The sequence below is a fragment of the Mytilus edulis genome, chromosome 13 (assembly GCF_963676685.1).
Source record: "Mytilus edulis chromosome 13, xbMytEdul2.2, whole genome shotgun sequence".
Classification (NCBI taxonomy): Eukaryota; Metazoa; Mollusca; class Bivalvia; order Mytilida; family Mytilidae; genus Mytilus; species Mytilus edulis.
The window spans coordinates 73,247,691-73,379,422 of NC_092356.1; the positions used below are offsets into that span (position 1 = coordinate 73,247,691).

General features: G+C 32.5%; 3 protein-coding genes across 5 annotated transcripts; all 3 read left to right on the forward strand.

Annotated features, from left to right (window-relative positions):
* The first annotated feature begins 17,896 nt into the window (after window positions 1–17,896).
* Window positions 17,897–42,378, forward strand: LOC139501796 (receptor-transporting protein 3-like). The gene is made up of 4 exons (XM_071291000.1): window positions 17,897–18,700; window positions 32,355–32,499; window positions 37,708–37,878; window positions 38,689–42,378. Exons 1-4 carry the CDS (start codon window positions 18,507–18,509, stop codon window positions 38,851–38,853), a joined length of 675 nt encoding a protein of 224 aa, XP_071147101.1. The 5' UTR covers window positions 17,897–18,506; the 3' UTR covers window positions 38,854–42,378.
* An 11,572-nt stretch (window positions 42,379–53,950) lies between these two features.
* LOC139501798 (cationic amino acid transporter 4-like) lies at window positions 53,951–74,559 on the forward strand. Of its 3 annotated transcripts, none has more exons than XM_071291003.1 (4): window positions 53,951–54,077; window positions 65,982–67,612; window positions 69,144–69,252; window positions 70,840–74,559. In XM_071291003.1, exons 2-4 carry the CDS (start codon window positions 65,993–65,995, stop codon window positions 71,037–71,039), a joined length of 1,929 nt encoding a protein of 642 aa, XP_071147104.1. In that variant the 5' UTR covers window positions 53,951–54,077; window positions 65,982–65,992; the 3' UTR covers window positions 71,040–74,559. The 3 variants fall into 3 exon arrangements, 2 of the variants coding, with proteins under 2 accessions (XP_071147104.1, XP_071147103.1); XR_011658656.1 differs by lacking the exon at window positions 53,951–54,077 and adding an exon at window positions 58,963–59,099 and having other exon boundaries at window positions 69,082–69,252; window positions 70,840–70,979; XM_071291002.1 differs by lacking the exon at window positions 53,951–54,077 and adding an exon at window positions 58,963–59,099 and having other exon boundaries at window positions 70,840–73,399.
* A 2,863-nt stretch (window positions 74,560–77,422) lies between these two features.
* LOC139501832 (cytochrome P450 3A21-like) lies at window positions 77,423–117,430 on the forward strand. The gene is made up of 14 exons (XM_071291055.1): window positions 77,423–77,634; window positions 102,781–102,877; window positions 104,701–104,753; window positions 105,437–105,533; window positions 106,581–106,697; window positions 108,309–108,394; window positions 109,951–110,099; window positions 111,666–111,781; window positions 112,841–112,940; window positions 113,435–113,592; window positions 114,105–114,193; window positions 115,493–115,630; window positions 116,202–116,364; window positions 117,003–117,430. The coding sequence occupies exons 1-14, from the start codon at window positions 77,513–77,515 to the stop codon at window positions 117,075–117,077; spliced, it is 1,560 nt and encodes a 519-aa protein (XP_071147156.1). The 5' UTR covers window positions 77,423–77,512; the 3' UTR covers window positions 117,078–117,430.
* Window positions 117,431–131,732: the final 14,302 nt, after the last annotated feature.

Consider the following 131,732-nt stretch of genomic DNA (forward strand, 5'->3'; position numbering starts at 1 on the left):
CTTCAACACGGAGCTTTTGCTCACACCGAACAACAAGCTATAAAGGGCCCCACAATTACTAGTGTAAAACCATTCAAACAGGAAAACCAATGCAATGAACTTATGCACTGTTCCATGGTTTTGGTATCAACGTGCCTGGTTAGAATGTGTACAGAACATTTGTGCGCAGTTAAATGATTATGCAGAGACAAAAATCTAACACCGTATTAAATCAGACTATGGTGGAGACACAAATGTAAGGATTGTCCTTTAGAACTATTGAATTGTTCTGTATCAGATCTTCGGTCAATACTTCATTTCGTCGGTACATTGACCTTTCTTTATGACACCCTGTCTGAGGTTTGTTGATTTCAATTTCGGATAATCATGATGAATGACAATATTATAGATAAAAATATGTATCTTGAAGATCATAAAAGGGGGCGACCTTTTCTCCAAGTTCTATGTCCATATACTTACAACGTGACTTTTAATTTTTAATTATTGCATATAATCATTCAGTTACTAACACCTTTTTTTAATATCATTAAGTGTCATTGTATCCTCTTGCTTGTCCTATCAATTTAACAATCAGAAATTCTAACCTTTTTGTGGCTTTCAATAATATATATTATGAAGTCGTAAGTTTGACTCAAGTATGATATTTAATAAATTATGATAACGTCTTGTTACTATAAAATATGAGATTGAAGGTGTCAATGGCAAAAAGTTTAAAAAGCATTAAAATATTAGGTAAAAGATCACATCTAGGGGTAGGCTATTATACAACAATTATCTCCCTTTTATGATATTTTATTACCTGATTATGGTAATGCATCTGATGTAGTTAGTAGATAACTCTTTAAGTGACATGCAGAAAAAGCTTTTAATGGATCATAAAAGCATAAAGTACCCTAAAATTATGACAAGGTCATATGTAATAAACCATTTTAAGTGCATTTACTAAAATTTATGATAAAAGGGATGATTTTTCATTTTCTATCGTTAATTATCCGTTTTTAGATGGTGACGTTCCCTTGTCACCATCTTACGGTGTTTATATATCTCAACTTGTACGATTCGCTCGTGTATATAACAATGTTTTCGATTTTAACGAGAGAAATTTATGTATTACTGAAAAATTATTACACCAGGGTTTTCGATATCACAAACTAGTCAAAACATTTACTAAATTTTATCATCGGTATAAAGACATCATTCGTAAATATAGCTCAACATGCAGACTTCTAATACGTTCAGGTATTTCACATCCAATTTTTTATGGTAATATTCTTTATAAAGCACAAAAGTGTCAGTATTCACCTCAGAAACTTACAAAACCTTTGAATAGACTTATTAAGAAGGGATATAATTACGATACTGTTGTCAAGTCATTAAAGATTGCATATTTTGGCGTTAATATTGAGTCACTGATAAGGTCTTTGCATCGGAACTAAAACACATTTATTCTAAAAACAGTTGTTGGCATGACACGGGTTATGTTCTTCTCATATATGTTATGATGGTATGATACTAAACCCCTAACGGGAAGGATTGTGCCTGATGTTCATATGATGAAATCATAACCTTTCAGTCAGTTTAATTTAAGTCTGGAGCTGGCATGTCAGTTAACTGCTAGTAGTCTGTTGTTATTTATGTATTATTGTCATTTTGTTTATTTTCTTTGGTTACATCTTCTGACATCAGACTCGGATTTCTCTTGAACTGAATTTTATTGTGCGTATTGTTATGCGTTTACTTTACTACATTGGTTAGAGGTATAGGGGGAGGGTTGAGATCTCACAAACATGTTTAACCCCGCCGCAGTTTTGCGCCTGTCCCAAGTCAGGAGCCTCTGGCCTTTGTTAGTCTTGTATTATTTTAATTTTAGTTTCTTGTGTACAATTTGGAAATTAGTATGGCGTTCATTATCACTGGACTAGTATATATTTGTTTAGGGGCCAGCTGAAGGACGCCTCCGGGTGCGGGAATTTCTCGCTACATTGAAGACCTGTTGGTGACCCTCTGCTGTTGTTTTTTATTTGGTCGGGTTGTTGTCTCTTTGACACATTCCCCATTTCCATTCTCAATTTTATATTCGGAAAATGTTAATTTTTGTATGCATGAAATTTTGTTAATTTTTTTTGTTATTATTATAATTAAATCTTTTTTAAAATTTCACTTATAATCATTTTCTTAAATCTCTATTTTGATCCACACCAACATGTTTGATGGAGGTACCTATATGTTACGTTTTTTTATGATGGTTATGTCTATAAAATACAATAAAAAAAATTATAAATAAACGGTAAAGTTGAAAACTACACTTTTAAGCCAACCACTATCTGCCTAACGTTGATTTAATATTCTATGTTAAATTCTTTGACCCACCGATCATTTTCTATCTTCCCATATGTAGCATATACCTAATTGACGATTTCACTAGTAACCAGAATCAAGTTTGTTTGAATGGCTCTTTTTTTTCTATTTTAAAGTAATATGTCCTTGAATTTTATTACAGAGGACAAGTAATTACGTTTTGGTTTGAAATGTTTTAACTATATATGTTGAATTTCATGAAACAGGATTTGTCATTATTCAACAATTGATAGTTGAGAGAAATGAATCGTTTTGTTTTAAGAGTACATCATGAATTAAACTAGAATCCTGTCTGTGGATTTCCTTATATTGAAAATATATTGTCCCTCACTGTTTGCAAGTCTTTGTAAATGTCTAGTTATTTCATTATAGTCTGGCTTATTTGCGTTATGAATCATTAAAAAAAAAAGTAAACTAAATAAGTAATAACTTTTTTAGACTTTTTATTTTCATTTTGATTTGTCTAAACTATTTGAGAAAAAAAGTAATTCAAATTACATACTTGATTGATCAAAATTAAGCTACAAAAAAACTCGCAGGATTTGTGCATGTAATAGTTTACTTTTTTACGCACATGCTAATTCCAAAAACCCATATCATATGCACTTTACTTAGTACCTGTCGTGTAACAGGATTTATAAACATATTAATCTCATAATTGGATTTTTATTGACAACACATGTATGCTTATCAAAAAGATTTATGCAGTACTAATTATCCATGATAATTTTACACTAATTAAACTTTTTCCTGATTGCGGATACTCCGTTATATGTATGATGTTTGTTTCCTCATATGCAATACAAGTACAAAAATGTGGTCCAGTTGTATGAATGTTGCACAAATAGTTTAGTTTTCCAAGGAATACCACATTTAGTCATTAGTCATTAGTCACGGAAGCGTAAACAATTTCTACTGCATCAATATAGCACCCATCGTGGTAATCGTGCCAAATACAAATCAGTGAAGAAGCCGCATTCGGTGACTTCACAATCGAAAAAAGTAATGGTTCATTGTAGTTTAAACATATCTAATTGTTTAAAATGACAAATGGATTAGACACAAGTTTTACAACTTAGTAACGTCTTTTCATTGTGAGAACACGACAAGCAGTATATATCTATTGTCATTTATTACATAATTATTTCATAGCGCTAATTCGTCAATTAATTTTTCTTTAGCAAAACCTAGTCCAAATTGATTTTACGTTCTGGTGACCTTCTTGTAACAAACAATCAATAATGTCAATGGTACTTAACTTTACCGACTCGTTCCTTCACTCATATGAGCAGACTTTATACAGGTGATTGCAAAGAAGAATAGAGAAAGCTAGCATTCATCTTCGACTAAACGTTCTGCAATAAATTTGTTGTCCTCTTACTGAAATTTCAAAGAGTGTGCTATTGTGAAGGTATCTCTCAACGAACTTCAAATAAAGAATACAGCAAATACAGATAAATGTGCCTGATCTTGATTTGCATCTAGAAGCTAGGGTCGGTTAAAAACATACTTTACCTTAGTGAACTTTCCTTTTCTATATAGATACATTCCAGCATCATTTGCATATGTATGACAGAGCTTGAATTGCTATCATGATTTCCTTGACAGAGGGTCGCTGCTTATAAGGAAGCTATTGAACCAAGAGTTAAAACCGGTGAAGTAGAAGTCATACTTGAGTATCTGTTTCACAGTTGGCGAATGTTTAAATTATCGTTGCCATGGTCACATTATGTGCTCCCTGAATTTCACCAGCATAATATAGATTACAACCGAGTGTGTATTCACATGAGCAATTCGACAGGTACCACACGTGAAGCGGATCAGCTTACCATTCCTGCGCTTCTGAGATTACCCCGATTTTTGTGGGACTTATTTTGCTCAGTCTTTAGATTTCTAGGATTGGATAGATGAAGGCAACAAGAGTATACCGCTGTTCAAAAGTCATACATCGATTGAGAGAAAACTAATTCTGGTAACAAACTAAAACCAAGAGAAACTCATCAGTTCTAAAGGGAAAACAAAAGAACACTGAAGTACGATAAAATAAAACGCCAACATAAATAGAATCGAATTATTTAAAATCCACTGCCATATTCCTGATTTGGTACAGGACATTTTTTTTAGTAAAATTGGTTGGTTGAACTTAGTTTTATTGCTAGCCAAAAATCCCGCTTATATGACAAGATAAAAAAAAACATCGCTTAACTGACAACGCTAAGTGACAAAAATACAAAATAAACACTCGAAGAACACGTATTACAGATGGACGCGCATACATAGAAATCGACGGGTAACGTAGCTACCAAAAGTAAAATAACTTTTACAGCATACTTATATTTTTCCACAACGTGAAACATGTATATACTCATTAAAATAAAAGGGGGAAAATGGAAATATATAAATTGACATCATCAAATCATGTAATATCAAAAATTGTTTTGATTGAATGTATTAATAAAAAGTGAGAAGAGAATAAAGATAACACTATAAAAGTTAAAAGATATGCCATGAGTATTAGGCAAATGAATACCATGTGATCATAGAATGCAAATGACAAAAAAAAAACCTCAGAATTATAGAAATACTAAGTACAAACAAATGTAGTATCTTAATAAATATATAGTATGAACTCATAAAAAATAAAAATTCTATGAGATACAGATGACGTATACAATATATAAAGAGAATACTTTCTTAGTTTGCATAACTTTTGTCTGATAATGTTGCTTTGTTTCTGCAAATGAAGTATTTAAAAAACAAACGTGAATATAATGTGTGCTCGTGCGTTTCAATCAACAGGTATTTTCTATGTTGAAATTAAAAACCTATTTGATCTTTTTAAGTAATCAAAAACTTTTTTTATGTTTAAAGGCTTATATTACAATATAACTACGGGTCAACAGCTCTAGATCCAATACAAGGTGGTTTTTTTAAATATTTTCAGTAAAGTGGAAAAACCTTGAGTTCTCTCTTGGAACTAAAAAAGTACAAGATGGATTAAAATCAGCATTGATCAGGTTGGAGTTCAGAAAGGTTGCTTAGCATCTATGGTGGGCAAATAAATTGTTCTGGTATCGACGGAAAAGTGTAAATGGACAATAGCAATTAACTAGAATTTGTTCTGTTAAAAAGTAAATTTCGAGAGTTATCCTACTTTACGTATGAATAAACATAAATTATCATATTGTTCCAGTATGAAAAAGGGTATATCAATATCATCACTGTTTCTCAGGTAATACAAAGTATTATTTATTAATAGTAGTATTTAGTTGCAAGGTAATTGAGATACGCCAACTAGAAGAGAATTTCAAATTTTATTTCAAATGATCTAAAAAAACAAATGAAAACAAATGAAAACAACACGTTATAAATTCCACGTGTCCGATGAGCTTTTCTGCGCATGCTTAACCATCATAAGGAACGCTCAATGCCGAATAATCGAAAGCCAAGGATGAGCTTTTCTGCTTAACCATCATAAGGAACGCTCGATGCCGAATAATCGAAAGCCAAGGATGAGCTTTTCTGCTTAACCATCATAAGGAACGCTCAATGCCGAATAATCGAAAGCCAAGGATGAGCTTTTCTGCTTAACCATCATAAGGAACGCTCGATGCCGAATAATCGAAAGCCAAGGATGAGCTTTTCTGCTTAACCATCATAAGGAACGCTCGATGCCGAATAATAGAAAGCCAAGGATGCATAAGGTCCGAAAATGATGAAAAGCTACAATGCAAAAAGGACTTAAAAATAACAAAATCCATTTAAAGCTGACTTTGCCTGAGGGAGTTGAAACCTTAGTTTCTGCTTAATTTCAAAATGTTTAAACGGCCCGTTTTAGATAAATTGTTATAACTTATGTCAGTACTAAAGTATCCACTACTGAGCTGATGAAACCCTCGGGGACTGATAGTCCACCAGTAGAGGTATCGACTTAGTGCTGTTAAAAACATGAAGACTTTTGTCTTTTACAATTATCTTCATTCTTTCACAGGCATGAGTAAAAATGACGGACAATGATTTCTCAACAATTCTAACACAGATGCCTGACTACATTTGGGGAAATGCAGATGATCGCATCTGTCTGCATTCTTTGTGGCATTTAATTTTGAAATACTGTGGATTTATTATCATTCGTTGGATATCAATTTTCGTAGATTTCGCTGGAACAGGTGAACCACGAAATTAGATGTTCAACGAATACCAAATTTTCTATAGGCTTGTATGCAGATTTCGGCAAAACCAAGAAATTAAATATCACATACTTGTAGTGGTTTTCCATAATCTACTAGAAATGGTACCCCCGAAAATAAATGAATCCACAGTATAGGCCATGGTATAACCCATGATATTAAGAATGTATCACGAACATATCAGGGAATAACTTGATAAGTATTTGTAACTATTGTTTTAATTATTGTTTTACTCGTTTTAATTTCAAATAACATTCTGTATGTAATTGTCCCAAAGAGTATAACTATAATACCGGTCTCCAATAACAGCAACATAAGTATATCGGTGTTCAAAAGTCGATTGAGGTTAGTCTGGAGCGTCTGTTTGTCGTTGGTGCTTTATCATATTTTTTTCTTTTATTGCTTTGTATGTAATTGAAGGCAAAAGTAGTATACCGCTGATAAATCAGCCTATTTGTTTTCTCGTTTGAATTGTTTTACTGGTATTTTATAGCCTGATATGCGGTATGGGGTTTTCTAATTGTAAAAGGCTTTATAGTTACTTTTTTGCTTAATTCTACGTCAATTTTCGGTGGAGAGTTTAACTTATCTCGTTGGTCACCATACAACATTTCAACCAGAAAAAATCTAAACCAATATGTGTTTCTTTGAGAAATTTGTTGTCAATAGTATTTTTTTTGATTTTGAAAATCGAAAGTGTAATAAAAATTTGGAATCTACAGTACAATTAATACACAAATAAGTATATATAAGGAAATGCATGTACCAAGTCATATCAGAAATAGAAGTTATTTTCCATTTGCATGATGTGTTTGAGATTTTGATTTTGCCATTTTATAAGGGACTTTCTGTTTTTAATTTCCTCTGACTTCGGTATGTTTTATATTTTGTTTCTAAGCTGGGTAATAATTACATCATGACCTCACTTCGATTTCGATAAACGTCGTAATTTCCAATGGCCAGAGTTTGATGTCAATTTTAGCCGCCCGATTTTTAGTATTGTTTCAGTTCAATCTTTTTTTCTCATTTTTTTTTCTCAAATACTGGATTTTATCAATTGATTAACCCTATGTAATCCCTGTTTCACCTTTCATCAACGTTTATCTTTCGAGATGTTAGATGATCTCTTATAACTTAAGCTATATACATGTATACATATAAAACGTCATCTAATTACCTGTAATACCTTAATGTCGTAATATTGAATTCGACATACATACATGTATGACATGTTCGTCCTCGTCTAATATATATTTATACATAAATGTGACAAAGTGAATAGACCATGTATATTAAAATGTCAAATACATAAATCAGGCAGTTGGCTTCCTCTTTGAATTGATTCACATTTTGACGGTATATTTTGAAGCTTACTAAGGCCACACCAATTTAATTCCTTGTTCGACGGACCCGCCGGCACATACTTTTCTAAACGGATTTTTTTAATATATTCCCGCTTCCCGAATCCGGAAAAGCAATCGTGGCTTCTTGTCCGCGCCGTTGTTTTTTTGTAAGCATTAAAAAGATAAAAAGGGATAACAAGAGCGTTTTAGTCAACGTCAAATCGCGACCCTCTAACTCTAAAAGTCAAGGACGATTCTTAACAAATTATGCTGATTTTCGTATTTAACATAAAGTATGCAGAATGAGAAGTGTTGCCTTCAACTGCAATATCTCTTTTCAGGCGGAACAAAACTTTCGATACCCGCTGCATTTTTATGCACATGACCCGAGTCAGGAGCCTGTTATTTAGTAGTTGCCGTTTGTTGGTGTGGTTCATATATATTTCTGAAATTTGATAAAACACATTAATATATATAATATATTTATAATGATAAAGTGTATATAAAATAAAAACATAATGATTCAATACAGTATGATACGTTTACAAAAATGTACGTATCTACCTTGGACGACGCGTTTTCAGCAAGTATGGCCGATGTTGTCTTATGACCGTAGCATTTGTCAAGGTATGGCCGAAACGTCCCATGCATGGTGTACGTCATGGCAGTAAGGTCGTCACAACCAAAGTTTTCGAGATGCGACGGTGGTCACATTTCCATGACGTCCATAGGACGTTTCGCCTATACCACCAAATCGTCGATGGGACAGATTGTACATACTGTGAACGTTTTTATTGTGATCTCAATTTGAAAATATACCAAGTGCTATAAAGTCAAAGAACAAATACTAGAACAACAAAACGACGGAGACACAGACAACCAACATATAACATCAAATACTAAAATGTGTACACATCCAGGAACAGCTCCAACCCCCAAAAACTGAAGGTGAACACATATGTTCGATAAGGATGAGCAGTTCCTTTTTTTTCTACGTCACCCGCCGTGTTTTTAGTTATAATTAAGGTAGATACATGGTATACCGCCATCTTGGATTGTACAATTACAGTAAAAAATCGGTCAAGTTATTTGCCTAAATCTGCAAATTTGGAAACAGATTTGCAATTTAAAGGATAGACTGTTAAATAATATTAGGAAAACTTGGTAATTTACTGTATAATACAAAATATTTAAACAAATATCATTTGTTTTGCTTTTAGAATATTTTTTTTCAAATGAGCCATTTAAGGGAAGATAACTCTTTTAGTAAAAAATTTATACTGGACTGATAGGGAAATTTTTTCTTTTTACTTGTAGCAAGAAAACAAGTTCGGTGACACCATTTTTTCTTTTCATTTTCTTTAAATATACTACAAAATCTATCTTTTCACAATTTATTTCAAAATTTTATCTCATAGATTTTTTTTTATACACACAAATGTGTTTTTCCATGAACAATCTAACCAAATTTAGGCAATTTTCAAAGACTCATAGCTTAAATAATAGCACGGTGACCCATACTTTTTATTATATTTTTGAAAAGAGCATAGTAAAATCTTCATTTTGGCTAAGTATAAGAAAATTCTGTCTCAAAAAATATTTACTTATGATCTACCTTAAGTAATGTCCGGTAAAGAAAGAAAAACATTTTTGACAATTCAATGGAGATCATATATAGCAATTATTCAATTATTCAGGTCAATTTTTGATGTACTCAAAAACTATCATTAAAACAAAAAGTCATAAATATACTGCAATAAAAAGGTAGGAATTACATGTCTTTGTCTCAGGGAAAAACAAACATCAGCAGTTGATGAATTAAAGAAATGTCAAAGTACAAGTGGTAAATCAAGTTTGATGCCATCTTTTCATCAATATTGTCAGAATATATGATTTATGTGTATATGTTTTTAAACGATCGCCTTTACTTTTCAAGCCTCGCCCAAAAAATTTCAAATAATTTTTTTTCTATTTAAAATTTTTAAATCGCTCGTTCGGCCCATTTTTTGGAATGGAACAATCCGTAGAACAAGAATTTAAATTGATGTATGCCTGTAACATATTTTGATTGCCAATTTTCAAAGTTTACTTTGATAGACGTAACATAGCTATGTTTCCGTAGATTTTACTTTTTTTCTTTTTTGGTCCATGTATTATACCGACACTCTAATATTCGATCGCAGAATATGGCTTAATTATCCGTTATAGAGCCAAGGGATCAACTTTATCAAGTAATAATAATATAATTAATAGTGATGCATATTATTATTCTACAATACATATATTCACAATCATTTTATCTTATTTATCTTATATATGTAAAATTAAAATGAAATTGAAATATATATATATATTTACAACACTTCGAAATATGTTGTTGAAAGTTTTTAAAATGATGAAAATGATTGTACATATATGTAAGTGATACAAAGAGAAATATTAGAGATTTTTCAAGGCCAATTATAATTCATAGTTTACTTGGACTGGTATACATTTCTTTAACTTTTTTACACTGTCATCATTAAATTAATAGCATTATATCACATTTCGTTACATTTTTTTAAATACTCCCTTTTAGTGGACCAAATGCATACACCAATCAGACCGAAGAAAGTGCTGAGATAGTTTTGTTAGGATCAACGTGGCAGAGGCTCGGCTGACTTTGTTTGGTGTCCAATAGTCCAGACGGTTATCGAAAGACAAAGAGAGATCCGAATCAAGTTTCATTTTGATGATTTTTATCCGATGATCTACTCGAATTCGCTACATCTTATAGACATATAGATATACATATTGAATTAAATTCTCGTTAAAAATATTATGTGTTTGCACTTGGGCGTACATCATTACGAAAAAATCACACCTTGAAAGACTGAAAGTGTGATCCGATGACCGCGATGGCCATTGATCCTGACACTTACACTGTAGATCAGATGGATGTGGACTTTCCACTCGTTTACCATAGATCGGACATGCAATTTCTATTGTTCATTTAAAATCTTATTTATGTTTGGCAGATCAACTAGACTAATCATTACATAGATACCAGGCCAAAGCTCCGCGTTGAAAGTCCTAATTTGATCTATAATGGTTTACTTTCGAAGTTCTAAACCATGTCATTTGCAGGAAACTTTCTTCTCTTTTTTATCCAAAAAGACAATAGGTCTTACAAAATAAATTATATTGTCATTAACATATATGTGTTGTTGCTTTTTAAAATTTACTGTTTTTATAAATGTACACAAATTAGTACTTTTAATAATAAAATAGACTTTTTATCTTGCCCTGAATAAGGACATTTTAAAAGGCACTGCAAAAAACAGCACCAAACTCCTATAGACATGGATTTCTGCTTATGTTGAGAATTTCTAATATGATTTTACCGCAATTCGTTGTTCTTATCATTATTTACATGTTTATGTGACATTCTAATGTGCTTTTGATTCATATGCTGTTTTATTGAATGCTTATTTGTGCTAACATTTTACCTTGGCTTTATGTGATATTTTTTGTATATGATGTCACCAATTGAAAGAGCCATGTAAAGTTCTTGTTAAATCTTTTCTGTATATATGTGTCTACCAAATAAAATAAAATTACTTAATTACTTATTTAAATACTTATCTATGTTTAATAACAAAAGTTAATTCTTTGTTGTCGTATCCAGTGTACATAACGCTTCAAATATTACAAACATTTAACGACAGGATACAAAACAGAAAAAATACAAATACAAATTAAAAAAAATCAAGTAATGATTGCTGAAAGGTTAAAACAATTCAACGTGTTATTTCATTATTTCTTTTAAAAATATACAGGATTTGTATTAAAGCAAACCCGATTTTCTTTTTTTTTAGGGGGCGTATTTTGATTGTATTAGATTTTGCATTTTTAATCATATGTTGACCTTGAGCATTACAGAGAAAACACAAATTGTAGTAAAGTGCATCTGGATCAGGAATAAGTAATAAGTACCGTTTATTTTACTTCATTCAGTCTTTCTAAAATAAAACAAAAATCATAAAATGGATTCAAATTTATCAATGGTCAACAAAATAATTTCTTGAAATATTGTGTATTAGGATTCAAAAAGCAAAATAACAAAAACTCCTAGGAAAATTCTAAACGGCAACAACAGCTTGGCCACTGACTTATAAAGAGAGACAACAGTAATACTGCTGTTCAAAGGGATATCATGGTGAATAATTGGAGGTTTATTTCGTTGACGGAAATACGTCAGTCGGTTCTGTTGTCTCCTTTGTTCACAAGTATCGTGTCTCACGATATTTAGAACATGTAACGTATACAACAATTCGTTGGTGCATACTACATGCCCTGATATACATGTACATACATGCATATCAACTCCGAGAGACCACTTCCTTTTCGTCTGACCGATGTTCTATATATTATAATGATAATTTAAACAAAGATATTGTTTTATTATAAATATTCAGAATTGAACAGATACAAAGACCACGTGCGTGATTTAGAATTAATTAATATAATTATACATATACATGTCCATGTAATCACTATAGAAAGTTTGACCTATCAGCGTCTCCTGACGTTTTTCAGATATACATGTCAGGACGTATACCACTAAATTGACTACCGTTGCGATATTTTATTCCTATATTTGTACCAATAATTTGACCTCGAGACGTTTCCTAAATGACAAATAGATTTCATAATGATAAATATAGTAATCAAAGACAATGATGATTTGAAAATAAAAATATATATTTAGAGTTAATAATGTGTTCTCAATTTATCCCGACAGATCAAGGTCACTACGCCCTCTGAACATGCTTCTATGAACTTAGGAAAACAAAACAGTTTATAAAAAAAATCTATGTCAAGTTTACTAAAATAGACTGTAACAGTCCTGTAAATTGTACTTATTAGCTTTAACTTTAAAACAGGGTTGGTTCTGAAAAGCATAAACTGTAACATGATAAAACTATGATCAATTTCTTCAAATTTGTAAACTTGACAATTTTGCTCGTAATAAAGCATGGGCGTTAACCACATATAGATATAAGAAGATGTGGTATGAGTGCCAATGAGTCAATTCTCCATCCAAGTCACAATTTTAGAAGTAAACCATTATAGGTCAAAGCACGGCCTTCAACTCGGAGCCTAAATTGGCTCACACCAATAAGCAAGCTATAAAGGGCACCAAAAATGACTAGTGTAAAACCTTTCAAATTAACGGGAAAACCAACGGTCTAGTATATATATAAAAAAAAACGAGAAACGAGAAACACATCAACAAACGACAACTACTGAACATCCGATTCCTGACTTATGACAGGTGCAAACAGTTTACATGTATTTCTTCGGTATTCGTATAACATACAATCGGTCAATTAATGATCATCTGCGTTGTTCTAGTCATCGCACATAAAACAAGTCAGTGAATTTACAGCGAACCGCTGATACTTGTCTGACTCCAAACGTTATGGAGTTAATTAAATTACACCAGGAACCATCAAAGGTATCAATTCTATCGCAATTCAATATTTTATTTAAGTCTCATCTCTCAATAATATATAATACAACATTACATTAAATGTAAAAATATATAAATATAAAAAGAGAGCCATTCTGTACAGAATTACAAGAGACTCCTACATTAAAAATTCTATAAAGAATGCATCTATTATAAAACATATTGACATTAACATTATTTACAGTATAAAACATTTCTACGTCTATTTAAAATAAGATTACAGGCTTTGGCACAGCTACGAATCATATTATTATCTCTAAATAAAAACACTAATTTCTGTTTATCATCAAAAGACATAAAATCACTATTAAAATGTGTTGCTTCATCAAATAATTTTTTTCTAAAATCATCATACAAAGGACACGATAAAATAACATGGGCTTCATCTTCTAAAATATTCATACAATTATCACAGACTCGATCTTTTAAAATTAATTTTTCAAATCTCCCCGTTTCTATTCTTAGTGGTGCTACACCACATCGAAATTTGGTAAAAGAACTCCTTTGCGAAAATGGCATTGGAATTTACAATAAGTTTCCGTTTCAAAACTGTTCTTAAATAGATTATATGTACGAAGTTTGTTGCCACCTTTACCAGATAAAGCTTTCTCTGATTGTAAATTGCCTTGCCACTGTTCGACATATTTACTAAACATTTTAGACATAACAGTATTGACAACTGAGGTACTATCAACATATCGCACCAGATGCTCATTTTGAAAATCCAAAATATATGATAACTGCCTAGAGCGGATCAAACCAAAATAGTTCAGCAGTGAATCTGGTCTCCTATGTGAAGGAATAAAACATATTTTAGTTAGTACATATTTCATATTTAAAAAGTATGTATGTGAGTATTTTGATTTACCTAATTAAGAAGTGTATTTTATTGTTTTAACTAAATACCAGAAGGAAATATTGAATACTAATTTGCTTCCTGCAATCAGTTTGGTTCAACTAAGTTAAAAGAAGAAACACGTATCATGGTTACAAATGGTTAAATCAAATAAAAAATCAAAACCATTTCACAAGCATCTTTGTATATAAATATTAATAAAGGAGAAAGGAAGAATTTGTCATGAAAAATCAATCCGACTACACAAAAACTCAATAGCAATATAGATGTCTTTTTACGTCATTTTTACAAATGGCTAGATCAAATATGAGCACCAGTCTCATCAAAAAGAAAATCAAAACCATTTCACTAGCATCTTTGTATACAAATATTGATGACGGAGAAGGGCCGGTAGTATGTCAATGAAACATTAATAAAAAAAAACCTACATAACCATTTAATTGTGTATTTGTGTCCTTCAATGTTTGTCTGCACAACATGTTTAAGGTGGTATGGGAGTCTAAAATAAAAATGATAGAATTTGTTCATACTTTGTCAAAACGTTGTATATATTGATACATGTTGAAAAATATAATTAAAATGATAGGTCACCGCGCATTTTCTCAAGTTACAGGATGGGACAAAATGACACATTTTGTATGGATTATACAGGAAAAAACACCATTTTGTGATTAGAAACTAAACAAAATGATAGAATTGTTAAATACTTCAGGAAAAGATAGCTTTCAGACACTGCTTTGAGAATATCAAAAGAATAGATAGGGTCACCGTACGTTTTTTCCGGCTAAAATACAAAATAGGAAAATTCCATACAGAATCCTTCAGAAAATGCACTTTTTTAGAGTTACCTCCCCTTAAAATGCCAATTTAAAAAAAAAAATAAAAACAACCAAAAATAATTAACATTTGCAAAAATATCAATATTTAGAAGTTATATTCTTATAAATTGGTACTTTTAAATGAAAATGTACATTAAACATCTGCATTCCTGCATCAAATTTTGCTAACTTGATGGAAAATCTGGACCTTTGATTCTCTGTTTTTTACAATCCAAGATGGAGGAAGACACCCATACCACCTTAAATAGGAATCTAGAAAATTATTGAACAAATTAAAAAAAAAATCATCAAATTATTACTATACAAACAAAATGCCACATAAAACAAGACAGCCACTGTTCTTGTTTTTGGATAGTGTCATCATGACATAATGCTGTGATGACAAGGCTAAACTAATTATTTTAAATCTCAACTCTCCTGCTTTTAATCTCTATTAGAGAACCAATAAAAGTGACATAAACGTATATGTACATACAACAAAGATAATCGCAGTAAAAAACATACTCTTTCCGGTTTGCCCATACTTTGATATCTCATATGATAGCTGATAGACACATGTCGTATGAGAATAATATCGTGTGAACTTCTAGATCGTATTATTTGTTTTATATATATTATTCTTATGCATGGGCCTAAAGTTTAGCATCATTGTATATTCTCATATAGCTTTCATTTGTTTAAGCGCAATTTGAACATCCTATATTTGAAGCTAAAGAACATATCGAGTACAGTTTATTTTTTTTTAAACCAACTGACAAGGATAACTTACTTGTTTCGTGCATTATATTCTCGCTTCCTGAAACAACCTTTAAATATATAAATACGCTGCGCTTTAGATAAACAGTTTGAAAGCCAACAATAAATGTCTGTGGTCATACTAAACTCTATTTATGATGAAAATGATTTGGTGGCGGTCATGTTGGATGACCAGTTGTCTCTCGGAAGTCTCACTGAACGTGTTTTTGAAACTGACAAAGTGTGCAAAGCGATTATGTATAAAGAGAATGGTGGCCTTGAATTTCATAAAGACATGCAAAGAGATATACCACTTAATTGTATATTAGGAAGTGTAATACCCCCTTTGTTACCTGGTCAGGTTGTATATACATTAGATGGAGAGATTTACAATAGGCTGACCAGCTCTCTTCAGACTGATACAATGACTATCAATAAAAAAGTTAGCGAAACGTTTGATGAAGAGGAAATTGTACTGAGCCTGTGAAAGGACGACACGTGCGAGAACTGTTAAAAAACCAAGACATTTGATGGATTTCTATTAATTCTGTACATATTAAATTATATGTTATAGCAAAACTTAGACAAATATTAAAGGCCAGATATATGTTCATTAGTTTTCTTGTATTATGCCTTCACATGTGGGTATCTGTTTCCTCTAAGTGTTTGGCGATATTCAACAAATTTAAAAAGAAGGGATGCTAACAATGTCAGAGAGATACACTCCCTCCTCTAAACAATATTACATGTACTAAACGCGTTTTCCAGGTCACCTTAAAATATTTACGTTATCCACTTGACCATACAAAGTAAGGTGTTCTCGAGGACAGGGAAAAATAGAGATTACACAATAAAAAAAACTATGTCTAATTTCATGATCCTCATACATGACCATACATATCAAAAATGAGTTTCTTGACATTGGGGCATACACAATGCACCATTGACAACATTCCAACATTATGTATTAATTTGCGTAGAGTCGGAGGCAGGCCTTGTTCGTAAAATCAGTATATGCTTTAATAAAGACCTATGCCACCTATATATGTTCATATATTAATTCAAATTTGTATTAAAATCGATTGATCTGAAAAAAGACGGTTATTAAGGTGGGAGATGGAAGCAGAGGGGCGGAGAAAGGAAAGAGGGGCGGGAGAAAGGAGAAAGGTACCCCCTTTCCCCCCCCATAAAAACAACAAAACAATCAAACGCAGAATATCAAAACTGTTTGAAGTGACCAACACTGTCAAGAAGAATTGCATGCTTAGTTACATATCTTATGAACTGTAAACTGTTCACCTCAGGCAGGTTATTTCCAAAAGAATTACATCAGTTGATTGGCACTGATACCTATATACTAATTCATGCAATTAACAATTAACAATCGTACATTAAAAGTCAGGCTTCGAGTGAATTGTAATGGAAGACCTAGTTCATTTAACCACCCCGAGTCGAAAATTTATATTATTATGCATATATATTTTCAAATTGTCTTATCTGAACAACGTATCATTAAGTCTCAATCGTAGACTGTTCAACCTGAAGCGAATGCACGTTTTTTTTTTGACTCATATTAATGAAATCATTAATATGTTTGTGAATTCATATTTTATAATATAAGTTGATTAGATGGTTTCAATTCAAAAGTTTGAATCTGTTTCTATAACTACATTTACCAGAAGATCTAAAATACCAAATTGATAAAAAAATCTTTCAAATAAAAGAAATACAATGTACACGTTGTCAAAACGAAACTATAACGCAACCAAATTGACTGACCTATCTGTAATAAACATTCCAGCGGCAAGTATTACAGATACTAATGCTATTCTCAAATATTACATGCATAAAGTAAAACTTTTTAACCGCAAACAATCGTGTTATGTTTAACATAAAATAGACATAAAAAATACAATACTTAATTCGATTTAAATTAACCTTACTTCACACTAACTTAAAAGTAAATGATAAATTTTAATAAACATCAAAGATTTATAAATAAGACATAATATCTATGTTTAAATCAATTTATACTAAAAAGTAGAGCAAGTTGTTCAAATAGAGATAGATAAACGCCACTGTCATCGTATGTCTTGTCTTCTGTTGATTGGAAGAAAATTTGATTTGTTTTATTTTAAGTTTACCAATTACAGCGTAAACACCAACCCCTACTTATAGAACCACCCCGATACGCAGGCTTGTACGCAGGTACGCTAACCGAGGGAATCACATGTACGATTGTCGAGGGATATTTTAAGTTTAATATATAGGATTTGAAGTTTTTCTGATATATGATACTTAGACTGAGAATAAATTAGTCGACTGGTATATATAAATGACAAACAGTAAAGGATGTCATTTTACCTGTTACAGGTAGACAAGACAAGTACATTTTACTCAAATTAACAATGTGGACAGGTGTAATTGCACTTTTTCTTTGACTTTTAAACGTTTTTACCTGAAGGTGTTTTCCGGTGTACCTCAATCAGCTGTTATCCTAGAAATCATTGAACGATCTCAACAGATTCCAAATCTCAAGGCTATTCGTTTTATTAGAGACAACTGAAAAAGAGTACGACGGACAGAGTCGGGCATCAGTGAACAGAAGAAAACTTTTACTTATTTCGGACAATATAATCTTTTACGCTGGATTCCCTAATAGGAGAAACGATGATTTACACACTGACTCAACCCATGAGCCCGAGCCCGGGGCTCCACAGTGCTGGAGTTAGTCCGGTTGTCAGTCCAGTAGTCAGTCCAAATGTTAGTCCCGTCACCACCGTCTCTCCGATGTCTCTTACCCCCGGGATCATGCATTTGATAAATTATGGAGACAAAGATCTGGGATTGTTACTTTCACAACGGTAAGTCTGTTTAATTGTATTTTTATTATACTTTTTACTAGTGTTGGTCATGAATTCGAAAGAATATTGGTTGGATGAAATACTACATCAATTGAACAGGGTCTTTTAAAGCTGACTATGCTGTAAATGCCTTACTCATTGTTGAAGGCCGAACGATGGTCTAAAACTGTTTATTTCTGTGTTATTTTGAAAATAAGAATATGGTTTGAATGAAATACTACATCAAAAGACCAGGGTCTTTTAAAGCTAACTATACTTTGATCTATAATGGTTCAATTTTATAAATTGTGACTTGGATGGAGAGTTGTCTCATTGACACTCATACCACATCTTCTTATATCCATGTATGTGTCTGACTCATCGTTGAAGGCCGTACAAAGATCTAAAGTTGTTAATTTCTGTGTCATTTTGTCTTTTATGAAGAATAATCTCATTGGCAATCATATAACATTTTCTTTCTACAGTTAGTTGCTTAAACCTAAGTCAGCTGATCTCTTGTGGAGTGTTGCCTCATTGGCAATCATATCCTATCTTCTAGTTTTCATTTCCTACTAGTAGTCAATATATTTGTGTTTTCAATTTTGAGAGTTGCCTAAATGCCTTCGATGTTACATGATACATCCCAAGTTTTATACAGATATGTGTCCAATGTATACGGGTTGATATTGGTACAGATATGTGTACAATGTATACGGGTTGATATTGGCAAGTCATTAGAAGGCATCCTGTTTTACATAATATATATATATATATATCACTCGGAAATAGTCAACATTATGGTTCATTAGGCTTTTCTAAATTGAAATAAGAAGTTAAATTACTTTTCTTATTTACAAGAAATTTATTAACTTATCTTTCAAGATATAAGTAATAAAAGTAAATTTGTTACACAAGAGCAGTAAAATTACTCTTAGGATTTACAAAATATATGTTAACTTATCTTTCAGGAAAACTAAAAGTAAATTACACACATGTTTAAATATTTCGCTGAGTGAATTGAGTGTAATGATATCTGAAAGTAGTTATAGTGTTAATATTGTTCCCCGTCTTAAATCAGTACAATATTTAACATTGTCATTTTAATTCATCAAATATTAGCTTTCCTTTAAATGCACACATGGGTGGGTTTTCCTTTTATACTAAGACAACACAAGATGTATTTAGAAGTTTATAAAAAACATTTGTCAACAAGTAATATTGTAATATAACACGTTCATCAATCATAGAGGTCGTCAAATGTTTAAGTAACACCCGGAATCGGTTGTCGGGTATTATATTTATCCGATTGCTTATAATTACGACAATAGGAAAGATTTGCGGCATTAAATCTTCGCTGTATGAACCTGAATCACATGTCGCAATTGTCACCAAATATTTGCAGTAATATAGCCCGGTATATGTGTGAATATACAAACATTATCTTCTAAATGACAGGAATTGTTATAATTTGTAACAGTTAAACTGTAAATTGCCTAAAGCTTATTCAGACAACCGCACTTTATACTCTACTGACTGACTATAAGTTGAATAGTGTAAATCTAATAACATTAACGTCAATTTTCTTTCGGTAAGCTTCTTCCTCTACTGATCAGAATAAGATGAAAACAGAAAAACTGAAAGATTTTATAAATCAAAAGATTGACAATGATGGTAGGTTGTCTCATTCGGTAATCATATCACATCTCTTAATTGATATATGGTACAGTGTTCATGTAAAATTCAGAGATGCTATTTTATGCACTGATATGAGCAATATGATATGAAATTAGATTCAAGAGATAAAAGAGAAAGGATATTTTTTTACACATGACCCATCAAACATCCATAAACGTTTTGATTTGAAAGAATGTAGTATAACTCGATAGTTGTGTATCAGTTGTACTATCCGAACGTTTGTTTTTGAGTACAAGTAATAACATTATGTCCAGAAAGCGATACACAAACAGTTATGCAGTTATGACACGGGTTATGTTCTTCTCATATATGTTATGATGGTATGATACTAAACCCCTAACGGGAAGGATTGTGTCTGATGTTCATATGACGAAATCATAATCTTTCAGTCAGTTTAATTGAAGTCTGGAGCTGGCATGTCAGTTAACTGCTAGTAGTCTTTTGTTATTTATGTATTATTGTCATTTTGTTTATTTTCTTTGGTTACATCTTCTGACAACAGACTCGGACTTCTCTTGAACTGAATTTTAATGTGCGTATTGTTATGCGTTTACTTTTCTACATTGGCTAGAGGTATTAGGGGGGGGGGGGGGGTTGAGATCTCACAAACATGTTTAACCCCGCCGCATTTTTGCGCCTGTCCCAAGTCAGGAGCCTCTGGCCTTTGTTTGTCTTGTATTATTTTAATTTTAGTTTCTTGTGTACAATTTGGAAATTAGTATGGCGTTCATTATCACTGAACTAGTATATATTTGTTTAGGGGCCAGTTGAAGGACGCCTCCGGGTGTGGGAATTTCTCGCTACATTGAAGACCTGTTGGTGACCTTCTGCTGTTGTTTTTTTCTATGGTCGGGTTGTTGTCTCTTTGGCACATTCCCCATTTCCATTCTCAATTTTATATCAATTTGATTGAACGGCTATATGAGTTTTTATAGTTTTATGCATTAATTCATAAACGTTTGGCATAAATGTTTGAGTTTGAGTTTGAGTACCAATTATCAATTGTAATCTAGAAAGCGATGTGGATGCAGGAATTTGGTTATGCCAGTTTGATTTTTTTGCATAGACTTACAACAAAATTTCAATTCTAAATCACGAATAGATTATTGCATTGTCTTTGGTGTAATCTAGCAGAGAAACAACAATATTAAGTTCATTGAAAATTAAAACTACCTGTGTATTACAATGCAATAAACTTGCATCAAGTGTACATAGTTGTGCATATACGATTCAGGTACGAAAGTTGTAAATGTATACCCCTGACCTTGAAATATGTCGAAAGATTTTGTAAATAATCATAGCTACTTTACCCATATAAGTCATCATCTAAAACTATTATCAACTTGTTTAGTTAACTATCGATTTTTCGAGTTTTATGGGTTTTCTTTGTATAAGACGTACATGTATGATACACCAATTTTGGAGAATTGACAATGTGATCCTCGTTAGGAGAAAAATCGAGAATGATACAAATTGTTCACTGTCATCTTTAAGTCCTTTAAATCTCCTTGTGATGAAAAGGTTATGTGAAAATTAGTTAATATTATTTTGAAAGTACAAATGTACGAACATAGTGTTATACTTCCGCGTCTAAATGATGCTTTACATTGGACTCGTACACGCTATAATCCTGTCCATATAACTTTGGCTGACGAAAAAAGCACCTGCGCTAAGAAGTCATAGGCTTAGGGAGCTACCATTTCATTTTAATGGGGGGGGGGGGGGGGGGGGGGGGGCGGGCTAGGAGGAAAAATTTTGTCCTGCATTTCTTTTTAGCTGTAATCTCTGTCCTGCCTTTTTATTTTTCACTCTGTTCGGTCCTGCCTATTTTTTTTTTTTTTTTAGTTTATCCTGACTTTTTTTTTTTGCAAGTGTCTCATCCTGCTTTTTTTTTTACTCAAAACTCCTGTCCTGCCTATTTTTTTCAAATTTCATCCTAGCCACCCCCCCCCCCCCCCCCCCCCCCCCCCCCCATAAAAATTAAATGGTAGCTCCCTTAAGTTGCTGAGTTGCTGCCTTCTTATATTGTTTTGAGGCTTTATTTGTTATTATTGTCCGATCTTCATAACTGGAGACTTCTTAGAGCTTGACAATATTTTGGTCCTCAAGGTGTCTTTCGTGTATGTGGCTTGCTGTCTCATTGACATCTCTTTTAAAACACGCATGTTTCTATGTCTGTTATATATATGACCTATCAAAGATCTTCGTGTTATATAAGTGAATGAAAATCGTTAAAAAAATGATTATGCTCTTGTTACAAAGTCGTTTGATTACCATATTTATCTACCAATACAGTTTTCATCATTTTTATTTTTAAACTTGATATATTCATTCAAACGATCCCAGTGTATCAAGTGACATCAATGTTGTTCAGCATTGGAGCTTTATTGGGAGGCTGTCTGAAGGACAATAATACCAAGTCATATGTTTGCCCTTAACGAATTAAACATGCCTTGTGATAATTATAGGTTGTATATGTTTGATGTGCTTGAAGGAAAGATGTTTAACCTCTCAAATCCATCCAAATAATAGTTGAAATTACCCATTAACCATTTCAGTCCAACCAATTGTCAGTATTTATATAAGTAGATATTTTTAGTGTGTGCTATTAAAAACCATCCAACAATCAATCAAAAAATCAATTAATTAAAAAGTCTTTTCATCTTTTATTTTCCGACCAAAAAATCCGTTTTGACACAAATACAATATGACCGGGTCAAGAATCAAGGACTATCTAGATTTCCTGATGACGATTTATTAGTAACTGTAATGTCACTATATATATATCTCACCTTGCCGCAGGGTGTAATTTTCTCAGATAAGATAGGTGGTGTTGCGGTATATTAATTTGCATATTAAACATGTGTTTTACATGTGACAAATTTTAATGGTCGGTCATTAAAATGAAACAAAACTATAATTTTATTTCTTTACACAACATATAATGAACTATCGTCTTTACGAGAATAATTATTACAGTACCAAATCTTTTCCATGAGAACAACATATATAGTTCCATAGTTTACGTGTGTCTTTGAGTTGAAGGCTACGTTTACACGTTTGAAATTACAATAAACAAGATTTATTCAGTAATTGAAACGCACATGTAATAATAACGTCATTCAAAAAAGCAATTGATTATTTGATGGTTAATTTGGTATAGACAAGCAGTAACACAGACCAAGTAAGGGAACACCATGTACAGCCAAGAGTCGAGCCTTTTCACCTCGACTCATTTTTTATAGTTTGTTCTTATATAATGCTGTTACACCACTGTCCCTGGTATTTTGAGGTTGAGCGCCCACAAACACGTTAACACCCGATACTTTCTGTATATGCCAGTACCAAGTCAGGAGCCTGCTAATTAGTGGTTGTCAATGGCTGTTGTCTTCCGATTATAAACGTTTGTTTTCACGTTTTTATTTTTTTTTTATTTTGTCATGTTAGGGCCTTTATAAGTGAACTATACTGTATGGGTTTAGCTAATTATCGACGACCTTCTGATGACCTTTATTTGCTTACATATTCGTTATTTGGTTTCTGGTAGCTAGTTGTCTCATTGGGAATTATACCCAACCATCTTATTTTATGCAGAGTAAAATTACATGTATCGTGTTTTAAAATTCCTGATTTACTGCACAAGTAAATTACTGTGTGTTTCATGTATCTAATATCCTCAACTAATCTGAAATCAAATGTTCAACATTTTATGGAAAATTTGTTCATTTTAAATACGAAATAACTGTTTATGCGTGAAAACGTGAGTTAACGGTCCATAAAAGAGATGAGCAAAGATTAATGGTAATTTGTCCTCTTCCTGAATAAGTAATCTAATATTAAATTTAAATGATCATTGATAAACATAACATTCTCACGATTTGGCTCCTATAGTTGTGTCATTGTTTAACTATATATGTATATAAGTATAATTGGGTTTCTATATTCACCCTTACTCGTTAGATGGTTTATAGCACTTCTATTCTTATATATTAGTATACTTTATATGCTACCAGTTTCGGATTCACCTTTTCAGTTGTTGACCTTTTGAAACTTTATTTTTCCTTCTGCTTTTAAAAAGGGGGAGCGATTTTCAATAAGAGTCTTAAACGCTTTGGCATAGAATGACTAGGAGTACAATCAAGTCATTTCTTTTGAAGAAATAACGAGACTTTTTTTTTTTTTTTTTACTTTTCTTCACCTAACTCTTCATCTTGCACTTTTTATATTTCAGATAAAAATACAATAAAACTATGTAATATTAAAAGGAAATATAATCTGTCAAAACAGAAACTAAAGATGTTCTCTACTCATAGTGTTAGAAATCAAGGTTAAAGATGTTCTTTCAAATAATGGTCAAAGTCACTAAGATGACTTTGTTTGGGAAATGACCTTGTATCACACATTTGTCTGTTCTATGGATAGACCCATTATACCCTGTCCAATTCTTATGAAATATCCCTTGATCTTTAAATTGTTGAAAACAAACATATTTTACCATTACAACACCCTGTATAGTGAGAAGCTATGGAATGAGTACATACACATATTTCTACTGTCAATTATGTATCATCTAACCCCGTAACTAGAAAGGTTTATCTAAAATAAGGAGATAACGGGTATCATTCGGGTCACAACCTTTCAACATACGCTCATTTAGTATGCCTACCAACACAGGTATTTACTATGTGAGGATAAATCTTGACAAAGTTTTGACAAACAATAAAAATACTCTTAATGCATGTTTAATCAACATGCGATCAACATGCATATGCATGTAGTTTAATGTCTATAACAGGTGTATAACACTTTATATGGCCATCTTTATATCTGCCCCAGTTTAATATAAATCGATTATATTGTATAGTAAATGTTTCAACAAAAATTGAAAATCATAGATTTCACAATTGCATAATAAATGTCATTAAAACTTTGTTTAAATAGAAATCTTTTTGATTTATTGAAATATGTACATTGATTTATAATGTTCAGATGTGAATTTTTTAGGGGGATGGGGTTGTTAACAAATTTGTAAAACCGGCCGAGGCTGAGGGCCGAGGACTTTACATATTCCAACTAACAAGCATACTTGTCTATCATCTCGAGAAAAATGTTCTAATTCACATATTAAAATTAATTATTTTTCCCTAATTAATTACATGTTAATGAATTATTCAAAAGAGATACTGTGAAATGTTACAAAGGTCATTCGTCTGTGTCAACCGTTCAAATCACTCATGCATATCTAACACAAGATAAATCATGTCTGATGTACTAAATGATATAACATTTGTCCTATATTTTTTTCCATGTTTTTACATCTGGATATTTTTTTAGTACAAAGAAGTTCTATTAAAACACCCGAATAATTAATTCAATTTATATAAATAATGAATCATAAATTAAGTGCCGTGGTTTTTGCGGTATTGTCCTTTTAGTGAAATGTCGTGACAATGATATCAAACCGCGCATTGTCCTTAATCAGGAACTTTTCGGGGAAGAAATCACACAAAAAGGTTCATGATTGTTTCGATGTGCAGTCGGTTCAAATGCTATCCAAATTTATTTGTGCTATTAAGTGGTCATCATCTCTCTTACAAAACTTTTAATATCGATTAAATATGAACGCATACTACGGGAAAACAATAATCTTTTAAAATTTGACAAGTATTGCTGATTCTTCATGTTGACTACTTGATACATGTATATGCTCTAGGGTAGGAGCCTGGGGAGAAATGGAGGATGCAGAGGCGGATGCAGCCATTTTTAAAAGAGGTGTTCCCAACATAGGAGAAAAGGGGTTCCAACTATATGTCCCCATTCAAATGCTTTGATCGTCCAAAAAAGATGGGTTTCAATCCCCAGAACCCTCCACCTTGATCCGCCACTGCGGACGTTTTTGTCCTTGATACTGTAAGAGGTTCGCCCCCCCCTTTTCAGAGTACTCCCCCGCCAATGTTGTGTATGTCCATTATACAGTCTCGTCAGTATTTATATGCTTACAAAGCAGTACTTATATTAAATGATTAATAGAAAGATCGCCAAGTCATAATCCGTGTGACCACAGTTTCTTAAAATAGTAAGTATGACACTTTTATTCCAAAAATAGAACTTTTCAGACAGATGAATTACATATGTGTCAGCTTAATAAATCACTGTATTTTTTCTAACATATGTATATGCATGTTATAATTGATTTAAAGTGCATGTAAGTCTTACTAAAAAAAAGATATGTGCGATAGCGATACATCTATTTTTTTAGACCCAAACCGATGTTACTTGTGTATTAATTTGCCTAAATATATACTAAGTGTGCGTATAATTGTAAAATTGTCAAGGAGGTAGAAACAAAAAATGAAATTGTTTTTGTATATTAAAACTCAATGCTTATATAAATGTACAATCCATACTAATGCAGAAAGAAGTCTATTTAAAACGATGATCATATTTTTGGCTTGGTAAAAAACTGTGAGAACGGATGGCATAGGATACATTTGGGGAAATCAAACTCAAAATGTTTTGAAAAGTTTTAATTTCTTTTTTTTATGTCATTACAAAGAAAAACATTTTTCCCCATTACCACTGCAATTTCGCTTTTGGATATTAAAATAAGAAGACGAATACTTTATAAACAAGAGTTCCCTCAACCAACATACATAGCTAAACTCAGCTTATAACTCAGCTTACTGATATCATGTAAGAAAAACGTTTTTCGGCATCATATACGAGCTCCCCCTCCCCTTGATAAAACAATTGATGATGTCTTCTGATCTTCAACGTGTATTTTACAAGTCCTAAAATAACGTTTACAAGATAGAAGTTCAGTGATACGTCATGGTTGACCTTCAGTCAATATCATCCTATGAAATTAAAAGTGTCATCCGAATGCCTGAAGGTTTAGATTAATGCGGTTTTAAGTTGATAATAAACAAACATGGTTTTATTGAAATACTAACACCATATCAACATTGTTTGAAATTGATGGGGTCAAGTTTAAACGGTTCAATGTTGATAGTGGACACAACGGGTGGAAGGTCAAACTATTAATGATGACTCCATTAATAAGAAGTTTTTATATATATTTTTTTATGAACCTTAAAGACAGTCAACAATGTGCACGGTGTATTGTAATGACGATCATATTATTGTGGTATAACTATGATTTTCCTTGGGGACTTTTCCCTGTTAGCAAGACAATTTTAAATTTTAAATTCTAATCAAACACTGAGATGTTGCATACAAGTTTAGTTGTAATAAAAAAAAAAACAATTCTTCAGATACACAACCGTTACTATGAAGCAATGACCAAAAGGACAAAAGGTACATGACCATTTACACTTTAGTGGGTCAACGTACGGCATATGATTAATGGATTAACAAATTAACGCTAATAAATCAGATGAGGCCATAGGAAAATCATATGTGAACTATTATGAAGAAAAGTAACTAACATCCACAATTGTGGTTACATTTATCTAAAATATGATTTTTTTATTTAATAGAATAATTACCTTAAAAACCACTTACATAACTTGGTTCGCTTTTTACATGAATGTTAAATTGCATAAAATGCAAGATACATGCGAATTTAAAAATTTGAATCTACAAGCTAGATTGCAAATTCCAGAGACTTTATACGTGTTATTGTTTTATTCCAATTAAAAAATGAAAATATAACAAAATTATAAACATAACAATGGTGAATTCAAAAGATTAACTACTATATGAAGCTTTGCTTTTAATTGACCAAGTGATGACTTGTGTGCTCCAGAAGGGTCCACAGTTTTTGCTTCACTAACACCGAAAGACATCTTATACTGTAACATAGAGTTAAAATAAGATAATTTGCGACATGCATGTTGTTGTAAATAGAATTATTTGTCTGACATGTGAATTTTCATCTTTTAAAACGTAACAGTAAACTTTCAAATTATTATTACACTTCAGAACCTATGCATACACTTCAAGAAGTATAATTTACACTAAACAAATACACAGAAATTAAAATTCATATCAAGTGTACACAGTAGTCATATATCATCGGGAATACAACCTTAGTTTTTATTTATATTATCTTTTAGTCTACCTTGAACGTTCATGTCATTAATTGAGAAGACTGGGGTCGTTGCATTGTCTAATTTTACATTCGTATGCTGGAAGATGAAAGGCTCTATTATTAAATTTTAATTTAATTCAGTACTTGCATGAAAAGACGGTTATTGTTTTTACTAAAGTTTGCTGCTAATTATTAAATTTTAAAACTTTTGAGAAAGGAATTTCTAGCTACATTTCATTGTCCATGATTATTTTTGGCTTTTTGTTTGGTCATTTATGGTTAACTTAGCTCTTCCTCTTCATCTTTTAAAGCCATGTGGTCATGTTCAAAATTGCAATCAGTCTATATCAGTTATCTTTTAAGTGACGTGTTAAAGTGGAATGATGTGCATTTTAACCAATCCAGATTATCGTTTTGTCCTTGACGGCTTTTTATGATGATATGTGTATATCAAGTTTGTAGATGTGTATTTAGTGACTGTTCGATATACATGATATACTAAATGATAGCTGGTCCCGGTGGCCGAGTGGTTTAAGTAGCAGGGGCGAATCAAGCCATTTAAAAAAAAAGGGGGGGGGGCGGTCCCAACCCATGATAAAGGGAGGAGTCCAACTATATGTCCCCATTCAAATGCATTGATCGTCCAAAAAAGGGGGGTTCCAACCCCCGGACCCCCCCTCTCTAGATCCACCACTGAGTAGTTTATATGCAGCAATAAGATGCGGTATGATTGCTAATAAGACAACTCTCCACATGAGAACGATAAAGAAGTTAACAAATATAGTTTACCATACAGCTTTCAACAATGTGTAAAACAAGCCTATCAACACTGAGGTTGTCAGTTCGAACATTCGACTGACTAGAGGTGCAAGTTTTCCTGCAGAAAGTCGATTGCTCTTTCTAGGAATCAAGCTACCTTCAACAATAAAACAGACCATTAACATACGTATGATATTACCATTAAATACTATATGTGTAGATAATCTATTACACAACAAGCCACCAAAGACCAAATGGCTACACTTGTTTGCTGTATGCTGGACCATCAACAGCGTCATTACATAAAGCATTTCAAAACATGGTCTCGTCTTTAAAGTTATAAAGCATCCGCGTTAACTATACCTGATTACGCAATACGCATCGGACAAAATTAAACTTCATATCATATTAAAAAAAAAAATAGGAAGTAGACTGCTTATACTAGAACGTGATTGATATAGCAAGTGAACATTGGTTAAATCATTGATATGAAGTAACCTCTAATTATGTTGTTTAAATCCCCTTCATACTCATTTAATGTTTTATGAATCACATTTCCTAAATTACTATGAACAATTTTCTATGAATGAATTTGTACTTTATACAAACATTAATACTTATTATGGGATGTAATCAATAATGATATAACTTGTTCATTCATATTGAACGACAAAAGATAACACTGGTTCAAAAGTCAGGACGTGTGTAAAATACTAGCGACTAGATTAAAAGTATAACTTGATCTGATAACCAAACGTACCGCTGAGAGCTCTTCAGTGCGATGGTAAACCCTGATATGTTCCACAGATATCCGTCGATGAACATTTTACAATATTCACTGCAATCGATATGCATATTTTGTATTTTATGTAAACCACTTGGGTCACAAAAGAGCCTTCTCTAAATCATATAACTCAATCTCTCTGTTGGCTTTCCAAAAACATTTAGCCCACTTGGTTAAGGGTATCGATATATTCACTATATATGCAATATGCATACGCCTAACTGTTGTAAGTGAATTCTACTATCCAATAATGTGTTCCTATACTACGGTGGCAGAATGCGGCCATGAAAGAAAAAAAAATTATGTTGTTCCCTCAAGATACTATGTCGTTCCCTCAAGATGCTATGTCGTTTCCACAAGATAGTTATCTCGTTCCCTCAAGATACTATGTCGTTCCCTCAAGATAGTTATCTCGTTCCCTCAAGATACTATGTCGTTCCCTCAAGATAGTTATATAGTTCCCTCAAGATAATTATCTCGTTCCCTCAAGATACTATGTCGCTCCCTCAAGATGTTATGGTGTTCCCTCAAGATACTATGTCGTTCCCTCAAGATTATATGTCGTTCCCACAAGATAGTTATCTCGTTCCCTCAAGATACTATGTCGTTCCCTCAAGATAGTAATCTCGTTCTCTCAAGATACTATGTCGTTCCCTCAAGATAGTTATCTCGTTCCCTCAACATAGCAATACAATTATATTGATTTATTCTTTATTTTCAACTCCGAAACGGTGGAGTAAAGACGTGGAGTTACTTCCAATTCACTTTTTAATCAAATGCGGAACAATGCAAGAACGAGAAATTAAGACCACCGACACGAAACACGGAAAATAAATAAGGGAAAATACTAAGCACGCACATCGAACCAAACACGAGAAAACGAGAAATAAAACACCAAATCACGAAAACACGTAAAATGAAAAGGCCGAAAACGTTGCACGAAAATAACCCTTTACCACCCTCTTAGAAAATAAAATTAGAAATGAGCCACAAAATGTTTTATCATCTCCTATTTCTGGATTGCTAATACATTAACCTAACTGTTTGTGTTGTACATGTGCATATGTATGTAATCAGTATCTTCCTTAGATTTAATTTTCAAATGTTAAAAGGGTAAAAAATAATTCCTTTTCTGTGTATCCATGGCAACATTCTGCATTTATTTACCCAAAAAAATTGCAAAAAGGGGGTAAACATGCATGTCACATATCCCCCCAAAATTTGGATCAAACTAGAATTTCAATGCTTTTGAGTGATACCTTTTTAGAAACTGTTTTCATAAATCTTCCTAATGATCAAATAAAAAATGGGTGTCTTTCGCCTAATTTTTTTTACTTTATATAGATTCGGGATTTCGAGATTTCGTGTTTTTAAGCACGGGATTTCTGGATCAGGACCCCTCTTATCCCCTCTCAGTTATTCTCTTTAAATACAGAATTATTATATCATTATTATTATGCAAATATTCTACTTTTGGGATCTGGCCACGTATACAGTTCCGTTTCGAAGGGCGAAATGAATCATATATCAATACAATTTTAAAATCTTGAGGGAACGAGATAAATATCTTGAGGGAACAACATAGTATCTTGAGGGAACGACATAGCATCTTGAGGGAACAACATAACATCTTGAGGGAACGACATAGTATCTTGAGGGAACGAGATAACTATCTTGTGGGAACGAGATAACCATCTTGAGGGAATGAGATAACTATCTTGATGGAACGAGATAACTATCTTGATGGAACGACATAGTATCTTGAGGGAACGAGATAACTATCTTGAGGGAACAACATAAAATCTTGAGGGAACGACATAGTATCTTGAGGGAACGACATAGCATCTTGAGGGAACGAGATAACTATCTTGAGGGAACGACATAGTATCTTGAGGGAACGAGATAACTATCTTGTGGGAACGACATAGCATCTTGAGGGAACGACATAGTATCTTGAGGGAACAACATATTTTTTTTTTCTTTCATGGCCGCATTCTGCCACCGTACTATACAGTACTAGCAATGATTTTGGTTGGTACAAACATTTTTATAAAATCTATTTTTAAAGCTATTATGCGTCCAATATATGTGATCTCGTCCTAAAATTCATGGAATATTTGCTACCGGACATTAGACAAACAACAATCCAATCATTTTAAAATACACTAGTTAGATCTGCGGCAAATTTATGTTTCGTGTCATTTTACTCGAACAACATTAACTACCCCCCCCCCCCCCCAAAAAAAAAATAAATAAAATAAAATAAAAATAAATATAGTTATTAATGATAAATGCTGATATGTACAGTAATATCAACAGTGCAAGATACAGTAGAGGAATTGTTAAATTTATAAACCTATATTGTTTTGTTTCTATTTTTTCAGTATGGAATTGGTATGGCACGGTGAATTTGAACGATTATTTGCCCAGTATTTCCCCCATGGTTGGCAGTTAATACCAACATTTAACCCACCAACAGACGGCTGGAGAATATTCAAAGACAGTGCCAAAGTTAGATTCTCATGTCAGGTAAATTACTTGGCCATTAATAGTGATATGTGTGGTGTTCTATAAGGAGTTTCCATGGTCTTATATTTTCCTTTGATTAGATTTTTGCGAAGGAAAGGAGGGGCGTCTGTTGTTAAAATACTCACAATCTGTTTTCTTCATTCTAATCTTTACAAATCATTGACTCTTGTAAAGACCTTATTGATAGAACTATACCCAACAACCAATCTTATTAAATTTATTTCCAAATACGTGTAATATGACCTTTTTTGGACTTATTTTTATACTACTTGCATTACAATTTATTCAAGAATACTTTCACGTGAACGATATTTTATATGGTTTGTCTTCCAAATGTTTGGGTGAAGGTGAACTTATCTTATGAAGGTCATTTCCGTGTTTCAGGGGTCGTGGGGATGGCTAACGGAATCAAGCAGTTTATTAAATCATATACTGACTTTCGCGATCCAGTTACCATTGTTATATGTACTAAAACAGCCACTAAATAAATGTAGTTTCAAGTAAGAGCTGTATTCAAAATGTGTGTACCCTGTAGAGAACGTTACAATAAAATTATCTAGATATCATTTTACGCAGATGTATTTAACTTACTGTAAATTAAAGAAGAAAAGAAGAAATGTTCCTATAATGAATCAGTCGATGAGGTGGAACAATGACATTGTGTCCTAGAGGTAGGACGATGTCTTAAAAACCACATGACATTAACATGTATTGAAGCCTTAGTAAGTGCTAGTAGACTAATCCAAATGTCTATTATAAAAAACATTAACCAACGACCTTATAGAGTTGATATAAAAACCTATTGTTTAATTATAAATGTCACTTTTGGTTGAACAAAACTAGTGTATATTGAGGAGGGATAGGAGGGGTTCTCAATCTGATCCCGAAATCTATATTCATATGACCAATTTGATAATTACGAAAACAAGTCAATATTAAAATGATAAAGCATTTATACATATATCTTTTGATGAACTCCATCAATTTAGGTTAACTATAGTCGATGAAGCAATTTAAAAAATATATTTAACAACACAAAAAAGAGATAGATACTTGAGATCGCTCCTGTCGCTTTCAAAATATTTGACTTTGAGCGTTCCTGGGGTTAGATTTTCTAAAAGATCGCTTCCAAGCTTGATCTTGAATATACTGAATAACTAACAGATCAATTTTGAAATGAAATAAATAAGCTCTGATAAAAAATTTTACTACCCTCGATCGTAAGGTCATTAGTATATTGTTTGCAGTCCAATTGCATTAACCATACTGTTTTATTATTCGATGGTACCAATCTGATAAAACAAAAGTAGTATAACAAAGGTATAAAACAAAAAAAGACAAACTTCGATGCAGTACTGTATCATTCTGCAATTGATCTGTTTTATTTTAAGGACGCCATAGGTATGATTTGATTGTTGATGGCAAGTGTTGTTGGGCGATGACATCTTCTGTTAAATAACAAAATATCTAAGTAACCCCCATATAGAAAGTGAAAACATTGTCATTCAGGTTTGAACAGGTCCTTTAATCATGTATCATAGTCTAACGTCCAGGGATTTAAGCTTAAAATTCAAAATAATTATAAGAAAAATGTATACTCTTAGTTTATACTGACAAATTAAGACTAGTATCGCATTTTACATACAGCAGAATAAGAATTATATTGTACATGAGTGTTGTGAATTCAATAATTATCTGTGTTCGTTTACAGGGTAAATGGGGTCATAAACCCTTTCTGGATAGTCATTTAAATTGAAGAATGTGTCCCTCCAGTATAATAAGTTTTGCTTTTCATACTCTGCAATGTGTTCTTGAAATAACAAATGTAACTTGAACTTCATTTAGCAGAATATTCTGCCCAAACAAGTAGTTATTGTCTTCTGTACCTTCTAGTGAAGTGTGAGCTTTCGCTCAGCTGTGTAGGCCCGATGAAGAACAGCTTCTTTCGTCAAATGTGTGCAATGATTTTGCTTCAAAAACATTCCTCCTTTCACATTTCGTATTAAAACAAATAATCAGGGGTTTTTTCCTTTACATTCTTTCTCACCTCAAACGTTCTTATTATTGAACTGCGTTTGAGAAAAAGGAATTCAAACCATCGAATAGTGTAATTTTCAATAAACAATACAGACGTGAATTTAAAACTTGTCACTCATAATACAAGTTTGATCATGGGATAACCCTGTCATAGCAAAGAGAATTTTGAAAACATGATGATCACATTTTGTCGCATAGACCTGTCAATTTTCATCCATCACTTCAAGAAATAAGCTCTTTTGAAACTTACTAAAGAGATATTATACATTAAACAAATGTCCATAGGTAAACTTTGTTTACTTAAATTATCAAAACAAGGGGATCTCTTTTCATTATGCTAAATGTTTTATAGGAAGAGACGAAATAAATTCCTGAGTTTCTCTGAAAATTAAATATTTCTTTAGCGTGCGAATTGTTATGAAGCTTTAATAATTATAAAATGTTAATATTGAAGGTGCTTTAATTGCTTCATAACATTTCTATTCTCAATTTTATTCATAAAGTGATAAAATCTATTTTTTAAATTAATTTTGCGTCAGTAGTAGGGTTTGATTGTTCAATAAACTATGTATGAAAATTGTTCTAACATTGTCATTGACAATTTCATAGTCTAAAAATGGTAGAATACAACTACATGTATTTTTTAGTAGCATATACGTATTACCAACCAATGCAAACATGCATACTTTATATAGTTTTTTTTTTTTTTTTTTTTTTTTTTTTTTTTTTTTTACATTTTTACCATAATTAGATCTCTAGCTTTACTGTATTTCATGGGGATACTATTATTTTATAATTCAATTATGAAGGTTGTTTAAATTTTATCACGTTCAATGGTATAAACACTGTATTTCATAATTCTGTATATATTATCCTTTTTCATACTTTCGACAAAAATCCAGGTAAACGTTTTTGCTTTTTTCTGAAAGACTTTCCGAGAAATGGGATACGTATCTGTTATACAATTAAAGTTGATATGTTCCAAGTCGAGGGGATAACTCTTGTGTACATATTGTTATGTCTTTCCGTTCCTTAGGATCCAACCTGTAAATATAAATTGTAAAGTTGTCCAAGAGACAGTGATCTTCCAAAAACAACAAGAAAAGAAATAGGACATCGTACGTCTGTCAACAATGTTTTCTGTTTGGAAGATTTTAAATTTGATAATACCTACATGTGTAATTCTCAAGTAATTCAAATACCATCGTATAGTTCCTTTGTTCTGTCTGTCATAGCAGGTGCCCGTTATAACATTACATATACTATAAGTACCAGAACGGTGCTGATTAATTAGTTAAGTATTAAACAATCTATCCTTTATAAGTTGTATGTGTATCACCTTAATCTTCAAGGATTTATATTTTCTTTTTAATATAGTCTTAATAAGCAAACAATCAATGTATATATTAGTCCGTTAATATTGTCAGTGGAGGGTAGGATCTGTCCAAATGTTTGCTCTTTATCAAGAATTGTCAATATTTGCACATTTGAAAGGAAAATTTAGCAATAAGTCCTGCCAAAACAGGCATTCAGGAGAACATTGAATAAATTACAATCAATATTAGATCAGATATCGATCGTAAATCATGGAAGATTTCATCAAAAACTTATTTTAAAACTTTATCCGTACTGTTTATAAAATCTATATCTTTGGATTCCTTCGTATATAGTTATGTCAAAAACCGTGTTTTAAGATTTTAAGGGCATGGATATTTTTTGGCGTATTCTTTTTATCTCTTTGAAATAGTCGAAACCCATGTTAACTTAATAAAAAATCTTTCTGTGTGTTTTTATTTTCGAAAGTTACTTCTCGAAGTAACAGTCTTTGGGAAGACATTGCATCGAACCAAGACTTTCATATAATTTCATACCAGATATTCATTATTCGTAGATATATATCAGTTTACAACTTGAGGGTCGAATGTGAATCAATGAAGAGATGTACTATGAATTTATGGTTAAAATCACTGTTTTATAATTTTTTTAAACTTTTAAACGAAAATGTTCCTTTTATACAGTAGGTAATCTGGATAACATTTGTATGACTGTCTTGACATTACAGATGAAGCCCCATTTTATTTTGTTGTTATTTCGTCATTAACTTATGAGTTTGAATGCCCGTTTAGTACCTTCTACCTATCATTAACATATATAATGAATTAACTCTAAAATATATTATTTTCAAAAACAACTTAAGATTAATACGTTTTCAAAAGTTCACGAAAAAGCAATGTTTACGACACGTGTAATTTAAATGAACGATTATAAATACTACTACTGTTATGACATATGAATGACTATAATGAATTTTCCCTGTCTGCTCTAAAAATCAAACTATGTTTTAAACAATTTGACTAAATCTGTGATTAGTTATTTTCATGTTAAATCACCTATACAGAGGTATGTCTAGATACAAGAGGTGTTACCGACATGTAAATGCATATAGGTTAAGTTTGAAAATAAAATGAGAACAGCTAGGTCATAGTGTCTGGTTACAATAAAATGCATCGGTATAAGTAAACATAACGAAGCCTCTATGCTTTGAATTTGGACATCAAACTTTACCATGCTTACACATATAGTCGATCAGTTTTGTAATAATTTCAATTATTCCTCGATTTAAAAAAAAAAGTAAAATAACAAAAATCCTGAACTCCGAGGAAAGTTGAAAACAGAAAGTCCCTAATCAAATGGCAAAATAAAATGATAAAACACATCAAACGAATGAACAACAACTGTCATATTCCTTACTTGGTAGAGGCATTCTCAAATGTCGGAAAATGATGGATAGAAGCCGGTTTTCTAGCGTTAAACCTCTCACTTGTATACAGTCGCATCAAATGCCAATAAAATGCACCGGTATAAGTAAACATAACGGAGCCTCTATGTTTAGAATTGGGACATCAAACTTTATCATGCTTACACAGATAGTCGATCGTTTTTTAAATGATTTAAATTATACCTCAAATTTGGTTAAAACTGCTATTATCTACTCCCATGCTTCAGATGTATAGTGTTTCTGAAATAACCTTTTTCAGGTACACAAAGACCCAAAATTTTGTAAAACGTTTTGTACACATGTACATGTGTACAATTATTGGGTAGCTTCATGTTTTGAATTATATCTGATGTCATTATTATAAATGTTTAACCCTGACCTTTATTTTACAGGACTGCGGACATGGGTGGACATCAATGAAAGGACGAGTTATATTTTGGTTCAATCTAAACTACGGAGCAAATTCCGGACTGGTCATGTTTAAACTGTACGGACAGCAATGCCAAAGATGTAAGAATGGAAAATATGAACATGCAATGTGGTATCCAGAAGAAGTTGTGAAGGTACATATTGACCAGTTTTTTGTTGCCCTAGTTCAGTTGTATCGTTGTTTTTTCTTATAGTTGATGCTTTGCCCTCAGTTTTAGTTTGAAACCCGGATTTGTTTTCTCTCTATCGATTTATACTTTTGAACAGCGGTATACTACTGCCTTTATTTATCATTAGTTGGGCTACAATTGCATGCAAAGCTAAGCTAAATATAGCAATATAAGTTTATTTCTTTTATTGCACTCAATAAAACATTATGTAAAAGGTCAACTATTTAAAATATATTGTAAATCAGTTTGAATTAAACGTAGCGGTTCTCATCCATCATATCAGTAACAAAAAAGCCCATATAGGTCGTAAAATGACATAGAATAGGGCAACTGATTAAAACAAACCTTTTTATACTGAGACATCTATGCTCAGACTTATGCTTACTTGTTTAGACTACAATCGCATTCTTCATGAGCCTACTTTGGAATATCCCTCATAACTAGAAATGTTAACTGACATAAAACACTATTCCTTTGTACTGGTTGTTTATGAAGATCTAATGTGAAATGTAAGGTGCTAACAATATTTTCAATCCAGATTTACGTGATACATTTCATACCATCAATCTTTACAAGGGGCCAATGAGTACATGCGACTACTTTAAAAACAAATGTGAAAAAACAAATTTAGTAATCTATAGATGAAAATAAAACACTTTTTATCTTTTCCTGTATATGTAGTTTGACAAACGTAATCCATTTCTAGTTTGAAGAGTCTTGTAAACATTTACTTTATAGTCCATCATAACATTGATTTATTTCTACTCTACACAGGTACTAGGAAACGTATACAACAGGGTAGGACAAATATACTACGGATTTGTTCGTCCTCCTTTACGGATTGACAGACGCGCAGGAAAACCACGCAACCAGCACAACGCCGAACTATGTCAAGCCTGCAAAGATGGTCTCTGTAGAGAGGAATGGTCGTTTTCCTGACGACAAGGAATGATAGACTCTACATCAAAGTGACGTCTGCTCGAAAACAATCAAAGTTCGATAACCCTTGTCAGGACATTCGTGCTAAATGTGAGAGTGAAAGCTGGTGCAGATACGTGAAGATTATGTTTGTTTACATAATGTAATGTCTCTTTTTACGTCTTCCATTGTGTCATAAACTCAATTAATTTCCATAGTTTTTGTGTAGTATTTTTGTGGTTGACGTGAATTAACATGTTTGTTATATAGTTGTACATGTATTTTGATAGTGACCTTTTGTTGTTTCAGTAGCACTGTGGTTTGTTATGTATAATGTTATAAATTTTATTAAATATTTTGCGTTCTTTAAATTTTATTTAGTATTTTTGTACAAAAATTAGATTAATTGTTATAGTTAGGTATGAAGTGCGCAAATTAAATTGTATTAAACAATCTTCCATTTGTATGACCGTTTTATAGTAGTCATTGACATTTAGTTCATCTAATGTTATATAAAGTATTTTTTATATATATTGTCCATGCTTTTAGAATTTAGTATTTTCATTCTTCATTTTTAGTTTTGTACGATAGAACTGTTTCGACTGTATTAGATAAAATGAAACCGACTGTTTTGGTACTTTTGAAGAAGACAAAAATATTTTAAGTTTAAAATTGCTTTTCGAAATGCTTCTTGATTTAAATTAGACGAATTTCGTAAACTTCCAATCTTTATGAAATTATGAAACAACTATGGTTAACTCTTTTTAAAGAATAATACGGTATAATACCATAGATTATTCTAATGCAGTAATTGCACATTTATATTGGAAAATTTACTCCTGGTATGGATTCAATAAAATCCAGATCTTTGTAAAAAATTACATAGCGGTTGGAACATTTATGGTTTCTATTTTTACTGGTCATATGATAAAAAATTCATACTATTCAAAAATCACTTTTGAAATTAAAAAGTTTTCGTTGTGACTACTCATATTTTGATATAAAACTGGTGGAAAATGTAATAACACAGGGTTGAAATGCCCTATCAAATAGGCTTTAGCATAATACCCCTTTTCCTGACAAAAGCACATGTTGCCGTATTAAATATTTGTTACGTAGTAACTGGTGTTGTCTGTGAATATGGTCAAATGTTTTGTTATATATTTCATGGTTGTGATATTATGAAGTGCTTCCAAATAGTATATTTAAATATTCGTTTAATGTAAAAGTAAATGTTATAAATCTAACTGATATATATTTAATATATTTAATATATTTTTATTTACACAAAGGTACTCGTTCTTATCGTTATGTTATAACATTGGACTACATACCCACAACGTATAAAGATACTCGGATAAAAGATAAGGCAGTTACACTTGAGCGATTGGTCATGTCAATATTAAAAGTTTATCTTATATATGCATAGTTTGCATTATGCAGCTAGGAAAACATGCAGATATTTTTTTCAGTGAACATGTAAAACATTGTATTTAAATACATTAAGATTTACTGAGTATTTTGGTTTTAATTTTTTCTAAACATTTTAACGTTATATCATGATTATCGTTCATGTAAATTGTATGAAACATTTAGCATCAGACAATTTCAACAGTGACATTGTTATAATATGTACAATGAAAAGAATTTATAATATTTCGCGAATTCATCAGCATACATGATCGCAATTGCTACAAGTGTTAATAAGCCACTATATCAGACAATACAATATAGGTATTTGTTGATCTCATTTAAATAACTTATATCGCAAGTACACTATAAACATAAAATATATCTTTATACTTCAAATTTTACTAACGACGTTATTGTAAGGACCAAGCTGTATGTGCTGCATATTAAAGTCCATAAAATGTAGGGAGGTTATTTTAGCTACGCTCAACATTTCATTCTCGATTTATATCATTCCATTATACTGATGAAGTATTATCATAGTTTCATTTTAGCCGTTTAGTAATATCATTCTAATATTGTCATATTGCCTCAACTTTGGTGACAGCAAATGCAAATGTATGTTTTTATGATCATAGTTTGTTTTGAATTTTAGTCAATCATATTTTCCAACACCACATATAAAAATGGCATACACATTTATATTTTGCTATAATACAAGTATGCAAAATTGCAACACAATCATTTGAATAAACATTTAATTCTAAATTTCTAGAAAAAAAAAGTAAAATTAAATAGAACACGTGTCTTTTATTCAGAATAAAATGACAAGTATTATTTTCATACTGATTTTCTCCCGAATCAAGATAACATCTGTCAGTTATGAGTATGAGAAATGAGTTATGAATAAGAAAAACCTTTTTTATCTACCCTTGTGACCAAATGGCAAAGAAACCAATCAGCGTTGTTTAACATTCAATAAGATATTGAACTTGTCAATGATATTTTTGAACTCATTTGACCTGTGATATATACACATCGTGTTTTAATTTGTAAAGGCGTTGAACATTTTCATCCTCAACATTTTTTATGTAAGATAAATGTCTTCCTAGCTAGCTTTTAACTTTTTGACAGTCTATTTCATCATTGTGTAGACGTTTATGAAGTTTATTATGATCTATTATGTATTTCATTTTTACCATTTTCTTTCAGTTGATCCGTGTTTAACAGCGTGATATCATGTTTGTAACAAATTAATTTTGGTGGTTTGTATTTTTGCTTTATGTAACTAACTTTGCTTTTGTAAATATTCATGTAAAAACAAATTCCTGTAAAACATATATATTGATTCCTCCTGGTATGGCATAAAACATATGAACAACTTAAAATACTCCATATGGAGAATTCATGATTCAAGCTATTGTTTAAGTCTTGATTGTAATTTTTTTATACGAGTTCCAAAAACAATTTAAGAGACCAACCTTTGATAAAGATTACCCATTTTTTAGTCAAGTGTAAGTTATCCAATTTCTTAATTGCATAATACTGGATAATTCGATATTGGAAGATTTGGTATGAGTGCCAATGAGACAACTCACCATCCAAGTAGCTATTTATAAAAAAAAACGTTATTATAATGCTTAGTTTTTGATAATTTTGAAAGTAAACTAGTTAGCATACAACAAAACAGGAGGATCTATATAACAGCCAAGTACATTTGTCAATACCAAATTAATATTTTTTGTAGAAATCATGATTACTGTTCGAATGCTACAAAAGCCAACATTAGGTATTTTCGATGGCGAACAATTATTTGTTAAACAAATTGTTTCAATTTATTTGTACGTACATTACCAATTCTTGTAGTGGTTTGATTGTTACTTAAAAAAATGAAAAGTTGTATGCATTTATTTTTTACTGTATAATGATCAATAAATTTAAAACTGCTCAAAGTTTTGCATTTACGAATTTTAATGCTATTTTGTTGTAGATTAAATGGCAAATGTGATCTAAATATGAAAGTATTGCCTTTGAAATCGATATGTATTATCTATTTTTATCTTGTATTTCAAAATTAGATTATATATTTACTGAAATAGTTTTATTTCTTGTTTGAATTAAATTCTTTTAACTAAACCTTTGTTGTTATATTCAGGCACAGTAGTCTTCCAATGTCCAAGTCCCACAAAGGGATCACGAAGATTCAATCAAAGTATAATTATAAGCCTTGTAACTTTGATAACTATTATAATTATAATCTTACATACCAAACGAAAAGTTCTAAGTCGCATTAAATCTATAAGGGTTTACAAGGTTATCTCAAAATACTACATAGAAAAAAGTAAAATATAAAAAAGTACTCTGAGGAAAATTCAAAACGGTAAGTCCCTAATCGAATGGCAAAATCATAAGCTTAAACATATTAAACGAATATATAATAGACGACATCACCCTCCATTTGCCGCGATTTGTACAAAGGAATTTAATCCTGTACGCCGGACACATATCTCGTCCACAAGATACCCATCAATGAGGGACGATTTGATACAAAAAATGTGTTCTGGTGCTTAACTTTTAATTTTCTTTGTAATGATGTGTCTTTTTGTCGATTTTATTTTTGACATTGGTGTTGCTGGTATGTATCCCCTTATGATTTTCTAACTTACCTGTGGTACCTTAACCCTTTTTCTAACCTCATTCAATCGTTACGATGTACAATAAGGAAACGGCATGCTCCTGGTCTACTACAAATATAAGAGAATACCACTGGGGCAGTAGTATCAAATACTTCGATATTGAAATAATCTAAAAGATAAATCAATCGAGAAATTTTGAATTCCTTTGTAATGCAAAGGCAAGTTTGTTACGTTTTGGGGACGTTCAAAGAAACAATCGGCATTCCAAGGCAAACCAACAGCGCCTCTCTTTTGTTGTCTTGTTCCTTTATTAACACGAGGCTTACTTTATAATTTAACTGCTTAGGACAAAATAAAGGAAGTAAGCAGTAATATGTTGCTGTTATTTCTTCTTCTATATAGATGAGAGTTTCTGGCTAAATTTTTCAAAATTTGGTTACTATGTGAAACGCATTTTATCCCATCGAACCTAAGATAAAGGATACAACAATTACAGTGTAGTCTGTCACATATATTGACTTACATTTACAAATTGCCAGGGTTGGTTGAAAACAAAACAATACGACAAAAGAGATAAAAAAGGCAAACAAACAACAGCACACATGACACAACATAGAAAACTAAAGAAAAAACAACACGAACCCCACCAAAAAACTAGGGGTGATCTCAGGTGCTCCGGAAGGGTAAGCAGATCCTACTCCACATGTGGCTCCCTTCGTGTTGCTTATGTGATAACAAATCAAGTAAATAGTCTAATTCGGTAGATCACATTCATGAAAGGGAAGGGGGATTGTAGTTACGACGTAAGGAACATATCCTTATTCATTTTTCATTCGTAACATTTACGGAAGCCATCACGAGTTGGTCGAACGTTATTGAATATCCATTTCACAAATGACAGCAGAAACGTTCCAAATATCGTAGGTACCATCCCGTCCCCTTTTCCCTGAATAAGATCTATCGAATTACATTTATTACTGGGTTTGTACAAATATAACAACACATGTGAAACAGGATCTGCTTCACCCTTCCAGAGCACCTACGATCATCCCAGATTTAGGTGAGGTACGTATTATTTAGTTTTCTAAGTTGTGTTTGTCTGTTCCTTTTTTAGAGTTTGCCTGATGACTATTTTTCATTGTCTTGTCTCATATGGAAGCAGCTATTTTTGAGCTTGATATGGTATTCAAAAACAAGGGCATGGCGGATTAAGAATGGATGGACGCCACAAAGTTTTATCTTTTCCTCTATAACCTGTTGGATTCTTCGTTTAAGCAGAAACAAAATAAAGTTTGATTATTTGTTTCGTGGTTGGTTGCTTAACAGCCATTTAATTCATGTCCCTGACGTTAAAATTTTATTATTCCTGCTGAAACCTTACTTCCTGTTATTTTAGTGAATGCAAACTTGCAATATTTGTTTCTCGTGTAAAGCTTATATGTTTAACTTGAAAAATGATGGTGAATTTTGTCAACCATAAGTTACTTATTTCCTTAGCTAAAGTTTGTCATAGAAGCACACATTTGGTTAGGGCATATGGTAATATCAAATCATACAACTCAATAGCTACACAGATTGACGACATCAAACTCAATAGCTACACAGATTGACGACATCAAACTCAATAGCTACACAGATTGACGACATCAAACTCAATAGCTACACAGATTGACGACATCAAACTCAATAGCTACACAGATTGACGACATCAAACTCAATAGCTACACAGATTGACGACATCAAACTCAATAGTTACACAGATTGACGACATCAAACTCAATAGCTACACAGATTGACGACATCAAACTCAATAGTTACACAGATTGACGACATCAAACTCAATAGCTACACAGATTGACGACATCAAACTCAATAGTTACACAGATTGACGACATCAAACTCAATAGCTACACAGATTGACGACATCAAACTCAATAGCTACACAGATTGACGACATCAAACTCAATAGCTACACAGATTGACGACATCAAACTCAATAGTTACACAGATTGACGACATCAAACTCAATAGCTACACAGATTGACGACATCAAACTCAATAGCTACACAGATTGACGACATCAAACTCAATAGCTACACAGATTGACGACATCAAACTAGAATCTACGACAAACGTGGACATTTCAATTTTCCAATTGTCAATTTCCCATTTTTAAGCAGTAACATATCATTTGTTATGTTAAATGGTGTAAAAAATCGCTATTATGTTACGCTCGGTCATATTCGCACCATACACACTTCACTACGAGAAAAGAAAAGAAGTTAGCAGTATACTTTGACTTTAATGTTCGTAAATGATATTATCTCACTAAAGAATTCAAAATGAGGTGACTTTGTTGAACTCATCTTTCCCATCGAACTTGAGATAAAGGTTACAACAGATACAGTTACATGTAAGTATGCCTCATAATTTGGCTTCAACAAGGAAGTGATAATGACGAAGTTGAATACAAAACTTTACAGCAAAAGAGATGTTGTCAGCTTCCTGATTGTTAACTTTCCATGTTTACGTAGCAAAATTACAGCATCGCCTGCATATGGGGCATATATCTCCCAATTGATACGATATTTCCAGTCTTGTAACCTCTTATATGATTTGCCTTGATAGAGGGTTGTTGCTTCCAGGGAAGCTATTAAATCAAGGGTTCCAAATGGTGAAGTTGAAATCATTCCTTCGTAAATTTTACGGACGCCATCTTGAACATTATGGAACATCCGTTTCACATATGATAGCGGATATGTTCCTACTATCGTAACTTACAATCCTGTCCTCTTTTCACGAATGTGACCAACCGAATTAGACTTATTACTGGGTTTGTACTTACAAGAGCAACACGATATGTGATCAAAGCATCATTTGTCTATGTAGAAAGAGCCAAACTCAATACCTCTTGCTGAAAATTACATGTGGAAGTTTTAAAAGTAATTCCTATTCTCCGTACTGATGTTATACTACAATTAAGATGCAAGTTTCAGGTGGCACGGTAGTATTTGCATTCCAGAATTTAGGTTGCTTTTTTGTGTACCCTACTTAGGTTAATGTATCTAAACAGTGCGATTGGACAAAAATACAGTATCAACTGAACTTACTTTCCCAAACTGAGGGATGAATCAGGTGTAGAAAAATATGAAATAATTTTACATACAGATGAAAATGATTTTTTGAGAATTTTTTTAAATTTTGTATTCACTGCACCATAAAAGACCTAAGAGTACTAGTGGCCTTAGGTTTTTCAAGATAGCAAAAAAAGTAAACGGTCATGATACATATTCAAATTCATTTCTGAATAGTAAAATGAAAGTACTTCAGTTAACTGTGAATGTAGAATTTTTTGCAGTGTAAGAAAGTGGTGAAAATTCTAAAAAGGCTATCATTATCCCTTATGGGCCAGGAAATACTACCGTGCCACCTTCAGACGTATAATCATTATGTTATTGGCAAAAGAATATCATTTAATTTTGATTATCTCCCTTTTTCTGGAATAACTCTTATCTTTAAAAAAATGCATTATATGTTTAAGCGATTATCATAGATCAGTTAAAATGTAAATAAGGTGAAATATGCGGACATATCTTATCGGCAAGTTATATGTCATGTCTACGGTGCCTAGCAAAATATTCGGTTATATTTCTTATACCAAGTTCTTTCCAAACGGAAGTTCTGTCGAACAATATTCAAAGATAAATTGTACATTTTTGACGGTGATAGCATTAGGTCAGTAATAATCTTAGTTAGAAGTTCATGGATACATGAGGTATTTAATTTTGCTTATCATTTGTAAACATTTTTAAACCAGGAATACAACATTTGTTGTACTGAATCCTTTTATTCACATTCTAAAACAATTTTTTTTCCATAGAATGAAACAATTCTCAATCCAAGTCACAATTTGTAAAAGTGAAGTATCATAGGTCAAAGTACGGTCTTCACCACAGAGCCGTGACTCAAACCGAACAGCAAGTTATAAAGGGCCCAATCTTTATAAAAACCGAGAAACGGAAAACACTTAAGAACACATCGATCGACAAACGACAACCATTGAACACCAGGTGGTGGGAATGGTGTATTTTGGTTATATTCTGTGCATGACACTATCATTCATGTTTTGCTTTAAATTTTGTTTGTCGACAAATCTAACATGTAATTTATAACCTTAGAGCTGACATATTTGATAGTTTATAAAAGAAATGGTTTATGGTTTTCATTACTATTTCGAGCATTATACTGCCTAAAACAAAAACAATTCCCAGTGCAACTACTTTCCTCATTTTTTTCTGTTATCCTAAAATCAATATGAGTTTTCACATCAGTCGTGTAAGTCAAACTAGGCTCAATCTACTTCATCCAATGAAAATGATACCTCACATGTGAAAGGCCCTGCATAGAGTATATTCAGACACGGTCTTGTAATTACCCAATGTTGGTATGAGTCCTGTAGCGAAACAAAAGTACAAAATATTAAGATAGTTTAATGTTTTCCTTTGCTGAAACATACCTTCATTCATTCGGTATTCTAATCATAAAATGATGTAGAAACTTATGACAAAATGTTGTTGCTTCCTGCAGTAAATAGCTATATTTTATACACAGTGAACTGTTTTTTTTAAAGATTAAATTTTAAACGATAAAAAATACTTTTTTCAGGCAATTTTTTTTATCGACTAAGAGTCATTGCTTATATGATCAACCGACCAAAGAGCGATAACTGTCGTTGTGATAGGAGCATTGTACGGGAAGATTATAACTTTCTTTAAAACCATACCACAAATTTATAAGAATAAATTATAGATTTGATTGATATAGTAACGCTTGCTTAATGACCAATGAAAATGATTTCAGTCATAATTCGGAACGAAGTAACTTGATGATAAGTAGACACTCCAGGGAACTTGCCAGTTTTATTAATATATAAAAAAAAGAAGATGTGGTTGGATTGCCAATGAGAAAAATGCTCTACAAGCTAGAGTCTTAAATGACATAGAAATTAAGAACTATAAAAAAGAAGATGTGGTATGATTGCCAATGAGACAACCATCCACATAAGACCAAAATGACACAGACATTAACAACTATAGGTCACCGTACGGCCTTCAACAATGAGCAAAGCCCATACCGCATAGTCAGCTATAAAAGGCCCTGATAAGACAATGTAAAACAATTCAAACGAGAAAACTAACGGCCTTATTTATGTAAAAAAAAATGAACGAAAAACAAATATATAACACATAAACAAACGACAACCACTGAATTACAGGCTCCTGACTTGGGAGAGGCACATACATAAATAATGTGGCGGGGTTAAACATGTAAGGGGGATCCCAACCCTCCCCTAACCTGGGACAGTGGAATAACAGTACAACATAAGAACGAACTATAAAAATCAGTTGAAAAAGGCTTAACTCATCAGATGGACAAAAATACAAGTGAACGTGGCCCGGTACTTAAAAAAGTAACAATGAACAGATCTGAGAGCACTCGCAGTTATCTGACAGCTAGTTCAAAGCCACTAACAACTAATAAAAAAATCGTTCATCTAAGACTAAACTATCAATCCGTACACATCCAACATCCCATTGATTTAGTGTAAAGACGTCATAAACAGCCAGAGAAAAACATGACCTTGTGCAATAAAAACAATATTCAATTATCTAATTACAGCGTTGAATAGGTAACCTTTTAGAATCAGTTTATTTAAATGAGCGACAAGTTAACACGGATCATTTCTAAATTTCCGGGAACTATAGGCTATTTTTCTTTTAGAATACATATTATCGACTGTCACTACAGATCTTTGATAATCCTAGTTATTAATATATAATTGAAATATTAACTTAACTCGGGCATTTTTTTCTTTCAAAACTTGACCAGACGCTGAGCGATTTAGAGATTAGTATATCTTATAGACATTTGTCTATTGTTGAGTTACTGTTTATCAGGTTGTCTGAATATTGCTTTATTGAAAATTTCAGCTGCAACTAAAGAAATGAAGCGTTTTATCGATAAACCGCAGCGAACCAGTTAAAAAAAAGTTTCATATTGTGTCGAGCAGCTGGTAATACCGTATAGGTGTCTGACCAAATTACTTCCTCCAATTTAGAACGTAAAAGTAGCCCTACTCTCCCAAAAAAGTACTTTCGATGTCATTGTGTCCTTAAACTTCCGAACACATTTGTAGAAAGGAAACTTTTGATGAAAGACAAAAATATTTAGACTATTTTGAGCCAACATGTATTAGTTAATGAGTATAAATTAAAAAGTCAGGATAAGAGCCATCCAAAGTAACTAATTTAAAATGTTCAGAATACATGTTTTTTTTTTTTTGGTAGACCAGTGTACCGAAGGTCAGATCTTTCTTATAAGACTTTAAGGTTAAGTTGAAAATTGGCATGCTAACGTTGAAAGGTGAAACATGCAAGATCCAGGATATAACTGGTTTCTATAAAAACAATATTCAATTATCTAATTACAGCGTTGAATAGGTAACCTTTTAGAATCAGTTTATTTAAATGAGCGACAAGTTAACACGGATCATTTCTAAATTTCCGGGAACTATTATAATAGGCTATTTTCTTTTAGAATACATATTATCGACTGTCACTACAGATCTTTGATAATCCTAGTTATTAATATATAATTGACATATTACCTTAACTCGGGCATTTTTTTCTTTCAAAACTTGACCAGACACGGAGCGATTTAGAGATTAGTATATCTTACAGACATTTGTCTATTGTTGAGTTACTGTTTATCAGGTTATCTGAATATTGCTATATTGAAAATTTCAGCTGCAACTAAAGAAATGAAGCGTTTTATCGATAAACCGCAGCGAACGAGTTAACAAAAAAGTTTCATATTGTGTCGAGCAGCTGGTATAGGTGTCTGACCATTAATTACTTCCTCCACTTTAGAACGTAAAAGTAGCCCTACTCTGACACAAAAAAGTGCTTTCGGTGTCATTGTGTCCTTAAACTTCCGAACACATTTGTAGAAATGAAACTTTTGATGAAAGATAAATATATTTAGACTATTTTGAGCCAAACATGTATTAGCCTATGAGTTTAAATTAAAAAGTCAGGATTAAAGCCATCCAAAGTAACTAATTTAAAATGTTCAGAATACATGTTTTTTTTGTTTTTTTTTGGTAGACCAGTGTACCGAAGGTCAGATCTTTCTGATAAGACTTTAAAGTTAAGTTGAAAATTGGCATGTTAACGTTGAAAGGTGAAACATGCAAGATCCAGGATATAACTGGTTTCTATAAAGTTAAACTTTAGGTCAAATGTTTAGAAATCTGTGAAAATTGTAAAGTTGGTTCAGAATATTTTTATTTGTCATCTGCTTGATCCTTCCATGAAGTTAACTGGTCGTTCTCTAACATGGAAAGTCATATAATTGATACATGGACGATGAAGATGGACTTATGTTGAACATTTAGAATATCCCACAAGCCTCTTAATTAATAATACTGTATATATAAAGGATTTCTTGGGCGTTATTACTTAACTGTGAATGATTATAATTGATTGGATACTGTACACGGTCAAACACAACATCGTCCATAATAAAATACGTCAAGAGGGTTTGTTTAGCGTCCAGTTGCTATTGTCCTCGTCTATGGAAAAATGTCCAGAGAAGGACAAATTTGCATAATGAAATTGTGTCTGTATATAGACAATATTTCACAGATGAATACTATGGAATTTTATCTTGATAAAGGGAGGTTATATTTTGTGCGAATTAAGACAATATTTCATAGATAAATACTACGAAATTGTGTCCTGTTAAAGGGAGGTTATATTTTGGTTATATTTCGTGAGTGTTGAGACAAAATTTCATAGACAAATTGTCATGGAATTTTGTCTCATGAAGGGGAGGTTATCAACATATATTCATGTATATAGGATTTTTTCCTGTGACATGTGCCTGTGTAGCCTATATGTTTATAAAAAAAGCGATTGTCATTACATTACTTATAGTTGTACAGTATAATGTAATAAAATGAAACCTACGTTAGACAATTCCTTAATCTAATACAATAAACCATTTGTAATGTTTCTGTGCAAATTTGAAACTCACTATTAATAATAATATAAATTTTCTACCATACAAAACAATTTCAGTTATAAATCTAAAAATGTGCATGCATGCATGCGTGTGTACTATTTCAAATTGTGAAATAATTCGATTAATTTTTTTTTTCAAAACCAGAATTTCATAGTGAAGTATGGTCATGAATAGAATTTCATAGTGAAATATTGTCCAGAAGGAGGTGACAAAATTTCATGGACAAGGACACTATTTCATAATGAAATATTGTCCAAGACATTTCATTATGAAATACTGTCAGTGGACAATATTTTATATGAAAATTTGTCCGACAGACAATATTTTATGGAGGACAATATTTTATGTTACATATTCACTCAAAATTGCCAAAATTTAGGATAATTAGCAACTCTAGATGTGTTTATCTTTGTTAACAACTCCAGATATGGGATGTTTTGTTAGCAACTCTAGATGTGGGATGTTTTGTTAACAACTCTAGATGTGGGATGTTTGTTAACAACTCTAGATGTGGGATGTTTGTTAACAACTCTAGATGTGGGATGTTTTGTTAGCAACTCTAGATGTGGGATGTTTTGTTAGCAACTCTAGATGCGGGATGTTTTGTTAGCAACTCTAGATGTGGGATGTTTGTTAGCAACTATAGATGTGGGATGTTTGTTAGCAACTCTAGATGTGCATGGGATGTTTTGTAAACAACTCTAGATGTGGGATTTTTTGTTAACAACTCTGGATGTGGGATGTTTTGTGAACAACTCTGGATGTGGGATGTTTTGTTAACAACTCTGGGTGTGGGATGTTTGTTAACAACTCCAGATGTGGGATGTTTTGTTAGCAACTCTAGATGTGGGATGTTTAGTTAGCAACTCTAAATGTGGTATGTTTTGTTAGCAACTCTAGATGTGGGATGTTTTGTTAGCAACTCTAGATGTGGGATGTTTGTTAGAAACTCTAGATGTGGGATGTTTGTTAGCAACTCTAGATGTGGGATGTTTTGTAAACAACTCTAAATGTGGGATGTTTTGTTAACAACTCTGGATGTGGGATGTTTTGTGAACAACTCTGGATGTGGGATGTTTTGTTAACAACTCTGGGTGTAGGATGTTTGTTAACAACTCTAGATGTGGGATGTTTTTTAACAACTCTAGATGTGGGATGTTTTGTTAACAACTCTAGATGTGGGATGTTTGTTAACAATTCTAGATGTGGAATGTTTGTTAACAACTCTAGATGTGGAATGTTTTGCTGCGTTTAACACCCATCATTGGTGGCAGTGGACTGTTTGTTCTGCTAGCTAGGTTAATCAGGTTTTTGTTTCTCTGACATATTCATCGTTTCCATTCTCAATTTTATTTGCCATCTAAAATCATCTAATATTGTTTCATAAAATCATTTATGAATTGTATAATGTTCCCTAATTGACAGACGCGGTTAATGCTTAAGCCTTTTAATCGTTTTCAACGTTTGCCCTTTCAAATATTCTGACATTTAAACAATCAAGCCAATAATTTGCTGTAATAAGCTCTATACATACATGTATCATACAGGCGTACGTTAACATACGAGGTATAATAATGTTGTGTTAGTTTTCTGGTTTGAATTATTTTACATTTGTCATTATGTAGCCTTTTATAGTTGACTATGATGTATGGGCTTTGCTCATTTTTGAAGGCCTTACGGTTGTTAATTTTCCTGTTTCTTTGTTGGTCTCTTGCGAAGAGTTGTCTCATTGGCAATCCTAACACATCTTCTTTATATTGTGTGAATATATATTATTTCTAAACCTCAAGATTGATTATTTATTTGTTCTAATCAAGACATTGGTCATTCTTTGGACATTAAACATCAATATATGGCCAACCATTCTTTACAAGAGGTTTCAACAAGGAATAATTTTAACGCAAAGAAAATAAGGTTTCATCATGAAAACAACTTAAATTTGAATTTCATACATGTATTTGGTGTTGAAGATAATCAACAATTTCATTTTTTACAGAAATTAACACAGATTTAATGTCAATTTCAATTTAAAGATCGAACATAATATAACTATGGTCACTTAAGTTATGAGTCACATGACCTAGCTTATCAGTGGTTAGGGGCCTCGGTGGTCTCAGTAGTCGAACTGCTGTTTCACTAGACTGTCAACTCCGAGGTTGTGAGTTCGACTCGAAACTTAATTGACTATAGTGCTTAACTTGTTTTTGTGTGGTAGACAACATTGACATTAAAAAGATCGTATTAATACAGTGGTTTTGTCATAAAGTGTGTTGAATTGCGCCGTTGTACAGCAAACATCGAATTCTCCCACAAAATGTTATCACGCACTTCAAAATTGTAATTTGGTCCTATAGAGGGCATCAGGTTCTCTCCGATCACTCCGGCTCCCTTCACTAGTGAAAAACGGACCAACATGAAGAGATGACTATATCAGCGTCTTTACTTAAATACTTATAATAAATGTTTTGTTGAAGAATCTATTCTTAGTTTGACGATCAGTATGTGTTGCCGTAGTTGGTAATTGTGTCCTTATTGTGTTGATTATTGTCTATGTTTATATATTTATAATTCATAGTTCATATTAACTTTAATATAGTAATAATTTATGTATTTTTCTTTAATTTTAGATGTATTTGATTATGCATTTTATACTGTATATGTCGGGTTTTGCAGCGCATGTCCGTGCTAAGTGAAGTGTCATTAATTTGAAGAATATACATTTTTAAATTAACAAATTTATTAAGGGCGGGTAAACGTGTACTCTGTGGGTTAACTTATATTTTTTTTATGTTTTGTTTTAGTCATTAGATATTGCATTTTCATTTGAGCTTACCGAATTAGTATATTATCATGTTTTGTTTTATTTATTAAAATATTTTATTTTCATTTGAGCTTGACGAATTAGTGTATCCTCACACGACTTTATATTCGGGTTCGGTTCTGTTAACTGTGCTATTTTAAATCGTATTTAAATATCTACTTACTTATTCAACCGTAACATACAAAAATAACAAAAAGATACATGTGTTTACGTGGCGAGTATACATCATGGCTCATCTTGAAATTGTAGTCTATTGACTTGGTGCAGAATTTACTGAGGTTGGCACCTCTGAGGTAAGTAAGTGTATTTAATGAACACGAAATATGTGACAAAGTTTGTTCATCGTATATACATGTATTTCCGAAAAGGATATATGTACATTATTTGTATTTTGTTCATCATCTTTATTGATCTTACTGACTTTTCCGTGTGTAGATATTGTTTACATGTACCTTTACTTGATCTCGTATACATTTACTTATTTTCTCTAATGATAATTAAATAGAAAATTGACAAATGTCAATCATAAAAAGAATTCTTTCGATGTATGTGTGTGTGTTTTTCTCTTCGGTAGAAGTGTCTTTTTTACGTACCACATTTCGACAATTTGTTACAAAAAGTTGTGGGGAAGAAACATATCTGATTTATCATATATATGGAACTGTAGGCCCTAAGAATAACCAATATAAACTTGTGAATACCAAACTTGTACCACTGAATAATAACGTAAAACTCTATTCATCACAGAAGTATACTTTCCTACATACGGTAGCCATGGCAACTACATTAATTTGCAGGGAAAAAGTTCAAATAAAATTGTATAAGCTAAAATTGGTGCCCATTATTTATTTAAGAATTGAATGCTTCTTTTTGTAAATTTATTGGGGTGTAAAAGCGTTCAACTTGACCGAAGTACATTTTGTATGAAGCGCGGAAGCGCTTCATTCTAAAAATGTACGCACGCATCTTCGCTAGCCAAGGGTTACGATCCACTCCCGCTCCCTTCACCCTTGGCGGATTGAGATAAATTTTCGGAGACACAAGGTAAGGATTTTTATTGGTTGCAGTCAAAACTCGCTGCATCCAATCAAAAAGCGCCTATAACAAGATCACATGTAAATGCATTAAGTGTTTGTAAACAATAACCACGTGTTTATTGTGCAACAAGTCTTTACATCCCTACACATACGACTATATTTAGTGACAACTTGAATGTTTTTAATCAACCTATAGAAGTTACTGTGTATGTTTCATGCACAAATGCATGAATGTTGACGTATATTTTCATTTCCGGCTTTACCAAGTATGTAGAATGTAGATGCTACCGTGTTTTTACCTCCAAATTGAAGAGTTCAAGTGCTACTATCACTACAAAAGTCAAAAAGTCTGAAAAGACCAGTTTTTGTCTGAATTTGCATGAATTTTTACTCGACATTCTTGATTTGTCTTAATAATTTTTTTTAAATCTTGACATTGTATGAATTTGTCTCATAAGGTTCTTGATTTTTCTTGACAAGTGTCTTGACAGTATGAACATTGTCTTAAAATTTCTCGACACTTCCTGTATCATCTGATAAGATTCTGGATTAGTCTTGACCAATTCTTGACTGTCTTAAATTTGTCTCGATCTGTCTTGACATATTCTTGACATTCTTAATAATGTCTCGATCTGTCTTGACACATTCTTGACATTCTTAATGATGTCTGAATATGTCTTGACATATTCCTGACATTCTAAATAATGTCTGAATATATCTCGACACATTCTTGACAGTCTTAAATATGTTTACACTATCTTAACAGTATAAATTTCGCCTAAAAATGTGAACATACTTATTCTGCACTGTTTGTGACATTCTTTTGCTGTTATATACTTATTATGGCTAAACTAAACTTTGAAGAATCAAGGATTAATTTTGTGTAGTAAGATACCCTTTTGGTGCAACATAGTTGGAATACCCTGAATAATCCCCCATGTACTTTGATTTTGATTAATTTTAATTAAACGTTTAATTAATTGTTTTCACTTTGAATATAAGTTGAAGTTGCTGACAAACAGCATTTAGATTTTTGCCATTCGCAAAACTGCCAGTCAAATTTGTTTTACTAAAATAGGTGTCTATAAGGCAGTTTTAAAATGTGACCATGCGTCTCTTTTGGACCCCAAAATTCATCTTTTGGGTTTGTGTGGCTGAAATAAGAGGGGGGGGGGGGCTTTCGTGAAGGTCAAAGACTTAGTTCCTATCTTGATGCAAAAACCTAGTTCAATTTTTAGGACAACCAAAAAAGCATTTTTTATATTTCAATTTGAGTGTTGAATTTTATAAATTTTTAACCAAATAAATATTTTTGATAACTGACCTTCCGAAAAAGAAAAAAATGTTAAGATCTATATTATGCATGTCTGTTTGGGATCCATTTCATAAGACCAATGACTTCTATAGAAAATGGTCCCATTATAAATACATTTTTTATTATTCCTGAGGTAAATAATACTTTTCTTTTAATCTTTGGGAAATATTCAATTTTCAATTCATTTTTTTTCATCAAAATGATGATTTTTATTTTCGTCTATGAACAAACTTTTTAAATTGTAGTGGCATGGTCGGTCAATTGATAATTTGTATGGCTTATTACAGGTAAAGCAGTAATTTCTATTTGACAGTTGCGTGTATTCCGGGGGTGTGGAATATCTTAATTTTATGGGGAACATCCTGTCCATGTGTAATACTTAAAATATATTCCAACAGATGACATTACACAATTTTTATTCTGTTAAATGAATGATTTGTATATCATCATAATTTGCTATTAATATATTAACCACATTTTGGTACAATAATTTTTTTACCATATAAACATTTAATATTATGAATGTAGAATGAAATATGTCTACAGTATGGTTGGTTTTAATCATTTAATTTATAAAATTTAGGAATCAAAATTTGTAATTATTTAAAAACTCAATTTTAAATTGTTTTATATCAACACATCCAAATTTAGATTATTTTAAACATTAGATTTAAACTCAGAACTGTCAAGTAAATTTAAGACACAATTTAAAATGTTCAGAATATGTCAAGATATACTGAGAAAAAACAAAAATGTCGAGAACATGTTGAGAAGTTTCAAGACAGTATTTAAATGTCAAGAATTTGTCAAGAAATTTTAAGACCATATTCAGAATGTCAAGAATATGTCAAGAAATTTTCCTACAAACTTTATATAAATGAGAATTTGTCAAGAAAAATTAAGACACAAGTCATACTTTTTGAGAATGTCGAGTAAAAGTTCATGCAAATCAAGACAAAAACTGGTCTTTTCAGACTTTTAGACTTTTGTAGTGTATTGGTCAAGAATAATGTATTCGGAATGAGCGTGATTTTTATCTTCCGATAGATGGCGCAACATTGTTATCACAAATGTTGGCTCAATTCGCCAAGGGTGAAGAGAGAGGGAGTGGATCGTAACCCTTGGATAGCGAAGATGGTACGCACGGTCAACGCTTTTAAAACCCTATAAAGTTACAAAAAGAAGCATTCAATACTTATAATTATATTTTTTAGCTATGGTCATGAAAACACGAATTTTATATATTTTATTATTTAATTCACCTGTGCACTTTATTGTTGGAGCACGTGTTATCATGAGTGAAAAGTTGTATTGAGCAATGCAACTGCTTACGGAATAACACGTGATGTGCAGTTAGCCATTCAGAATAAAATATTATAATGAAACATACATCTAATGTAATTATTGTTATTTACACTTTGTTATATTTTCCTCCAAACAATATGCCTAAGATCCTGAATTAACTTTCGCACAGGCAAGCCAACGTTTGGAGGTCTACTTAAAAAAAAAAAAAAAAACAGTCTATATATATTTATCAAATAAGCAGCCCAAAAAAGACTGACCTATGTCCGCGTCTGTAGTAAATTTATGTCATTTATTTACACCGCTAATAGATCCATTTAACCCAGTCCTAATTTAACCAAGTCTCAACCTAACCTAAAAAAATAAGCTCTCAACCATTATCTATAACTTTAAACTAAAAACGATTTTGAAGTCGTTAATATATATTTATCTTTGTTACATCTTATATTTTTCACTACTTTTACTAACCTTTGAATGTATATATGTATAAATTTGATAACATACATGATTCAACTCTGTGAACAAGTTGCTGAAGGCCATCACATTTAACATAATTTAATATTCAATCTAAAGTTTGTATATAATCCCACGTGAATGAAATGATAGCCGAAAGAAGAGTAATAAAGGGGTCCTACATTAAAATCCTTTTAATACAAAATACATGTACTTATACTTCTTATTCTTTTGCTTTTAAGTATTATATCAAAGGAGGCTTGAATTTACTAAACGAGGCATGCGTGACTGATTTTATATTCATTGATCAACAAAAACAATTAAGGGGATGCACTTTTGTACACGATTGAATCTTGCAATTGATCTGAGTTAACTATTTGAAACATCATTCCAGTCAGCTAAGAGGTATTTTTGAAAAATTAATTCTGTTTTGTCATGATGTTTGTGTATGTGTTGCTTTGTTTTAATGTAATATATTGTACCTTGTTTTGTGGAGAGGGCTTACATAGGATATGCCTAATGTCCAATCCAATTCAATTTATTTGAAAAAAAATATTGTTTAAACTAAACTCTAAGGCAAGACTAAAAAAGAAAAAAATATTTACAAAAATCCCCCTGACCCCCCCCCCCCCTTCCACCCCCCTTCTAAAAGATAACTCAGATGGTCGTCCCCTAAATAAATGCAGTACTGTATTTTCCCGTTTGGTAGGACAGTTAACGTGAATTTAGACTCAAAAAATAAATGTACAATGTAATCGAGAAACAAGACACGTACTATTAAGTAAACACGTCAATATTAACCTTTAAGAAAGAAAATAGCCATTTTGTATCAAGAACTTCATCAACAATTCTGTTTACACGCAATCGATTATTTTATGAGCAATATTAATTACAGTAATTAATTTAAATTTTGAAGAAAAAAAAATCCCATATAAAGCTTATGGGTATTTTCATGTCTGTATTTTACAAGTAGCCGTCTGTTCGATCGATCCCAATTATCCCCAATCAATGCGGTGAATACCACTGAATTGTCATGGCGAAGAGAAATTGACATCTTTTCTCCTGCTTCTACAAGGATCGATATTTAAATATAGATTGTTGGGCAGTGTATGAATTATTATAATCATCCCGAGATTTGTTCTACACATTGTTTACAGGGGTAATACCTATCGTAATCCGGGGATTAATCAGGTGTAAAAAGATGACAGGTATAGTTTGTTATTATATTTTGTATTGAATGTTTACTTTAATTAAATGACATATTTCACGAATTTGTTCCGTGAAATTGACATTATCAGTTACCATATGGAACATAAAAACATTGCAACTGACGATTTGATAAGAAATATTGTGGATATTAATCCATAATTTTTAATATATACATTACATCTAAAGGTTTACAATAAAATAAACTAATTTCATTTAAAGGATAATTGTGTCTTGATATTAATCTGAAATTCAAACTGACATATTTTTATATGAAATCAATGTCTCATATATGCCATGCAAATATAAGATGCATATGCTTCATAATAAGTTTGGTTAAAATTAAATTAAAAAATAAAATATTTGGATTAACCATATGATATAGTATGTTTGTCGTTCCACCGGTGTAGAATAAGTACTCCTATACGTAAATTCTACTCTACAAGTGTCCATGTATCTGTACTTACTCGATCGTCATATATACACATGGAAAAAAGTATTGCAACACCAAATTGAAATTCAAATTAAAAAAAACACTTTTTATCTTTTTGTTAAATAATTTGTTGAAATAGAACTAGTTAAACATTATTTAAATATCACCTGCGTTTAATCAATAAATATCGACTCTATCAGTTCTTATCTGCACATGCAGCTACTGTCCTCGTAAACACTAAAACAGATGTTTTTATCCTCATTGTTTTCAACACTTAAAATAACCAAGTTTATAAAGTTATGTTATTGACACGTTGTAATTGGTCATCCACAACTCATAACTGCAGGAAGATGGCAGATATCCAGCATGAGGGAAGCAGGTATGTCGCTGTGATAATTGCACGTATTGTTGGTCATCACCATTCCACCATAAGTCGTTTTGAGAATAAAAATCAGGCAAGAAACGATGTTAAAGACCTTCCGAGGTCAAGAAGACCCCCTATAACATCTGCTAGGGAAAATAAAGCATAATGAAGGTTGGTCAGAAGGAAACACATTGCAAACAATACAATCCTAAAAAGAGAATGATGACCATACATGAGCCTTTAAACAAACACTGTTCGAGATCGGCTCATCGCTACTGGTTATCATGCGATAATTTCATTTCGGGGACCTTTGCCTACGAACAGACACACATATACCCCTATCCAATATAGTGCAGAGCTCGCCAAAGTTGGAAATTAGCGTCGTGGAGGCAGATCCATTGTTCCAATGGAATTCGGTTTATCTTCCTTGGCCCAATCGTATCCCGAATTGGAACCATATCGAGCATATATGGGACACTATTGGGCGTAAAGTGCATTAAAGAACACACAAGTAATCAAACAAGTCATGAAATAAACAATACTCTTCGTCAATAATGGTTAATGCTAGCTTAGCAACAAATTAGTCGACTTATGGCAGGAATCAGAAGACGTTAAGATGCAGTTATCCATTTGAATGAAGGCTGCGCACAAAGTACTAATTCTTTGGCGTATAACGATCAACCATGATGTGAACAATCATCTAAAGATTAATTTTGAAATGTCTGACATTGTAAAGTTCGACTACAGTAAAAGTTGTAAAATGCATTTTTTTTGTACAAAAAACACTTCATTTTGTTATAAAAATTTTGGTTACATAAAACCTTTTTTTTTCATACATTTTTTGTTCGTTTGAAAGCCAATGTTATAATTAACTACGTTTCAATATTATTTTACAAATATTTTATCATATTCCATCCAAAATAAGAGACAGATTTTTCAAGTTTTAAAAAAATCAAGGTGTTGCAATAGTACTTTTTTCCATGTGTATACATGTATATAGATATAGAAAGATAGGTATGAGTGCCAATGAGACAACTCTCCATCCAAGTCATAATTTATAAAAGTAAACCATTATAGATCAAGGTACGGTATTCAAATCGGAGCCTTGGCACACACCGAACAACAAGCTATAAAGTGCCCCAATAAAAGTGCATGCACATAGGTTTCGTTTGTGTCTTTTTTTTGAAAGGGACCCCGACCACAATTATGTAGCTACATCATTATATGATAAATACACTTTCATTTTACAATTACCACTTAGAAAGGTTGGTTTGCAAGCCCAACTCCTCCTCTGCACCTGCATTAAACTCAAGCTTTTGTTTTGTTTTATTTTAACCGAGCATGTTCAACACGGATCTTAACTATATCCTATGCTAACTGCTTCCTTGCTAAACTGACCCTTGTACATTAACATACATAAGTCTTAGATGCATGATTTTTTAAAGTAGTTGTTAGTGGCTTTGAACTAGCTGTCATTAACTGCGAGTACTCTCAGATCTGTACTTCGTGTTTTTTTTGTGTTTCTGGGGTGTACAAGTACCCGGCCACGTCCACTTGTATTTGTAGTATTTGTATTTTTATCCATCTGATGAGATAAGCCTTTTTCAACTGGTTTTTATATTTCGTTCTTATGTTGCACTGTTACCCCACTGTCCCAGGTTAGGGGAGGGTTGGGATCCCGCTAGCATGTTTAGCCCCGCCAGATTCTGTATGTATGTGCCTGTTCCAGGTCAGGGGCCTGTAATTCAGTGGTTGTCGTTTGTTTATGTGTTACATATTTGTTTTTCGTTCATCTTTTGTTGATGAATTAGGCCGTTAGGTTTTCGTTTGAATTGTTTTACAATGTCATTTCGGGGCCTTTTATAGCTAACTATGCAGTATGGGCTGTGCTCATTGTTGAAGGCCGTACAGTGACCCATAGTTGTTAATTTTTGTGACATTTGGTCTCTTGTTGAGAGTTGTCTCATTGGTAATCATACCACATCTTCTTTATTATAATGAATTCCAAATACAAAACCTTCTGTTTTGTTTTATTTTAACCGAGTATGTTCAACACGGATCTTAATTATATCCTATGCTAACTGCTTCCTTGCTTAACTGATCCTTGTACATTAAACATACATTAGTCTTAGATGCATGATTTTTTAAAAGTAGTTGTTAGTTGCTTTGAACTAGCTGTCATTAACTGCGAGTACTCTCAGATCTGTACTTAGTGTTTTTTGTGTGTTCTGGGATGTACAAGTACCCGGCCACGTCCACTTGTATTTGTAGTATTTGTATTTTTATCCACCTGATGAGATAAGCCTTTTTCAACTGATTTTTATAGTTCGTTCCTATGTTGTACTGTTACCCCACTGTCCCAGGTTAGGGGAGGGTTGGGATCCTGCTAACATGTTTAACCCCGCCACATTCTGTATGTACATGTATGTGCCTGTTCCAAGTCAGGGCCTCTAATTCAGTGGTTGTCGTTTGTTTATGTGTTACATATTTGTTTTTCGTTCATCTTTTGTTGATGAATTAGGCCGTTAGGTTTTCGTTTGAATTGTTTTACAATGTCATTTCGGGGCCTTTTATAGCTGACTATGCAGTATGGGCTGTGCTCATTGTTGAAGGCCGTACAGTGACCCATAGTTGTTAAATTTTGTGACATTTGGTCTCTTGTGGAGAGTTGTCTCATTGGTAATCATACCACATCTTCTTTATTATAATGAATTCCAAATACAAAACCTACTGTATGTATGTGCCTGATCCAAATCAGGAGTCTGTAATTCAGTGGTTGTCGTTTGTTTATGTGTAACATATTTGTTTTTCGTTTATCTTTTGTTCATAAATTAGGTCGTTAGTTTTCTCGTTTGAATTGTTTTACATTGTCATTTCGGGGCCTTTTATAGCTGACTATGTGGTATGGGATTTGCTCATTGTTGAAGGCCGTACGGTGACCTATAGTTGTTAATTTCTGTTTAATTTTTGGTCTCCTGTGGAGAGTTGTCTCATTGGCAATCATACCACATCTGCTTTTTTTTTCTTTTTTTTTCTTTTTTATATATATATGAGGATTGGTCTAAGATATGTTAGATATTAAAAAAAAAAAAAAACTTTTAGTGAAACTCACGTGAAATCAGTTGCCTGGTCTTTTTTCTCCAGTGACGTATGGTACAGTTGTTATAGCTACTGGTATCATCTATGTCGGTATATTTCTTTTAATATAATTGAGAAAGGGGAATGGGGAGTTTGTTGAAAGAGCAGCAACCCGACAAAAGAGCAGAAACCAGCCGAAGGCCACCAATGCAATGGGACTTAACACAGCGAGAAAATCTCGTACCTGGAGGCGGGGTGCAGTCACAGACTAAACTCTTATAAGTTTATATTAAAAAAACACGACTGATATAAATCAGGAATCTGGATATTAAAATAGTTCTTTATATTGATATCGTGTTCTATGCTCATCTCACATAATTAGGTGTTAACTATTGAAACATTTACCGCCTACTAAGACTTAAACGACACCAGAACATGACATGAACTAATTACATTCGTTTAAGGAAGTGTATTTTCTAACAGATCTAGATATCCAGGGAGAATATTATATAACGTAGAAAAACATGTTTAATTTATTTAATGGACAAGCAAACAACATGTAGCAAAAAAAAAAATCCAATTATTTTCTTAGAATAATTGACGATGAATATGTTTAGATGACAATAAGGAGTTGTTATATGATTGCCAATGCGAAAAACATCATTCAGAGCCCATACCAGGTGGATGCAAATATGGGCAGCCATAGGCCATTCTCAGGTTTCAACACCAAAATATAGCAAACACCAATTCCGTAAAGTCAGCTCGGCCGACATCTTAAGATGATTGTGATTACAGATTGAAATGAGACACCCTTAGTTATGACAAAAAAGTAATATCTGAATTACACAGATTCCTGACTTGGTTCGGTTGAGTTAGTTTTATTCAATGAATAGTCAATTTCACTTATTTTATATAGAGAAGGCAGTAGGTTGTTCCATTTGGATTGTTTTATGCAATTCATGTTGTATCCCTTTATAGCTTACCGTTCGGTGAGAGCCGATGCCGTAATTTAACCAATATAATTCATTTTAATTGTTTACACATTGTGACTTGGATGGAGAGCTGTCTCATTGGCACTCATACCACATCTCCAACATTCATGTTTGAATAGTTTTATTTTGATATTTATTTTAATATCTACGAAGCACATGATATAAAAAAGAAGATGTGATATGATTGTCAATTAGGCAACTCTCCGCAAGAAACAAAATGACACAGAAGTTAACAACCATATGTCACCGTACGGCCTTCAACAATGAGCAAAGCCCGTACCGCATAGTTAGCTTTAAATGGTTCAAAAATGACAATGTCAAACAATTGAAACGAGAAATCTAACGGCCTAATTTATATAAGTCAAACACCAGATTCAAACATCCTCGAGCTCTTCTTTCTGAAAGTGTCATGGTGTTGTGTTCTATCATACATGGTGTTTTTATTACTTGTTTTGCTGTCGTTCCTGTAGTCAAGGTGTTGTCTTGTCCTTAGTTCGTGTTTTTCTGTTGTTCCTGTAGTCAAGGTATTGTCTTGTCCTTAGTCCATGTTTTTCTGTTGTTCATGTAGTCAAGGTGTTGTCTTTTCCTTAGTACGTGTTTTGTTGTCGTTCCTGTAGTCAAGGTGTTGTCTTTTCCTTAGTCAATAGATATAGGAAGATGTGGTGTGAGTGCCAATGAGACAACTCTCCATACAAATAACAATTTAAAAAGTAAACCATTATAGGTTAAAGTACGGCCTTCAACACGGAGCCTTGTCTTTCGTTTAGTCATTGTGTTATTTTTCTTTCAATCATTATGATCATGACTTTCCTTTGTTTTTGTGAACTGTTTTTTTTTCTTTCATATTTATCTTTTTTGGTCATGGTGCTTATTTTACTATTCTACTGAACTCTTAAAAATATAGACAAGTATTGAATGAGTATTTTAACGAGATTTTATCTTATACCTTTTGGATATCTGACTATGCATATGATGAACATAATAGCACCAAATAAGCCACCATTGTGTATCAGTTCTAAGACGAGGTGTGTTTTCATTTTGAACATAAGCTATTAGCAATTATGATGTAAGTGCTACCTAGAACAATGGATAGACAAATTCCTTCCCATCAAATTGCTAACCACATTTTCCCTGTGTATTCCTTTTAAAAGTTAAAACATTACAGATCGGTCTAGACTGACTCCTTCCGATAACATTCATTTCCATTACCGTTTCTTTTCGCTTTTAAGAACCTAAACAAATGTAAATACATATTTGTTGTTTATGGAATGAAAAAACAATACATCAGTGCACTTGGATAAAAGATTAAAGTTACAAGGCTTTTATTGCTAGATTAATTAATGTGTATGTGTGTCGTTTGTTTTGGTCATATTTAATATGAGGGTATCTCGCCTTTTGACAACATATCAATTCATAGGTGGTTTGACTATCCAAAGTAGTGATTGTAAGAGACCAATTCAAACCATTGTTTTTAGCATTTAAGGTAAAAATTGGGAGCCAAAAAAAATCAAAATTGTTACCTCCCTTTCATTGTTGAGAAAAGGGGAGTGTACCGTACATTATATGAACTTCATTGTCCTTGTCCGTCGCCTATATAGACGATTAATAACATCGCTTCACTGTCCTTGTCCGTCGCCTATATAGACGATGAATAACATCACAATACTTTGTTTGATAAAAGTTTTGGCAGATCTGGCAATGGAAAAATAATCAATATCTGTTACATATATTATCTCATTGAAAATGTTTTAGTTTATAACTGGCCTTTTTATACTTTAATTTTAGAAATTTAGAAAAGATTTTAGATTAATGATGATCAATTGACACGGACGGCACAGAAACATTATAAAAAGGAAACACAACTAAAACATGATAAACATAAGAAGATGTGGTATGAGCGCCAATGAGACAACTCTCAATCCAAATCACAATGTGTTAAAGTAAACCATTATAGGTCATAATGCATATATTAAAAAATGATCATTAGGATATGAAGATGTCCTCATTTTAATTGCAGAAGGAGAGACCATGTCATCAAAGGCGAAGGAATGTTTACATGGCATTGTCAAAGCCATGACGCGCAAGAAAAAACTCACAGATGATATGTACGAGACCCCATTAAAAAGATGCCTAACAACCTTCGATCTAACGTTACTTGGAATTGGTCACATGATAGGTGCTGGTGTCTATGTTCTAACTGGAACCGTTGTCAAGGATTTAGCTGGACCGTCTGCTATTTTGTCCTACCTCTTTGCGGGCTTTGTTGCTTTGCTAGCTGCCCTTTGTTATTCTGAATTTGGCGCCAGAGTACCAAAAGCGGGATCGGCATACACGTACACGTTTGTTGCTATTGGAGAACTTATGGGTTTCATAATTGGATGGAATATTATTCTAGAACATTTACTAGGGGCATCATCTGTAGCCCGAGCCTGGAGTGGTGCAATTGATTCTTTATTTAATGGTGCTATCAGAAATGGTACTATAGAACATATCGGACACTTAGGAAAAGATTCCAAGTGGATCTCTGATTATCCCGATTTTATCGCATTCACAATATCAATAATCATTTTTATTGTAATAGCATCTGGAGCAAAGTTTACAATGAACTTCAACAACGTTTTTACTTTAATCAACGCAATTGTTATAATATTCGTCATTTGCGCTGGATTTTACTTCGCTGATCTTGCAAACTGGACTGATCCAAAAAGAGGCGGATTCTTCCCGCATGGTTTCGGAGGAACACTATCTGGTACAGCTACGTGCTTCTTTGCATTCGTAGGATTTGAAGGAATTGCAGTTGCTGGGGAAGAAGCGAAAAAGCCCGAAAAGTCTATCCCATTCGGCACTTTTCTTGCGTTGTCTATCGTATCCCTACTATATGTGCTAGCAACAATTGCTTTAACCCTTATGGTACCGTACACTGAAGTATCCCCAACAGCAGCATTTCCGATGGCCTTTGCAACACGTGGAGCTCATTGGATAAAAGTAATTGTTGCATTTGGTACTCTATTTGGACTAACAACTTCACTGTTAGGATCTGCTTTCTCCGTCACAAGAGCAATTTATGCAATGGCTTCAGATGGTTTGTTGTTCTCTGTTCTAGGTTATGTTCATCCAAGAACACAAACACCAGTCGTGGGAATTGCCGTCTTTGGATTGATATCAGCGTTTATGTCACTGATGTTTGAAATCGAAACACTTGTAGAGTTTATGTCGATTGGAACACTGTCTGCGTACACTATCGTAGCTGCTGCTGTAATAATCGTCCGGTACCAGTCTGTTGGAGACTGCCAGTTTAAATTGAAACCGGAAGAAGAAGATTTAGATACAGCTGCTTCCGGTGTTAATGAAGAAAGTGCAATCATTAAAAAATCCAAAAGTCATGACGATTTTGGAAAGTTGAAGGAAAAACTACGCCATCTTCCAATTCTTAAAACAGTACCAGCAGGCAGAGCAGCTCTTTATGCGACATATTCCATTATCGTATTTATTATATCTTTCTGTTTAGTTTTGATAGTAGGATTTGATTATCTCCGAGATGGTGCTTGGTGGGCTATCATGTTAGAAATACTGTTTGCAGCTGGTATGGTTATTTGCTATCTAATCATGATTGCACACGAGAAAAATGATGCATTTATAACATTTCAGGTAAGCAGTTTTATTTATTTTTATGCAAATGAGGCTGTTTCTAAAAAAAAGATACGGTTTTGGTAAATATAAGTGGTCAAATTTTTTATTCTATGTCAAGATAAAGATGATGTTTATGAATTTGTCAAGTTTTTACTGTTGATTCGTACGATTTTCTGAAGATTGCATGGTTTTCTGGCTCTTAATATAAAAACGCTTATCAAAACCTCAACAAATATAATTAATTCCACGGACCGATCTAAAGCAATTACTGTGTTTAGATAATGGGAATGAATCGGAACGGTTAAAAGTCGACACAAAATCGTTTTTCATTTGATTTATAACCCTCCCACACACTCATACTAAGAGATTAGATAAGATGAAACTGTACGAAAAAAAGCAATGTCTAGGATAAATTGAATGCGATTGCGAATACATTTTATACACAAATATACAAAGAAATTCGAGTGTAGGAGCTTTTAATGCAATACAATTGAGAATGAACACGGAGAATGTGTTAAAGAGACATCTCGACCAAAGAGCAGATAACAGCCGAAGCCACCGAAGAGTCTTCAATGCAGCGAGAATATACCTCACCCGGAAGCGTTCTTCAGCTGGCCCCTAAACAAAAATTATTACTAGTTCAATTATAATGGATGTCATACTAAACTCCGAAATATATAAAAGAAACTAAAATGTAAAACCATACGTACAAAATGTATACATACATGTGATTGTGTGGTTTAATTGGCAAATTGTACATAAATTGGAGCACGTAATATTTCGAATTTTATAAAAGAAAGTATAAATGCATTGTGTGCTTTTAATCAACTTTTAAATGCATCTAGATATCTAATAAATGACGTTCTTACACGTCTAAAGGATATAATCGCTATCAAATGTGTAAATCTTGTCAATAAATATACGTATAAGTGAAAATGTATATGAACATAGCCCAACAAATGTGCATTTTTTCACTTTCCTTTTAAATCCAAACCTAGATTTGTATGAAAATTAAATACACATTCTGTAAACATAAATGTTAAGTTGTTGTGTAGAGATATTTTAAAAAGTGATCATTATTTGTAATGCATGCATAATAAGAATCATAACATGTTGATATCAGCTGAATATTCTCTACGAGACTGATACTCTTGTGATAGCCATAACAAATGCTGGTGTGGTCTGGCTTACAGCGCTTTGTGTAGAAAAAAATGTCTGATACAAACAGTCCTCATGAATCAGTCTTTTATTTATTTTAGAAGAAATTGGATTGCATTAGAACACTATATACACTAACACACTTAATTTTGGAGCTAAACGTAGACAGGAAAAAATAGTAGGTTACAAAGGTAAAATTGTAAACCCATTAGTCAAATATAAATTGACACCATGGGAAAAAACTTCCTGAAAAATAACCAAAAGATAAGCAATAGTAAATATGTACAAAACGTAAAATATCAGTTACATTATATTTCTTGCCGTTTCAGATGCCATTTGTACCAGTAATACCATGTCTCAGCATGTTTTGTAATGTCTTTTTCCTTTTCAGATGCCATTTGTACCAGTTATACCATGTCTTAGTATGTTTTGTAATGTTTGTTTGATGATGACGTTGAACCATCTGACGTGGATTCGACTTGCCATTTGGGTTGCTATAGGTATGTCGAAACCATAAACTATAATGTTAGGATATCAGTTTTTGTAACATTATTATCGACATGTTAATTGAACCATGTATCAATTTTGTAACAATAAATTTATAGGCAAGGTTTATTTTTAGACATATAAAACTTTGGTAGCACTGCATTGACAGGTATGCATCGAACACGTTTCTTTTTTGGTGACATCGTTTTATGTTCAAGATTCGAATAGTTATCAATTTAAATGAACTGTATTGTATTGGCAAGATTGGACCAGTCATCATTTAGTTGACATTGTTTTATGGGAAAAATTAGAATATATATAGCATCTACCATTTTAGTATTTTATAATATCCGTATAACCAGCAGCTATATGAAATTTATTTTAAGGTAGTTGATTGAATTATACTACCCGTCATAAATAACTACTCTAACGGAACAATAGTTTAGCCCAGTAGTCGGCGCTTCTGTGTTGATTTGAGTTATCATTGATATGTTCATAATTATAAATTATAACTGTTAACAAAATTTGAATTTTTGAAAATACTAAGGCTTTTCTACCTCAAGAATAGATTACCTTAGCTGTTTTTGGCAAAACCTTTAGGACTTTTTGGTTCTCAATGCTCTTCAACTCCGTATTTTATTTGGCCTTTTAACATTTTTTTATTCGAGCGTCACTCGCGTCTGGCGTAAATATAAAATTTCAATCCTGGTATCTATGATGAGTTTATTTACTTCAATGTCAAAGCAATAACAAAAATATTTAGACGGCAACATGTGGTTCTCAAAGTACTGATTTAAATAAAAAGATATGTGTAATATACAAAAATCCAGCGACGTCGAACAGGAATTACATTTAGTGGTCAATATACGGTCTAAAACATATTCACAGACAAACATCTAAACACTATACAAGATCTGTAATAACCCCAAATAACGAATGGTCAAGAACATGTTGATGTAAAGACTAAAAGTGTTTCTAACAGGCAAAAGTGCATTTGGTAAGATTGACATAGTTTGAGTCATATCATTTTATATAAAATTAAGAAGATATGGTATATTTGACATTGAGATAACTATTCACCGGGGACGAAATGACGTAGAAGTTAGCAACATTACGTTGCTATTCGCGCAAGTATTGTATTTGACTATAAAATATGAATTGATGTTTTTACCTCAAAAGAAGTATGGAATGACTGAAAGCTATTGATGTGGTATGAGTGCCAATGAGACAACTCTCTCATCCAAATCACAATTTGTAAAAGGTAACCATCATAGGTCAATGTACAGTCTTCAACACGGAGCCTTTGCTCACACTTAACAACAAGCTACAAAGGGCCCCAAAATAACTAGTGTAAAACCATTCAAACGGGAAAACCAACGGTCTAATCGATATAAAATACGAAAAATGAGAAAACTCATGAACCGCATCAACAAACGACAACTACTGAACATTTGAAGGACAAATTTTAACCTCTTTTAAAGATAATATCATCGTAAAATGCTGAGTGTAAAATATCGAGTTTTATCAAATTCCTCGGATGAAATATGACAATCAAATTAATCTTGCACATGTAACTATCCAAATTAAATATTTGTCCTCAGGTTTATTGCTGTATTTCTGTTATGGTATTTGGCACAGTCACGAGCGAAATCAGCCGGAAGTCTATGATCAGATGATTAATTATACGGGCGATGCAGAACTGACTACTTCAATGCAAAGGCTGGAGGAAGATATACGAGAGCAACAACCAAAACGTAACACAGAAGAAGCTTATGTCCAAGATTCATATGGATCTATGTAAAGCCATCTTTTCAAAATCTAAAGCATTGCTAACGTTACGTACACAATTTATATGGATCTCTATAAAGTCGTAATTTCAAAATCTAAAGCATTGTGTATAATGTTGCGTACAAGATTCATATGGTTCTATGTAAAGTCACCTTTTTAAAATCTGAAACATTGCTAGTAATGTTAAGTACAAGATTTATATTGATCTATATAAATAACCTCAGATTTAAAAAAAAAACTTGTTGTTAATGTAACGTACACAATTCATATGGATCATTGTAAAACCACCCTTTTCAGATTCTAAAGCATTGTTGGTAATTTTATGTACAAGATTCATATGGATCATTGTAAAGCAACCATGTGAAGCAGTTGTTGGTTATATATTCAAACATTTATTATGTTCTAATTAATGGTTAATCATTGAAGTACGAACAATGAAATTATCCATAATCCTTTAGAGTCTAAAACTGCAAATTTAAAAAGATGTTATAAAAATGAATGGTATTGACCTAAACATCCTAAAAAATGTCCACTTCTGTTGTAAATAGCATAGATGGCAAATAATAAAGGTGGAATTGTGCAATAATTTACATTCAAGGTGTTTCTTTTCAAAGGACTGGCTGAAACTGACAGCATTGTCACCTTTACCATACAAAAGGTGCCGTTTTCAAAAGGAGACATGAAATTGAGTTACTAGTATCTTGTAAATAAAAAATGTTAATATCAAATCATTTTTTCCCCGAAATGTTACAATTTTATTATTTCAAACCAAGAAACGTGAAATTTTTGTTTTGTTTTAAAATGAAATAACATAAAAAAAGTCTTAAATTATCCGACCGTGGGAATAGAGTTTAAAGAAACACATGCGTGTCAGTTTATAAAGGTTATATTATTTTTTAAATTTTGAAAAAAGCTTTAATAGCTGCAAGGTTTTGAATGTCAAGAATATGTACAGCATTATTGCATTGTTTAGTTGGACGCTGCCAAAATACACATTTGTTTAGTTCATGTTGACTATACTGTTTACATGTAGATTATATACAATCTTTTGAGATGAACTTGATTTTTGTAATGATCAGCATCAAGACATATGTTTTATGTTTCATTTTCGCCATTCATTTGTATATAATGATTTCATGTTCATTGTTAGTTCATTCATCAGTATTAATTATGCTGTAATTTATCTGAAATCGAAGATGAAGACCACTTTTTCCTTACCTGTCCCTCATACATTCTTGATCTGTGGATCTGTATAAACATACTGAAAAAAGTAAACTGAAAACAGTCAGTCTTCATTTGAATTATTGCAGTATATTGTTTTTTAAACACATCAAGTATAATCTGTTATTATTTTTCCAAAAATTTGTCAATTTCTAATTGTTTGAATTACTTTCTAACTTTGTTGAACAAATGTTGATATTGTTATGCCAACCTTATATGGAATAACATGTCATTTCTTGCTAAATTTTAAATAATATGTGTAATATTAAACTTACAACACAAATGATTCTTTGAAAACACAATTCGTTTATTCAATATTCTTTTTAAAATAATTAAAAGTATTTTACACTCTGAAAGATTGGGCAAGAATAAATTAAAAAGAAATGCATTAAAAACATTAACAAATAGAAATTTATAAATTTACACAAACATCAGATTATTCATTGAAAATATAATGGTCATAACTTTTTTGCATTCATATGTGGCTTACACAACTGATTATCGCATAATGTTTGAAGCACGTGTCATAAATCTAATTTGAATTATTCATTTTTCATTTTATATTCTCCATTAAAAAGTCTCGAACCATTTCCCTGGAAAGTATTTATAACTCAGCTATTTCTTTTAAAGGAATTGAATATAATTTCACAGAATAAATGAAACGAACAGCCTCCAGGTTTTCCTGGTTAAGATACAACAATCTGTATAAATATCTAACATGGCCGCTAAGCTATAAAACGTCTCGCTAGGAAATCACTATAAGTGCTTCAAATGGGTTTTGTATAACCATACACGTTCAAGCTTTATCACGCTATTATACTTAAGTTCCAATGTTTAATCCATTTCTGATTAAATCGTGAAGGGTTTATATAGTGTTGACCTTTTGTTGCTGGTATCCATGAGAACAAAATTCTAGCATGTCGAGTAATTATGGAAAGGACTTTTGAAAACATTAGCTAAATGTATTGGGTATAATTCAAAGAGAAAACTTTTATAATTAACAAAACAAAATCCATTGATAATTAGAATTGGTGTCTGGTAGGGGTTTTCTAATGGACTAGATATTTTTTTCTTTTAACAAAGATAAATTATTAATGGATGTAAAGCCAGTCATAATATTCGTAAAAGGTTAAAAAAAAAGAAGAAAAAAAAGAGAAGACATTAACAAGTCGAGGTACACGAGTGAAAAGTTTATGTTAAATTGTATTTAAGGTTTTAATCGGTGTTCATTCAAAAATGTTTCGATTGCATGATTGACATATAGAAAAAGTCGGAGTTTCAATAAGGTTGTCGGCAGCCGGATTAGAATGAACATTTTAATCCTTGTAAACTAATGTTTTTTCTACATTTATGTATTTCATGTGTGTACTGTCTTTACACTGTTCACGTCCTGATTGGTTAATATCTCATATGTGGACCCCACTTAAGTTTTAATGTTTAGATTGGTTAAGACGTCATATGTGGACCCCACTTAAAACGTTCAGGTTGGTTAAGACGTCATATGCAGACCATGTGATTGTTCTTAGAAATGAAACCAAACTGAAGTAAACATCTGAAGTACATGTCACATTTGTCTGTCATTGAATCTTTTGAGTGAAATAGTTTCCGTCCTTCTTAATATAATATATTTATGAAATATTCAAGAATTATTCCATCTGTACAAATTAATATACTGTTTACTAATACATTACTTTTCTACTTTTGAAAATATATCATAATTTGTTTCACTAAACTTATAATAGTTTGTTTCAAAAAGCGTTTTCTTTTAACTTAACTCATTTCGCTGAGTATCGTTTTCAAAACGTATCGTATTTAATATATAGATTTTATTTAAAAGAATGTTTTTTTATATGAAATTAAGCAAACATCTTCAAATGAAAAATGCAAAAATCAAAATGACCAAACATATATCTGAAAATTACGCATTAGTATATGTCCAGGCAGGTTCAAAGGAACATGACTTTTTTTCCAAAATAAAATGTTTTTTTTTTACAAAACTATGGACTAGTTTGCGAAATCGAGTGCGCTCAATTTTATTTTTGATGGAAATTATTTGCCTCGTGCAAGGGGACGTAACAACAATATAATCATACAGTGTTACATGTTGTAAAACATATAAATATGTTAAATGTTAGTTTAATAAATATTTTATTAAATGTGCCTGTGCATATTTTTTCTAGAAAAAAATAATTAAAATGATTATATTCTAAATTAAAAATAAAGTCAGACACTAAATTGTTGTTCTATTAACATGTTATAATGAGTTGATCTTTTATTTTGTTGAAAATAAAATTTATTTTATATGTATAGAATTTGTTATTTTTTACATAAATTATTCGAAATACTAACAATTTTCTTATCCCAGGCATAGATTACCTTAGCCTTATTGGGATAACTTGTTTGGAATTTCGGGTCTTCAATTCTCTTGAACTTTATTATTGTTTGGCTTTCTATCTTTTTTTTAACCTGAGCGTCACTGATGAGTCTTATGTAGACGAAACGCGCGTCTGGCGTAACAAAGTTTAAGCCTGTTACCTTTGACAACCATTAACACCACTGAATTGATGCCACTGCTGGTGGACGTTTCGTCCCAGAGGGTATCACCAGCCCAGTAGTCAGCACATTGGTCTTGACATAAATATCAATTATATGGTCGTTTTTATAAATTTATTGTTTGGAAAAGTGTAAATTATTCGAAATACTAAGCATTTTCTTATCCCAGGCATAAATTTACCTTAGCCGTATTTGGCACAACTTGTTTTGGAATTTAGGGTCCTCAATGCTCTTGAACTTTATACTTGTTTGGCTTTATAACTTTTTATTATCTGAGCGTCACTGATGAGTCTTATGTAGACGAAACGCGGATATGGCGTACCATATTATAAGTGTCTGTTACCTTTGATAGCTATTTACCGCTGTTCAAAAGTAAAAAATCGATTGAAAGAACGCAAATCCGGGTTACCAACTAAAACTGAGGTAAACAATGGTAAACCCATCAACTATAAGAAAAAAACAACGAAACTACAGAACACTGAAGTGCACCAAAGCACCTGACAATACAACATACATGGAATATACATAGAAACGAACTATTAGATAAAAATGCCATGTTCCTGACTTGTTATAGGACATTCCTGACTTGGTACAGGACATTTTAAGGAAATCATTAACAGTTGTCGTTGTTGTAATGTCAATTACAATTTATTTGAAAACAGAGTTGGTTGATGGCAAAGCTTTTAGTATGATCTGTCAAATCATTCACATCTTGGGCCAACTTGATATAACTGCCCTTAAGTACTTTGTAACATGTTCATGTACTGATATTCTTAGATATGCGTTTGCTATGTAATGAACTGAATACATTTCAGTTTGTTCGTATAGCCATAAAAAGTATTGTGTGGTCAATCTCTGAATGACAACCTTCGAATTCAATTGAAATAACAGAAAATTCCATTGAATAAATATATTTATATAAAAAAGAAGATGTGGTATGATTGCCAATGAGACAACTCTCCACAAGAGACCAAAATGACACAGAAATTAACAACTAAAGGTAATCGTACGGCCTTCAACAATGACTATTACTATAAATATTCAGTCTGTTTTTGGTGGTATTTATTTGACATGGCTCTGTACTTCATCCCGTAATTGTGTTATTATTCTATTTTAATTTAAAAATTCGTAGTTTCGTCTTTCATTTTGACGTATATGCTGTGTCTATATGCCTTTCTGTGTTTCTTCCTAACATATAACGTGGCTCTGTATTTATACATCCCATCATTGTAGTATTATGCCATGGTTAATATTTGTTAATATATTTGTTTGTTTTTAAAGTGAATATGGTAATAGCACAATGTTAACTGGTGTACAAATATAAATGACATTTTACCTTTTATGTCTGTTTGTTTTGTTTAAAAGAGGGACGAAAGATACCAAAGGGACAGTCAAACTCATAAATCTAAAACAAACTGACAACTCCATGGCTAAAAATGAAAAAGACAAACAGAAAAACAATAGTACACACGACACAACATAGAAAACTAAAGAATAAACAACACGAACCCCACCAAAAACTAGGGGTGATCTCAGGTGCTCCGGAAGGGTAAGCAGATCCTGCTCCACATGTGGCACCCGTCGTGTTGCTTTAAACATCGTGTTCAATATAAAGAAGTTTTATACGACTGGCATACAGGTGAGAGGTTTAGCTAGTTATAAAACCAGGTTTTATCCACAATTTTCTACCTAAGAAAATGCCTTTACCAATTGCAAGACAGGAATACGACAGTTGATATCCATTCGTTTGAAGTATTTGAGCTTTTATTTTGACATTTGATTATGGAGTCAGAACTTTTCGTTTTGAATTTTCTTCGGAGTTCAGTATTTTTGTGATATAACTTTTTCGACGAGACAACGTAATTTCTACATTTTGAAACCCTAGTCCAATCAAAAATTTCTACAAAAGTGGCAATAGCCATAAATGAAATGAATGAAATGAAAATCGCGCAACCTAGAACAAATTATTATATTTCAGATATTGACTGCATCCGCAAATTATGTTAAAATGTTAAAAATGTTATCTAGGAGAAAGTTGAACAATTCTTCCTTTGTCCTTAAACATGTTTTTTAGTATGATCTTTAGGTTTCTATGTTGTGTCTTCTGTACTATGTTTTGTCTGTTTGTCGTCTGATTTTTAGCCATTGCGTTGTCCTTTTATTTTCAGTCTATGAGTATGACTCTCCCTCTGGTAACTCTCTTCCCTCTTCTATAAACCTACTGCACACTTATTCAGTGTTGTCTCTTAGCTTGATAATTTATATCGGGATCTTCGATAAAAATGATATAAAATAATAAGATGAATATGTAGGGATACATTTGCCTTATATCGTTGCAACCACAGAACTAAAACAAGTAAATACTTTCATGAAATTGATATAAAGTTTTTACAAAATCAGTTTAATTACAGAAAAAACGTATCACCGGCTTCAGGTGTGATGGTACATTTTTTAACCTCGAAAAGAAACATAAAGTTCGAGCGTTTACCTGCATTTGTACTTTTAGAATGTATTTCAAAATAACATATAGTTCACTTAATAATATCACAAATTGTGATATTATTAAGTGATAATAAGGTAATTTTCATCTAACCTTTCGTAGTTAAGCGACCTAGAAAGGTTAGATGAAAATTACCTGCACATGTGGTGACTTGATCAATATATGGTCATACTTCTATTTATACATTTCTAGTTGTACATATATATTACACAATGATAATATTATGTGTAGAAAAGAACAATAAACAGCAAGACATACACATGGATATTCTTGGATTTGTAACCGTACCAGGCTGGGTACTTACAATTATCATCTTAATTATTACCTTATATTTGTAAGTATTTTATAGTACATACATGGCAACAAGGTTAAGTTAAAATAAAAACATAAAAGATATACTTAGATATTTGTGTTTTAAGGATGCATAGATACTTAAAAATCTGTTAATTGTTATTGCTCAATACATGCATAATTGTGCATGCTAATATGATGAGCTACTTTCACTTTGTAACTAGCAGCGTGACAACATGGTCGATATATCTATTCTCAATTATTCTTAGTACAGATCAACTCATTCACATTCCTGAATATTACACAGGTTTCGATAACACCAACGAAGAAATACAAATACAACGGATGAGGTCATGGGAAAATAACGAACAAATCACCAGTCGGGGCACTTAGCGAACTCCATAATATTATGGAATTGGCTAAATTTGACTGCTTTATGAAAATCCATAATATTATGAGATTAAATAATATTTCCAGTTATATTATGCGTATCCATAATTTTGAATATTATTGAATTTCATAATTATGCATGAAAAAATTAAATTTGATGTGTCCGAAAAACAATGTTTTGGGTACTGCTAACAAGTTCCGTAATTTATTAATCTTAAAATGCTATTTTTATGATCATCTATTGATTATATTCATCCGACAATCGTCGCCTTTCTCGCGTCATATTTAAAATGCTTTCGTCTTCAATGTCTTTTATCTAGGACAGTATTTTGTACAAGGGAGACAAATCGTGTCGTCTTATAAGCCATATTTTTCTTAAATGTATTATCGTTCCTTAAACAATGAATAAATCGTGTTTTAGAAAATAAATGTAGAAAATAAGTGTGTCAGTTGACCTCGTTTTCAATACATTAGTTTTATCAAGGGGAAATGTTACAAAAAAATAGTACACATCCTTCAGACGTCTTTATAAATTATAAATGACTATGTACACAATAGGTATAGAAACACATTACTTTCACGTGTTTATATGTCTTGATTTGACGAAATTTAATTAATGGTCAGATCCACAAAAACTCATTACATGCAATTGTTATTGTTTCAAATTCAGTTTATGTTGCAGACCGTTTTAATGTTGCTTATGTGTATTTGTGTATATTGGGTAAGGTGGGTACATTAATTCGAATACACATGCATACAACGTATTTTTTCTGTCACCATCAAATTTGAAATGTTTCTTTTCAAATCCTTTAAAATTAAAATTGTGCCTGTAAAAGAAAAGTCTCTTGTGTTGTCTTACATGTAAATAAAAATTACATCTTAGAATAAAAATCGACGAGACATCAAGACAGAATTTAAAAAAAAATCATAATCTATAAACATAGGCAGGTAGAAATTAGATATTCATTTTGATGTATTACCAATACATATTTCGACGTCGGTCAATATTTGATGATAGATACACCTGAGTATTTAAAACAGCACTATGACATGTATGATTGTTATTTTCCTACATAACACGTTGCATATCAAAATTCAGTTATTGTCCATTTGACTTCTATATATCTGCAGAAAAAAATTCTTAAAAAATTAAGATAACATATTGGTTCTTGAGAACCACAAAATTAATTTATATACAAGTATAAAAACAGCAGAAGAAATAAATTGTAAATATTAAACTATTTCAAAGCGAAGCAAGGTCATGTAATACAATATTATTTAGTTCAGCAGTATGATTAATTGGTAAGAAACAGATGACATAATTTACGTTTGATATGAAAATTTATACACATTGCAGAATGAACTCATAATATTAATGCCTAGTTGAAATTATATCACAACATACTAATGGGAGTGCAACCTGTCAAAATAATCTTTTGGAAATAAATATATAAGTACTGTATGAAATGTGGATGATGACTTATGCATGACCACATTTATAATAGACTTTTATTTTTGTTTGTTAATATATAATATTAAAATCGAAAAAAAAAGATTCTATTTCTATTTATCCAAATTTATTCGTTGACTTCTTTGCACATTATACTAGTCAAAACACGAAGTTTGTTAGTCAAAATATAATATAGAATAATATAAATAAATATATTAAATATTTATAATATAGAGATTTGAACACTCCAAACAAATATCAATCACTACGTGTTAATCGCAATTCATTGAATGGTAAATCAGTTGATTCAAACAATAAAATATAATATAAAAGCTACGAGAAATGTTGTATAAAGGTTTAAAAATTGTTCTATTATCTCGGCTAATATTCTAAAACTATAACACCTGTATTCCTTAATTTCCGAATTAAGTAGTATTTTTTTATTGAGAGTAATGACTTATTGCTCCGGATTCACAATAATATGTCCGAGTAGGACGTCATGTCTAATTACATAAAATTGAGATCGAAATAGGGAATATATGTAAAAGAGACAACACTCCAGCCAGAGAGCAGACAACAGACTGACACTTTGTGAACTAGCAAGACTTGAATCCTGGTCAACATTTAAGACTAATAAAAAGCCGGGTTGATATGGTATTATCGTGATTTGTCGTAAGGAAGCTGTTTTTCTCCAATTTAAGTTTAGACGAGTAAATTCATATAAGATATATGACGTCCCATTGAATTGCTTTAAACTAATACAATAATATATTACATATATGAATGTTACTTCCTATTAAGTTTACAAAAATGTCGCGCTTACAAAATACTAAAACAATATAACCACTCTCTGTGAAAGATGGGCGACAGATTCCAGAGGGACAGTCAAACTTATAGATCGAAAATAAACTGACAAGGCTATGGCTAAAAAAGAAAAGACAAACATTCAAATAATAGAACCCAATACACAACACAGAAAGGTAAAAACTGAGCAACACGAACCCCAACGAAAACTGTGGATGATATCAGGTGCTCCGGAAGGGTATGCTGATCCTGATCCACATGTGGCACCCGTCGTGTTGCTCATGTTATTACAAACCCGGTAAATACTTTAATTCGATATGTCATATACGTGAAAAGGAAAGGGGATTTTAGTTATGAAATAAGGAACATATCCGATATCATCTGTAAAACGGTTAATCCATAACTATCATTTATCATCTACAAAATACCACATTTAATAAACATACTCTATCGACACCATTCAAACTCTCGTCATCTTTGAAAAACTAAAGCTAATGATTGAAGAGTTTTGAAGAAGGCTTATTTTCTTTGGTAAAGTGCTAGTTACATTACACCATAACGAATATTATGGTACACCATAATTTAAGATATATTATAAAAATCAATAATATTATAAGATAGCATAATGTGTGGATTAATATTATGAAATCAAATAATTTTGGAAATGCTTATAATGCATCAAGATATTAAAAAATCGATCATATTGTGATAACGATTTTATTGGAATATGTTTTTGTTTCGGTAGACATGTCCAACATTTGGTGCTTTCATAAGATAAACACTGGCAATGTTTTGAATTTGACATAGGTAACAATTTATTTAAAAATAAACCATTTATCCGCTATTTCATTTACTTTAAAAAATCATAACTAAAAAACAGGCAAAGGATACCCAGAGGACATAAAAACCCACAAGTCGAAAATAAACTGACTAAGCCATGGCTAAAATAGAAAACAAAAAAACACTCTGAAAACAGTAAACATTACAGAAGAATAAAAAAACGTAGACAATTTCATCTAACCTTTACAACATACCCAATTTAATAACCATACTCTATCGATGTACTCTTCGATTCTGTTATATAAGTGCATTAATTTTAAAGCAATGTACTGATTCGTTCATTCAAATAAAGCAGTCAATATAAAAGTTTCGACACCATTCAAACTCTGGTTCATGGACATTTTTATAAAACTTAAGCTTATGATCGAAGAGATTTGCAGAAGGCTTATTCTCTTTGGTAAAGTGCTACCCAAAGTATTTTTTCGTGAAAGCAGCATACCATCCGTATATACATTGGACATCCGTTCTGTCCGGACATCTTTTTTTTTCATCCGTTAGGCGTCCGTTCGTGCTATCCGATAAGGTGTGACCGAAGCACGAACGGACGTCTAACGAATGAAAATAAAAGTTGTCCGTTGACAGAATTGTTATCCGTTGGGAGTCCGTTGATGTACTGACCGAATACAGCGGACGTGTAACAGATGCCTTACGGACACATACCGGATATGCAAAGTACGAGAAACGGAAACTTACCGGACAGAACGGATGTCGAACGTACATCCAACGGAAGAGTACCGCATAAAACGCACACCTAACGGAAGCGTACCGGATAAAACGGATGGACAATATATACGGAAAAATAAAAGGCAACAATAATAATACATGTACATCGCATAAATATTCAAAATGTTTAGGTGTAACTGTTTTTGGTTTATTCTTCAAAATACCGCATAAGGTCAGCGTCTGAAATAAGAGCTGCTTGATTGTGAAGAATCGCCCTTACTTTAAGGTTGATTATGAATAATAAGAATTCATGAACCTTAAGAAATCTGACATACCAATAATTGGCATTTCTGACGAAAATTTCAATTGGCATATATCCGTTTCAGATCCGTTGATCATCCGTTTTATCCGTTATACGTCCGGTAGAAGTCCGATCTCATTCGTTCAACATCCGTTTTATCCGTTATACGTCCGGTAGAAGTCCGTTGGTGAGTTTATCATCCAGACCACCAACAGATGTATAACGGACACGTAACGTATACAAAATGGAAACGAAACGGACGAGTACCGTTCAAAATGGATGCCTAACGGACGTTCAACGGACGTTCAACGGACGTTTTATCCGTTGGACGTCCGTTCAACGTTTTGAATATGCTAAAAATTTTCGACCGGACAGAACGGACGTCGACGGATAAAACGTACGCTTAACGGACATGCAACGGATATGGACGGACGTCTTACGAATAAGAACGGACGTCTAACGGACATGAACGGATGGAAAAAAGGTTTTCCGTTAGGCGTGCGTTCGAGATATCCGGTAAGATGTGACCGAGGCTTTTCTTGCATCCTTATTTGCAACACACTATAAAACACGATTTTACATTTCTAGCGATAGACTTTACATCTACAGCGCTTGAATTTACATCTTCAGTGCTACACTTTATACGGATTTGGCTATACTTTTTGGACCTTTTGTATTATAGCTCTTCATCTTTTTTTTATAAGCTTTGGATTTCAAATATTTTGGCCACGAGCATCACTGAAGAGACATGTATTGTCGAATTGCGCATCTGGTGCAAGAAAATTGATACCGTTAATTTTATTACTACCACTGGGTCGATGCCTCTGGTGATGGACTATTAGTCCCCGAGGGTATCACTAGCCCAATAGCCAGTACTTCGGTACTGGCATGAAAATACGGATTTTTTATGTGTTATTAAAATTTGCTATTACAAAATGATAGAAATTGTTATAAATTAAGGAATGTATCTCCCTCATGCAAAGCTCTGATTCCTTTCACAGATTTGGCTATAATTTTTGGACCTTTTGGGTTATAGCTCTTCATCTTTTTTATAAGCTTTGGATTTCAAATATTTTGGCCACGAGCATCACTGAAGAGACATGTATTGTCGAAATGCGCATCTGGTGCAAGAAAATTGATACCGTTAATTTTATTATATCTTCAGCGCTGGACTTTACATTTCCAGCGCTTGACTTTACATCTCAAGCGCTAGACTTTATATCTCCAGCGCTTGACTTTACATCTAGATCTCCAGCGCTTAACTTTACATCTCCAGCGCTTGATTTTACATCTTCAGCGCCAGACTTTACATCTCCAGCGCTTGATTTTACATCTCCAGCGCTTAACTTTACATCTTGAGCGCTAGACTTTGCATATCTCTAGCGCTAGATATTACACATCTCCAGCGCTAGACTTTACATCCCCAACGCTAGACTTTACATCTACAGCGCTTGACTTTACATATCCAGCTCTAGACTTTAGATCTCCAGCGCTGGACTTTACATCTCCAGCGCTGGAGTCTACATTTCCAGCGCTTGACTTTACATCTCCAGCGCTATACTTTATATCTCAGCGCTTGACTTTACATCTAGATCTCCAGCGCTTAACTTTACATCTCAAGCGCTTGATAGTACATCTTCAGCGCTAGACTTTACATCTCCAACGCTTGGTTTTACATTTGCAGCGCTTGACTTTACATCTCCAGCGCTAGACTTTGCATATCTCCAGCGCTAGATTTTACACATCTCCAGTGCTAGACTTTACATCCCCAGCGCTAGACTTTACATCTTCAGCGCTTGACTTTACATATTCAGCGCTAGACTTTAGATCTCCAGCGCTGGACTTTACATCTCCAGCGCTAGACATTACATCTTCAGCGCTGAACTTTACATATCCAGCGCTAGACTTTACATCTCTATCGCTAGACTCTATATCTCCAGCGCTAGACTTTACACATCATCAGCGCAGGACTTTAAAAGACACTTTATAATCTGTGTGAGACCAACAGGGCTTCGTACTTTAGAGCCTCTAGTTATTTATTATAAAGAAATCGCATGTATAGGCGCACCTGTATTCTGGTTGATATTCGCATGTGTTACGGAGAATATATCTCCCAATTGAAACTATATTCCGCGCTTGTATGACAGTTATGAATATTTTTATATTTTTCTCATAGTATTTGTTATATGATATATTTTATAACAATTGCATTAGGATTTTTTGTAATTTCACATTTAAATTTGCAAAAGTATCATCTCCTCTAAAGCAGTGACATCGAATGTTTTCTTATAACTAATTTTTTTTATCCAATATTTACAACATTTATTATAATTTCACAACATTGTTTTCGCTGTAATAAAAGCGAACTGTTTACGTCTGCAACATTAGACAGAAAATTTCACACTAAGTTAACCTGATTCCCAGAGATGATAAAAACAATGTAATTAAATATCCACCAGCTGCATTTGCAGACGACTATTATTTGAACTCTTAATGACTAGACTGACCTACTGAAGGTGTCATAACATTTAGGAATCCCGTAAAGATTAACGTTCAACTTTCTACACTGTAATAAACTATTTAAAAAATACTGTTATTTTTAAAAGAAATTGTAACTTTGTTTCAACATAATTCATATTGTACTGAAAAATAACGATTAGATTAATTTAACTTGCAAAATTATAAGTAAAACTATAAAAACGAGTTCTACTCTACCTAAATTCAATCATACCCCTTAAAACTATTTAAAACTATTAACTATTGTTTTTCAATAATTTAAAACTATTTAAGTTAAGATATCTAATCGTGTCCTACTAAAAAGCGTCGGGAGCGCCCGGATGAAGAAAAAGCGCCCGTGGAAAAAAAATTAGCGCCCGGGGAAAATATATAGAGATGAATGTTTCAATTTTAACAATAATATATGAATACTATTTCGAAAAGCTAATAATGGATCACAGTTTATGCTGAAGATTTATAAATCGTTAAACACCGACAGATACGTTTCTCAAATTTCCCAGATAAATATTAATTTTATAAAATTAAAAGAGTTGCACATTATTTAAGAACGGTAAAAGTAATTGAACAAGTGTTCACCATGCAGTTGCGAATATTAGACCTCGGGAACTGAATTTTTTTAAACTAACTAAATATACGTTTTGATCGAGGACAATATCGTTCATGATTCTTCTATATACTTATATTTACCAACTTATATACAATTTTTAAATCTAAAATGTAAAAGTGCAACAACACTATCTAAACACTTTAGATTTAGCATCGTTAATATCCCCATTTATACGGGTGAAACACGCAATGTTTTTTTTTTCATTCAGGAATCACTTATTCTCCCGTGCCTTTTTTTCTTCCTCGGGCGCTTTTTCTTTTCTCGGGCGCTCTCGGGCGTTCCCAAGCGCTTTTTAGTAGGACAGATCTTATCGTATTATTTATTCATCGTAGGACATGTAGAAAAAAATCCGTCCTTTCGGATAAGTAGTTTTATACATATCACCCCAAGGTTATCCTAGTAACGTGTCGAGTAACGAGTAGCAGCATGAAAACAAATAAATGGTGGTGTCAAACTGTCAAATCCAATGTATCTGTGTTTTCCCCCCAAAATGTTTTTATACGGAGCACTCAGGGGAGGACAAGATAACTTCTTTAACACCGAAAAATATATTAGAAAAAAAAAATGAATAAATGATATGTTTTAGAAATTGTAATCACAATGACTGACATGCTTGAAATCCTAAATTGGATGCGCAGTTGCTTATTATTTTCTTTTCTTCAATTTTACCCCACCCCCCTTTTTTTTAAGAAATGAATATATTTCATAGATTAGACTACATCCATTTTTTTGGGGTAAAATATGGTTCTTTAACTCCCAACATTGGTAGAGCCTTCAAACACCAAACCCTGGATCAGTGCATTTAGTCTGTTATGATTATGGCAGAAGACATGCAGAGAAATGACTAATGACCAGTGCATTATAGGATTTACATTTTTCCTTTTGGTCAATCATCTTGCAGGGTCCAAACGAGTTCACCTGTATGTGTGCCATTTGTTTTCTTAATTTCTTTATCAGCTATTGACTTGGTATCTTCTTATCAAATAATGTGTGTGAAATTTAAATCTCATTTAGATATACATGTTAGTTTCTTACCCTTTTTACTTAAAAAAAAAGCCATTTGCCAATGTAATAAAAAGAATAACGAATCAAAGAATTCAAATAGGCTGCGCGCATTAGCAAATTCATGTGTTGTTCGGTCACTCGTTGAATATTTTTCTTTTTGGATTCTTCGATAATTTATTCTATAAATCTCATTTTAATTTCAATTGTACGTACACGTACTTATGTATCATATATGTTTGTTAACTGGAAAATATTTCTCGGTCTTAAAATCAATTATACGTCGTATACTTTTCTATGTTAAACTTATATAGTTAGGCACTTTTGTTGTATGTTTATATCATTCGGTTTTTTTAGACATTTATTTCTTCCATTAGTTCACTGTTCAATCAAATTAGTATTATCACAACTGCATGTGACCATGATGACTTTGTGTACTTTTGAAAATATTACAATTACTGTTACACAGTAGCATATCAGATTCCTAACCATATATATAATTATCTATAGATGAAGGCTATTCATTGGGGAACCGTCGTGTAATGCATTAAATTTTTGCTCGCGTAATTAACATAATTTAAAGAAAGATGTGATATTGTAATCAATGAGTCAATTTTTCACAACAGACCAAGTGACACAAAAATTACCAACTTAAGGTCACCGTACGACCTTCACTAATAAAAAAAAATACCAAACTGCAAAATCAGTTACAAAGACTCGAAATGATAGGTAAAACAATACAAACAAGTTAACAAACAGCCTGACTTATGGTTTAATTGGTGAACGACAAAAAATGAATTATACTTCATATGAAAATGCAATATTTTGATGGCTGATACGAGGGTGTTAATTTACTCTATCACATGGCCGAGAGAGTGACAATTTTTTTTTTAATGTTACCTTTTCGTCTAGAAAATCGATAGTTTAAAGGACAATGGGTTGACTATACATCAAGTAAATAAAAACACGGCTAAAGTTCCGCTACGTTTTGACTCAGATTTTATCATTTGACTGTCAATCCCCCCCCCTCCACCCACCCCAAAAAAAAACAAGACCGTTCCTGTTTGTATATGGTTTAACACTAGTAATTTTTAAGACACTTTATAGCTTGTTGTCCGGTGTTAGCTAAGGCTCCGTGTTGAAGGTCGTACCTTGACCTATAATGGTTTACTTTTATAAATTGATACTTGGATAGAGAGTTGTCTCATTGGCACTAGCACATGCCACATCTTCCTATATATATGTATACTATATAAATAGAAAAACTGATTACCAAAAACAAGATGAATAAAAAATATCAAACAAGAATTACAAATACATCATTTAGTGAAATATTCCATGTGGAACACCTAATAAAATTATTATTTAGCGAAACAATATTGGGAGGAACATATATAAATTTGCATATAGGAAAACACATCAACTTAACATTGAATACAATGTTTCTTTGAGGATTTTATATTAAATGGTCTTCAAGTGAAATATGCCAATTTTCACCATTGAAGTGTTCTGTTAGGGGAACATAGAAATATTACATTAAGAACACATTTACATTGTACAAGTTACAGTTTGGTAAATAATTATCTAGGGAACCCACACACCTTTTAAAAGACACATATTTATGGTAAACACATACATGTATCACTTAAAAATGAAGCGATCCCACATAACCCGTTATTTCCTGAGAGACGGACAAGGATAAAGGAACATGGGAAGGGAAGCGGGGGTTAGCGGGCGGGCAGTTGGGGTCAAGGGATTAGGAACTGGATGAAGAGAAGAGGTAAAAGATGTGATATTCTGGTGAAAATGATTTGACGGATTTTCGTATAGGGGTTAAGAAAATTGAAAGTAGGAATCATCCCTCTTTTCTGTAACGCCAAACGTATTTTTTATAAATAATTTAACTACCGAAAATAGCAAATTTTATATAAACATGTACATACATGTATGTTATAAACATAAACATGTTTACCCCCGCCACATTTTTGCGCCTGTCCCAAGTCAGCTGCCTCTGGCCTTTGTTAGTCTTGTATTATTTTTAATTTTAGTTTCTTGTGTACAATTTGGAGTTTAGTATGGTGTTCATTATCACTGAACTAGTATATATTTATTTAATAGGGACCAGGACCAGGACCAGGTGCGGGAATTTCTCGCTACGTTGAAGACATGTTGGTGACCTTCTGCTGTTGTCTTTTCTATGGTCGGGTAGTTGTCTCTTTGACAAATTCCCCATTTCCTTTCTCAATTTTATGACTTCCTCAAGTTTTATAAACAAAATGGAAAACAATTTTCATGCAAGTAACTTTTGTAGATTTGTAAATTAAAATTTTACTACAGTTTGGGGATTCCGGAGTGGAGGTGGGTGAGGTTCTAGGGTTTGAACCCCCCTTTTTTTTCTTAACTATTATTGCATTTAAATTGGGACATATGTTTGACCCCCCTTTTTTTAAATGGCTGGATCCGCCTCTCAAGTATACGTTATGTTAGGTTTCATTGCAAATTTATTGTGTAGCATTTTAAAACAACATATTTTATACAACCTTGAAAATATATATCAAAGTTCACCAATATTTACCGCAGATAGAAAAAGGCGCGTTGTTGAAACAATCAAATGTGATTATCAAACAAGATAGGAATGTTAAAGTTAGGCTTGTTGCTAATTAGAATAAACAGGCTGGGAGTTCCGATAATAAATCTCAGACAAACGCTCCAACTAAACTGTCAACAATTGAGATTTCCTGTCGAAATAATTATCCGCTATATAAAGAAGAAATGCATGTGTTGGACGTTATAAAATGCGAGTTTCATTTTAGTATTATAATACTAGTGTAGCCAGGTGTAGGGTGAGGCTGTATAAAGAACTAGCTTTATACATTTTTTTTCTAAAACATTATTATATTACTACATATTACTTTTAACTGATTCGCTGTAATTGATTGTTATTTTCTTTACGTCCAGTCACAAATATTTCGAACATGTTCAAGACAAGAACAGATAAATCATAAGTACAACATGTAGGTCCTTTATGCAACTGTATGGAGTTTAAACATCACGATTTTAATTGTTGTGAAATAATTCTGACTCTGACCATTTAGATATTGACAAATATAATGTCTATCAATATTAGAATAGTATAAAGCATGACATTATTCTCATTGGAAACTTTAGAACTTAAAATTGGGAATGAAAATTGGGAATGTGTCAAAGAGACAGTAACCCGTCCAAAGAGCAGAAAACAGCACAGGGCCACCAATTGTTCGACACAGTGAGGAAATCCCACAAGTGAGGTTTTGCTTGCATCTAAACAGTATGTTTGTATCCAAGTTCAGCAAATATGAAATTTAATAAAAAAAAAAATCTCCGAAACATATAAAGGAACCAAAATAAGTAGTAAAAAAAACCCATACTAAACTAACATAGGCCAGAGAATCCCGACTTAGAATAGCCGCACAAATGCGGCATGTATATATATAATGGCAGTCAGCAGGGTTAAAGAAACATCAGTTGTTCGACCTGTTAGTCAAATGCGTTTTGTTTAAATATACTTTTTCACTATTTTGGTCTTTTGGAAAATGTTGTTTGTGCTGTTTTTAGACCCTTCTACAACGAAATTTGGTTTACATGCACGAGTATAATAATTGCGGTTTTTATCCAACGCAATCATAGGTTTGAACGTAGTTTTCAATTTAGACTCGTATAAATATATATAATTATATATATAAAACTCGTCTTAACATCAACCCAACAATGTTAGATCTGTAAACTTGCTTTCGCAAATTTTTTGTTCTTCCCTCGCCGGGACACCCAATCGCCTGCACTGTTGCCGTCCTGCTAGACCTCAATTTATATATAACTTGTTTAGTGAAATCTTACCCCCCCCCCCCCCCCCCATGTATACATCTATCCTATGTGGAATCAACAAACACACAGCAATATGCAAAGTAAAAAGAAGTCCGGAACCGATCTTAGAATAGGTAACACAAGAATATTTTAAGACACGTTCGAAAGGCGGCTATTGTGATTGTGTCAGCTCGACCGACCGGGACACATTCAAATGTCTGAATGTTGCAAAACTGCACGAAAAACGTATCGCATGTAACACACCCACGAAGAGGCTGCCCAACGGAAATAAACCCTAGTACTGAAATGTTGCAAAGTAAACAGATGAATGCATCTCTCACAAAAAATTAATTGTTTAGCTCTACCATGATTTATTCTGAAAGTTATAGATTTTTTTGGGGGAAAAAGATCGTGGATTAAGACTTGTGCCTGATCAAACATATAAATTTAAAATCAGTATTTGTTGCTTGACAGGTGTAAAAGAAAATCTTGTCTGCCAGGAGTCAGAATAATGTATTCGAGTAGAAACTCTGCAATTTCGAACTTTATTCGATCGTCACTGATGAGCCTTTTGTAGACGAAACGTGCGTCTGGCTCAAATACAAAATTTAAATCCTTGTATCTACGATGAGTTTATTAGGCTTACTGTGAGTACTCTCATATTTGTACTTAGTGTCTATTTGGTTTTGTTTGGGATGTACAAGTACCCGGACACGTCCACGTGTAATTTCATGTAGTATTTGTATCTTAAATCATCTGTCGAGTTAAGACTTTCAACTGATTTTTATAGATCGTTCTTATGTTGTACTATTACACCACTGTTTCCTGTAAGGGAGTGGGCTGCGATCACGCAAACATGTTTGACCCCGCCACATCCAGTATGTATGTGTCTCTCCCAAATCTGGATCCTGTAATTCAGTGGCTGTCGTTTGTTTCTGTTACATATTTATTTTTCGTTCATTTTTTGGTACATAAATTAGGCCGTTATTTTTCTCGTTTAAATTGTTTTATATTATCATTTTGGGGTCTTTTATAGCTGACTTTGCGGTATGTTGACCTATAGTTATTAATTTCTGTGCCATTTTTAGTCGTTTGTGAAGAGTTGATGCATTGTCAATCATACCATTTCTTCTTTTTTCTATATTTGCCTTGTGAACTAGCACGCTTAATAAACTGACCCAGTGCGTCATTGTAGTACAAAGTTTTGAAAATTTTCAAACCTCACATATCAATTGCCGTCATAAAACGGCATGCTGGACTCAGTCGTATCTTGGACTGTTCGCATTCGGGATGCAATCTGGACTCAATCGGCAAAAAAACAGCAATCATGGTAAATCTTTCTAGATCATGCCCGTTCCACGTGACACTGTCCAGAAAATAGTTATCAAAGACACAAGGATTATAGTTTTTTAAGGCAGACGCGCGTTTCGTCTACATAAGACTGATCAGTGACGTTAAGTTCCAAAATAGTTATTAAGCCAAACAAGTACAAAGAAGAAGAGCATTGAGGACCAACAATTCCAAAAAGTTGTGCCAAATACGGCTAAGGTGATCAATTCCTGGGATAATGAAATTCTTAGTCACAGATCAATGTTACGATTTTGATCATCGCGATACTAGAGAATTTGTCACGACATAATAACGATTGTAATTCGACTAGACAAAATTGATTGAGACTTCCCGAATGTTAAGGGACGCACCTTACTGTCGGGGTGCTTGTCCAAACTCTCCGATCCGTAGGAGTCCGAGTGTTACGAACGTATACTACAGCGTTCAGGCAATAACAGGACATTCCATATCATTGAGGATAGTAATCCGACTTTTTAACTTTTCGAGTCTAAGCGCAGTCTGATCTCAAACGGGAGCAATAATCGTCCTGTGTAAACCCCGCTTTAAAGATCATAGAACGATTCTAGCACGCTCATGCCGTCCTAATCACGCACGTCTTACGACCTTACTACGCTCATATTACCACCATTTTTAATTATAGCCATGCTCGGGCTCATTCTCATTGTCAAATAAAGCATGTAAAAGCTCTCCAGGTTTTATTCGTCTGTATATAATTTGGACCTAATGTCGCTAGTCTCCAACAGCTCAGCTATGCTTGACACATTTGTATCATCCCACTATTAATTGTTCAATAAAATATCTTCATTTGATCTTGATAGATCAGCAATATACGTTGTGATAGGTTAATCCGACATCTCATCTGGATCAGGATTCGTATCAGAGGCCCCACTGACTCTACCTCTATCCATAGCATGCACAAATACGAAAACATTGTAGATTTTGGTGGCCTGTCTGTGTTGTTATCGAGAATTTTACGTATAAATGAAAATAAGGAGGAATGGAACAGTATTTATATTGACTCCGACAACATGATATTGACGTTATTATATTACCGAGAGCGTAGTAAAATCGCCATATGAACATGGTAAGATCGTAGAATGATCGTGATAAAATCGTTCTTTAATCGCAGAAGAAACGTGCTAAGATCGTTTTTTAATCGGATAAAGTGTGATATAATCGTAGTAAGAACGTGATGAGCGTAGCAAGATCGTGCTTATCGTAGTGAGGTCACAGAACAAGCGTGGTGAAAACGGGGTATATTCTTGGCGGAATCGTTGTAGAAAAGTAATGAGGTCGTAGTAGCATCGTGAACTCATCCAAAATTTACATTTTCATGCCGCCCATACCGCGACCTCAACACGATCTGAATACTTTTTAGATCGTGCTGAGCGTGGTGCGATAGTGGTCTAGTGTGACTTGTTCATAAAATAACAGCGGGCAAGCTGAAGAGATGCCGTGCATTTACATTGATACATGTATACATTGTATATTTAGTATTGACCATTTACTGAAATAACTATCTATTCTGTCTTTTTGGAACATTACCATTGAACTTTCATTGTAATTCTTTTGCACTATTGAGGAAGTTATATAACATAAAACATCGTAAAGCTTAACTTATAGCTGTTTTGATTTTAGCCAGTGGCTTTATATCCGAAATCTAAAAATAACAGGAAAGACGAAAACACCTGTTATATTTACCTGAATGTGTGATCTTGGATTGGGTTTTAAATAAAAAGACACTTTTCTATTATTACTGTTACTATTACAAAATAGAAAAGAAATGAATTTCATCTTCAAATTGGTTGCAGTTAATCTTTCTTCTATATATATTGGCATTCTACATTTCTAAGATATCTTCCTTTTTCTATTAATAAATTATGATCTCTTATTCTAGTTTTGTTATTAGTTTTCTAAATTAAAATTTTGAGTAAGTTAAATATTTTTCATTTGTATTATTTAGTCTTACAAGATTATAAATAGTGAGTTTGCTGTTATCCTTCATATCTTATCATTTACTCTCTTTTCATAAAAATCCTTCAATTTTAATTTTATTTGTTCTCTAATAGTTTTATTTATCTTATGAGAGGAACATTTCTTGAAAGTGTCTAAATCCATACCAGTTTCTTCTGATACATTTTTTTACAAATGAGAACCAACTGAAGAATAAATTCGCACAGAGTCTAAGCTTTGAGACAAAAAAAATGATCCCTTTACAAGAGGATAAATGGCATGAGAATATAAACGTATACCATACAATATAGATTGAAATTTAATATGTAGTTCCAGGGGAAGTCTCTCAAGACCAGCTCTTAGATATAGGAAGATGTGGTGTGCAGTGCCAATGAGACAACTCTCCATCCAAATAACAATTTAAAAAAAAAAGTAAACCATTATAGGTCAATGTACGGCCTTCAACACGGAGCCTTGGCTCACACCGATCAACAAGCTATAAAGGGCTCAAAATTACTAGTGTAAAACCATTCATACGGGAAAACCAACGGTATAAATTTGATGAAACTATGCTTAAGCCACGTGTATATTTACAAAATTGTAAGTGTGACTTTTTAAAAGGTGGTTTGACATGAAGTGAATCAAATTATCAAAGGGTATCAAATAGTTGCAGGGGCGGATCCAGCCATTTTAAAAAAGGGGGAGGGGGTCCTAACCCAGGACAAAGGGGGGGGGGTCCAATTACATGTCACCATTCAAATGCATTGTTCGTCCAACAAACCCCCGGACCCCCTCCCCCCTCTGGATCCGCACCTGAGTTGCCACTGACACATTGAGTCTTTTTAGTTTCATGCTCTCTTAATCAACTCAAGATCCAGAAAACTAGTAAATGGTACATATAAGACTGTACTTTACCTTCAATGGTTTATCTTTAAAAATTATGACTTTAATGGAGAGTTGTCTCATTGGCAATCATATGTTATCTCCTTATATCTATAAAGGTCATAATACGACTTTCAACTATGAGTAAAATTCGTGCAGCATAGTCTGCTATATGAAAGGCCCCGAAATTACAAATGATAAAACAATTCAAACGAGATGCATTATGATTAGTTTGGTTTTTTTTCAATCCAAGAAAATATGTATAACTGTGTATATAAAATGTACAAATTGCCAATATCTCCTTTTAAGCTCACCAGGCCAAAAGTGACAAAGTGCGATTATTTATTAAACTTTTCTCATCAATTGTCGACCTTCGTCCGTCGTTGTCGTCTGATAGCTTTTACAAAGATATTCCACTCTGAATCTGCTGGGCCAAATAAAACCAATTTCGGCCTAAATCATTATTAGGGTATGTAGATAAAAAATTCATTCCGATGCATATGACCATGCTTGTGCACCGAGATGGCAGTCATCGCTAAAAACAGAACATCGGGGTAAAACGCAGTTTTTGGCGTATAAATCTCTGAAACTAAAGCATTTATAGCAAATCTTATGTTCGTTCAGTCAAAAGTTATCTGCCAATGCAGTAGACAACCCGTTGTTGTGTTGTTTCCCCTTGAACTGATAGTTGAAAGAAAATTTTGCAGTTTTTGGCTATCATCCTGAATATTACCATGCATGAAGAAAAACTGTTGACAGCAAACTTTTTCAGCAAAACAAGGTCTACAAAAAGTAGTTATTGCCTTTTACAGTTAATTTCCCACAATTTGTCTTACATTTCGGTAATCCTTTGCCAAAAAATTCTCCTCTGAAACTACTTGTCCAAATTAAAACAAACTTTGCATAAACAATCCCTAGGGTATCTAGTTCAAAAAAATGTACCCATTGACCAAACATCAACCAAGATGGCAGAATGGCTAAATAGTAAATAAGCGGGGATGCAGTGTTTGATTTATATCTCTGAAACTTAAGCATTTAGTCCTAAATAAGATATAAATGAGAGAAACTGAACAGACTTAAATGACCGCCAATATAAGATAAAAAAAACCAAACATATCTGTTTTTGTCATTTAATAATACTTTTCTCGTCTACAATGTTGAAGTGTGTCTTTGTCTAATATGATATAGACCAAGATGAGCAACACAGGCTATTTTGAGCCTCCTGTTATTATTAAACTGGCGTTTTTTTTGTGTTGTTTTAACTCGCACAATATTCCGGGACAGTAGTGAAAATAGAGGTAATTCGAATCTTTCATTACAGTGCAGACAATGAATGAATAAATAAAATTGAAAGACTTTGTCTAGCTGCAATTGAAAGACTTTGTCTAGCTGCAATTGAAAGACTTTGTCTAGCTGCAATTGAAAGACTTTGTCTAGCTGCAATATTCCTTTTTTCCTCTTTCAGTATGCAATGCTAAAAACTCGACATGAAATATTAGTTAGGACTTCGATATGGGGAAAATATCACTCACCTCAAGTTCAAGAAAAACAATTTTCACTGTGTAAGTGATTCTTGATGTTGAAAGATTTCAGAAATCATGAACTAAACTTTATCTTATAAAAAATATGTTGTATGATTGCCAATGAGACAACTCTCCACAAGAGACCAAATGACATAGAAACTAACAATTATAGGTCAACGTACGGTCTTCAACAATGAGCAAAACCCATACCACATAGTCAGCTATAATAGGTTCCGAAATGACAAATATAAAACAATGCAAACCTAAATTACGTACAAAAATGAACGAAAAACAAATATGTAATACATCAACAAACGACAACCACTGAATTACATGATCCCTACTTGGGACAGCTTGTTTGTAGTTCTTTTGTGTGATGAATGCAATAATATTGAAGGTCGACTTGTTACTCATTTTTTTCCTGCAGGAAATATTAATTCTCTACCGTATTATTAGAATGAAATTAAGCAAAAACTCCTAGAAAAGTTTAATAAATAAATTGAACATATGAACAATACTGCTTATGTTAAAAGAAAGATTACGATACATGTATTGCAATATAATTAAATGTGTCATGTCATGTTCAAACCGACCCGTCAGTTTCGTGCTGGCATGGACATCTTTCGTATGAGTGATATTTTTCGAGGCAATTAATAAGAACTATTTCATTAGCGGATCCAGGGGGAGGGGGTCCGAGTGTTTGAACCCTCCTCTTTTTGGCCGATCAATGCATTTGAATGGGAACATATAGTTGGACCCCCCCCTTTTGTCCTGATTTGGGACCCCCCTCCCCCCTTAAAGCTTTTAATATGGCTAGATCTGCCCCTGTATTATATGTCAGAGGAAAGACTGTTGTGCTCGCGGAGTCATATTAAGTTTTGTTGACTATTTAAATCTACATGTACATTAGCACGTAAACAAAATACAGCGCTGCTTCCCAGTTTAGTTGAATATGCCATAACATTAGTCATATAATTCAAACAAACGCGAGAAGAAAAGAGTTCTAGTATTTCACAAGCTTTTAGCATTGATTATAAATTTAATTTAAATTCCAGCAACCTTTCACGTTGAAGTCCGTGAAAGTTAGAACATACGAAAAAAAAAATCAAACGAATTTAACATTCAAACAAACTCATAAATTTGTTGCGAGTGTTTTTCTATTATATAGACTTTTTCAAATGATTAATTTAGTTTTATTTTATTTTGTGTCGTCGATTAGTTTGTTTTCCTTCAGAAGCATATTAACAATTAAAGTTAAAACAAAAATAATAATTTATAACTAATATCTACGCTTGTGTATTATGATGCGTTGTCTGTTTTCAAAGTTGGCGATTATAAATCTCTAAACTTTTATCACAAAATATTATATATTAAAGTGGCAAGTGCAATTTGAGGGATCAGCGTACCAATGTGACCTCTAGCTTAAGAGAAATGTCTAATCGTTGAACTATCATTAGTTATAATGAGGTTTCCTGATGCACTTGAGCCATTAAAAATCAAATACCTTGTTACTGTAGCTTACAGTACACAGATGTATTAGTATCGTATTTCACTTCATTGATAAAACACAATATTTTGTAGCTTAGACGATTTATAATTACACAGTTTATATATCTCTGCAGATTATAATGTATTTATAGCACACATATGGAAACAGATACGCATACGTCAATGTGATTGCATCAACAATTTGTCAATAGTTGTATTTATGTCCTGCAATTATACTATCTAATATTTTTCGATAATTAAAATACGAATCGAATATTTCCGCTTAACTCTCATTTAAAATTCTCCCAAACAGAGGTATGCCATGAACAAGATCAGTTTTCAAAATCTTACACTTTAAGCTAATCTAAGTCATTCCCTCTCCATTTATACCGTCAGAGCATATATTTTCATCAGCAGGACTGTTAGTTACAAATAAAGTTGAGAATTAGCCTCATCCCAGGCACAGTTGTCAAGATACTACTTTTAGATCAGACAAATTCAATGCACCTTATGTCGATCCTCAGAAAATTATTAAAGTCATCAGTGATCATTAGTTAGTTCAAACATCACCCCTTTGTTGATTATTTTAAAAATGTGTTTTTTACGGTCCCTTAATACTGTTGTTTGAGTAATAATTTTTCTATAGATATCACTTTATTACTGGATTAGATAATTGTCAGTTTACATAATAAAATAAGAACATGTATGTCATGTATTAAATAAGTTTTTAATTATGATTTATATGGTATATAATTCATATTATCTAGTCCATTGTTATAATGTTGAGGGTTTTACGTTTATAAGTCCTTAAATTCTTTATTGAAAAGCACTTTACGCCCATATGAGCCCTCAGTATGAGCCAATGGCTTAAAACATTATACACATAATATACAGTTTACATATATATAAAACAATGAAAAGACAACGACCCACATTACATAAAATGGATATAATTTTGTGTTTCCATTTTGTAAATGTTTTACCGAGCGAGTACTCTTCACCGAGGTAACTTCCCTTCATGTTATTATATATTTTTTTCCATTGTAGTTAAGAAAACAATAAATAGATTTCATTTGTCTCCCTTGTTTTTTTTAGAGAATCAGTTTCAAAATATAGTTATCTCCCATCTTAAATTTAGCCTGTTAGTCAAAGGGAGACAACTTTAATTTTCCACAAAAATTACGGAATTCCATAATATTATGGAGTTCGCTAAGTGCCCCGACTGATCACTAACTGGCAAGAATTATTTCTTAGTCCAAATTCTCGATTTTTATGATGTATTTTCATTTCGTATTTTGTTAAAAGAAAGGGTTTCGCGAAAAGTTATTATTTCGTTCATGCATTGTGATAAATCTAATATATTCGTTGCTGTAAAACATTATTGAGTTTTTGCATAGATAATGTGGTCAAGTATAAGTGGCCGTTCATGTCATTGGTGGTATGAACATACCGTTTGAAATTGTCAACGCGTTGGTTTTTACTTTCAGGCGTTGGTTTTTATTTTTAACGCGTTGGTTTTTATTTTCAACGAGTTGGTTTTTTATTTTCAACGCGTTGGTTTTTACTTTCAACGCGTTGGTTTTACTTTCAATGCGTTGGTTTTTACTTTCAACGCGTTGGTTTTACATTCAAAGCGTTGGTTTTTACTTTCAACGCGTTGGTCTTCACTTTTAACGCGTTGGTCTTCATTTTCAACGCGTTGATTCGTAATTCATACGGTATGAAAAACCATCGCGTTGGTTTTCAATTCCATACCGTAGGTGTTGTACTTTTGTCAACCAATCAAAATGTTTGTTACAAAGTATTTTCTAAAAATACCCTGTCGTCATTTGTGTATTAAAATCAATTGGGTCCAAAAACAATCTAGTATATCTTATCATAATCCTTCGTGATTAATTCCATTTTCGATGTGCATACATTTAGAGTAATTTAGAGCTGGTAAATTCATTGTATGATAAAAATTGCTGGTTATGGAATACAGTCTCCTGATTATGAATACATATCAAAATCAATCGGGTCCAGGACTAATCCAGTATATTTTACTAAAATCCTTTGTAATTAATTCCATGTGAATACTCAATGTTATGGAATACATTTTTTTCAGCATTTATTTTCATATATTGTTAAGAAATTTACACTTGCATGTTTGCAGTATTACTATTGTGTGTGTGTATTTTTAGAATAGAAATCCAGATTTGATCTGTGTATCAAATACTAAAAGAGGTGTTTCGATTATGGTCATGTAGACATAGGCCTATCCTCATTAAGTATATCTAGCCTATATTTTTCCTTTCTTGTTATTAGAATGGTTCCAATTTTATTTCACTTATGAGGATACGACACCTGTTAATACAATCTTTTTTTTTTCTTATTTCATATTTCTTCTTTCTGTTTTTTTAATATTTTTTCCTCTTTTTATTTGAGGTATATTTGAGAACAATTTAGTTATTAAAGCAGTCTCTATTTGAGCGATTACTTTATTTGTGCTCATTGCTTTTAATAAAATTGAGAATGGAAATGGGGAGTGTGTCAAAGAGACAACAACCTGACCATAGAGCAGCAGACAACCGCCGAAGGTCACCAATGGGTTTAATACTCTATTTGAGAGATTACATATCTTTTTTTTTAATTCTATTTGAGAACAATTTAGTTATGAAAGCAGTCTCTATTTGAGATATTACTATATTTGCTATTCTGTTAATAGCAGTCTCTATTTGAGAGATTATTATGTTATTATTCTATTTGAGAAAATCTTGTATTACAAATCTCTATTTGAGAGATGATTATTACTATTTTTAACAAAAAATAACAAGACAAAACAGTCCTTTACTTCCTATGCTATGGCGTTAAAATATATCCCGCACTGTGTAATAGATAAGTATGTGTATTTCATCAGTCAAATATTTCTTTCTAATTGCTTCCACGTGATTATAAGATCTCGTATTCTGATTGGTTGTTTATATATACGTCACAGATACAATGGATGTGTATTATTTACCTCACCTAACCTAAACTATATCTTAAAATAGTTCAGAAGTGCCCACACTTAACAACAGTCTGGAGTCCGTCCGAACGGTTAATTAGATTGTTGTTTGTTACAAAGATTTTGATTGGTAGATATAAGTTGCAAACTTTTGGTATGGAATTGAAAACAAACGCGTTGGTTTTTCATACCGTATGAATTACGAATCAACGCGTTGAAAGTGAAAACCAACGCGTTGAAAATAAAACCAACGCGTTTAAAGTGAAAACCAACGTATTGATAATAAAAACCAACGCGTTGAAAGTAAAAACCAACGTATTGATAATAAAAATCAACGCGTTGAAAGTAAAAACCAACGCGTTGAAAATTTCATACGGTATGTTCATACCGCCAATGACACTAACAGCCACTCATAGTCATTCTTATTATGATAATTTCTACTTCTGAAATTTTGGAATTCATTTAATGCATTCGTTTATGATCAATGTTATGTCATAATATTCTAACTTCTTCATCCTTTGATCACCTCAAGCATAAGCACAAATGTACATCATCATGGCCAATGTTCGTTCTATTTTGACGGCACCAATTTTGACGTAAGCTGATGCATGAACCGTATAACTGTTAGAAAATTACAATAATACTGAAATCCAAGGAAAATGAAACGGAAAGTTCCTAATCAAATGGCAAAATCAACAGATAAAAATACACCAAATGAATGGAGAACATCTGTCATATTCCTGACTTGGTTCAGGCATTTTCACATATAGAAAATGGTTTTATAGCTAGCTAAACTTCTCACTTGTATGAAATTCACATCTTATTACGTTATATTGACAATGATGTGTGAGCAAACAAAGATACACGATAGGTTAAAATGTCAAAAATAGTCAAAAACAAAGAAATATGTAAAAAAGAAACATAAAAATGCATATAGACAAAGGAAATTATCAAAAATGAATGATTAGAACACAAAAATGTACAACATAGAGGAAGATGTGGTATAAGAGCCAATGAGATAACTCTCCATCCACGGAATAATTTATAAAAGTAAACCATTATAAGTCAAGGTACGGCCTACAACACGGAGCTTTGGCTCATACCGAAAAGCAAGCTATAAAGAGCCCCACGAAAATACTAGTGTAAAACTATTCAAACGGGAAAAAACAACAGTCTAATCTATATAAAAAAAGAAAAGAGAAACACTTATGAACCACATCAACAGACAACAACCACAGAACATCAGATTCCTGACTTAGGACAGATGCAAACAATTGCAGCTGGATATAACGTTTTAATGGTACCAAACCGTTCTGTATAACATCACAACATAGAACGACACTTTATAAAATATCAATTGAATGACTTTAATTTACTCAATCAAAAACATAGTTACACAAATTTACACACAATGGACGAATAAATTTGATCTGTGATACAATGTAAATACATAGTTAATATAAAGGGAAGATTAAAGCAAAGTATAAAATCGCTGTGAAATGTAAACAATTTAGAAAAAACATCAACTTTGAAAGAAAAAAAACCCGTCATATTATACATAGGTAAATGAAAATAATTTGGTTGTTAAGTATATTTCCTCTTCTGGCTATATAATCTTCTTGTTAGAAATACCGGAAAAGTTCTTGTACAAATGTACATGTATGTCAATAAAACTAATCAAAAACTTGATGCAAGTGGGGGGAATATCAACAATGAAAATATAAAATAAGTGCTCGATAAAACTTTGTGTTCTTCACGTAAAGGTGTCGGAGCAGTATTGAAGGAGAAATAAAAATACTTTTGATGTTCATAGTACGAATAAGTGACAGTTTGTAGTAGTTCCAAACAACCAAAGCTGCAATATAGACCAGCTACATGTTAACAGTAACTAACACAAATGCATGATAAATAGTACAAACAGGTCAAATTAACAAGTAAGTACGATTTGAAAGTACTCGCTGTTACTGACAGCTAGTTCAAAGCGAAAACAATCAATAATAATCAATCATGCATCAGAGACTTAAATCAACTAAAACACATCTCAGGGATTTAGTATTTTAACGTCATGGACAGCCAAAGAAGTCATCACTTATGCAAGGCCAAATATATATAAATCGACAAGGAGTATGCTAGTGAGGAGACTACTTCTTTATATGTAAAAATGAACGTGTGTGTCTCTTTATACATCCTCTTTAAAAAGAAAATAAATTCAGTTCTTATTTAATTTGCTTATGACAAAATCGATATAAGTGCTAATGTAAACAATATTAAAAGATCTAATTACTACATTTAAAGATATTCGTTATGGCATTACAACGTATAGCGTCATAATATATTATGTATTTGTCTTTATCTTTTGATATTCGTTATGGCATCACATCTCTGATATTTATATGATGTCTTTGTCTTTTTTTTTTATAGATATTCGTTATGACATCACATGCCGGATATTTGTATGATGTTTTGTCTTTATGATATATATTCGTTATGGTATCACATGCCTGATATTCGTATGAAGGCTTTGTATTTATTTATAGATATTCGTTATGACATCACATGCCTGATATTTGTATGCCTTCTTTGTCTTTATTTATAGATATTCGTTATGGCATCATAGCCTATGGCGTCGTAATGGTATTCCAGGACCTAAACCAACACCTTTCCTTGGAGTCCTACCACTTATTAAAAAACATGTAAATATTTTATGATTATTATTTAGTTATTAAGGCCAGCTGAAATGACTAAAGTGAATTTGTATGTAAAAAAATGTTAGAAAAATTGAAAATTTAAAAAAACATATAGCATATGAATGGATGCAAAGAAACGACAGTGGTGTAAAAGAGGGACGAACGATACCAGAGGGACAGTCAAACTCATAAATCGACAATAAAATGACAACACCATGGCTAAAAATGAAAAGGACAAACAGACAAACAATAGTACACATAACACAACATAACAAACTAAAGAATAAACGACACAAACCCCACCAAAACTAGGGGTGATCTCAGTGCTCCGGAAGGGTAAGTAGATCCTGCTCCACTTGTGACACCCGTAACAGTACAACATAGGAACGAACTATAAAAATCATTTGATAAAAGACCGTTGGTTTTCCCGTTTGAATGGTTTTATACTAGTAATTTTGGGGCCCTTTATAGCTTTTTGTTCGGTGTGAGCCAAAGCTCCGTGTTGAAGGCCGTACATAACCTATAATGGTTTACTTTTATAAATTGTTATTTGGATGGAGAGTTGTCTCATTGGCACTCACACCACATCTTCCTATATCTATTAAATCATCAGAATGGATACATATAACAATACATCTAACAAAAACGCAGAGTGGATATAAAAAGAATATTCATATATGTGGTATGATTGGCAATTAAACAACTCTCCACAAGTGACAAAATGACACAGACATAACAACTATATTACGGCCTTCAATAATGAGTAAAGCCCATATCACATAATCAGGTATCTACTTGTTCTATTTTGGTATAGTCTAAGACTGCAGAAAAATTGAAAATTTAAAAAAACATATAGCATATGAATGGATGCAAAGAAACGACAGTGGTGTAAAAGAGGGACGAACGATACCAGAGGGACAGTCAAACTCATAAATCGACAATAAAATGACAACACCATGGCTAAAAATGAAAAGGACAAACAGACAAACAATAGTACACATAACACAACATAACAAACTAAAGAATAAACGACACAAACCCCACCAAAACTAGGGGTGATCTCAGTGCTCCGGAAGGGTAAGTAGATCCTGCTCCACATGTGACACCCGTAACAGTACAACATAAGAACGAACTATAAAAATCATTTGATAAAAGACCGTTGGTTTTCCCGTTTGAATGGTTTTATACTAGTAATTTTGGGGCCCTTTATAGCTTTTTGTTCGGTGTGAGCCAAAGCTCCGTGTTGAAGGCCGTACATAACCTATAATGGTTTACTTTTATAAATTGTTATTTGGATGGAGAGTTGTCTCATTGGCACTCACACCACATCTTCCTATATCTATTAAATCATCAGAATGGATACATATAACAATACATCTAACAAAAACGCAGAGTGGATATAAAAAGAATATTCATATATGTGGTATGATTGGCAATTAAACAACTCTCCACAAGTGACAAAATGACACAGACATAACAACTATATTACGGCCTTCAATAATGAGTAAAGCCCATATCACATAATCAGGTATCTACTTGTTCTATTTTGGTATAGTCTAAGACTGCTTTACAGAGATACATGCATTTCACAATGTCTGTATTGACATTCACCTTTAAAATTTATTAAATTACTCAGAAATAATAAAAAAATCATGTAGGATTTAAAACAAATCTATCTATCAAAGTGAATGCTTCACAACGAATTTAGAGATTCTTTTCCTATAAATATTAGATTTTAAGAAAAATCTGAACACTCTACTTTCAATTGTAATATTACTTGAAGTTATACAATTTGTATTTGCTTATTCTCTATTAATGTTTATTCACAGGGACTAGCAAAAGCAGACCTAGAACTTGTAAAGAAGTATGGATCAGTCGTAGGGTGAGCATTTAATTCATATTGTTTTTTCTATTCTTGCATTTCATACTGGCACAGTGCATATATAACAATAGAATCATCTCCAGTAATCTGAAATGCAGTAATATCATATGATATATCTTAACTGTAAACAAGTGTTATACAACATGTACAAGTAGGGGGATTAGCTTGCTATTAGACCTGGTTTTACCCTTAATTTCCTTTTGAAATGTTTGTACCAGTATGACAGTTGTTGTATATGCGTTCCGATGGTTGGTAAAATCAAAATTTATACTTTGCCAGTTTTTATAAACTTACAATGTTGAATTTACCTTGCCGCTCGGTATATTTGTTTTACTTTATGATTTTGATCAAGATAGGAGTAAATCCAAGACATTAACAAATAATCTTTTTGTATGCCCCATTTATAGGCATTATGTTTTCTTGTCTGTGCGTCCGTGCGTCCGTCCGTCTGTCCGCTTCAGATTGACGTTTTTGTACGAGTTTTTTTTTGATATAGTTGAGTATTTTATTTTTATATACATCAAAATACAAACCTTATCTTTATCCTCTACTTCAGTCTAACAAATAAGAAGTTGTGACTTGCCGTTAGAGAACAGTAGCTTGGATACACATAGAAAAGAGAAGAAAGATACCAAGGGGACATTCAAACCTACAAGTAAAATAAAGATATACCTTTTTTTCAGGGTATATAACGGTCTTTTACCTGTGTTGTTGGTATCTGATCCAGCAATGATCAAGGAAATTTTCATAAAAGAGTTTTCCAATTTCACAAATAGACCTGTAAGTTTTGTTTAAATTTAGAAATAAAAATATGCATTCTTTATTCACCTCTAACTTCACCAATATTTTTGTAAGTAAGAAATAAAAAAAATCAGTCAAACTAAAATGGAACTTGGTTTGCTAATTTACATTTACCAAGCCCGAGTTTCTCAAAATTACAGACCAGTTAAAACATGTTGACATCCCCAAAATTGTTAATGATACAACAGATTGGAACTACGACCGACAATCCCGATGGTCTAGATTTACTCCTTAGATCAACAAAAACATATCATCAGGAACTACGACCGACAATCCCGGTGGTCTAGATGTACTCCTTAGATCAACAAAAACATATCATCAGGAACTACGACCGACAATCCCGGTGGTCTAGATGTACTCCGTAGATCAACAAAAACATATCGTCAGGAACTACGACCGACAATCCCGATGGTATAGATGTTCTTCTTAGATCAACAAAAACATATCATCAGGAACTACGACCGACAATCCCGGTGGTCTAGATGTACTCCTTCGATCACCAAAGAAATATCATTATGAAAACCTGCCTAAACACAGGTACACATGTTGTGTGGATTAACTAGTTTCACACAAGTACACATTGGGCCGTACAGTTTCACACAAGTACACATGTGGGTAAGTTTGAACAGTTTGATTCAGGTACACATTTAATTTGGTTAGTTTTGACAGGTTTTACACAGGTTCCGATGTGGTTAGGTTTTAGCAGTTTCACAGAAGTACACTTGTGATTTAGTGTGGCCAGTCTCACATTTACATACACAAGTCATCCCCTTTCCCTATAAGTTCGGTATAAACAAAGGCTCCGTGTTGAAAGCCGATCTTTGACGAAATACTCATCTGGTGCAGTAAAATTAGTACTATTAAATAAAGGCAACAGTATAGTACACCGCGGTTCGAAATTTAAAATCGATTGAGAGAAAAAAATCAGGGTTACAAACTAAACTGAGCGAAACTCTAAAAATATAAGAGGAGAATCACGACACAACAGAAATAATGTATTAAATGAAAAATTTATATTATGTTTAGATTCCGTTCAATATGGACAAAGAGACGGCGTCTAGTGTTGGTACTGCCTTCGATAACCATTGGAAGTTTCTCCGTAGTACACTTTCTCCTACATTCTCATCTGGGAAACAAAAACTGGTGAGTTGTTTAATTCCAAAATAAAACTAACATGTTCTTCAAGTAAACAAAACAGAAATGGTGTACCGTCAGTATGAAATGAGTTTTCCGTATCTACATATTCTTCTTGAACTGGAAAGGACCATAAAAAAAGGATCAGTTTGACATCCTTATATAAAAACCCTTCAAATACCTTTGCAATTTTCATTATTTATTAAACATAATTGTTTTTCGGTAATCTTGATTTTATTTTACATCACAACAACTAAGATTCTAGTAACTTACATGAGTTATTACCCATTGTTGAAATCGTCTTAAAGGCTAGTACGCGATTGATTCTTATATAATAAAAACAAAAAAATTCCATACCATGGTTGCTACAATAATAAATTTGGTCAATATTGTAAGATATCTAATGACCATGATTACGAAGAAGACAAACAATCATCGGAGAAACCAGGTTTATAATTTTAAACTAGAAACGCTTGTTTTGTCTGCGTAGGATCTAGACTTATCAGTGACTCTCAAATCAAACGAGTAAAAAGGCCATATTAATAACGAACTTGTTGAACATGGTAAACTCAATATTCAAACAAGTTAGAGCTAGAATTATCCTCTATTATTGGCATGATATTTACAATAGTTGGCTAGTATTTAATGATAGTTATACATATAACATGTATAAGAAAACAAATTGACAAAACTACGTTTACCCTTTTAATAATAACATTTACAAAAATTATCCAAAATGGATTAAAAAATCGAAACAATATTGTATATTTAAAACCATTACTTTAATATAAAGACAATAACAATCAAAACCAAGGAGTAAACAAATCTGATGAAGACATAATCTTTCAATCAGTTTATTTGAGGTCTGGAGCTGTCATGTCAGTAAACTGCTAGTAGTCTGTTGTTATTTATGTATTATTGTCGTTTTATTTATTTTCTTTTGTTACATCTTCTGACATTGGACTCGGACTTCTCTTGAACTGAATTTTATGTGCGTATTGTTATGCGTTTACTTTTCTACTTGGCTAGAGGTATAGGAAGAGGATTGAGATCTCATAAACATGTTTAACCCCGCCGCAATTTTGCGCCTGTCAAAGTCAGGAGCCTCTGGCCTTTGTTAGTCTTGGATAATTTTTAATTTTAGTTTCTTGTGTATAATTCGGAGTTTAGTATGACGTCCATTATCACTGTACTAGTATACATATTTTTTAAGGGGCCAGCTGAAGGACACCTACGGGTGTGGGAGTTTTTTGCTACATTGAAGACCCATTGGTGGCCTTCGGCTGTTGTCTGCTCTATGGTAGGGTTGTTGTCGCTTTGACACATTCCACATTTCCTTTCTCAATTTTATTTAAGACTAAAAAACCAAAGGACATTTACATCAACAGTTATAAATAATAAATAAGAAACAACACGGGGGTGAAATCAGGTGCTCCGAAAGGGTAAGCATTTCCTGCACCGTAAACGGCACCCGTCGTGTTATTTCTTTGTTCAGTTCGGTAATAATAAAGTTGTTGTCCATGTACATATTTGATAGCCAAAAACATTCATATAAAGAACGTGTTTGCATTACTTCATTTTTTAGAATTGACAAAAAAAACCATGTTTGCAATATTTTAGATGGTCCCCAAAATACATAGATGCTGTACCGACCTAGTTGAAAACATTGAACAGCAGCGTGAAAAAGGACACATCGACATGAAGGAGTAAGATAGTATTCTTTATGTTTTTTAGTATTTGACGTTATAATTACATACGAAAATGGTTCATTTTCATATTACGGATCTTGATTTTGGATTTTACAATTTCTGTAAGAGTTATTTCCCTTAGGTTAAACATCGTGTTTTTTGTGTTATGGTTTGTTCAGCTGCAAATCTTCATATTTCGCTTCAATTTATATTTTTATTTATGTACTGTCTTGATACATAAAAAAGGTGAAATAGCCAAGGACGGAAAGTATCTTATCAAATTTAAAAGGTTGTAAATGACGATAGAAAGAGGGATATTTGTTTAAAGTCGGTATTATTGTTGAATTTAACATATTCTGTCTATTACCGATGATGTAACAACTTATGATAATAGCAGCGAACACACGTTTGCGTAGATGTGCATGTGAAATTTAGAAGGTCTTCTATTGAAAACATGAACAGTCTAATAAACAAAACAAAAGAAAAGTTATGATTGTGTCCAGCATAAATATATATATATATAGTGGTCTAGCGCACCGGATACAGTGCAGGCGATTTGGTGTCACGATATCTCAGTAGCATGGGTTCGAATCCTGGCGAGGGAAGAACAAATAATTTGCGAAAGCAAATTTACAGATCTAACATTGTTGGGTTGATGTTTAGATGAGTTGTATATACATAATGTACACAGTCATGTATCACCGATCCGATGGATAAATCTGTTGTAGAGTTGTCACTGACTCAGACGTACTTATAAATATAATTATTTTCTGTGACTGTATCTTGCATTAATTTGTAGGATCCTTTACAGTAACTATAGATAATTGAGCTTATCTGTAACAATAACATCTCCATGCCTTATATGTCATGTACTATATTACATGTACGACGCTAGATTAAAACTGACGAAGAAAGGTAACACCTGGACACCGAAAGCTTTATTTTTGTGAAGCCAAGGTGGTCGTGTGGTCTAGCGCACCGAATACAGTGCCGGCGATTTGGTTTCACGATATCTCAGTAGCATGGGTTCGAATCCCGGTGAGGGAAGAACAAAAAATTTGCGAATGTAAATTTACAGATCTAACATTGTTGGGTTGATGTTTAGACGAGTTGTATATATATATATATAGAGCCCAGGTGGTCGTGTGGTCTAGCGGGACGGCTGCAGTGCAGGCGATTTGGTGTCACGATATCACAGTAGCATGGGTTCGAATCCCGGCGAGGGAAGAACCACCAGATCTTACATTGTTGGGTTGATGTTTTTCGAGTTGTATATATACATATATATATATACGAATAAAGGTATAGGACCTGATCTGAAATTCACTAATCTGAGGAATGGAAAATATTGATTTCGTCAAATAGATATAAAAAAGAAGATATGGTATGATTGCCAATAAGACAAATCTCTACAAGAGACCAACATGATACAGAAATTAACAACTATAGGTCACCGTACGGTCTTTAACAATGAGCCTAGCCCATACCGCATAGTCAGCTATAAAAGGCTCCGAAATGACAATGTAAACCAATTCAAAGTTTGATTTCTCATGTTCATATATTGTTTACTTTAGAGTATGTGAAGCTTATACTATGGATGTAATCGCTAGTACTGCATTTGGTATAGAAGTCAATTCACAGAAAGATCCAAGCAATCAATTCGTAAAGTACGCAAAAGAGGCAGCTCTTGGAGAGATATTTAAACTTAAATTTCTTCTTATTAGTAAGTTTTCACATACAATATATCATTTTAATAAAAGGTATAAAACATTATCTTACCTCTTTTACATTTCTAGGAATGTGATTGGTTAAAAGCGCCCTCGAGGAGACCGTGTAAATTTCATATTAGGCTAGTAAGGAGGCGGGGCTTATCTCATACACGGTTAGTAGTGGTGTTACGTCCCTTTATATTCCATATAAGGTAGTAGGGAGGCCAGGATTATTTCATACACGGTTAGTAGTGGTGTTACGTTCCTTTATAAATACAAAACGGGGTACTGAGAAAAAACGTAATGGTTTCAACAGACGAAGAAATTGATGATTAAGATTAATATAAATTCATAAAACACATTTAAACCTAACAAGTTGTTAGTGTTGGTATCTGTTTTTGAAGGATCATTAAAAGTAGTTTCTTAATGCTAACAGTATTGAAGATTTGCTTATTTTGATAGGTCACTAGTCTAAATTTCACACGTTAAGATAGTCGGTAAGATAAATTCGTTACATAGTGTGCTAGTGACCTAATACGGTATATATGGGGTCAGTAAATTCCATATGGGGATTTGAGCTTCGCTCTCACCCCATATTAAATATACTGACCCCATACATACCGTATTAGGTCACTAGCACACTATGTAACTGATAATACAAAACTCTAAGGAAGATTTTAAAAAGTGAAGTTCAATAAATTGGACGAAGCCAAACTTTGAACCAATAATGGACGACTGACAAATATCTATTATGTTCCAGACTTTGTGGGTAAAACCTGGTTTTACTAATAATTTATCATGTTGATCCCATCATATGATAGCTGTGTTTGGCTCTGTTATACTGATAAAGTTGTGTTTGCAACATAAACAGATATAGTTGGTTAACGTGATAAAAGTGTGACCCAGCAGCTAAAATTGTGTAAACATACATCATAAATATACAACTTAACTGACCGAAAACATTTAGTAGTACAATAATTTTTATCTCCCTCCAAAAGAAGTAACTATTGATTTTTTTTGCCTTTCGGATTAGATTCATCCTAAATTCATGTATTTGACTTCTCAAATTTGTAGTCGCTAGTATTCTCGATGCAAGTTTTTTTCTGCACACTGAACATAGCATTATGCGTATAGATTGCATGGAAAACTGTATTCTCCTAACATTCATGATTCTTTACTTTTTTAATACCGAAGTAAACATTAACCAACCAGATGTTAATCAAGACATCTTAATTACATAGAAAAATATGTTATACAACAAACCAAGCTGTGTTTTTAAATATAATCATGCCCAAATATTTAGCTCGTATTGTTTGATAAGTTGTTCAGTAGTATTGTATGTTCCTCCATTCATGAGTGAAGAACATACCAACAGTAAAGAACATACCAACAGTAAAGAACATAGGAATATATTAACACCACGAATATTAGACATATGCTTTATCTTAAATGAAAACAGGTATAACAAATAATTGTCTTGTATTATATTCTTATTCATCCAAAACCACAGAAATATTTTCTTTGAATAAGACACTTTATTTTAGTAATCATGTTTGCCTGTCATATTTTGTCCATTTCAGTGTTATTTCCGTTTTTGAAAAACTTGGTATCAGTGCAATTGTCGTCGAAAGCAGTTAATGATTTCTTCAAAACTGTTGTAGATTCTGCAATTGAATTAAGAAAAAAAGGACAAGAAGTGTGTATATTTTACTCTTATAATTATATTTTATATACATCTCAAATATATCAGTGAATATGGTACTAAGGATGTTACAAACAAGTACAAGGTTTGCGTCATACTTGTATTTTTTCCTCAAAATTGACACAGATCGAGGACTTCAAACTAGAATATATGACAAAGATGATGATTTCAACTACCCATTTCTCAAAAGTAGCATACCCTTTCTTTCATCTTATGATATATTCATGTCTCAGTTAAAACGTTAACGCTCGTGCATGTTCACACTATACAGACTTCATTTACAAAACATCCATCCGTTCATTCGTTCATTCTTCAGTCCGTCCGTTCGTCCCGCTTCAGGTTATAGTTTTTGGTCGAGGTACTTTTTGATGAAGTCCAAAAAACTTGAAACTTAGTAGACATGTTTCCTATGATATAATCTTTCTATTTTAATGCCAAATTAGATATTTCCCCCAATTTTCACGGTCAACTTAACATAGAAAATGTGTGAACGGATGGGGCATCCGTGTACTGTGGACACATTCTTGTTTGGTCGGTTTTTCTTACATAATAATTAACATTTAAACTATATTTGATGCATGGAATAATTCTATGGTGTAAATGTCTGTCTTCCAGGGTTTATCAAACCTTGACGTTAGTTTCATGGTTCATTAATTAATTGAAAGTTTTCCTAGGTTAATTTTGTTTCTTAGATCTATACTATGTGCAACAGGTAACGAATATTTGAAACATATTTGGTGTATGAATTGATGGTGTACATGTATTTTCAATTTTGGTTTATCTGACCTTGACGTCACTTTCTTGGATCATGTTTAGTTTATGTGATATATCTAATAAACCTTTATATTTAGGAGTTCAAACATAATATATATCAATAGTCAATAAGAAAGGCGAGACATTTCAGCGTGTGTACTCTTGTTTATATACATAACAGAAATACTTACTACATTGAAACATAATTAACATTTCGAGCTTTACTTAAGTTGATAATACCAATTTGACAATGTTCTGTATATTCCTAGCATCATGTTGTATTACTATATATTTCGTAAGGTTTACAACGATTTTCTACAACTGATGTTAAACGCTCGCCATGATGGTACACAATCAGATTACTTTACCAAGGGAGATGTTCAAGAGTTTAAAAATAGAGGTAAAGTACTTGCAGTTTTATCATACCTCTTGAAGTAATGGTAAGAGTTTAAAAAATAGAGGTATAGTACGTGCAGTTGTATCATACTTAAGTGATGTAAAGAGTTTAAGAATAGAGGTACAGTACTTACAGTTTTATCATACCTCTTAAAGTAATTTAAAGAGTTTAAAAATAGAGCTACAGTACTTGCAGTTTTGTCATACCTCTTAAAGTAATGTACACAATAGCCAGAAGGAGTATCTCCACGATGCATTCTGTGGGTATTTAGAACACCTCTGTAGTGATTTTAGTCAATGTGAAATCTCTTTATTCCGTCTTTACATATCTCGTCACTTGAAATTCATTAACTGAACGATCATTTTCCTTTACAGCAATCAATGTCATGATTGTAGGAAAACATTCTGTTTAAAACCATTAAAAACTTACAAATGTGCGGAAATTGTTTCATTTGCTGCGATTTAAATTCATCAGATGTATTTACATTTTTTATACAGGATTGAACAATATAGAATTAAAAGAAAATGCTGTGACGTTTTTCATTGCTGGTTACGACACAACAGCTAATACCTTGTCCTTTGCGTGTTATTGCCTAGCCACTAACCAAGACGTGCAAGGCAAATGTATTGACGAAATAGAAAATGTTCTACAAGGTGTAAGTAGTCGTGAACGTTGATCGTATTTAAATAATGGCAACAGTAGTATACCGCTGTTCGAAATTCATAAATCGATTGAGAAAAAAAAAAATCCGGGTTATAAACTGAAACTGAGGGAAACACATCAAATATAAGAAGAGAACAACGATACAACAAAACTTAACACTAAAATACAACACACATAGAAACGAACATTTTCAAATACTTTTTAGCATTTTTAATTTGTTTATAACAATGTTATTAAATGTTGTGGTTAAAGCAGGAACACCATTGGTCAAACATGCACAGTAGTCAGTATATAGCAAAAATAAGTAGATATTAGACCGATATGAATGAACAACTTTAGAACTTCGATGTTATTGATACAGACACTAACAAATCGCTAGTCATATCACCAATAATTATATTTCAATCACTAGTCATAACACCTATAATTATGTTTCAGTCTCTTGTCATAACAGCTATAATTATATTTCAGTCTCTTGTCATAACAGCTATAATTATATTCTAGGGCACACCACAGATGGAAGACCTTGTCAAATTAGAATATTTAGATAGATTTTTTAATGAGGTACTTCGCCTCTACGGTGCAGCATCAAGGTAAAATAAAGATGTAAAATCACAAAAATACCGAATTCCGAGAAAAATTAAAACTGAAAGTCCGTAATCAAATAGCAAAAGCTCAAACACATTAAATAAATAGATGACAACTGTCATATTCGGCACAGGCATTTTCTTAAGTCGAAAACGGTTGGGTAAACCTGGTGTTATAGCTAGCTAAACCTCTAACTTGTATGATAAGCCTTTGATAGATATTGACTTATAATACTATAATTGTTTTTTAATTTTTACACGGTGTTCCTGTATAAAAAGTTTCATATGCGAAAAGTAATATTTCGAATATACTAAATATAATAGGTCACTTATATTTGATATATCAATATAACATGTATAATGATTGTAAGGTGTACATGTCTGTCGTTTAGCTGAACTAATTTTCATGGATCATTGATAAAGTGAAATACTTTGGGGTATTTGTGTTCAAATTGTTAAACATAGATTATTATCATTATTCGCAAAGCGGACATGCCTTTTTAGCGTGTGCAGTCTCGTCTGTTAATAAAATAATCGTACAATGTTAAAGAATTCTAAGTTCCGATCTTTTTTCGACTCCCAAGAAATAGATGGTAATTATGTTTGTGCTCATTACACACTTAACAAATGAATCGACACTACACAATTTTTACAGTCACCATTACGAATCACGCTAATGATTGTCACAAATTACTACATGTATTTACATTTTTACAGAGCCCTAGATCTAAATATACAAGAATAGTCTTTTACATTTGGAATTTTACCGTTTGTGGTCACAATTTTTGATTGTAACATTTTGACGCTATCACATTTGACTACCAGTTTATAAATGGATATATCTAGAGAAGCTTTCATTGTCGACGTAATTATATGTAGTCTTTGTTCCTTTTTAGGTTTATGAGACTTTAACAATTTTTAATAAATTTGGAACACACATTTTTGAATGTTTGATTTCAAACACTCTGAAACTTCAAATTTGGTTGACAGTTTTGATATAAGCGTCACGACTTACTTTTGGAAAATGAAACGAACGTCTGCTTACCAAATTATACATGTAACCATCGTACAAAGTTATATATTTTTGTTATTCTGGTATTTATGATGAGTTTATTGTTTTGTAAATTGATTTTTTACAACCAAATTGTCAATTCCACTGAGAGTGTATGTTTTTTCCCAAGGTGTATATATCTAACATCATTTCTTGTGTAGTCAGGCAAAATCGTCAGTATGATCATTTCGGAAAATGTATTGTTTAAATTTTAATTAAACTACACACTTGTGTTTTATTTTAAAATTAAATAGATTTCACCGAGCTGCACGAGAGGATATGACAGTCTGCGGTGTTCATATTCCTAAAGATGTAAATGTTGGTGTGCCTGTTTATGCCTTACATAGAAATCCAAAATACTGGCCGGACCCTCAAAGATTTGATCCGGATAGGTAAGCTATGTTAGTGTACATATATATATGCAGTGCAGGCGATTTGGTGTCACGATATCACAGTAGCATGGGTTCGAATCCCGGCGAGGGAAGAACCAAAAATTTGCGAAAGCAAATTTACAGATCTAACATTGTTGGGTTGATGTTTAGACGAGTTATATGGATATATATACCATAGAGATCCTTGATATTAAAAGTGTATTTGATTTACCTATGCACATTTAAAAACCTCGACTACAAATTCCATAGGTGGAACTTTACATACATATTTTGAATTTAAATTTAAAACAATATTGCTTTGTGAAACATGATAAAGTAGATCATAATAGTAACTTTGATGGTACGAGATTGTAATTTGATTTCAGTGTATTAGTGGTAAACTGACATGAACCATACAATTATTACCTTGTAATTTCGGGGCCTTTTAAAGCTGACTATGCGGTATGGGCTTTGCTAATTGTTGCAGACCGTACGATAACCTATAGTTGTTAATTTCTGTGTCATTTTGGTCTATTGTGGAGAATTGTGTCATTGGCAATCATACCACATCTTCTTTTTATACTTATTGTAGGTTTACTGACGAGAACAAAGCCAAAAGACCAGAGTATACATTTGTTCCATTTGGTGTAGGTCCAAGAATATGTATTGGAATGAGATTGGCATTGATGGAAGCTAAAATGGCGCTTGTGTTTATGTTACAGAGGTTTACTTTCTCACCCTGTAGTGAAACAGAGGTAAGATAAATTAAGCCAACAGTAGTATACCGCTGTTAAAAGGTCATAAATTGATTGAAGGAAGAAATAAAAACCGGGTTTAAAACTAAAACCGAGGGAAACACATCAACTACAAGAGGTTAAGAACGAAACAATATAAAAACGTAAATGCAACAAAAACAAACGACAATGCAACATACTTACAACAGAACTATTTGAGAACAACTGCAATAAAACTTACCTTAAAAAAACAAAATGTGAGAGTCTGTTATACAGCTCCAGATTTAGAACCGGTACATATTTACCTACTAATATGATTGAGAACCAGTTAAATTTTGATCAAACCGCAATAATGATGAATTGCAACGGCCTGTTAATGGTCCTGAAATCTGTCTAGTAACAACAAGTATTGCTATAGGCGAGTACATTACATCGACTACTTTTTCATGCTTTTCGCTGCTGCGGTGGATCCTGCTATTGAACTACATGGTATACATGGTAACTGAACATGTTGTGATTTAGTTTACTTTATTTAAAGATACGATATTCTTCAATGTGTAATTATATTATATGTCAGGTTTAAGTTCTTATCTTAAACAAAACATAACTTGCATTCTTTTTATATACTAGTACCTTGCATATTCTACTATACCTTTCAGATCCCTGTCGAACTGGAACAAGGAGCAATAATTCGAGCCAAGAACGGAATCAAATTGAATATCAACAAACGATAGAAACATTACATGCATTGTTATATGTAGAACATTTCAAATACTAGCATACTATATATCAATAGTTATATATATCTATGAAAGTGAACGTTATATATATATTTCTCTAATTCTTCGTCAATTTATTCCTTTCTGCACCCATTGTAAAAAAAAAATGATCAACGTATGATTCGTTTGATCTCAGTTCTTCATTGGTTAAAATCCAATTGTGACGTCGACTTTTCTTGTTTTTCTCTGAATGTCCTATTGTGACGGCATGAAAACACATCGATGCAGTGGTGGAATCTATATATATATATGCTAATTCAACTTGTTTTACCATATAAGTTTACCATTAAAACATTCCATTTGTTGTAGCTACAGTTTATTTCATGCTTACTACATTAATTAATTTAGCCAATTCGACTTTTACCGGGATTTTACTTATCATAAGCAACATCGTTGATGAATCTAATAGGGCAGCGATTTGGTGTTTGTCAATAGCTTCTGAGTCTATCCCTTTTTTTTAATTGATAAGGCTCAGTTTGTGTATGTAACAAGTACGAAGTTGAAGAGCAATGAGGACCAAAATTTGTTAACAGTTAATTTATAATTATAACCATATGGATGATAATTCATGTCAGCACATGCACATGGACGAACAGATTAAACTTATGTATTTACGAAACGAACGAAACGATGTAATAATATTGATAATTAAAGAATATGAGATAATATATCTATGGCTAAAATGATAATCAAACACACAATTAGGGTACTGCCTCAACATGTCTTTTCTCTCAATATTACAGAAACAATGACAATCCTATTATAAGGCCTATACATCAATCACTGACCATCAATTGTTCCAATGGTTCTACACAGTGCCCGAATATTGCTCGTATCGATTTTGACTTTGTCTGTGTACTTTTCATCTATATAATCTATGGTGTTGAATGTTCTGCGACTTCTAATTTGATTCGGCCTCAAGCTGTTTTGATTCGAGTGTTACTGATATGACTTATGTAGGTTAAAGCGCTTGTAGCGTGAAAATAGTTATCAATAGATACCAGGCTTATAATTTGATTCGCCAGACACGCGTTTCGTCTACAAAAGACTCATCAATGACGCTCAGATCAAAATAATTAGAAAGGCAAACAAGTACAAAGCTGAGGTGAATTGAAGATTCAAAATTAAACAAATTGTGACGAATACGACTATAAAGTTAAAATATGCCTGGTATAAGGAAATCTTAGTATTACGAATAATTCATACGTTTGCAAACAGTAATTATAACAAAATGACAATGCAATTGATCTGCATATCAACACCAAAGTGTTGACAACTGGGGTGGTGATTCCATCGTGGACGAAACGTCCAACACCAGTGGCATCGACCCAGGAGTGTAAATCTATAGATTTATAGAGTTTATGAATAATAAACATTTATTATCATAAGCCTCCTGTCTTGAAGACAACCTGAAAAGAACATAATCATCTTTGTTTATCTTTCTACACCTTTATGCTCTGTAAAAATTATACTAAGCAAGTAGAGATAACAATCTGTGGTTTGTCGAGCATAGTTGGTGTGATTACATATGTTACCCTAAACAAGTTGTCCAAACAGGACGTCGTGAAACATATCTATAATGGTCAACTTTAACGCCAAAACATGCATCTTATCAGCACATATTTATCGGCTTTAGTGAATCTTCTTTGAACATAGATATTGAATTTAGATATGCATACATGTACTATTTAACATTAACACAGTATGAGGCTTTACAAAAATCAAAATATGAATAAGTGTTATCTTTCTTTGCCCTTGACTATACATATGATCAGACGTTTATCGTAATTTCGGCTGCTATTGTAAAGAGAAAATAGATATACATGGTCTTATACAAAATCGACTACAATATGATATCGCAGACTTAAACTGTACACAAATATGTAAGTTTTATATTGATCTTTACAGAGAAAATCTGGAACACGTTCTTTGAGTATTAGAAGGTCAGTTTATAGCTACCAATACCGTTAATCGAATATTTCTGTAGTGCACACCCCAAACACGTCACAGAGTTGGTGATATTTTATTCAACCTCACGGCTTAAGATTTACAATAATGTTGTTTTCGGTTTTTCAAAAACAGCATTAATTGTTTATATGGAAATGTCAAACGCTATATTAAAATAAATAAACTCTTTTAATTGCAATTGTCTACGTGTGGGAGCTACTTTATTGTGCTATTAAAATTGCATTACAATGTACTTCTAAAAGTCAAATTATTGTATAGATTTATAGAGTTTATGAACAATAAAATGAATATAATGTGAAAACCTCCCATTGTGTGGTGATTAGTCTAAAGTACATGTTTAGCTGCTAGTATCGTAACTTATAACTTATTTATTGTTTAAAAATTGTAATGAACATATGGACTGACTATAAACATTTATGTCATGCTCAATCGATTGTAGCTAAATAAATTTACAATATAACATAGTAAAACACTTTAAACTGCTATTTCTAAAATTTTGAAGAAATACAAAAATGTCAAAATTAAATTTCAACGAGACAGTAATTCAAAGACAAAAGAAATAGCAAACCGTAATTTCCAACAGGTTTTAAGAGGCAAACATGAACAAAAATGAATCCCGCAGCGAATTTTTATCTTTTGTAAATGATACTGTACATGTGTCACCATCCTTCTTAAATACTAAATATATAATAATCATATCATTGAGAGGTTTAGCTCTATAAAACCAGGTTCAATCCAACATTTTCTTCCTTTGAAAATGCCTGTACCAAGTCAGGAAAATGACAGTTGTTGTCCATTCGTTTGATGTGGTTTTTTTTGTTATTTGATTTTGCCATTTAATCCAGTAATTTACGATTGAATTTTCTTCGGAGTTCAGTATTTTTGTGATTTTACTTTTTATAAGTCTTATGTAAGAGTGCAAAACGTGCAAAGGAATATTGTTGAACATAAAAAAAATCTATCATGTAAGGTTACACGACTGAAATGAACGAGCTTTTGTTGTCTGCCCTGAAATACAAAACGAAAGTATTTCCCAATGTCAGTTGTACAATAACTGTACGAGTTTGTGTTGCCCATCATGATTGACCGGTGCTCTATTGATGACGGTTGCAAGAAAACATCTTAAAAATAAAATCAAAACTTGTTTATTCTTACTGTGAGTGTCTGTTCATTACGATTCAATCATTGAACCTTCATTGGTATTTTTTAAAGCAGTGAATCAATGTATAATCATATAATCTAAGTATTTATAAAGCACTCACTTACTTACGTATTTAATTTTGGAATTTGTTGAAATACTACGGCTTTTCTACCTCAGGCATATATTACCTTAGGTGTATTTGGCAAAACGTTTAGGAATTTTTGTTCTCAATGCTCGTCAACTTCGTACTTTATTTGGCCTTTTAAACTTTTTTGGATTCGAGCGTCACTGATGAGTCTATTGTAGACCAAACGCGCGTCTGGCATGTATACTGAATTTAATCCTGGTATCTATAATGAGTTTATTTACAGTACACGCGAGGGAAAAGTAAAATAACAAAAATACTGAACTCCAAGGAAAATTTTAAACGACAAGTTCCTAATCAAATGGCAATATCAAATAACAAAACACATTAAATGAACGGAAAACAACTCTTTAATATCAAACTTCATGTGTGATTACAGCAAATATGAAAGCAACCATCAGTGTTGTATCTTACAAATATATATGATAAAGTCCTTTAGTTAGATAGAAGAAGATGTGATATGAGTGCCAATGAGATAACTCTCCATCCAAGTCATAATTGTAAAAGTAAACCATTATAGGTCGACAGAACAGAGACTTTGCTTTTACCGAACATTAACCTTTAGAGGCCTAAAGATTACTATCAAAAATACATTTCAACGGGAAAACCACCGGTCTAATATAAATGAAAACAACGCGAAACGGGAAACATTTATGAACATCATCAACCATTATAGGTCGACAAAACAGAGACTTTGCTTTTACCGAACATTAACCTTTAGAGGCCTAAAGATTACTATCAAAAATACATTTCAACGGGAAAACCACCGGTCTAATATAAATGAAAACAACGCGAAACGGGAAACATTTATGAACATCATCGTCAAACGACAACTACCTTATATCCGATTGTTTATGTATTAATCTGGTGATACATAAAACGGATAAAAGGATTCCCCATCAATGGAAGTCTATAATAGACCACTTCTAAGTCAAACACTAATTTCCAATTAAACAAAGATAAAAAAAAAAAACCTAGAAAGCCTAACTTGGTTCTAAGAACATTAACATTATTGATTATATATTTCAACTTAAAACTTGTTTAACTTTTAAACTATTTCGATCTGAGCGTCACTGATGAGTCTTATGTAGACGAAACGCGCGTCTGGCGTATTAAATTATAATCCTGGTACCTTTGATAACTATAAGTCGTACTTGACAAAAGTCTGCAGCTGTTTCTAGAGACTTCAGAATCATAGTAGAAACTAAAAAATCTCAAACTCGTGCCTAAACGCATTTCTCATTGATGTCAATACTGCGTCTTTCATATAGACCACCAGCAATATTTGTTTTATGATTTTTAAACATCAAGGCTAGTGATATATCATTTTATAATATCTAGATATAATGCATTTCAACGGAATGATCGTGTATAACTCAGTAAAGTGTCATATTTACCAAAGAGAAATCTACACGCTCCCTATTTTCAAAGTCTGATCGAAGCGATATCAAAAGTAAAATGACAAAAATATCAAACTTCATGGACAATTCGAAACGGATAAAAGCAAAAGATCAATCGTATTAACCGAATGGGTAATAATTGCCATATTCCAGATTTGGGACAGGTTTTTTCTTATAAACGCTCCATCATATATAACGAACTCGAATAAGCTGTTTACTATGGGAACGTGATCATAGTTACAAATCAAAAAAAGAACTGAAAACAGTATTGTGTTTATATAATTATGATAATAATAGACAGCAACTATTTTTACTTACTTATTTGGTGTGCTCACATGGATTTTGTTTGTGATATAACTTTAATCCAGCAGAATGAATAGTTTAATGATTACCAAGTATTAAAACCATTCAGTGAGTAAAATCATCATAGATACGAGGACTAAATTTTATGTATACGCCAGACGCGCGTTTCGTCTACAAAAGACTCATCAGTGACGCTCGAATCCAAAAAAAAAAAAAAAAAAAAAAAAAGCCAAATAAAGTACGAAGTTGAAGAGCATTGAGATCCAAAATTCCTAAAAGTGCTGCCAAATACGGCTAAGATAATCTATGAGATTTCCTTTTTTTTTGTTGGTGTATTTTGATCTGCGGCCGTTCAGCCACTTACTGTTTGTTGATCGTTCGAAATTTTACAAAACTGATTGCACTTGAAAAATGTTCGTAAACATTTTCTAGGCTGATATAGAAGAGAAGGATTTAGAATGTTTCATCCACATCCATCATGTTATAAAGATTAAACCTTCTAGGCTTTTCTTATTTGTAATAGATTCAAAATTTTACATCATTAATTCTCAACGGAAAACAGTCGTCAAACTTCCCTTGTTTGTACAGAGAAGTTTTTGTTTGTCGGCAGTTTTTATTGTAACGAAAAATATATGTATACATCTACCATGTAGTCACTTCCTGTTTGATGATATTTTGAACAACACTCATTGTACAAGGAAAATATATTTGTTGGAATCTTTGATAAAATAAATGGTCAATTATACGTCAATATACATGCTACGTCTATTAATCACATACACTAATGCAGGTCCAGAGGCGGTATTGGTCCATGTGTTGTTCGTTTTCCTTTATATAATATTTTAAAAGTACGTAAGCAATATTACCCAGCTAACATCATGTGACCTAAAAGAGAGTCGAAAAGATAACAGAGGGACCGTCAAACTCATAAATCGAAATAAACTGACAACGCCTGGCTAAAAATTAAAAAAAGACAAACAGACAAACAATAGAACACATGACACAACATAGAAAACTAAAGAATAAGCAACACGAACCACACCAAAAACTATGGGTGATCTCAGGTGCTCTGGAAGGGAAAGCAGATCCTACTTATCGGACTTTACAATTGTTTTAAATCCCATCATACAACAAACTTTGGTTTCACTACTTGAAAAGTCACCAAAAAGGCTCTTCATACTTTATATGATTAAAATGGCCACCTAAAAACATTTGTTAGCACATATTCACGTAAGATTAATGCACTTATAGCAACACCTAATGTTTACATAAAATATTGATTTGAATAGGCTTAAATAGAATATCAATACAAAACCAAAATCAAAAACATATGATTTGTTGTTTAGAACAAATCCAAAGTGATATGAAAATAGTTAATTGTTCTTTGTTTACCCAAAATAAAATTAACACCTCATTATTTAAATATTCAACTTTTAGCGTGTTGTCTACTGTTGGGCTTTTATGATCATCGTTTAATTTTTCTATAGTCTTAGTTTTATTTTCTTCGACAAGATTATTTGTATTGTCATAGGTAACTTATGCATCGTGTTGACCAAATAAGGTTAAAGTCTAAACATCGAGTCATTTTATGTGTGGTAAAATACACTAGCTAATTAACTTTGAATGTAAAAGCTGAAACTAAAGTTTAAACCTCATTGACCAAATACAAACACAACAGAAATAAAAAATGCATATGCAAGTAAGAATTCAATTTAAATGGTGAACAAGGACGCCGACAATGAAAAGATTCCCTCTTATTGTACCTCATCACTGAGTATGATTTCCTCTAAATTGCTTAGTACTGGATGAAAATATGAGAATGCTCAAATGTACCAGACATGTGAATGTATGAGACGTTACACGATTTAAAAATAACTCATCATAGATACCAGGATTGAAATTTTATATTTTGCGACAGACGCGAAAAAAGCGCAAAATAAAGTACGAAGTTGAATATTCTTCCTGAGTTATGTTTGTCGGTGATTAAAAAGAAGATAATTTTTTTTTATTAAAATTGTGGCTGATACTTTATTTTGTAATTATGAAAATATAATGAAGTTTGTACGAAACTTTGTCTCACGGGAACTTTGAATACGCCATCTAACGCTTTTTAATTATCAATTTAATATTTTATATGAAGAATGCATAATGAAGGAAGCACATAATCGTCCTTATTGTCCATTAATTTCTTAATCTTTTGGAATTTAATCAAAATAAATATTTTAAAAAAAGCGGAACACCATTTTCTAATGCTGGATACTGTCAGGTTCAACAAACAAACGGATGGCCGTTTATAAGTTCTAAACTCTTGAAAAATAAGCTATCAATTTATTTCTATCAATCTATACGAACTTATTGACACGATGTAGAAGAATCTACAGCATATCAAATTATTGCCTAGTTACTAAATAAAACAAGAGATTAATAACGACACTATTTCAATTGAATTATCGTCGACTCCATATGATCGAGCGGGGAATAATTAAATATATCTTATTTTATTATGGATACTGTCCGTTCCCGTTTATCAAATAAAGTCATTATTTTAAATATTGCTGTACATTTAACAGATACTTGATCATATATTCATTCAAATAACAAATAAATGGATGTCGGTGAACTGCCGTTGTCCAGTTTGAACATAGTATTAGTTTAACTAAACAAATATGGTTTTCGTCTTTCGAGATTCGTTTGGTCATTACTTACCAAATATCCAATAACTTCTGAGGATATATTTTTCTTGTTTTTAATCTCCCGGACCGTATAAATAATACTTCCGCGGTAAACTCCTGTTATTTCAAATTTAAAATCATAATTTTGATCTTTAAATTCTGGCAAAATACCATTGATTCAAATTTGTATGAATCTTTTTGTTAACTGTACGCAAATTAAAAAACCTAGAAAAACATAGGATAAATTAATCAATGTATTGAAGTATCTTTTTCATATGGCACAATATTTTAAAAGTTATAAACACATATATCACATTAGTAAGTCCAAGTCCCTTTCTCACTGATGATGAGCAGTCGGATTGAGTTTCGTGCAGACCATTAGATATGAAAAGAAGATGCGTAATGGATGTCAAAGAGACAAATCTCTACAAGAGATAAATGACACAGACATTAAGTCAGTTTTATTCGCACAGGTAAACAATATACTAATATCTGGGAACCTATTAACTGGATATGAATCAACGACTACCTAATCGTACACGTATTCTAATAAAAATGAAAGATCAGAAAAAAACACTTGTTAATTGAAGCCCTACTTTTCTTTACAGAACGTGGGGTAAGCTAGAAAAAATCCGACTCATATTGGATCCCCTTCAAAAAACCAGGGTCTAAACATTTCAAGTTAGACAAAAACGTGTTTTTAAAGTTTCCATAAACATTGACTTGAATCAAATGAATGTTGTTCAATGTATATTGACTTAAATTAAAGTAAATTGTACTGACATTTTTCTGACTTATTGACATCTATATCATATTTATTTGATGTATCTTAACAGCTTAAATCAATAATCAACCATATATCAGGTTGACTGATAACTTTTGCCGCCTTTTTTCTTAACATTTTCTCAATGAAATCAATAATGATCAATATCATAATCGGTCTGTTTATGTATTAAAACCTAATAACATACCGATACAAAGTATATCCAAAGTCGTGAACTATACCAATGCTATCGTTAAGAGTATATCATAGTCAACGTTGATAAAACGCACCTGTTGGAATAGGTAGAATGTCTTAACATATTCTAAGCAAGAAAGTTGGGATTTTGTGTTAAGTTAAGTCATACATTTTATAGGAAATCCACAACCTGTATGACAAACATGTTCGTGAAAATGATTTAAACATACTGACTTTTTTCTTGGTTCATGGCGTGCTAGTGTTTATTGTATAATAAAATAATCTACAACAACCTATAAAATAAAAAAAAAACCACCTCGTGCTTAGTCACTTTTATCGTCCGCATCCTATATTTTTGACATTTGACCTATTTTCTCTTTTTGTTTTGCAAGCCGATCATTGTCAATATAATGATATTCAATGCGACTGTCATACAAAAGAGTGACTCATGATACCAGAGGGAGAGTCAAACTCATATATAGAAAATAAACTGACAGCCAAATGGCTAAAAATAAAAAGACAAACAGACAAATAACAGTACAGAAGACACAACATAGAAAACTAAAGACTACGCAACTCATACAAGTGAGTTTGGATATCTGTTTATTTCTGAACACACTTTATGTCATATCTCGTATTAATACCCTTCATGGTAGATCATTTATTTCTTCTTAAAACAACATACTGACGAATCTATAAAACAACTGGAATGTGTAATGTCCGATGGAAGCAAGGTTTTTGATAGCAAAAAAACTTAAGTATTATGTTTCCTTTGTTGTTACAATGCTTCAAATAAAGAAATTTTAGTTCACTCATCTTTGTAAATTCAAGCCAAGGCTCCGTGTTGAAGGCCGTACTTTAACCTATAATGGTTTACTTTTTAAATTGTTATTTGTATGAAGAGTTGTCTCATTGACACTCACACCACATCTTCCTATATCTATATAACGATATTTTATGAGACTATCGACAAATTGAGAGGTTTAACGCTATACAACCAGGTTTAAACCACCATTTTCTACATTTGAAAATGCCTGTACCAAGTCAAAAATTTGACAGTTCTTATCCATTCGTTGTTAAAATGTGTTTTGTCGTTTGATTTGCAATGTGATTATGGACTTGCCGATTGGATTTTCCTCTGAGTTCAGTATTTTTGTGATTTTACTTTTGGTACAAATAAAGAAATTGTATAGACAATCCACATACTTACAATCCCTATTTACTCTAATATTTAAGAATTTTATGGTAAATAAAAGAAAAATTACTGCTAGTTGTAATTTCTCTGAAAATGAATAAATAAAGGTATTAAATTTTGTTATAACAAGTACAAATATAAACGTAATGAAAAAAAAAAAAAGACATAGCGATCTCCAAGGAATTTAAACCGGGAAGTCCTTATCAGATGGCAAAATCAAATTCATAACTTCGGCTCATACGGGATTAGTTAGGATCATCAAGTATGATTATACAATACTATGTTATATAGATAGACTCCCTTACAGACACTTTTAGATGAAACAATGACTTAAATATTGTCATTTTGTCATGCAATGAATTTTAAAAGTGGAATATTGAAATACCAATTTGAGATAAGCTCTCAGTTAAGTTCATTTTTGTCAACATTAGCTTAAAATAAAAGCTGTTTACTGAAATCTGTATTCATGCTACCTTTGGTTAGTTTTTTGGGGCTGTTTTAAGCAGTAGCTTAGAATATCAAATTGATAATAATAAACGTGACAATTTTAATGTTTTTACTCAGATTCAAGTATTTTTGTTATTTTTTTGTTGTTGATACATGGTTGATACAACTTTATCTATATATTTTTAATGTAATATATCTACAGATATAGAAAGATGTGGTATGAGTGCCAATGAGACAACTCTCCATCCAAATAACAATTTATAAAAGTAAACCATTATAGGTCAATGTACGGCCTTCAACACGAAGCTTTGGCTCACACCAAACAACAAGCTATAGATGGCCCCAAAATTACTAGTGTAAAACCATTTAAACGGACAAATGCATATTAATAGTCATTTCGATTCTGTTTAGAATCGCCTACAAGTATTGTACCTTTTGGAAAGTAAATCTTAATTTTAATTGCATAACTTTCGTATTTACGTTAGTACGTAATGTAGCATTTCCAACTGTAATCATTCAAATTATGGTTTCTAGTATAACGATTTCTATATTATAATCTGTGGGTTGTAACCATTGTCGATTGCTTTGTTGACATTATAAGTGTCAGATTATCCAGGGAAATCACTAGATTTCAATAAATAAATGATTATACGCAAATAATACACTTGTGGATAGGCTTTACTGATTTATTTGTTTACTAGAAACGTCTGATTTTACATCTTAAATGTTTTGATACGGAATTTGTATAGGTAGAGGGTGAGACATAAAATTCAAGTTCATGTTAGAATTTCAGACGGCAAAACATTGATAGTTTCTAATCAAAAGTGTCACTGCACGTGAGAACAGTTTAAAACTTTCGTCATATACTGTAGTATGTGAAATAATCATATTATACACTGTCTTCGCCACGTGCCCTTTTACACACCGATGACTACCATGATTAAACAATAAACAATAAGATGTGCCTTAAAATTGGAAAAGTACAATTTAGAAAACAAGAAAAACACCAAGGCTGATTCAACATCACGGTATACACAAAAATATCTGCTTAACATAGAATACGCATACAAATTAAAGGTTAAGAAAATGTTTACAAAAAAAACCAAAATGATATTGATAAGGAGCGTCTTAAACAACAAATTAAGCTACAATTATTGTATTACGCTATATTTATGTAGTTCCTTTCTTGGTAGTCAGATGCCAGGCAATTCTTTTAAACGATTCCAATAGCGTTAGCTTTTGAAAGTCATATCTTCTAGTTGATCGGATATTCCAAGGTTTGTGATTGTGATGATAACTAAAAATAAAAGGTTTCTGCTTACAATGAATTATTTAATCAAATATTGTTGTTTATTTTACTTATTTAAGTGTTTAAAGGACATCGTCTGTTTTGATGTTGCATTTAATCCAGATGCCAGAACGATATTGATTTGATAGCATTGTATACTCTTTGTATTAATTGATGGGATCGCAAAATTCGACTCAATAACGTATCAAAGACTTGTAATAAGCACATGTTTTGAGCAAGGAGTAAATACCCTTACGGAAGACATGGGTTTATTCTCCTAGGTTTGTGTGTCGCTCTGATTGCTGAATCTGAAGTTATCCCTAACACATTTTTACTATTTATTGTTTGTTGTTTTTTGTTTCTGTGTTCTGGTTATCTATATATTTGTTTAGGGTTATATGTGTTCTCAGTATGTGTTGTTTTTAGTCTAATTTCAATTTTGTCACATTTATATGCACCTTTTAATTGACAACATATTTGTTGAATTTGGAGGTTTGGTCTTCCAACAGACTATTGTAATCCCAATGGGTACCAATTGCGCTCTTCTCCTCTGCCTGCATATTTGTATTTGTATTCCCTATGAAGCAACATTTATCCAAGGGCTTGTACAAAAAGGAGAAAAGAAAATAGCCCAGTCTTTTAATTCCACCTTTCATTGTATTGATGATGTACCGTCTCTTTATGATAATAGATTCAGTGATCAATTAGATTTAATATATCAAAGTGAACTTGAAATTAAAGATATTACCGACACAGATAAATCTGCTTCATATTTAGACTTTTTTCTCGAAATGACTACTGATGGTAAATTGAATACCAAAATTTATGACAAACGCGATGATTTTAATTTTCCTATAGTCAACTTTCCATATCTGTGTAGCAACATCCCAGAGGCACCAGTATATATGTCTCAATTGATATGTTATTCTATAGCTAGCTCAAAGTACGTTGATTTTGTTGAACGAGGAATACTGCTTTCTCAAAAGTTGATAAGACAGGGCTATGAATCAATCAAATTAAGGTCGCCATCATGAGCTGATTGGCCATTAAGACAAAAGTGTTTTTGAAATCATATCTGATATTCTTCCTAAGTCATAATAATCTTCCATCATTACCAAACTGAACAAAGAAATAACACGACGGGTGCCGTATACGGTACAGAAAATGTTTTGAACAGCGGTATACTACTGTTGCCTTTACTTACCCTTCCGCAGCACCTGATTTCACTCCCGGTTTTTAGTGGAGTTCGTATTGTTTTTTATTTATTATTTGTAACTGTTGTTGTAAATGTCTTTGTTTACTCCTTGGTTTTATTGTTATTGTCTTTCTGACGTCTACTCTTAAAATACACATAATTATTGCTCAATGAGAAATAACCGAAAACTACATGCATGATGCTATCGAAGTAATTTAAATAGAAATATCATAATTTAGAAGAAAATCGATGTTCTTTTACTTAAGTATTATTTATAGTAAAATTGCAAAGAGATAGCTCCAAAATTCATGTCAACCCATTAATCGGTTATTTAAAATCAAAATCATATAAAATGACTAGATTGCATGTTTTTACACATACAATATAAAGCGAGGGATTTTTGCTTTTGTACGATTTACGCTAAGAAACCCCTTCATTATGACGGTCGACATTTATTACATCACTACATTTTACAGTTTTATTACTTGAGTGAATAGAAAGGATTTAATTTTGTCAAAATGTACTTTATAATTAGAAGAAATGCCAAGTTTGATCGTCTCGGGCATTTTCATCACGTTAAATCTGATTATTGCCATGTAATGGGTCTTCAGGGTTATAAAATATCAAAGCGAAACTCGCTTAGAAATGTCAACTTATAGAAAGAAGTTGATTGTATTCAAAATTGATGTTTCAAAATATCTTTGTAAATTGAATGATACAAAGTATATGATGCGTAATGTTGCTATATTTTACATAGTGAAACCGGTAACAATAGATTTCAGTGTGTACATAGATTGGGGTGGGTAAACAAATATGTACCAGAGTAACTGTCCTTGTTTTTTTATATATTTTTTGATATTGTTGCACTAACTAAAAAATTAGTGTAAAGGGTGAGATAGAGAGTATAATCATGTTTATAAAGAATAATTCAGAAATAGTAAAATCACAAAAAATACCGATCTCCGTGGAAAATTCAAAACAGAGATCCCTAATCAAAGACAAAAGCAGAAGCTCAAACACATCAAACGAATGGATAACAACTGTCATATTCCTGAATTGGTACATGCATTTCATTATGAAGAAAAAGGTGGATTAAACCTGGTTTTAGAGCTATCTAAATAAAGGCAACAGTAGTATACCGCTGTTCAAAACTCATAAATCCATGGACAAAAAACAAAATCGGGATAACAAACTAAAACCGAGGGAAACGCATATAAACCTCGGACTTGCACGACAGATGCATCAAAATCCATTACATTGACAACAATGTGTGAACAAAAAAAAAAAAGTTAGTAGGTAAAAATGATAAAGAAGGGGCACAGCAGTCAACAATTCGTAATACTCTGATAAAAGGGCTTCAGATACCTTCTAGACTTATGCTATTGGACGTATTTATTTTCAAGTAAGGACATTTTTTATAAAAACTCCATAGTTACATTTGTAATATTTTGTTATGATACGTATGCCGTTGCACTTTTGTGGGAATCATAACAGTACATGTATATGTTTGAAATTAACCTTGAAGTCATAAAATCTCTGAATACAATTATCGAGCTCAGAATAAAAATGCAACCAATCACAACACTGTATTTTAATGTTTCCAGCACATTTTTTTTACTCTCAAGTACTTTTTTTAGTGACTTTGCATAAGACTCACACACAGCAATTGTGTTTTTTTTTTGTCATTAAAATACCTGAGATATAATTAATACTTTATAACATTATAGTCACGTAAAATACAAAGGAGAACGATGTGATATAGTGAGTACAAAACGACACATAGTTTATATGAAAATACCATAGATTTCGCAAGTATCAACAACTTGATTTAGGCTTCCAAGTTTTATGTACACGAAACGCAAACCAAATAATGAACCTTAATGAATTTTGTATATGGT

Bases quoted from the DNA above. Each gene is read 5' to 3' on its own strand.
- LOC139501832 (XM_071291055.1), top strand. From the start codon at position 77,513: ATGATAATATTATGTGTAGAAAAGAACAATAAACAGCAAGACATACAC. The intron at 104,754-105,436 runs GTGAGCATTTAA...CCTTTTTTTCAG, and splicing joins AAGTATGGATCAGTCGTAGG to GGTATATAACGGTCTTTTAC. The intron at 108,395-109,950 runs GTAAGATAGTAT...TGTTTACTTTAG, and splicing joins GGACACATCGACATGAAGGA to AGTATGTGAAGCTTATACTA.
- LOC139501798 (XM_071291002.1), top strand. The intron at 67,613-69,143 runs GTAAGCAGTTTT...TTTCCTTTTCAG, and splicing joins ATGCATTTATAACATTTCAG to ATGCCATTTGTACCAGTTAT. The intron at 69,253-70,839 runs GTATGTCGAAAC...ATTTGTCCTCAG, and splicing joins TGCCATTTGGGTTGCTATAG to GTTTATTGCTGTATTTCTGT.
- LOC139501796 (XM_071291000.1), top strand. From the start codon at position 18,507: ATGATTTACACACTGACTCAACCCATGAGCCCGAGCCCGGGGCTCCAC. The intron at 18,701-32,354 runs GTAAGTCTGTTT...CTATTTTTTCAG, and splicing joins GGATTGTTACTTTCACAACG to TATGGAATTGGTATGGCACG. The intron at 32,500-37,707 runs GTAAATTACTTG...TTTATTTTACAG, and splicing joins AAGTTAGATTCTCATGTCAG to GACTGCGGACATGGGTGGAC.